The 121896-nt window shown below is 42.0% G+C and overlaps 1 protein-coding gene across 1 annotated transcript; it reads left to right on the forward strand.

The window, feature by feature from the left end:
* Positions 1–22679: 22679 nt before the first annotated feature.
* FRS2 (fibroblast growth factor receptor substrate 2) lies at positions 22680–121040 on the forward strand. The gene is made up of 10 exons (XM_090042514.1): positions 22680–22823; positions 50358–50398; positions 69287–69362; positions 73284–73343; positions 94610–94716; positions 98034–98125; positions 100706–100892; positions 105420–105578; positions 106383–106546; positions 110716–121040. The coding sequence occupies exons 6-10, from the start codon at positions 98060–98062 to the stop codon at positions 111664–111666; spliced, it is 1527 nt and encodes a 508-aa protein (XP_089898640.1). The 5' UTR covers positions 22680–22823; positions 50358–50398; positions 69287–69362; positions 73284–73343; positions 94610–94716; positions 98034–98059; the 3' UTR covers positions 111667–121040.
* Positions 121041–121896: the final 856 nt, after the last annotated feature.

A 121896-nucleotide genomic window follows, 5' to 3' on the forward strand; every position in this document is an offset into this window, starting at 1 on the left:
CCCTAGGGGTACACGTACCCCTGGTTGACAACCCCTGATCTAAGGGATAGTTCAGTATTAAAAAGGACTGGTATTTAGGATTACACCTGGTATTATAACTTGTGCTGTGTGCACCCAATATAGAGTCCCGTCTCTTGCACACACTCACTGAGGCAAGAGTGGCCCAAGTTATTCTATATATAGAATTCTTCCTGAAAAATTATTACCAAAAATAAAAGAGGTTTATTACAGCAAAGCCTGCCCTTCAGTAACTGAGATTTTTTATGATTATGGGAATAGGTGTCCAGTTAACTGACTTTTTGTTTATGCCTACTGTAGCCCTGCTTGTAAGCATAGAATCAATTCTAAGGGTTGGAAGGAACCTAATTTTCTTTGAACATTAAATTTTTGGCTTGTCTATCTGCTGAGATTGGTTATGTGAGCTTGCCTATTGCAGAACCAGTACACTGTCTCTTTAAGAGAAGTTGCTGGAAACTGAAACAAGGAGCATATGTTGTTTTGTGATCCAGTTGAGAGCAGAGAGTGCTGTTGGTTATTGTACAGAGTTGTCTGCAAAACATTGCTAGATTCTTTTCATGAAGATAATAAACAAGATTTGTTTTTATCAAGAAGTATCAACTACTAGGATCTAATCTGAGAAATAGAATATTGCAGGTCACAGGTTATATGCTATCAAGCTAGTGAGTTCAAAGTCAAATTCTTTAAACTAATCCATTTTCCTGGTAGACAGAACATTTTTGCAAGTATTTAATAATCTTTACTTTAGGAGATCAAGGGCTACTAGCTCCTAGTCAGCATGTAGTCAGCATGTAGTCAGTATGTAGTCCTTAGCAATGTAAAAGGCAATTCCTAAATTGCTCTTGGCTGACTTATTTGTGGTGAACCTCTGAACTGTGCAGGTTTGTACATTACAAATCTGTGTCTTTCTAATAATGTTTATTAAAGTTGCATCAACATGAATCAAAAAGCACCACGACTGAGAGAAACTTGGGGGTCTTGATTGACCAGAAGATGAACATGTGCCATCAGTGTGATGCTGTAGCTGGAAAACAAACCAAACTCTGGCGTGCATCCACTGATACATCTCAAGCAAACCCAGGGACATCATCCTCCCACTCTACTCTGCCTTAATGAGGCTGCAGCTAGAGTACTGCATCCAGTTTTGGGCTCCCCACTTCAGGAGGGACATGGATAAGCTTGACAGAGTTTAGAGCAGAGCCACCAGCATGATCAAAGGCCAAGAGAGCAAGCCTTATGAGGAGAGGCTAGGTGACATGAGACTCTTCAGCCTGGAGAAGAGAAGGCTCAGAGGGGACACCCATTGAGTGGACTTGATGGCAGTCTGTAAGTATATAAAGGGGGTGCACCAGGATCTGGGAGAACAGTTGTTCACCAGGACAACCTGCTGCAAGGGATAACTAGGTCTAACGAACACAGACTTCTGGTAGGCCGATTTAGACTGGACATAAGGAAAAACTCCTTTATGGTCCGAGCGTCCAGGGTCTGGAACAGACTCTCCCCAGAGTCTGGTGTAAACACCTACTCTAGACTCATTCAGAAGGTGTCTGGATCCCATCTTTCTGGGATCATTTAACCCCAGTAGATTTGCTGCCTATGGCAGGGGGGCTGCACTCAATGATCTTGCAAGGTCCTTTTCAGCCCCTAATGTCTATGAATCTATGAATCAGTTTTAAGAAATTACAAATATGGTGGACCTGGAATAAGATCTGAAATGACTCATCTTAAAATGTTAAGGGTAGTTAGGAGAATAAACGGGAATGCATAGCAAATATTATTTAATGTATTAATTAATGTTCAGCAGCAACCTATGCTTTCTCTTCAGAAAAAAAGACTAAATTCCAAGGTTGTAGTTATTTGCTGTGTATCTGTAAGGGCAGCAGACAACATACAACAGTTAAAATTGATACAAATGGGTGATGGTAGCGATTTGACTTTTTGTCCTTTTAGGAGAGCTAAACATAACTAATGCTTTTAAATGGAAAAAAGCATTAAAACTCTTTAAAGTCTTGGGCTAAAGCCTTTCCTAGCTTGGTTCCTCCTCCCAAAAACAGGCACACAGAACAGTTCCTGCTGCCCCTCCATGTGCTTTGAATTTCAGGAGATGCTATATGGAGTCAAGGCAGCACAGCAGTGGTACCAGGGCTGCCACCAAATTCAAAAAGGCTCAGGGGAAGGTCCCTGGCTTTATAAAGGTTGAGAACCACTGCCTTAGACTAAGGTAATAATAACACAGAAGCAAGCTTTTGAACAACTAACTGAGTAATTATTTCAGTTTAGGAGGTTGTGAAATTAAAGAACCACATAAGGAATATGAAAGTCTGTGATAGGGATCTGAATTTGGGTGTAGCCAGCTTCTATTCTTAATGGACCACCCTAACTTTAATATTTATAAAATGCAACTGTTAGATAAACCTCTGGGCAAATATACAGTACAAAGCATAACTTGGTATGCTGCAAAGCTGAATTAAAAACATGTAACTCTCCCTTCAATTATTCATGCCAATGCCAAGCTTCCCTTACTACTTCTCCTGGCACAAGATGGTGAAGAGAGATGGGCTTTGCCCTAAAGATCAGCAAACTCAGGCATCAGTGGAGCAGTTGAATTCCAGAGGTCAGAACTTGTGCCGGCTTTCATCTCCTCACATTTGAATCTCTAGACTGGACAAGCTTCAGCTCCTCACCTGAGCTTGCATGTTGTCTTTGCCAGGACTGTCCAACTGGCAGCCCACTGGCTGCATCCAACCTGTAAAGGGTTAACACCCAGCTCATGAATTCCCACCCAGCCACTACCTCTGCTGCTTCTGCTGGGGTATCTGGATGGCCTCCTCCCTCTTCCAAGCTTCTGATGGTGGTGGGGGAGGGCAGTACATCCAGTGGGGGCATGCTGCCTATGCAGCAGTGGTGGTAGGGGGTCTGCACAGCCCATGTGGCAGGAATCCCATGCAACATGCAGTACATGGGCTCACAGCTCAAGTGGGGAGTTGCCTGTGGCTGCTCAGAAGTTGGACAGCCCTGGTGTCTTTTAACTGTATCTTTTGTACGTACTTAGCAACTGTCTCTAAGCGTGGTTGTATTTACATGCAGTATGGTAAACATGTTTGGTAATCATAGCACCTAACTGTGTGCCATCTGTGCTAGAGGTCTGACTGGCACACAGCTGACTAAAGTATGCCATTATACTCTTGAGCTTCATAGATGTGAATTCTTACCCTTGCTTCTGAATCTGCTTAGCCTGCTTGCTGCAAATATAGCTGAAAGGACTTGGTAGCCTGGGAGGTCCATTCCAGTCCTGTGTTCCCATGGACATTCCTTTATTTCCTCTGACATCCCAGTGAGGTAGGATGCACTGCAGCATACAGAGCTCTTCAGAAAAATTCTGGGAAATTTCAGTGTCTTGAGTATTTTTGCCAATTTTTGTTCAGTTTTCTGTTTAGCTCTTTCTTTACATGTCACTAGTGCTACTCTGTGTAATGTGCTCTGGACATTGCTCTGTGGTTTTCCAGAATGCAGAGATTCAAATACATTCAGTCCCAGTGGAATATGTGAATATGAGAGCAGCACTGATACTGGGTTGTATAAAAAGCTGTTGTGGTTGCAGCTGAACTGAACTTGTTATTAGTATGTTATGGTCTGGTTACAAAAATATAGTTTGACTTCTTAGTTCTGAAATTGTCTACAATCATGTTACAGTTACATAAATGGCTCCAGATACCAACTTGTCTCCTGCAGACAGACCCTGAATAATTTGATTTGTTTGGTATCACCATTCTTTTCACTGGAATAAAGTGGGGTTTTTTAATATTTTTTCATCAGCTCATTTATCTTTTGGGTCAGCTTGTTCCTTTTTAATGGTAAGCTTTTATGTCTTTTCCAAGTATTTACTGAATGAGCGGGAGATAGAGCTGCATCCAATTGCCCATGCATAAGACATTTTACAATCATGAGACACAACTGTTAGTTGCCAGTTAGTCTTACCTCGATCCTAGGCAAGCTGTTTGAGAAAATTATTCTGGCACACATCCACAAGGGGCCTGCAGGGGACTGCATGCTTAGGGGCAACCAACACGGGTTCATCAGTGGCAGGTCCTGTCAGACCAACCTGGTGGCCTTTTACGATCAGATCACCAGATCATTAGATGCAGGGATAGCAGTGGACATCGTCTTCCTGGAGTTCCAGAAGGCTTCTGAGACTGTCTCTCACCCCGTTCTCATTAAGAAACTGGGGCACTGTGGTGTCGACGCCCCCACAGTCAAATGGGTCGCCAACTGGCTGGAGGGCTGCACCCAGAGGGTGGTAGTAGATCTAAACAGACAACATAATAAGCATATAAAAGATCTGCTTCCACAGAGAGGCACTGATGCTATAACTCTTTTTCCTTCTATTCAGAGTTGGAGACTCCTATCACTTTTGGAGCTTAACCAGGATTCCCTTGGCTAATATTCTTAATAGGTCTCATCATCTGGGGAGTGGAGGGAGAGGAATCATATCACTCAATACCATTACAATAACAGACAAGGAATTGGTAAAATTAGCACTGTCTTGTTCGTTTCAGTAGGCATTTAAATATAATCTACCATCTATTGATTAAGATTTGGGGAGAAGAAGACTTGCTTTGTAAGTCTCTCTTAAGATTGCTTTAAGAAAGGGTTTGAAAGACAGAGGAGGGTAACAGCAAGGTAGACTTAGGCCTGAGCCAAAAACTAATCTAATCCAATTAAAAGTCTGCTGTTAACTTCACAAGGGTTTTGAATCATGCCCTCGAGTAAGGGTGGCTACCAAGATAATTAGTTCCATAGAAGAGCTGAGGAGAGAGCAGAAAGTAGAAATCTTTGCTTGACTGTTCTGACAAAATAAGCCTTTTTGGCTAATTGTGAACATGGAATAAACAGCAAAAACTGGGCAATGTTGTACCATGGGCAAAGTCTGCCAGAGGAGCAGGGTAGCTTGAGGAAATGTGGGAATGCTGTGTAGCAGTCATATAGTTCACCGGATATGGCTCAGGAGAGGAATGTCTGTACTTGGCTTTGACATACCGCTGCTCTGGGACTTTGGACAAGTTCCTTCAGTGGCTGTCTCAGTTTCCTGATGTGCAAACTGGGGGGTGACTCTTTTGCTTTTGCCAAGGGCCTTGATGAGATGTATGGATGAAAAACTTGCTTATAAGAAAAAGGTGTTATAAAACAGAGAAAATAAGTGATATGGTGGATTAAAAAACTGCTCAGTGACTTACAAGGGGAAAACAGTTAGTTTTCACTATTTCAATGAGTTGTCAGTGTGCTCAGGGAGAAATGCAACACAGCTAAGTGCCCACAAAGAAGCAGCACCCATTTCTGTACTGCTTTAAATCATCATTAAGAAACACTCCCAGTTATGATATATAATAAAAGAGGGGAAAAACAGGTTCAAGTTACAAGTGTTTCTGACACTGTGCCCTAAATTGTGTGGGTGTTTGATTCATTCTGGATGGTGTGCATGAGCTTGGAGGTGGAGGAAAATTAGAGGGTGGAAAAGAAAAGAGCAGTGTAAGGGCCCTGCCACATGTTCAAATTAAGACTATAAACCAGCTATAGTGTTATCACACATTTTCAAGCACTAACTTTGTAGCTTGTCAGCTCTTTTTATACTTGGATAGACATTTTTATTTTGTGATAATTACTTTGCACATGTGGCTGGTCTACATCTTTTGCACAGTTAACCAGTTAATTGTCTAACATGTCAGGTATAGTTATATACAAGCAAAGCAAAAATATTCATAGCTATTCTGCAAGTAAATGAAACTATGGCCCAACACTGTTGTAAAGGAGGCAAAAAGAGCCTTCTACATCTCTACCTATAACAGTAAATCTTGGCCAGCTGAACTATTTTGCCTCAGGAACTGGTTAATCAACCTAGGCTGCATAGCCCAGCCAATAGGCATAAGCATTGACTGCTGCTTGGAACTGTTGTCAGCCTGCTTCACTGACAAGATCAGCTGAAGTAACTGGGAAAGAAAATTCTGCCCCAGGTCAGGCTATGCCCCACCACCTTTGAGTGAATGTAACTTTATCACACATGCTTAAGCTCAGGAAGCCCTGATCAACATAAGAGCACCACCTATATAACGGTTCCATGCCTCTCCTGGCTGATAAAAGATAAAAACATCTATATCACTCTCACAAGGTACAGACCAAGACACAACAGGGGACTGCTCTTATTTTCTGAGAGTAATTGATTCAAACTGAATGCAAACAAGACCAAAATAATGCTGGCCAGAAAGGGGAAATGCCTCAAAGAACTGATTATGATAGTGTGTCCACCTTTGACTAACATATGTATTTATTGAATCATGCTGCTTTGAAGCCTTTAGGTCCTGTTTGTTTGACTCCTCATCATTCAGATCTGACTGATTTTACTTTAAAAACATTTAATTTTTAGAAATGCTGGCTTTCTTCCACAATATCCAAGAGGCTTTTTCAATTGTGGTGTGGCTTACTGAGCTTACTGTTGCAACAGTTCCCAGAAGTGCCTTCTTTTACCTGAAGACTGCTAGCAAACTTTATCCCTTTTTCTGGGGACTGGTTAAATACCAGAGATGAATGCATTTGCCACTTCCAGGTTGATTACTGTATCTCACTATAGCTGAAGATATATGTAACCCAGGTGGTATGCGGAGGGAACCCCCTCTCTAACTGAACAGATGTCAGCAGGTGTGTGTACACAGTGGGATTGTGGCTGCCTAGATGCTGACCAGCTCACCTCTTTTTCCCTGCAGAGCAGAGCAGAGACCAAGGACACCCAGTGATATTTAACTATTTATCTTCTTTGCTACCTACCTACTATTTTCTTGTAAGGGGCTTTTGAGGGTAGATGCTCAGATTAGCATCATGGCTGCATCAGAAGTTGGGAACTGAATGGGTACCGATACTGAAATATCCATTTACTTCTAGACATGGTTTAACCGAGTCAAGCCAGAGACACATTAATGAGGCAATGGAAGGAAACTTGCACTGCAGTTGTTCTGTTACCTGCTATGTGGATAATCGGAGAACCTCAGTTCTGAGAACTGTTGATCTTGCAGTTTTTCCAATCACTATATCCACTTACAAATTATGATTAAAAGGTAAAAAGAGAAGAGAGCTCTCTGCAGACTTACTGCTGAGCAGGAGAGTCGTTCTGGAGAGCGAGAGAGCATGCAAGCAAGCAAGGCATTGACTGAGTCTGTGAGGTTTACCTCCTCAAGGAACTTCTGTTTTTTTTATCATTGAGCGCATACATTCAGATCAGAGAACCTGGCGAAAAGGATTCTAGGTTTATTTCATCTTTATGTAGTCAGGGGAGTCCAACCCATTTGTTCCTGTGTGTCAGATCAAGACTGCAGGGCTTCTTGCAAACTGGACAACCCGCTTGTTTGTCACCCCTGCTGCTAGAGTCTGCTACATTGGCGTGACTCCGGAAGCCATGGGGTGAATGGCACCACCACTTGCCTTCCTTTATCCCCTGGTACCAATTTTAATCATCCACAGTGACCAAAGACACTGAATTCAGCAGCAGGCAAAGGAATGAGGTGGCAAGTCATGGCAGCATTCACCCCCTGGTATTCCAGAGTTGTGCCAACAAGCAGCTCTAGCAGCTGTGGACAGCCCTGATGTAGTGGAGCTGAAGAAAATTGAGTTACATCAGTGTTAATTTGGTGTGCTGTGTATTCTTTTTTTACACTTTTAGATTGCTAAACCCTGGGTGAAAAAAGCCATTGTGTAATCTTTACCAAGTCAGAGCAAGAAATTGCAGTAAATAAAGTCAGGCCACCATTTAAAGAGTCTTAAACCCACCAAAGGGAAATTCGCAATAAAAGGCAGGGAGATTCCTTTCCTGTTCAATCATAGTTGAGTGAAATGTTGTACTTCCTGGGAGGGATAGGAGCTCACAGTTTATGGAACCTCCAAAAAGAAAAATCAGGTATGCAAAGTATGTATTAAGGAGCATTTCCCAAAGATGATTCATCTCTTATCCCTGCTACAATCCCTTTTTACACTTGCAAATAGACAGTTAGGTCAGCAGGTATCTGACTGGCATGTGCAAAGGCACTTTCTGCCCCCATGATCAAATATGCAAATCATGCTGTGCTCTGGCCAGAATTTGGATTGACACACTCACTAGCACCTGTTATGATTCAAGAAGCTAAGAAAGGAAGGAAAAAAAGGTCAAGCTTTATTCGTAATATTTTTAACAACTCGGCAATTAACTGATTTATTTCAAACAGGCTTAATTCCTTCCTCCAACCCCAATAGGCAGAAACCCCACTCGTGTTCAACAATGCACTTTTCCATACAAATCCCTCATTATCAGTTGTTTAAAGAGGTTCAAGCTGTTGTTGCAAAATACTTATCTGCATACAATCATGCCCTCCTGATGGTTTTAATTTTTTTTTTAATATGCAGCCTGTTGTTATAACCTCATTACCGATCTACCGATACACAGACAGAGTGCGAATCTTATAGTTTTTATTCAGACCTGACTTCAGTTAAATCCAGGTCTGTTTGGTCTTACTAAAAATGACAGGACTTATAGCCTACTGTGTAAATGGTATATGTTTGTATTGTTTGTCTTGTGCTGAGCAGTTACAGACTCTTAGCCTTTTAAGTCAGTTTCCTGTTGCAGGAAAAATCAGTGATGTGGAGTCTGAGTATTGTCTTAGCTAACTTTTTTATTCACATTAGGTACACTAGTCCTTCAACAGAGGTGGTCACAGACAGGACATAGGTGGACCCCTCTTCCAGGAATTGTAGCCCAGACAGAAGTGCCTGGTTGCCAGGAAGCTTCCCTCCACAGACGGAGGTTAAGGTACAGAGCAACTTCTCTCGTTCTCTTCCACAGCTTCCACTTCAAGATAATGAAAAACTGGAAAGGGTGGAAAAGAAGATACCAGAACAATTAGGCAACACTTATAGAGTGAAGCTACTGTAAGATGCTTATTCTGTTTAATTTATCAGAAAAAAAATCACAGGGTTACATTTCCCAAACCAAAACTACTTATATAGTGAGAAGACTTTTGATAGATGAGAATCCTCCAGCAGGTAAAAGCATAATATGAACCAAAAGTTGGAAGCTGAAGTCAGCAAATTCAGATTAAAATTAAAGTGCAAATTTTCAGTACAGCAATTAACCATTGTTTCACTTATTAGAAGTTGTGGATTTTCCATCATTTCCAGTCTTGACTTAAATACCAGATAGCTTTCCAAAAGACACACTATGCATATGTTTCAATTTCTACAGCTTGAGTGTTATGTAGGAGATCTGGCTAGATCAGGTTTGGCCAACCTGCTTCACATGTACCACAAATGGTACAGGCAGCTGTTGTGTGTGTGTAAGCAGCAGACCAGGGTGGGGACAGGCAGCACAACAACAGAAAACTATTCAGTGTTGAAGTCAAGACTAGAAATGATGGAGAGTCCACAACTTTTGGTAAGTTGCAAAAATGGTTAATAACTCTATTTATAATTTGCACCTGTTCAGGCTGCTCTCAAGTATGCCTCCTTTTCTCCCATGAAATGCTCCAAATACTGATAGGCCCCAGTGAAGTCATCAACAGTGTCCCTCCATGGCTGCCCCTGGGATCACAGTATCACACCAGGTTGTAGGCAACTAGGTTTGGAGACACTCAAGGAAACAAGGTGCTGACCAGGGTCAGGAGAAGCAAGCAAATATAGGGATAGGCTGGGTCAGGAAGCCAGGAGGTCAGTCTGAGAGTGAGGTCTAAGAACAAGCTGAGTCAGAAAGCTAGAAGATCAGGCAGAGCAGCATAAGACTAGATTGAGCCCTGTTGCCTAGACAATTCCTGTTCATGGTTGGGGTGGGGGTTGGGAAAGTGGAGGATCAGCTGACCCCAACAAGCCACTCTGTTGCCAGAGAGTGGGTGTAGGGCCATATGATGCTGAAGGCTTTAGGGCAGCCTTGACCAACCTGGGTGACAAGCTGCAGTGTGGCAGGCTGAGGACACAGGTTTAAGGTTGTGGTATGGTACTTACTCTGTGGCAAGCTTGAGAGTAAGCCTTTGGGAAGACCCCTGAGCAGCCTCACCACTGTATTTCTAGGTTTGAATTTTACATGAGGGAGTAAAGAGGTGGACTGTGCTTGGAAACATCCTCTCAGGAGCAGATTGCTGCTGCTGCAATATAGACATCCCCTTTAAAATACAGAAGTCCCAAGAAGCACCACGTAATAGGGCTGTGTGAAATGGCACTATTCCATTTTGACTTCAGTTTTGAGGTTTGGACGAAACAGTTTTGTTTTGAATTTCATTTTGAGTCGAAACAGCTGTTCTGTTTCACTTTGTTGAAACAGTGAGGCTGTTTTGATGCTGTTTCCCCATTGGGTTTGGGAAAGGAACAGCCCAGCTGGGTTCAGCTTCTAACTTTTGGCTGACTTCCCATCCCCAGCCCAATCTAATGCATGGGATGGGAAGTCAGCCCAGCTGGGCTGACTTTCCTTCCCCAGCCCCATCGTAGGGCTGGAGAGGGGAACTGAGCAATCAGGCTCAGTTCCTTTCCCCAACCTGATTGCAGTGCTTGGGAGGGGAACTGAGCCCCACACTGATTGGCTTCCCACAGCCCGGTGTGGGAGACAGGGAGAGCCAGGGCTGTGCTCCTGGCTGCTGCCGGGAGCGCAGCCCTGGTTCTCCCCTGTCTCCCACTACCTCGCTGCTGGCTGCTTCAAAACATTCTAAAACTTTCAAAACGTTTCAAATAGTCTTGTTTTGTTTTGAAGCCCTTTGTTTCAATTCGATTTTGCTGTTTTGAGCTCAAAATGAGTCAAAATAGTGTCAAATTGAAACAGCTGGCAAAATTTCACACAGCCCTACTGCTTAGCTCCCTTCTAAGCCTAATACATAGTTTTCCTAGAGATTAAGTAAGTTTTCATCTCTCAAAGTTCCCCAGGAAACTGAATGCCTGCTTCTGGCCATGCTGGGAGGTAAGTTTTCATGGTGCTGAACAGCAAAGTGGAACAACTTCAACAGGAAAGGCTGAGAAACCCTACTCCAAAATATCAGCATTTGCTGTGAGATGCGTGTTTGAATTCCCTCAGGCAGAGAATGAATTGGAACGCAGTTCTCTCACATCTGAAGTGAGTGCTATCCTGAGTGTGCCATTAAATAAAGAGAGGATACTAGCTTCTTCCTTTAAGATAGAGCTGGCTTAGGCATGAACCTCCCCAAGATGGTTCAGGGTTGTAAATGCTAATTGGGTACACGTGGAGGGGTGTGAGTGATTCCAAGCAGCCAGGATGGAGATGAGTAAGTCTTTGAAGGTTTAAGTCACATAACCTTCCTTGGTAATTCTCACTGCCTGGCTTAGGTGGCTTTCTACTTAGTGTGATGGCTATTATGAGGTACCTAACTGTTCCCAAGCTGGCAGAAAAAGATAAATTTTTTTTGCAATTTCTTAGTTGGTCTAATAAAATTTCTTAGTTGGACCATTCATCTTTGAACCAAGAGTTCTAGAGTTTTGCATGTACTCCATAGAGAGCCTGGGTAAAGGTTTGCACTAGGCAACAAGGTGCTTTGAAGTGATGCCTAAGTCCTTTTGCAGATCTAGCTCTTTGTTTCTTACCTGCCAAGTCTGTCAATCAGGGATTGTGCTCTTGTCTTGCTGTGAAAATCCAGAAATAAATGTATTAGCATTGTATAAACACCAGAGAAAACACTGTAACAAAATGAATAACTGAGTATTTATTGTAGGCATGACTTAAGTAAATATGGTAGATGTCCTTAGATGCATTTTGAAGATGAAAACAGCTTCATTGCCTGTGCACAGAATGAAGTTGGGGACCTATGGAAAAACGGTCTAGGACTATAGAATTAAACTGTATCACACTGTGTATGCACAGGGAAGTTGAATTAAGGCTGGTATTTCCTAAACTTTGAAGAGCTTTATTTTGCAGTTGTAACCTTTTTTTTTTTAACATATTGCTTGTGTGGTGGGCTTGCCACTTTTGCCTGGCAAGCCAGGCTTGGAGAATGACACTTCAGATTGGTGAAACACTTTCACTAATCAGGTAACGGCTGGGAGGGGCTTGCCCTGCCTCTGTTCAGGGGTTGCGGGTTGAGGACTCCCTGGACCTGATTGAAGACTGTGCTTTGCAGGTCCAGTGGACTTAGGGGCAGGGCCTCTGGTGTAAATAAAAGCCTGGCATGCTCAGCAAGCTGGGCAGATGCAGTGAGGGATGGCAAGGAGAGTGGAGCTCCAGAGAAGACTGTCATCAGGACCCCGCCTGAGCCTCGATGATACGCCGATCAGTGCATGGCATTCAGGCTCTGGGAGCTGCTCAAGGCAGCTTGAGCCTGCGATCCTGTCAAGTGGCTGGGTAGGACAGTGTGTGGATTGGTGCATGGAGAGCTGTCCCTGGGAGCGCTTCAAAGCTAGTTGGGCCCCATATGGTGTATGGGTCAACATGTGGACAGCTGACCCTTGGAGCAGCTCAAGGTTGCCTGTTCTAGGGTGTTCATGTTCATCTGTGCAGGGGTGTTAGTTATTGCCTGCACTGTGGATCATCTTTACTGAGTTCCCAGATACCTGTTCTGTTTTGCAGTCCCTCGAAGTGGTACAATGTGTTGATTGCAGGTTATGGTATATGGTGTCACATACCAATTCTACTGTAAATATTTAATGTCTCTTATTCATATTGATATAGCAATAAATTTGTATATAGTTAAGTGCTTTCTCCCAGCCTGGCTCTATAGAGAAAAGAGGGAACTCTTTCTTCCCTGGTGGCAGGCCCCTCTTGCCTGACCTCCCCATCCCTTTCACTTGCAGACAGGGCACACCCCTGGGTGTACCGGGGCTATATCTGTATCAATACATATTAATTCTGTAGAATAAATAATGTGATGAATTATGGACAGAGACAACCTAAACTTGGAATTCCTTTGCTGTTGTCAGTTTAAGTAGGATTCTGAATGTTGGTGCAACATACCGTAGCTTTTATAGTTCATGAGACTTACCTCCCACTCAGTGTTCAATGATAGTGGGCCAGTGGTTTAAGATTTGGGTCCAATTTTGTACTCTTAATTCAGGCAGAATTCCATCTGACTTCTTAAGGAGTTTTCCTGATCAAGGAGTGAAGGATCGGACCCCAGGTAGCCACTGCATAGTCCTTACTGTCTGTGAGGGCTTTGTGCAGTTAGGGAGAACAAAAACTCTTCAACTCTTGATATACCAAGGGTAATTTTACAGAGCATGCCCCACTAAAGTGGGGGTGGTGGTGGTTATATGATTGACATTTTACTGTTCAGCATGTTCACAAGGTACAACCTGTTTTCTAACTTCTGAAATATTTGCTATGGACTGAGAAATGTGTTTTAAAAAGAAGTGTTTGTTATAATGTCAAATGAAGTTTGGAGACAGGGTATAATGAAATTATACAAGAGGCAGCTTCTGACAGTACAGAGAGACTTTGTACCAAATTTCATCCAAGAATGTGCTTTTATTGCTGAGTCATAAATCATGAAAAGCAGAGTTTATAACAGAAACACCAACAGAATTCTCGCCCTTAGCTGTGCTATTAGGTATTTTAATAATAGTTATATTAAGGAATTTTTTCCCCCTAAAAACCAAATGACTGCAAAGCAAACACATTTAAAAGGTCACTTAAAATTGTTTAATTAACATAACATAAAAGAGCAACTATTGATTGCAGTTTGAATGTAATGCTGAATGTTGCAAATATGTAAATCAGTCTTTCACTGTATTTTACATCACACTATAACTGAACTCCAAAAGTTATTTAAATTTTAAACCAGGACACTGATCTGAAAGGTCTCTCTTTCCTTTGTGTCATGTAGGCATAGTAGTGATTCTCAGCTAGGGTGCCTTAAAATCAAGGGTGTTGTAGGGTGCCACTCACTGTTAGTACTAGGTGTGCAACATTTGAGAATTCTAAAAACTGTCATCGGGCTTCTGCTAGGGTTTTTTTTTCCCCCAAGTAAATGATTTCATTATTATCTTTACTTCAAGAGGAGAATTAGCAATAGAAAAGAATAAGTAGTTGGCTTCCCCAACATAAACCCTGTTTTAGAGATATGTTTATATATTGAGTGTACAAACCCCATGTTAGCCAGAGGGAGTATTAAAGACCTACTGTGGCATCAGTTCAGAGGGAGTGATTAAAGGGGAGAGTCCAGATCAGCTGGAAGGGAAAGAATACCAGATGTGGAGTTAACTGGAGTAGTCTGCCAAAGGGAAAGTAAGCCTGGTGTTGGACATGCTACCAGCTATTTGCCTGGTGTTGTGAAATAAGCAGCCAACAAGCAATGTCCAGCCTGAAGGGGATAACACCTAAGTTACAGGTGCCCTTGTGCCTGATGCCTGCTCCGACACATTCTAATTAAAATGTGTTGGAGCAGACTCAATTAGCATGTTCCAGTAGGCTCAGCAGCACATGTTTTCAGCATCCCTCCATTACAAAATGGTGGCAGGGGTACTTTAACTAATGCTTGTTGAAGGTGTACCTCAAATTGAATGAGTCATTCTAATTAGAACACCCGCTCAGCCCCAGAACACATGTAAAGATGCCCAATTTTTTGCACCTGACAAAGTGAATCTTGATAATGGTTTTCCATTAACCCATAATGCAAGTGTAGGGAATGCCTTGTTCTCCTTTCCCTTATAGACCGAACATGCTAGCAACACTATTTCTCTTTTTCTTTTATCTTCAGATACTGTCTCAGATTTCAGCCTGGATTGCAGCCCCATCCCCTGCCACACACCTTTTTAAACACATTTCTGGCTTGTAAGATCATGGGGTTTTTTTCTTTTCATTAAGGTACTTTCTTTTCTTGATGAGTCTGTACATTATGGCAGGGCACTCTTGCCATCTGCCACTTTAAAGTTTGAGAGCTGGCAGCAGGGCAACCTGCAGGTGTGGGCTAGCCTTAATGAGGCAGTCACATGACTGCAGGAGAGCTCTGGGATAGGAGGAGAGGGTTGATACCTCCATTTTAGATCCAGGCTCCCAGGGCTGAGGCAGGAGTTGGAATAACGATACCTAGTTGAGCTCAATGCTCAGAACATCTTGGTGGTAAGGACAGGAGGTATGGGGATGGCAGGAGGCTCCTGATCCCAGGTATGACTTGAAACTGCACCCTGCTGAGGAAGGACGGGCTGATGGGGTAGTTCCCCAGACATATCAGGCCAGTTGCATCCCCAGGGAAAGGTGGGTAGGGCCCCCCACTACTCAGTGTGTAATTATGAGTAGGAACAGACCAGGTCAGGGGCTGGGGGAAGGGGATAGGTGTGCCTAGACAGAGGTACCTGAGCTCTGCAGGAGTGTAAGACTCCAGAGGCCCCAGAGAAGGGAGCTTGGAGCAGCAGGTAGCTTTCTGTGCCCCCCAGCTGTGCCCTGCTGCACTGGGTTCCAACTCTACTCTGCAGAAGTGGTGGTGAGGGCAGCACAGTGGGGAGCATTGCTGGTATCTGCTGCCTCCCCAGAGCCTGGGACTGGCGCTGCGGCTAGGAGGCAGCAGTTGTTTGCAGTCAGCTTAGGCTCTGGGTAGCTGCTGATAGCCATGGAGCTCGAGCTGCTTGCAGCAGGACTTTCATCCTCCCAGCTACCTGTTGGGAACAGTCTAGGCTCCATGGCTATCAGCAGCTACCCAGAGCCTGGGCCAGCTGCAGCTGGGAGGCTACAAACAGCTGCTGGCCTCCAGCCCCGGGCTCTGGGAAGGCCGTGGGTGCCTGCACTGTGTCCATTGGGGCCAGGGTTGGGGCCACAGCGAGGGGGCGGAAGGAAGCAGCTGTTTGTAGCCTCCCAGCTGCAGCCGGCCCTGGCTCTAGGGTAGCTGCTGCCAGCCATAGTGCCTGGGCTGCTCCCAGCAGGGCTTGCAGCCTCCCAGCCATCTGCTGGGAGCAGCCCAGGCTCCCAGCTGGTAGCAGCTACCCAGAGTCAGGGCCAGCTGCAGGGCCAGCTGCAGCCAGGAGGCTGCAAACAGTTGCTGCTTCCCTGCCCCAGCCCTGGTGCGTGCCGAAGAAAATGGCCTTATGTGACATGCTTGGCATGTGTGCCAGGGGTTGACAACCCTTGGCCTAGGAACTCTGCAGACGCAAGTTACAAAAGACGCTACATTTTGTAATATCTTTATTTGATACCTCATGCTGTTGCAGCTGTTTGCAGCTGTGTACTTGTTTGGTCACAGCTATAAACTGTCTTTTTTTTGTGGCCAGATCAGGCGAAAATTGTCATTTCTGTCTGTCCTCGTAGTACTCCAGATTGGCAACACTCTCAGTTTAAATAGCCTGATTATCCTAGAGCATAGTCAGACCCAAACTGGCAGCTAATTCGGGTACTGGTAGTATTGTGGCCATGCCAGCAGGGAACTCAGCATGGGCTGAATTACCCTGATTTTTTTTTTTTTTTTTCAATGGGTTTTGGCAGCCTCTCCTGAGCTACATGTTGTCACAGCTAGAGAGTTACCAGGATAAAAGCTACCTAGTTTAAAGATTACTTGGGTATGCTTGTGATGAAGTGCAATATAAACGCATGAAGATAAACATGTGCATAAATCTTTACAAGTCTGGGATCTTTATATCTCTTTCACTGTGATTAAAAACAGACTTCAGATTCACCCTGGGTCTGACTTTTATTTTCCTGGGTTTAGACTCCCATCAAAATAGGGGCATGGGAGAGACGGTGTTCATACACAGGGTTTGAATGGAAGTTAGTTGGGGGGGGGCGGGGAGTGTTATCTTCGTCCTTCAAAGGTACAGTACTTCTAAATGTGCCATTTAGATAGTTACACACAGACCCAAACCGTCCCAGCTCCCTGGTGCATGGGCTGCAGTCTTGCTTAGAACCTGTTCTGCCAGGGTATCTGACTTGATATACAAGCCTCTGGGGATTGCGAAGGAGGGAATTTTGGCTTCTACACCCCAGCCACTTCATTTGCAGGATGGCCCAATCCCCAGTCAAACATAGGGAATATGATTGCCTGTTGTCCTGCCTGCCTGTGAAGAGAAGAAGACAATGCTTTCTTCATTTTTCTCCTTTACATCTTGAATGATAAACCATAAACAATGAATGACTAAAATTGGTCCACATAACTGCTCTCTTCATATGGACCCTGATGACTTGACTGATTTTTAAGTCTGTGCCAAATGTCTGTGCTGTCATAGTGGAGAAAAAAGAGAGCATCACTCTTAATCTTTCTGAAAGGAGGTGTTATATTGGGTATACACTCAACTAGCACCTTGAAATACCAGGTTTCTCCAGGGACAGAAGCTTTTCCCCTGGGAATATACAGATGAACAAGCCTATTATCCCACTTTACTTGTAAAGTATCTGAGAGAACACTTTTTCCTCAGACAATCTCTGCTAATACTTGCTTGCCATTTATTCTAGGGCCAAGTTGCCCATGTAAAGGGTTATGCCACTCCCAGGTTTTGGCTCTGATCCACCAGATCCATCAGAACAACCTCAAGTGTCTGTCTTCAGTAGTTGTATTTGGTAGCTGTGTTGATCTGAGATGAAAAGAAATGCAAAATTCTAGAACTCTTGGTTCAGAGATGATATCTTTTATTAGACCAACTAAGAAAGTATCATCTCTGAACCAAGAGTTCCAGAGTTTTGCATTCCTGTTTTCAGTAGGGTATTCTTACAAAACCTGGCTTCTTGACTACAGGATTGGCTACTTTCTAAAATATTTTGTCTGCCAAGTCTAATCTCCATGACACAACCCACTGCACAATGGCAATCCCTTACTATAAAAGCCTCAGGACAGGGACATGGTAGATCAAGATTAGGATGCAGTTAGAGGTGAAATTGAGAAGTTCAGACACCTCAATCCAACACTATTAGCCATCTGGAAAAGAGCACACTAAATTTTTGTAGTGCCTAGAAAGAATAGCTAAAACAAACAAGAAGTTAAAACAAATAAGAAACAAACAGCTTTTCCACCAACAATTATTTCTTGAGGGTGAGATTCACTGTCAGGCTGCTTCTGAAAAGTCAGGTGTCCAATGTATCAGTTAATTGGAACATTGAAAGACTGTGGGAAAAAGATAGAAGTAAACACTGCTGAATGTAGCTGGTTTTTTGGATGTTATATTATTACTGGCAAATAAATCACAAACTCTGGGCAATTCCTTATGTATAGAACATAAGCTAATGTTGATTCAAATTGTGAAAGACTTTATATTAATAAATGGTTTGTTTTAAAGCTTTGGACTGTAATTTTTAGACTTATGCACATGGTTTAGTTCATAGAATACTGCTAAGCCTGTGAGTGAATCTTTGCATTAAAAAAAATCATTGCTGTTTCCCCATAAGAATTTACATGTTTGCTTTTCCTTTGAAGCTCATGAATATATCAACCCACGATCACTGTAGATGGATCACTCAAGCATGCAAGGCCCTTTATAGAATAAGGGCCTTAGTTAAATGAATAATTACCAAATTATATATATATATATAATAACTGGCTTGGAAATATCCAGCATTGTTTTAATGTTTCTGGAAAATTCAACACAACTTCTAATAATCATGGTTTGAGTTTTAACCGCGTACTTTATTTTTGGAACGAGGGAATTAATATTGCTGCGCGCGCGCGCACACACACACACACACACACACACACACACACACACTCCGTTTGCTATTTTCAGTACTGCTCAACATGAAATTCTTTCTGCTGATATAAGAGCCTCTGAAAACAGAAATTGCTACTCAGCATGTAATTATATTAAAGGGATGGGAAACTTAAAATTTGTTTTATCATAAGTTCTACTGTTGAGTGGAAAAATCTTTGTGAATAACATGTATAATTATTGTTCATGATAAACCAGACTTAATTGTACTACATTTTGGAAACATTTTCATTGACTTTAAAACTTCTATTTCATCCTTCACTGCTGAACTGGTAAGAAGCTCCTCAAAAACTGTTAACAATACAATATCTCTCATGTCTCTAGAAAGGATTGCCTTTTGTATTTAATAATATAAAATGCGTGTTTATTACAACTGGAGAAAGCAATTATATAAAAAAAGTGTTCTTAAACTCTTTTTTTGTAGAGTAGTGTCTTATCCATACTGCAGTAGCTTGTATGGTGTTTTTTTGTTTTTGTTTTTGTTTTCCCCTAAAAAATAGCGAAACTTTCACTAACTTTAAGCATTCATGACTGGGTCCATGTGTATAAAGGATAGTAACTTCAGTTCTATGGAGTTCTCATTAAGGGTTTAGGATTTTCAAACATTAAATTGGTAGGCAGTCCATAAATTCCATTTACAGACTTTTCATCTTGGTTACTAGCAAAATCAACCATAACATATAGGAATTGAGAATAGGGTAAAGAAATTATGGGTATCACATAAATGTGTTTCTGAAGGAATGGAAAAAATGGATGCCATATATATGTTTGATTAATATCTCTGACTTACCTTATCTTCTTCTATTTATTTTGCTGTAATCCATTATAAAAGCATATTAGGAAACAGTCTCTAAGCATTTCTATATATTTGCTTCTGTACAGATAGTTAAATGCTAATTCATATAGCAACTTGGAGTAATTAGTCTTAGCATTTTACCTGCCATCTATATTTTCTTAAGAAGCCTATAGAAATAAACAGGGAACCTGGTCAAAACCAAATTAAAAGAATGTTATGCATATATTTGGCAAGAAAATTTTCCAGTGTGACCTTAGAGCAAAGGTACCACAAGTACATGCATTCACATACAGCCAGTACAATCACAAGAAGAATGGAACGCATTGCTAGGAAAAAGATGAAGAAACATTATTGGAACCGATGGGTGAAGTATTGGTGTAATGTTCGCCAAGACTGAGTCAACGTTTCTTAGTAAAAGCCCCTCACCCAATCCCAATTGTGAAAGGACAATGATTGGAGGGGTAAAGATCAGCCTCAATAAGATCTTTTTATTTTTAAAGATCTGGTCAGTTAGACTACAATAATGGGAAGCTGGTTATAAAATGTGTTGTAGGATTTGTGGCATGCTGTGTGGGAGTTGTGGATGTTGTCTCAATGTACTAAAATTGTGAAGAAATAAGTAGCTCAGGATTTGATCTAATTAGTCTCAAATGGAGACTGCAATTTGAAAAGTGTACACCTATTTAAAAGGGAGCAAAATGTGGTTAGCAGACACTGTGGCTGTGCTAATACTTGACTTGATTTCATTACAGCTATAGCTGAAATAAATTCTATTTTATTCTATTCTGTACTGGTTCTTATGCTACACTATTGCCTTCAATGTCGGGAAACCTATTCATTGGATTTAGTTGGTGGAAATTGCCTTTACGGATATGGTTCAGACAAAGCCAATGAGTTGTAAGCCATTGGTGTGCAGTGGGTATATTAGATTATGTTGAAAGAGATGTAAGAAGCAGGCAAGCCTCCAAATGAAGCATTCTGACACCTTTTGAAAATTGAAATGATGGCTTATGATTAGTTTCCAGTTTGAAACTGAACCCAAATAAAATGTGCATTCAGAATTAGTGTGTGTAGGCAGAGGGGTGGGGATCATTGAGGGGGGAGGGGCAATTTCTACTGACAAAAAGGTAAATTGGAGCTGTGCTGTACCAGCCAACTCCCCAGGCAGACTTCTATTATATGAGATTCATTTGTAAGTTTGCCAGTACTGGAAAACCATTGCATAGCTTGGGTGAGAGGGAAACCATTTTAGAGGCCAGCAAAGTGAGATTTAGCTCAGAGCTGAAAATGGCTTGCTCCTATTTTCATCTACCTATTTTTCAAAATCCTCTTCAGAATGGACACAGCTGCCAGTGGTTACAAGTCAGGGACATTACCACAAAAACAAAAAACTTGAGATGGTAGTGGCTTTTTACTTTAGTTTACACAACTTGCAAGGGGTTAGATGGACTGCAGCGCTATGCTTTCACAGCCATACGCTGACATGGGCACAAGCAGATAATAAGGGTATCTTGATTTGCTGGTTTTGTTAGTAGACTAATTGCAAACATTGCCCTTAATAGAACAAGGAAGAGGCTGCATAAAGCATGTGTGCTTTGAAAAATATGTGTTTCTTCTCTTTTTAATTTGCAGGAATGCAAATTCTCTTAGTACCCAGGTATAGGTTGTAGCTGTGTTGGTCTAAGAACATAAAAAGACAAAGGTTCTTTGGGTGAATCTGATACCTTTTTATTAGACCAACTTAAACAGTTACCAGAGTCGCCCAAAGAACCTTGTCTGCCTAATTCACTTGGTAAACTGTAACCTCTGTGGCTGGCTGTGGGATAGTTATGTAGAAAGCAGGGGAATAACTTGTTGAAGCAGCCAGGTAAGACAGCCATCTTGGAAGAAACACTTGCACCTGTCATACTTTAGAAAGTAGCTCAATGGAGGGAACCACTGACCCAAACTCGGAGCATTAACAAGCTTCATTGAAGCTGACAGGAGAGAGTTGCTGAGTGAAAGTGCAAGAGGCTTGGTAGTGTGTGGTGGAGATGCATGTCAGCAGCCTGAAGAAGATGGAGGAGGAAGCAAAAAAGTCAAGCAGAGAATGAGAGAAGCAATTGTAGTACAGCCTGAGAGGAGGATGAAGGTGAGCTTTTTGGGCAGTATGGGGTGCAAAGAAACTATGGCAAGTTTGATTCCTTTTGTGTGCTGGGGCACAGCATGAATTCTTTTGCAAGTAAATAGAACTGCATCCAAAAAGTACCCAACTCTGCCATCAGTTTTTCCTCCTGGTGGAAACACCTGTCCCACAGGTTCCCGAATACTGACTGGATCAAAAGAGGTAATTTCACAAACACTTACAAGCAGTTCTAGATTTCAAGCTCCTGACGGCAGTGACCTGTCTCACCTGTTAACAACAAGCAGGCTGACAGGACGGTACCTAAAGAACCACAGGACAGTCCTACAGAAAGGAAGCAAGAAAGGCATGGTTCTAAACCTTTTTTTTTAAAGCAGGAAGGTCCCAAAGGTCCTGCTGTGATGAGGATGAGAGACAGCTGTGTGCTACTTCCCTGTATCTTTCCCACTGATTTCTAAACCTCTTTACACTTCTTCTTTTAAGCATCCTCTGCTGCCAGTGTTCTGTCACCTACACTTTTTATAAGAAATCATTGGGGAAACTGCGGGGGTTGAAATAGCACAGCACCGCCTAAGATAACAGCAGGATGTCAGTCAAGGAGAAAGCCCCTGAGACCCACTGTCCCTGCTCTCTACATGCCGGATGATCTTTTGCCAGGTTGCCTCCGAAATAGCCCTGGCTTGCCCCTGGCCTGTGATGCAGCTGCCTAGCTTTATTTTTGCTGGCTTAGGAGCAGTGGAGGCTGGCTGGCCAATCCAGCCTTAGGCGCCACCACTTCGGTCCGCAGAATCGATGCTACGGGTGCCCTATCCGCGGGCCGGGACACAGAGCTGTCTTCGCTTCCCTGGGCAGGCCGGCACCGAGATGCCTCGACATCTCCCCCTTGCCCCGCAGCACCAGGGTGCACTGATAGCCCCTGTCCCCGGCTCCGACTCTATGCAGAAGAGCAGCCAATTACAGAACGCGCTCACTGAATGATTTGCATACGCGGTTGCCATGGAAACCTCCCCTCCCGGTTGCGCTCTCTTCCTATTGGCTGTCCCCGCGCCTGTCGCTTCGGGCCCCTTGGCAGCGTCTCCCCGCCCCGGCCCTTTCCCGCTGCCCTCGGAAGTAGTTGTGGGGGTGCCCCGGAAGTAGTTTGGGCAGAGTCCGGCCCAGAGTGAGGCCCTTTTGCTGCCGCTGTCGGGAGTTGCTGTTGGTATAGGCGTTGACGGTGGCACTCGGAGCCCGGCCCGGCCCGGCCCCGCGGCCAGGCCCGGGCTCATGGCGGAGGTGAGTGCTGGGAGGGCCCTGTGCGCGGGCTCGCAGCCTCCTGGGGCTGGGCCTGCGGGAGCTGGGGCTCCCCCTGTGCCCCCCCCCCCGCCCGTGAGGCGCTGGCGGCCGAAGCCCGCGCAGGGCGACAGGAGCGGAGCCGCCGTAGGCGGGAGGTGACGGGCGAGAGCAGAAGCCCCGGGCTGGGTAGCGTTTGTTGCCGGCTCAACTCGAGCCGGGAGCCTGGAGGGGCGGGAGGGGCCCCCCTCGCCCCGTCTGCGGACACGGGGGCTGGGAGGGTCCTAGTGTCGTTTCTCCCCGTGATGCTGGCCTGGAGGTTCCCCAGCCCCGCTCGACGGCGGTCGCGGGGGGGCTGAATGGCCCCGGGGGAGCGGTGCTGCAGGTCCCCCGTGGCTGCGGTGCTCGCACGACCCGTCCGCAGGTGGTGGGGACCGGGGATCGCCTGCGAGGTGCCTGTGTCATTATTTATACTGCGACATTGTGCTTAGTGGTGGGGAAAGAGATAGGACGAGTTAGGCTTGGCTTCAGCCTGGCCTCCATGGTGCTCTGTGCTGCTTACCAGCTCTTTTTGGGGCAACTTTTTTCCTTCCTTTTTTTTTTTTCCCCTAGCAACTTCTTTTTGAATGTGCTCTTCAAACGCTTTCTTATTCTGCTGGATGGGCTTCAGGAGAAGTGATGTCTGAAAACATAAGAGCTGCTATTGACTGGACTGGGTCAGGCAGTAGGTCTTTTTGGCTGGTCTCTTGTGTCATGCTGGGCTTCAGGCAGGAACTGGCCCCTTTTCCTCCCAGTTGCATAGTGGTAGACGGTGAATGGTGACTGACCCAGCTGGGTATGACCAGGGTTTTTTTCCCTCTCCACTGTTTCTCTCTCACTTGCAGCCTCCGGCATTTAAGGTCTAGGACAGTGGTTCTCAACCTTTTTTGTACCAGGACCCATTTGTAAACATCGATGGCCAGTCCCAACCTTGTGTTCATCACTCCTGATCCACTGTCCCCAGACCCCAGTTCCCCAGTGTGTGGGGCAGGAGGCCCCAAGCAGCCCCTTGCAGGCTGGATCTCTGCCAGCTTGCAAGGGAAAAGCCACAGTTTCCCACATTCTTCCCCTTTAAAGGCAAATCCATTTGTAAAGTTTGTTGGTCCATTTTTAAAGTTTCTTCCTGACCCTTTCATATATTCTTGTGACCAACTTTTGGGTCTTGACCCATGGGCTGAGAAATGCTGGACTCAGAAGTTCTGATTCAGAGGCACCTCCCCTGACTCCCATGCTCAATAGGTACTGATGCCTGTTTCCTCCAAGAGTTTGTCCAATCTCTTTTTTAGTCTGGCTAAGCTGTCAACTTGCGCAACATCTCATGGCAGTGAATTCCACACTTCAGTGACATGCCGTATGAAACAGAGCTTCCTTTTGTTCATTTTAAACTTATTACCTACTCATTTTATTTTGTGACCCCGTAGTTCTTGTCTTGTGAGAGGGTGAGTAATAAATCTCTCTACTTTCTCTTTGCCATTTAGTATTTTGGTAAACCCTTATGTCCTCCCTCAAGCATCTCTCTTCTAATCTAAGTAGGCCTAGTCTGTTTATTGTCTTCTCTTATGGAAACCTCTCCCTACTGCTAATCATGCGTTTTGTCTTGCTTTGGACCTTCTCTGGTTCTTCTGTGCCCTTTTTGAGGTGTGGAGACTAGAACTGGTATTCAAGGTGTGGATGCACTGTGAATTTATAAAAGAGAAAGCATGCACTTTTTCCCTGAATAGTTGTTGATCTCAAGCTGGTTTGATATTGGCAGTTACTTTACAATGATGTTCTTCTAGATGCAATTTAGTAGCCAAACAGTCTAGTTTCTAGAAGGGGAAAAGCTATACGTGTTTTGGTATGGTTCTGTGGTGCATTAAAATGCTTTGCTATTAAGATGTATAGGATCAGTTCCAGAAAGTGCCCAATATCTGTACTGAAGTTAGCTAGAAGTGGAGTCCCATATATATATTCCTCAGTTTCCACTGCACTGAAAACACTCTTTTCTCTCTCCTTTTTTTAAAAAGGAATTGCATATTATATTGGCAGCAATTACCCATCAAACTCTAAATTCAGTCCCTTTCTCATTTTGCCTTTTATTTGGTTATTGCCCCCTGATTAACATGGGGCTTCTGTGTCAAAAATGTGTTGGAAGTGCTTATTAAAACAGTATTCCAGCAACCATATTCATATCTGTTTAATTTTTCCTTCCATAATTTTGCTTTCTTTCCAGTTCAGTGTCTTAATTTAAATTTTGACTGTTCTTTGTATCCACCAAAGACTATAATCTTTTTTCTATGCAGCCTTTTCATATATAGTAATTCTATAATGTGTTGAAAAAATCCTAGATTCTGATAATATGGAAAATAGTTCTAAAAATGATGTGGATGGATTCCAAGCTTACTGTTTAAATATTGCATAGCGATGTATCTGTCACTCATGTAACAAACCATGGTGGTGTTATAAAGGGGAGAATTTATTTTATAAATGCTGTGTAGATTTACACAAAATGGTCATTTTTGTTGTTTTGAACCGATGTTGTTTTGAACCGATGCTGTTTTATGGGACTTTTCCACAAACAGTCTTCAAGACTCTGAATTTCAACTTAGCTTGGTGGAAAGAAATGTTAGGGCAGTTCTACCTGAAAATTAATCGCACAGAATAAATGTGGATAAAATACACTGGCTGTGAGTAGCAAGGCTAATTAACCAAATAAAAATTAGAATGATTTTGTTGGGTAGTAGCTGTGCCTAGAGATGACCTTTACTAAGTTAAGACTAAAACTAATTTCAGAGCTCAGTGAAAATAGATGTTAGTTCTTAAGTAGCAGATGCATCTGATGTACATTGGACAAAGAGCAAATTCTCAACGTTTTCTTAAAAGTGATTTGTGTGTGTGTAATTATGTCCAAAAGTATTTTCAATAACCAGATTCTATTCTAGTCTATTTGTTAAGCAGTCTTTAAATAGCTCTAGCCTGTTTTACCTTACATTCAGTTATGTGCAAATAGGTGCTCTGCTATTTTTTCCTGTTTGCCACTTTGCAGTCGTTGATACAAACTATAGAACTAGGTTTAGACAAGATTAGTCTGCTAATAATACTCGACCAGAAAAAAAAAATGTTAAAATCTATTTTTCTTGTAAACACGTGCTTAACTTTACACGGCTTAGTTCTAGTGAAATCAGTGGAGTGATTCATGTTTAAAGTTCAAGTGTGCACACACGCATGAGCGTGCACACATGTACAGGATTTTGGACATTGGATAGGTAAACTTCTTGTCTACCTGAACTGATGCGATGAATTCTTAACTGTTCCATGTACTGTTGTCAATTTTCATGTAGCAAACTCTGGATACTATTCCCTACTAAGTCTAACATTCTGGAAATTATGAGGCTAGTTAGTAATTGTGAAAAACATGGTCTTTTACTGTATAATACACTGTACTTTCATTTAGCACTCTCTGAGATTTTATAGTGACTCAGTTATTTTGAGTGCACTGACATCCACATTCTGAGTTTGATTCAGAACTCATTGAAATCAGTGTGTTTTTATTGATCTCAGTGGGCATTGGATTTTATCCTGTAGGTGCTTTAAACAATACCATTTTTAGCATAGGTCATGGGTGAAATTCACTTCTGGCTGGCTAGCTTTATACCATGCTGCTTACATCCCTCATAAGACCCTCATTTAGGGTTGATGTGGGGATTAAATGAAGTATAGCAGTGGTGGTCCATCTTTTAGTGTGGTGGACCAGGCCTCTCCAGAAAGAGGAGGTAGCTCCCAGTGTGGAGGTCAAAGGGGGAGGGAAGGAAGGGAGCTTACATCTGGTAAATAACACTTTCCTAGAGGAAGAGGGAGGGAGAGAATAAGCAGCATCTGCAGTAGGGGAAGGGAGAAAGCACAGAGGGTGGGCTGAGGATGGGACCAGGGCCACAGTAGTATAGGGAAGAGAAGGGGACTCATGGGACTGAGCTACTTACTGCTCATCCTCTATGCCGTGGGCTTGATCCAGTCTCTTTGGGACGGCCATAGGTTAAGCACCACTTGCGTGTAGGCCTTGGGTAGGCATTCTGGCATGTGGGAAAATCTGTCAGTCTGAGCTGTGACTCTAGAAAGTCTCAGTTAAGATACAGGGGTGTAGGTTGTAGCCATGTTGGTCTAAGGACATAGGCAGACAAGGTTCTTTGGGTGAATGTGATATCTTTTATTAGACCAACTTAAATAGTTGGAAAAAAAATTCTTAGCTAGCTTTCGGGTTTAAAAAGCCTGACAAAGGGTTTTTAAATCTGAAAGCTTGCTAAGAATTTTTTTTTCAACTATTTAAGTTGGTCTAATAAAAGTTATCACAGTCACCCAAATAAACTTGTCAGTTAAGAAACTGCATTTATTCACTTAGGTACTGAAACTCTCAGCTTATTACATTTAAATAATGAAATTGAATGAAGACCATTATGTTGGGTTTTTTGGAGGTTCTTTTGTTTTGTTTTGTTTTTTTGGTGTCCTTGCTCAAATAGTATAACTATGGTAAGATTTGCAGGAAGCTTAGGACAGCATTTTCACTTCAAACAAAGAAACAAAAGAAAACAACCTTTGTTAAAACTTACTAAATTCATGAATTAGCACTCTGTTATATTTTGGTAAACTTTTTTGGCAAGTTTAAATAGAGAATATTCAACAGCATCTCTAATACAGGAGTGCCAGGTTTATTTGGCAGAGGGCTGAATTCCATTTTAAATTATAGTTCATGGAGTGTGGGGTACAAGCATAAAACTTAGTATTCTCTTTAATCCATGCCAGTCTTCCACTGTCACTAGAAGCCTTACAAGGAGCTTGAGGAAAGAATTTGGTCTTTATGTAAAAACTTAAGTATTTATTATTATCCTTATTTTGTTCTACCATAGTCCATGGGAAAACATACTCCCTTTTAAGGCTACGATTAGTTTTGTTTTTTGATCTTTTTCTCTCAATCTTCCCAATTCTTTCCCTGAAGTAACTCCTAGTTCTTACTTTGCTGTAAATTTTTCCATGTGGTATGAGAAAATAAGCAGCTCTAAAAAAGTTAATGACACAGAAAGGTCATCGTTGGATTTAAGAGCTGGGACCCCAATGAGATTAATAGGGTGCAGGGGAGTTTACGTTTAGTCACTGTTTGCAGCTGTCTATAGACTCAGGCAACTGTCACTGCAATGCTTTAGCTTGGTTCATATTTGTAAGCTTTTTTTTTTTGGCAACCATTCGGGCTAAAAGTTTATTTAAAGAGAGAGGACGCTAAGATTCTATGTAGCCTGAACATGGGAAACAAATGAATTAAGTATGGTATATACAGCCCCTTGGCCATGGTTTGACTATCCTTCTTTAATTGGTTAGTTGAGAAGTTCTTGGTGATATTGTTAGAAGGGGCAAATATTTTGAATTCACACATGTAAAACTTATGCCATGCACCTCTGATTTAGTTTGTCTACAAGGTGCAGATGTACCCTGCCTTCTGCTTGGAGAATTTCAGCAGAGAACCCTACTGCTTTAAATTACTGGCAGGCTTTAGCAGAAGTACATTTGACCTGTTTAATGTAAATACATAGAAAATTATAACAAATGCATAAACACACTAATGTGGTCTGTATTTTGGCAGTGATTATTCATAAGTCAAATTAGATTCTTCTAACATTAACTCTTATTTCAGTATTTCAGGACTTCTGTTACAATTGAAGGAGTCAGAAACCACTTAACTGGTGCCTCTACCAAGGAAACAGTAAGATTCTAATAAGAGGTAGAAAAATTAGTATTAGTAGTAAGACTGATCATCTTGACCTTGGAAACTGAGGCTCAATCACGTTACTTTAAACTTCCTGGAGAGAGAGGTTACTGATTATCTGCTTAAATACAATGTTTTTTTCAAAATCTGACTGGAAAGCCTTAAGTTCATTCTAAAAGTATGACTTGATATCTCAATTGTACATTTCTTAAAGTATATTAAAAGGTTTTATCTTATGTATGGCTAAATAGCACCATCACTCTTTAGCATATGTTTTGGTGAAATCTCCTCAAAACTATGCTTAGAAATAGCATACTTATGGTTGTGGAGCAGTTGCAATGCAGCAGTTGTGAACTCTTCCACTATATAAATTATTTTAAGGGGATTTATATTTTCTTTCTCCTTTTTTTTAAAGACCCTTTTCCTGTAGTAATCTGTGTCCAAGTCTTTCTTTATCTACTTGGATCAGTGTTGTGTTCACTGGAATACTGTTTTGCTTGCCTTTGCACTTCATTATCACCATCTGGGTGGCAAAAAGCATAACTACTTAAGAGGCAATTTTAAACCTGCGTGCTGTGTTGCCATCTATTTTAAAGCCCCAGCTACTAGAATCACACAAATACCCTAAAACCTTGAGTTTTCATTTTAAAAAGTTTCTAGTCCTCCTGGCTGCAGAGGATTGCTTGAAAATACAAGCAAAATGGATTGAAACTGAAGGATTAAAAAAAGCCATAGACCTTATGTAGTTTCCATTCATGAAGTTAGTCTTGCATATTTGGTGTTGAAAATACTGTGCCTGCATACTGAGAACACAGTGATGCTCCCATATTGTAACCAGTGGCTGCCTTTTTCCTTTGGACTTAACACCTATTATCATCAAACCTTATTTAATCATTACTCAAGCTATTTTTGAATCTACAGATATGATTTAGCAGTAGGAGAAGAGAACTGGTACTTAATTTCTGTATCCATGTGTTACTGACTTTGTGGCATTGCTTGTATAAGGTTCCATTGATTTATCATGTATGTGAAATGGGGGTGGTATTTCAAGGCATTTCTGGCTTACCAGCAGGTTTCTTAAAGGACTGACTTTGAATTTAGATCAGATTTTGGTTTAAAAAACAAAACAAAACAAAAAACAAAAAAAGGGAAAGTTCTGAAAGTTGCAGTAATTTTCCCTTCCTTTTGCCCTAGTAGCAGCAGTGTGCTATCTTATGTAGGGATATCTGGTGTAATTTTTGGTGTGGAAGTCATGTTAGACTCCATATATTTTTGAACAAGAGAGAAAAGTAAAAATATGGTGGGACTGTGATTTATAACTAACTTTCCTTTCCCTTTAAACCATATTTTAAGCCAAACAAGAAATATTCTGCATTTGTTGGATGTAATCTTTATTTTTAAGGTGGTGTTCAGTTATCTGAATCCTTCTATGCATTCCATTTTTTTTTTCTTGTGCATATATTTGACTTTAAGTGACATTTATATTCAGGAAAATATGTGCCTTAGAACTGGGCTGGCAAGGTGCTTGCCTGAAATGCCTATATCCATAAAAATACTGTGGGGCAGTTTGCATACCTGTAAAATTGTGAGTTTTTTCAACTGCTTTTTAAATTCAAGAGGGATTTGGTCATCCCACTTTTAGTCCCAAGAGAAGACCTTTTTTCCCCTGCTCCTTTCCTTTGGCTTTTCTTTGTAGTGATATTGGTACTGGCAGAACTAAGATGCTACTGCAGTCATTCATGCAGTGGATGACGGTTAGTGTAAACCACTGATCCATTACTGTGTGCTGGCTCAATGGTGAAAAGTTGCTGTAATTTCCTGCCGCTCTTTCATGGAGAAAATAGACCTTCTATCCTGGCATGCTGGTAACTTGAATATTATAGTTTTTATCCTGTCTTTGGAGCTGGAACTCTAAATTGTTACCTGTGTTGATAAATTTGCTTGATTGCTGTGGCTGTGGTCAACAAAAAGCTACATCATTCCACAGTCTTATTTTTCTTATCTCAAGTAATCTTACAGCTACAAATAATATTTCAAGTAAATTAGCCTTAAATTAACCTTTTCAATTATTCTTATACAGCATTGCTTCATTTTAGTACTGTTATGGGATGGAATGGGAGAAGAAATCTTGAATGTCAGATTTGACAGGGTTTGTTATGTTTTTAGGTTAACAGTGAAATATTTGCCTCACATGGAGATGTTGAAGTTAATGTATTTAAAAGGAACACTCCCACTATTCTTCAGACAAATAAAAACTCTGGTTTTATGTATATACTGTTTCAAATGAAGAAAGAATGATCTACTGTTTGCTATATTTCAGTCTGATACAAGTGTATCTTATGCTGGGCTTTCTTGAAATGGCAGCAATAGCTCTATTTAGTTGCATAGCAGTGCGAAACAGAGCTGACTATACAGCAGTTGTCCTTCAGACATGTCTAAATTTTTCAGTCTATTTATGAATATCAACAAACACTTTGTGCATACTTCTGCCATGTGTTGAATGCTTCTATTTTCCTTTAATTTAGCTTAAAACTAGTAATGGAATTCCTGAGGTTTTGAAAGGAATAGTTCTTGGCAAGCCCCGAGTTTTGAAACCAAAGGCAAATTAAGATACCAAGCAAACACAGGGAGGAGGACTGCTACTTCAGGGAAGTATGTTAATATTTTACTGACGTTTTTGGAGACAATCTGTTATATTTATTAAAAATACATTACTTGTTAATGCGTCTTTAAAAAAACCAAAACTTTTCCAAAATCTAAATATAAGCATTGTTTAAAAATATTGAAAATCCTCTTGAGTTTTATTTGGTATCTCCTGGTGTTTGACCTTTTCAGCCAAATAGAAAAACTCACAAAGGAATGAAGCTTTAATATGTGATAGACTATTTAAAAATTCAAATATTGCTTTGGGCTTGTTTTTTTATTATAATTTTTTAAGCTTACATAAAATATGCTCCTGCTTTAAAGTTGTACAAAAAATGTAACTGGGAAACCAGTTGTACAGTTCACTCAGCACACAGAAAACCATTAAGTGTTGCAGCTGTGGAGTCTAGAGCTTCATTTGACTGAAAATTGTGAAAGTATAGAGCCCAGGAACCACCTGCCCCACTCTTACAGCTTCATGACCTAGCTGTTGTAGTCATAAAAAAGTAGGTCTGGAAAGGATTTCCAGAGGTTATATGATCCAACCCCTGCCTGAAGCAGGATCATTCTTATCCAAACTGTCCCATACAAGTCTTTATCTAACCTGTTCCTAAAATTACACAGTCAGCCTTGTTGTACAACCACAAGGTGTATTGTCCAAAAACATTAAAAGCGCCCTAACCTACCACAGGTAAAGCAGAGGGATGGCAGTGATTTTGTTGCCTAGTTATTACTGCAACAGTTAAAATGCACTTGAGGCCTATTCCTTTCAAGGCCTTCCAAGGCCTATTTTTTTTCACGCTGTCTTCATGGCTTCCTTTCCAAGCCCTTTATCTGTTGTCTGCCTCTGGACCCTTTGATTTCTCTGGGCCTTGTTTTTTAAAATGTGAAACCCAAAACTGCACACACTACTCTGATCAGTGCTGAATAAAGAGGCACTATCATATCCCAGGTCTTGCATCTACTGCTACTATTGATGCAGACCCAAACTGGATATACCTTTTTTGTACCTGTGTCATACTGCAGGCATGCATTGAGTTTAGGAGCCTTCAAGACTCCTAGATCGTTCTTCATAGTGCTGCCATCCAGCCAGTTGTTTCCCAATTTACATTTGCATTCTTGATTTTTCTTCTCAAAGTGTAGCATCTTGCATTTTTCAATATTGAACTTGTTCCTGCTGGCTCTAGCCCAGCTTTTCAGTCTATCAGGATTGTTCTGAATTTTGCTCCTGTCCTTCCTTGTGTTTGCATTTCTTCCCCTCTCTAATTGAGCTGTTAATCCCTTCAGGGTCTGAGCAGTTGCTGACCGTGCCTATCTTCTTTGATCTTGTGTTACCTAAATTGTAGGATATCTATGGATTGTAGATACTCTACTCTCATTTTGTAACTGCATTCTGTCACAAAGCTTGCACCTACAGTCTTGGCTTGTATTTCCTTTATATTTCTTGTCATCTTAAACTTAATGTGATCAAAGCTGGAGACATATACCATAAGAAACCTGACCTTTTCCTTCACTAGATTTCATAGACATCAGGGCTGGAAGGGACCTCGAGAGATCATCGAGTACAGCCCCCTGCCCAAAGGGCAGGAAGTCAGCTGGGGTCATAGGATCCCAGCAAGATAAGCATCCAATTTACTCTTGAAGGTGTTCAATGTAGGTGCTTGAACCACCTCTGCTGGCAGACCGTTCCAGACCTTGGGGGCTCGGACAGTAAAGAAATTCTTCCTTATGTCCAGCCTGAAACGGTCTTGCAGGAGTTTGTGACCGTTCGACCTAGTCACCCCTTGGGGCGCTCTGGTGAACAAACGTTCCCCCAGATCCTGGTGGTCACCCTTGATAAACTTATAGGTGGCCATCAGATCACCCCTGAGCCTACGCTTTTCCAGGCTAAAGAGTCCCATGTCTCTCAGCCTGTCGCCGTAAGGTCTGCTTTCCTGACCTCTGATCACGTGCATGGCTCTTCTCTGGACTCTCTCAAGCTTCTCCACATCCTTTTTGAATTGTGGAGCCCAAAACTGGACGCAGTACTCCAGCTGCGGCCTCACCAAGGCCGAGTACAAGGGCAGAATGACGTCCCGGGATTTGCTCGAGAAGCATCTGTGGATGCAAGTCAGCGTTTTGGTCGCTTTACTAGCCGCAGCATCGCATTTCAGGCTCATGTTCATCTTGTGGTCAATGATGACCCCCAAGTCTCTTTCTTCTATAGTGCTATCCAACTTAGCACTGCCGAGCCTATAAGGATGCTTCAGGCTTTTCCTCCCAAGGTGGAGAACCTTGCATTTTTCAGTGTTAAACACCATCAGGTTCTCATCTGCCCGTTTGCTGAGTTTGTCCAGGTCAGCCTGGATCACCCGCCTATCTTCTGGCGTGGATGCTTTGCCCCAAAGTTTGGTGTCATCGGCAAACTTGGCCAGTCCACTCCTGACTCCAATGTCCACATCATTAATGAAGATGTTGAACAGTATGGGTCCAAAGACAGAGCGTTGAGGGACCCCACTGGTCACAGGGCACCACGATGAGTGACTGCCATCAATTACAACCCTCTGGGTCCGACCACGGAGCCAATTTCCCAGCCAGCGGATCGTAGTGGAGCCAAGGCCACAACTGGGCAGTTTGGCCAAGAGGTGATCATGGGATACCAGATCAAAAGCTTTTTTGAAGGCAAGATATACGACATCAATCTCATCTCCCTCGTCTAGGTGATAGGTCACCTGGTCATAGAAGGAAATGAGATTGGTCAAACAAGACCTACCCGCAACAAACCCGTGCTGGCTATCCCTTAGGATGTTAGCCTTAGGATGTTAGCCTGGGCCAGTCCCTCAAGGATGGCCTCCTTAATAAACTTTTCTAAGATCTTCCCCAGGATAGAAGTCAGGCTAATGGGCCTGTAGTTAGCCGGATTCACTGTCCTCTCTTTCTTGAAGATTGGCACCACATTGGCCTTCTTCCAGTCTTCGGGCACCACACCGGAGTGCCAGGAGTTTTCAAAGATCCGTGCCAGGGGCTGGGCTATGACGCTCGCCAGCTCCTTGAGTACCCTGGGGTGCAGATTGTCAGGGCCGGCTGACTTGAAGGTATCCAGCTTCTCAAGATGTTTCTTCACGAGGTCAGCATTTATGGAGGGTAGGGGATCCCCAATACCCGGATCTCCCTGTCCCATAGCAGGCATGGGCGTCCCGTGGGACTGATGAAAGACTGACGCAAAGTACCTACTTCATAGGTTGGCTTTTTCCTGGGCGTCAGTTGTCAGTTGCCCCATGTGGTTTAGCAGGGGTCCAACGTTGCCCTTGCTTTTCCTCCGGCTCCCCACATATCTGAAAAAGGACTTTTTGTTGTCCTTGATGCTTGAAGCTAGTTGGAGTTCAGTTGCAGCCTTGGCTTTCCTGGTTTGCTCCCTGCAGGACCAGACCAGCGCAGAATAATCCTCCTCGGAGGTGAATCCCGTCCTCTGTCCTTTGTAGGCTTTCCTTTTTAGCCGCAGAAGGTCCGCTAGGTCCCTGGAGAGCCAGGAGGGCTGCTGTGCCTTCTTGCTGCCTTTCCTCCATGTTGGAATAGATTTAGCTTGTGCATTGAGGATCGCTTCCTTGAGAAGCAACCACTCTTCTTGAACTCCCATCTCCCTGGGGTCATGGTCCCTAAGGGCCTGACCGACAAGCCTCTTGAGCTTGTCAAAGTCGGCTTTTCTGAAGTCAAGGACTTCTGGGGCTTTTCTGAAGTCAAGGACTATTCTCAATCCCTGCTGATATTGATGCCATCCTCCTTGTCATTCAGTCTTTTCTTCTCCCAGATCTAGGTACCATGCTCTTGCTTTCTCCTAAACACTTCCAAGATTATGCCTTTTCTTTTTTAACAGTTGAAACTCTCAGGTGATCTTAATCTGCTGTCTTGACTTCTATAAACATGCCTTCCCTGGCCTTTCAAATGTCCATATTTCCAAGGACTTTACAGAATACAGCTCTTAAGTTTATCTTCTGTCTGACTCATACTGCAAATTCAAGCTCTTTGCCACTGCTTTCAAAGCCCTGTTTCTCTTGTCTTTCCTCCTTCCCTCTTGTGTCCTTGCTGTTGTACACAATACCCAGATTTTTTCTTTCTGACATTAATGTTATATTTGATACCTCCCCCTGCTCCAACCCTTGATTCGTATATTGGGACTTTGTACACGCCACAAAATTGGCCTTTAAAGTGGCTTAAATGCCCTTTTGCACTCTGACGTTGATCCTGGTGTTCTCCCTTGACATATTTGTAGGCAGCTGTCAAGTTGCTACTCAGCCTTCTTTTGCTCAGGCTGAACAAGCCCAGATCCCAAAGTCTCTCCTCATAGGGCCTGTCCCCCATGCCCTTGATCATGCAGTTGGCCCTTCTCTGCACTCTTTCAAGCTTGTCCACATCCTTCTTGGAGTACAGTACCCAGAACTGGACCCAATACTCCAGATGTGGCCTCACCAACACCGAATAGGGGGGGACGAGCATCTCTCTGGATCTGTTGATGACACATCTGCTGCTGCATGCTAGAGTTCTATTTGCTCTACTGGGGACTTTGTAACATTGGTGGCTGATATTTGTCCCCTGGTCCACTGATATCCCTAGGTCCCTTTTGTGTGCAGTGCCAGCCAGTGGACCACCACCCATTGTATAGATATGGTGAGGGTTCTTCCTACCCAGATGAAGGACCTGGCATTTGTCCCTATTGAACCTCATATGGTTTTGTTCAGCCCGTAGGACCAGCCTGTCCAGGTCTTCCTGAATCCTTGACCTGTTCTCTGATGTGCCCGCTTGTCCCCACAGATTAGTGTCATCTGCAAACTTAATCAGTGCACTTTTCACTCCCTCATCCAGGTTCTTAATAAAGAAGAGCACTGACCCCTGGGGTACATCACTGGAGACGGCCTTCCAGGATGGCATCACCCCATCAATTATGACTCATTGGGATAGGCTGCTGAGCCAGTTCCTAATCCACCTCGCTGTAGCCTGATCTGGGCTAGTACTCTCCAATTTAACTGAGAGGATTTCATGGGAAACTGTAACAGTTTAGTTTGGTTTAATTCTCCCTAAATTGAAACGGTGGAAACAGTGGGTTTTTCAAAAAAACACTGTTTCAATTTTGGGAGAACTAAACCAAATGAAACCCCCGTGGCATGTACAAGCACCCCTTCAGACTAGGGACTATCTGTTGCTTAGTTGGGATAGCACCTGTCACAATGGTGCTGCAGTCTGTTTGAGAACTTTTTAAAACTTCTTGTAACTTAAATAATACGCAGCCCCACATGCTCTTTTCTCCTGGAAACGGGCATGTTGGGCTAGTGGGCCTGTCCTATGTCCATGTGTTTCGTGGATGAGCAGTGGGGTTGGACTGGCTGTACTACCAGCTGCAGTCCTAGGCACTACCCAGCTGGAGAAGCCAGACCACGAGAGTGGCCTGGTTAATCCCCCAGCCAAAGTTAAGGCTGTCCTTCCCTTCCCTCCGCTCTCCCCCCTGCCCCCCTCCTCCGGGGCATGTGGGAGTTTTGTTCAGGGCACAAAACTCATTTCTTACACCTTTGCTTCTTCCCTCTCTGGGTTTATTAGATAACCATAATACAGGCCAAAGTGCATGACAGCACTGGTTGAGCTAGGGAGCACACTGGTTGAGAAATACTGAGATAAATTGAGGCAGTACAGTACTGGTCCTCAACTGGGAATGCTGCCAAATTAAAAAAAAATGGTTTCAGAGGAGTGCTGTGACTCAAAAAAAAAAAGTTGAGACCCATTGGTTTACAGAGTACCTGTGGAATGGTTACTTGCCTACTTTAAGCTGACACGGTAAAGTGCACGTGTCTGGTATAGAGACCCCATGGGTTTCTGTTCCAAATTTAGGACTCTTTCCCCTTCCCTAGTTAAAAGCATTCAAACCTGAGGAAAGAATGTTTGTGTATAGCATGGCAATGTGTCACTATGGATTTGGGGTTTTGTGGAAGGGGAGGAAGAGGGCTTTTTATAGCTGTATGTAATTTGGGGTTACATACAGTGATTGGCAACATGTGCATGGCCTGTTTGAAATGCTGCTTTCACCAGAGTATATATCCAGTGTTTATAAACAATACAGGTTGTCATTGGCAATTCATTTAGCTGTATAAAATTATTCAGTTTTGTAGTTAAAGCTAGTAATAAATGGCTCATCTTTAAACTGGTTTTAGGGCACAACTGAATTGGTGTGGGTATTTTTTTTCTTTAAATTGGAAAGACCTGGTGGCTTTTCTTTCTATGCTTCGGTGTTGCCAGCTCTCCTGTTTTCATTCTTGTTGATATGCTCCACACCAGGAGGTTCTTGAAACAGTAGAACCTAGATCATTCATGGAACCAGGTGGCTTGTAACTCACTTAATTTGCAGGAGGTTGCCGCAGTAAGGACAGGTCTCTCAGCTGTTTGTTGCAGCTTGTACTTCAAAGGAACCCACCTGTCCACTCAGCTGCAGCAGCTCATCAGCGGTCCTGTACAGCTGATTAGAGAAAGGTTTCTTTGAAATAAAGGGTGCAGCAGACAGCTGGCCCACCTCATCTGTACAGCTGCTTTCTGTGGTTCTACCTGACCCTTGGCTAGTTTGCAAACCCTTATCTCTTTGGGAGTGGGGGTGCTTTAATTAGAGCAGCTTTGAGCTGCTCTAATTATAGTGTTTCCCCCGCACCACTCATGGAGCATGTGTATAAATGCCCCCCCCCCCCCAATGGAGCATGTGTATAAATGCTATTAGTGCTTTAAAGAGTATGTTCCTAGTGTTCCTTAGTGTTCTGCAGTAAAGCTTGAAAATCCAAGCAGCTGCTTTCTATGCTGCTTGGCTGTATTCCTGGCCACGTGCATGTGTGCAGCCACAGACACGCATCTGGGCCTCCTGTGTCCTGCTTTTCTCCTCCTGCAAGAGGAAACCTTCTGGTTCCCGAGGAAAGCCAGGCATCCAGGGCCTCTGGCCCCACAGGGGAGAGGGAACCCAGGTGTCCAGGGCCCTGGCCAGAAAGCATAATTATTGGTAGGCATTATCAGCTACAATGGCCAATAAAAGTGGAAAGCTGATAATGTCATTTCCCTTCTATTGGTGCCAATCCTAAGCAACCGATATTGGTGCATCTCTAAAAGAGATGTGTAGTCATGGATAGGCTGAGAAAATATGATTTTTTTGTACTGCTTTCTAGGACCTTGTCATTCTGAGTGGCTTTGGCTTGTCTTCATTTGCCTTCTGATTTTGAAGTTGGTATGGCACCCTAATTTCTAATGGAACCCTTTTTGCAGTTTGACCTAGATGCACAAGTTATTTAGGTGCCTAACCATTGATTCCAGGAATTGTGGGGCCAGGGATTGAAGCATGTACATATAGCAGGGATGGCAAACTGTTGTCTTAGTTTGGATCCAGACTATGGGGGCTCCTCCCAAGCCGGCTCTATAGGGCTAGCAGCAGCTGCAGCTGTTCCAGGGATGGGGGCTGTATCTGTGCAGCCATCGCTTGCCTGTCGCTTTACAGCTCTGTTGTCAATGGCTATGTCCATTGGAGCCCAGAGATCCCAAATTCTGTGGCAAGCCCTGCCTCATTACAGCCCTGTCCTGAACTTCCGGTATGTTTGACAACCCTGACATAGGTAAAAGTGAAGACAGTACACAGACTTGAAACAAACTGAAGTATGTTTTAATTCAGTAGATAGATCAAGTGGTGCATTTGGACTAACTCCTGCTCCCCCCCTCCCCCCATATGATGTCAAGTAGCTATGCTTTTGAGAATGCTGTGCTTCTGAGAATAGAAAATATATATACTCGCATAATACACATATCTCACCCCCCCCCCGCTCCCAGCCCTTCAAAATTGGGGTGTGTATCTGAAGTGGGAAAGCTGATTTTTTTTTTTTGATTTTTCAGCAAAAAATAAATAAAAAAAATAGAAGCAGGGATGTTATAGAAGCAAGCAGATGCTGTGACTCATAGCTGTCATCCATGGCTGCCATTTCTCCATGATCTTGAAAACAGAAAGGATAGAGCCCAGTTCTAATCCTCTCACAGCCTGAGCACTTTGAACTGGCTAAGAGCAAGTGAGCAGGTGCATGCAATCTGTAGCATCTTGATGAGGCTTGTGGTGTGTAAACAATACCATTATTTATAGGAACTTTATATAAAAAACTAGAAAAGAAGTCAGAACTCATGATAGAGGTGATATCTTTTATTAGACCAACTAGATTTTTGCAAAAATTAAATCTTTAATTGCAAGCTATCAGGCATAGGACCACCAAAAAACTTCGAAGTAAACAAACTATTCCAACTTTTCTCTGAGCCTAATCTGCATATATAATGAACTGTTCCAAACAGGAGACTTTATCATACCTTCAAGTCTTTTACGAAATATGAACTTTCACTTCTACCCAGGAGAACTTTTACAATCTTTTCTCCTATGCCTGAAGAAGGGTGCTTGTGCCTGAAAGCTTGTAATTAGCTTTTATTAGACCAACTAGATTTTTGCAAAAAAGTTATCACCCCTACCATGAGTTCTGATTCCTTTTGCCTCTGGGCCAATATGGCTATAGCCTGCATACCTGATAGTAAAGAAGTAACGATCTTGCTACAGTCCTTGTGAGGGTCTGGAGCTTGTTGATGTCCTCCACACCAGGAAGTTCCTGCTGCCTCATCCAGGCTGTCTTCTGGGATGCTGCACTTCCTGGACACTTGCACAGTTGGCCGTGACTTTGGGGGAAAATTTTTTTTCTGTCGTCTGTCTTCTAAAAGCAAGGGACATGTTTAATTTAGGAGCATGTGGTATGTGAGAAAAGATGGTATATGTTACTTTCAAAGCAGCACCTTCTGGGTCACCATTTCTAGAGTAACGTGTTTCTCCAGGCATGCACATGTTAGTTAAAGAAGTTCAGATCTGGTTAGGTATTTTAGAGTGTCTGTGGAGTTTACTTCTGGTAAGGTTGCTCTCAGGCCTAAGACTGGGATGTAAGTGGTTGTCAGGCTAGGGTAGAAGCGGGGAAGACAGTTGGGAGCAGAGAAGTTAATAGGGAGGAACCAGGAATAAGGATAAAGCCAGGAATTCAGGAAGCCAGGAATAACAGGCAGGGCCTGGGACACTGGGACAGGGGTTTACCAGACGGCAGGTAGAGGAGGTCAAAGCCAGATATCCATCTTGTTGCATGGGTGTCAGGCTAAGGGTCAGGAACAAGGTCTCAGTCAGGGCAGCAGTTGGTCAAGGTTGGGAAGTCGAAGACCATAAAACGTAACAACGTTGTTGCTGGGACAGAGCTTTACAGGGCGTGAGGGGAGTTTATAGCCCTCCCATCAGGAGCTGGAGGGTTGGTCACACAGGTCACCTGGTGTTTAATTTAAGGCATGTGGTATGTGAGATAAGTGTCCTCCATTGAGACCTTCATAGGATGAGATGGGGTTGGTGTTGGACCTGCTGCCAGCTGGTGCTGCCACCTAGGCTTCTGCCTTCGGACATTGGGTCCTGATCAAGGTACCACCCAGTTCTGTATCACATCTGCATGTCATAATAGAAATATTGTCATAGAATTGAAACAAGTTGCTTCAGATGCTTATAAACCCCTGCTTCAAATGCTTTTATTTATTTATTTATTTATTATGGTTGTCATTTTCAAAATATGTCATTGTGACTGAAACCTAGAAGGAAAGATTTGAATTAGTAAGAAGTCATCAAGTGTTCTTAAAACATGAAAAACTGTATAGAAATAACCCCAAGTAAAATAAAAATACCCCTTTTCTTTGGATCATCTGAACTCTAATGAATGTGTTTTCTTTTGCTATAACTTCAGGTCATAAGTGTCAGTATGTTTGCTTAATAAATATTTATCTCTTCCTGCTTCAAAGTTCTCTTGTTCTCATAAGCCCCTTGAATTGTGTCCTGTAGAGCAGGATTTTATATAGTTTGGCTTTAAATATAAATTTGGTGTATATTAAGTAGATGTACCCAATGTGTTTGAAATTGCATATTAAATATGGTTTTAAAAATTTAATGATTGAAGTTTGTAACTAAAAGTAAAACCTTGGTGAAGGTTTTACTGTGCTGATACTAACGGTATATGTTCTCGCATGAATTGTTCATAGCTGTCATTTAAAAAAAAAAAAGTATATTTATCTAGACTGGAATTTTTTCCAGAATATAAACATTTGTGATTCACCCTAGGGTTCAGCCTAAAGCAGTCACAGTTGTTTGTGTCCTGGTACAAACATTTGTGGAGTTTAAGGAGTTTAGCAAGTAAAAGCATGTTAGTTAATTAGCTAGCAATTAAGTTAAGGACTACAGTATTCATGGCTCAGTTCTTATAGCTTCTTGTTGTTTGTCATTCTATGCCTATTGATACTTGTATTTGTGCTTTGCTTTACAAATTTGAGCATCTCCTTTTGCTTACTAAAGAGATTCACAAAGGGTATGCAGTGCTGTGAAAAATGATACTTTTCTTTCCTTTTATTGTATTTAAGCTAGGGAGCACAGCAAGCCTGCAGAGTGGGACGCAGCACATGCAGTTTGTAGATATCTAGGCCCAGCACAACCTCCCAGTGGCAGGAAGCTACACATTTGCTGCATCCAGGGAGCCGTGGGTCTGGGAGAAGTGGCAGAGGCACTGGGACCAGTCATCTGTAAACTGCTGCTGCTGCACCCTACCTGCACCTTAAGGATATGGCCACACTGGGTGCTCAGCACTGTTGTGCTGTGCCTTACTGTGTTCACATGTCACGCACCCTCTCTAGACAGGTAGGTACAGGTCTTCCCCATCACCTCCCCTTCCTTCCCAGGCCCAGCTGATTGCAGACAGCTGGGTGGCTGCTTTTTTGCCTAACCTATGCCATGCTGAGCTCTTGGGAACCCTCCCAGCAAGTATCCCTGTGCTGCCCATCTCCATGCCTTGCCAGAGTAGAGGTTTGGTTTTTTACACTACCCCCTAGCTTGGTCCTGGGGCATGCAGAAAAATGTCTCCATGTGCCTTGAATCATAGAAATTAAGAGCTGGAAGGGACCTCAAAAGATCAAGTCTAATCCCCCTAATCTGGGCAGGAATACCACTGATATCAAATGATATTCTGGCAAGGTGTCTGTCCAGTCGCCTCCTGAGGACTTCCAAGGTTGGGGACAGTACCATCTCCTTGAGAAGTCTCTTTCAGATTCTGGTCACCCTTACTGTAAAGAAGTTCTTCTTTGCATCCAACCTGAAACAATCCTCTACCAGTTTATGGCCATTGCTCCTTGTCCTCCCCTGGGGTGTCCTTGTGAAAAGTTTTTCTCCCAGCTCCTGATATTCACCCCTTGTATACTTATAGATGGCCACCAAGTCCCCCCTCAATCTTTGCTTCCCCAGGCTGAACAGTCCCAGATGCCTTAGTCTTTCCTAATAAGATTTGTCCTTCAGGTCCTTGCTCTTTCTTGTGGCCCTTCTCTGGACCCTTTCAAGATTCTCCAAGTCTTTTTAGAAGTGCAGTACCCAAAACTGGACATAGTATTCCAGCTGGGGTCTCACCAACACCGAGTAGACCTCTTCTGCCCTGCTCGTGATGCATTGACTAATGCATCCCAGTATGCTATTATCTCTGTTGACTATAGCGTCACAGTAGCAGCTCATGTTCATCCTGTTATCAACCATAACTCCAAGGTCACTTTCAGCCATTGTGCTGGCCAGGACATTTTCTAACCTATTGCCATGTTGTTGGTTACTTCTCCCCAGGTGAAGCACTTTATTTATCCTTATTGAACTGCATCTCGTAGCCAGTTCCTACCCCACCTGATTGTGGACTCTGCCAGCCCACAATCCCCCAGTTTTTACTATAAGAGCATCATGGGAGACCACATTGAAGGCCTTTCTAAAATCCAAGTATGTGACATCAACTGCACCTCCCACATCTAAGTGGTTCATTACTTGATCATAAAAAGAGACAAGGTTGGTCAGACACGACTTGCTCGCAACAAAACCCATGTTGCCTATCCTTCAGCATCATGCCTTCTGTCAGTCTCACAAATGGACTTCTTGATAAGTTTTTCCAAAATTTTACCTGGTATTGAGGTCAAACTGGCTGGCCTATAGTTTCCCAGATCCTCCCTCCTCCCTTTAAAGATTGGCACCACATTGGCTCTCTTCCAGCCTTCAGGAACCTCTCCCAAGCACCACAAGTCTTCAGATACCTTTGCCGATGGTGCCCAAATTTTTTTTAACCCAGCAACAGCCACAAATTTAGACTTAAGATCACTTACCCACACCCAGACTTGAACTGCCCGCCTTTCAGGTACTTGCTCATAACTCAGGCCCTTCAGCCACAGAGGAAGCCCTGGTTCATTGTAACACAACAGAGGCTCCTGCCCTGGTTCATCCTGACATCTCCTCCTCTGGAGTACTTTCACATTTGGACTTCCTGTGCTTCTCCCAGCCCCCTGCTTCCCAGCTGCAGTTCATGTGCAGTTTACAGCCACTGTGTCAGGACTGGACACCTGGAAATATGTGTACCACTGCCACTGCTTTTTCTGTCCTATTTTTTGGCTGTAAGTAGTGTCGGAGTGTTGAAAAAGGCATTGTATTCGAAAGCTTGTCTAAGTCTATCCCAACCATGCAGTTGGGCTAATGAAAGAGATCACTCAGAAATCCTTGCCTTGTGCATATCTTAATACATGTTTTAAATTTATTAATCAAAAGCTCAGTCACAAACTATGTCAGGAAGATGGCTACTCTGTTGAAATTCTTTTGCTTGGTACAGGGAGAGGTCAGGGGAAAAGAAAACCTTTACCCATAAGATTTCAAGAGCAGAGCTGAAATACTTGGTAAGTAGGGCACTGTAGTCGAAGAAGATTTATTAAAATAATTGAATAATTAAATTTAATTGAGCAATTAATCATTGAAATTTACTTGAACATATAATGCATTTGTGCTAATAAGTGGACTAGTTTTAATTAGCTTGTCATGCCTTGTAAAGGATGTGACAAACTGATCTATTTAATTATAAAAACTAAATGGTTCAGATGATCCTGTAGCGAGAACCTCCTCTCTTGATTCAAAGTGAACAAGAGCATTCAGTGTGTTGTAGTTTAAGAAATGTCATGTCTTAAGCATAAGTTTATAAAAATTCTAATGAATGCTGTACTGTATATAAAGCAAGTACTTGGATCTTCTTACCAAGATAAGGCTTTTACTTTGAAAATTTCCACAAAGTTATTTTTGTTCAACTGACTATATTTTTAGGAGCTAATGTTCTTATAAAACTTAATTGGTAAATCCCTGTTGACTGCTGCAGTGTTCAACAATTTTATATATAGCCACAAACTGCTTGTCTTGAATCAACATTTTATTCCGAAAATCTGGGCTGTTCTTGGTGCCAGAACATCTAGAAGGGGATTTTCATATTTTTCCTTATAAATTCAGATTTTTTTATATAAGCGTTTGTGGCTTTTTTATTTTATGTATGCACTTTGGAGTTCACTGGCACAGACAACTTTTGATGTTGATCCGTCTAAAATGCTAGTTTTATTTAAGAGGGGGGAGGGTAATGTTGACTATATACGGATCTTAAGCCTTTTCTGTTTCACCATTTGGTACAGTCAAGCTTAATTTCAGCTCTTCTATCAGTTGAGTATACCAGTGTTAGTCATTCAGAATGTCAAAATTTGGACGTAACCCAGGAGTTGAAAAGAATGTAAACTTTTATGTATTGAAAGATGATAAGCTTTCTGGATGAGGAGGTATAAGTGAAATGCTGTATTTATGAGACCTTTTAAACAGACTTTAGAATTGTCTTTCAGTAGTGTTACGTGCTATACTGATTAGAAATATAACTACAAAAAAAGCTTCAGTATTCTTAATTTTTCCTTATTTTTACAGCACCATAGACTAGAACGATGGAATATTTAAAAAAAAAAAAATAGAAATACATACTGCAGTAATAGACTCTTTCTTTGTCTAGTGGCAAAAACAAACATTTCATACTCTCTGTCTGAAGTATTTTAAGAATGAACTTCATTACTTATGTTGTCCCAGGGGGACGAAAGCAAGAGAATGGGAGACCCCTCCCATGGCAGGACCCGGGGCAGAGACAGCCCATCCCCACAAGAAAAAGGAAAGCAAATTTCCCTTTTTCTGGAGAAGAAGAGATGGACAAGCCATGCCAGGACGGAGCACCCATGTGGTTTGTCAGCTTCTTTTATTTTGGGCTAAAAGCGGCACAGGTGGATGGTGTCATATAAGAATGCTGCCTGGCAGAAATAAAAGCCGGTGGCCAGGAAACATCTGGAGAGGCGCTGCAGGAGTGCTGTCTGAGCCAGGCAAGGGCTGTACCAGCTGCCACGGGGGGGACCTGAGGGCAGACCCCGCTTGCAATTAGGGAAACGAGGACAGTGTCAAGGGACTGCAGAGCTGCAGACACTAGAGTTGTGAGTGGGGACGAGCTAAGACTCTGCTTCCCTTTTCTTTCTTTGTTAATGTATTCCTTTTATGCATTACCCCAAAGGACCTTAAGGTGAGGATCAGGGCCATGGGTGACCTACATATTCAGGGAATAGGAAGGGCTGGGGCAGTACTGGGAGCAGCAGCACAGCAAGGAAAACCCAGCATAGGAGCAGGGACAGTCTAACATCTGGAAGACGCAGAAGGCAGGGCGAGATCACCAGAAGCCCAGCAGACGAGGAGGGACCAGGAGGCGACATCGGAAGGCAAGCCACCTGACCAGCAGGTGGCTGTCTTAAAGGCTGGTGCATGGCTGGGGTGTAGGGGAGGTGGAGCCCCAAGAATACCAACTAGGAAATGCGACTGACTTGCGAAGGGCTATGGGAGGAAGCCCCACCACTGAAAGTAAGACCCAAGTCGTGGCTGGAAAGTTTCCTTCAGGGCGAATGTGAGCCCTCTCCAAGACTGCAGGAACAAATGCTGCAGCCAGCCCCAGGCGCACACTGCAAGTCGGCAAGGGAACGCCTATATGAGACCAGGCAGGCACAATGGCTGTATGTGAGATGAACTAATTCCAACTCCAAGCAGAGTTTTAGTGAATTTTTTGGTTATCAATTACCTTCCAGTTTGACTAGGTACAGATGTTCAGTTTCTATTGGAAGAACTGCCATTCCTCTGGTAGAAATTGAAAGTGTGCAGGTGTTAAGTCTTCTTTTCCTGGAGCAAAAATGGCTGCTCCAGGAAAAGAAAAAAACAAAACAAAGTTTGGCAACAATGAAGGTTAAATCCTTTCTGGTACAGCTTCTCTCAGGATATTGAACACTTAATTTCCCTCAATATAACTGTAAGTGCAGCTGGGGAAAGGCTCCCTGCCTTCTGAGACTGGGGGTTCTGGAGAAGGTGTGGGGTGTACTTTCTCTCCCCTTCCTCATAGACTGGTATGTGATGGGACCAATGGTGAGCACTTCCTGCTCTTTCCCAAACCATCTGGTCCCTGGTTTTGGGAAGAGGCAAGGGGGCTTTTCTGGCTGCTACCAGCTTGCCTTTGTTGCCCCCCACCCAGCTGAGTGGTGGGGCCATGATTTAAAAGTTGGTGGTTGGGAGATTGGCAGGATGGGGTCAGTTAATCTCTCATGGTGGAAACCCTCCCTGGCTGTCTGACAGCTGCCGCTTTTCAGCAGCAGCCAACTGCCACTTTGACAGCTTGCCCCCTTCCCAAGAGGGCAAGCTGTGAACTAATGGCCTCTCCTAAGCATCAGGTGGCCCAGGGAACAGCCCTCCAGTGCCCCCTGGTTGGAGAGCTTGCCTGTGGGGCTGGAGGACCATCAGTAAAGTCTAGCTCCCAGACTATTTTTTTTACTGAAAGAAACTTCTTCCAGTAGAAATGAACATCTGTATGCAGTTTCTGAGGTGTACCTAGTTTATAAATGCAAATACAGGGACAGTTATGAATTATTTCATTTTAAGAAAATAGTAGTGGGGCAGAATAAGATGCTTCTTGCTGTGTTTTATTTACAGTTACAGAGCTAAAATGGTCATCAGAAAGTTTGGGATTTAAATTCTTTTCAATTAAAGGAAATCTGTTGCCAAGTTTCTCTCTCCCATCTTAATCTTGTTGACAAACTAAATAAACTCTTCTGCACACTCCAAATCTATAATTATGAACAGGTTATTCTTTCCTTATCTGGAGTCACAGGGAGCAGTACCAGTTGAATCGGGTAATCTCTGGAGCCTTTGCTCTGGATTGTCATTTTGGCTTTTAAATTTGTCTGGCTTGGGGGCACTGATACCAGACCTTGTTCCTTTAGAGAAGAGAGATTTAAAAAAACCTCTTTTAGTGGGCTCTTACCAAAACAGCTTGTACTTCTGGTGCTTTGAAGACTGCTTTTAGTGTGAGGACCCGAGTTAGGGATATCTTACGTCTTGTTTTATTCTTCATTTTGGATTTCCTCTCTGTTGAAGATGAGAGGCCATTAGATGCACACACATTTCCCTAAAATAAGTGAAATTTTTGATCTGTTAGGTTCCAAACTCTTTGTTAAGCTCTGTTTAAATATGAGCAGCTGTTCTATGGTTGGGTAAAGTAGAGAAGTTAGGGGTCAGATGTCATCTCTGAGTGTGAACATGCATAACTATTGAACTGTTTCATAATGTCACGGATATGGAACCAGTTCAAAATTATGTGAAGTGCTTTGACTCCAGTACCAGGGGTGGGAGTGGGCACCCAGCCCAGCAAGCTTTGCAGCTGGGGAAAGGGGAGGTAAGGAGTGCTTGTGTCCAGGCTTTGGGAGTCCCAGGGGTGGGTAACCTGTGGCTGCTACCCTTTGTTTTCTGAACATAAGTTCGGAAAACTTCAGTATCCTGCAAATGACCAAGTTTGCAGTTTGCTTGCCTGTCTTGGTGAAAAGGGGAGTGCTTCGATCCACATTTTTTGGTTCCCAGGGGCTGGGGGTAGGGCAGGTGTGAGGAGGAGCTGTGTTCAAACAGGGGGGTAAGGGTACAGCTGTCTGTTAGAAAGATGGCTTTTTATTGTATAAGCAGTGCAAGGGAGTGTATTTATCTTAAGTGCCAACAAAAGGAGGGAAGAAGGGATGGTAGAGTTCTGGCTACATAGGAGCAGCCAGTTGCAACAATGTATCTGTGTGTGGGGGGTTGGGGGAGAAGGCGGGGAGTGGGGTAGGTGAAGAGTGCTTTGTAGGATGAATGGAGCCCTGATCAGACCTATGTCATGGAACGCTGAAAGTCTACAGGTAACACTGAACCAGTTCATGGTGAACAGGTTCACCAGATTTTTCCTGGTGTTCTTCTGAACCATTCTAGGAGGATTTAAACTGGTTTAACAGGGTTGTATGCCTGTCTGCTTCAGACTTAAACTATACTTAAACTGTTCTAAGTGTTGTGTGTGTCCATTCTCTCAGTGATAGCTATTAACATATCTGGGGATATCCTATCAAGATGTTGCTAACTGTACTTCCCAAAACCTCAGCTGAACTCCAAGAAAACTCTAAAAGCTGCTTGTTGAATTACTTTGTGCGTTTCAGTTCAGGTGTGCCTACTAGAAGGTAGGGACCAGGTGGTCTTCTGTATACTGCACTAACAGTAAGTTCATGTAGGCACACTTACACTATACTATTGTCTTACAGTTACATTGCTCTTTAGGGTAACTCTGTTAATTTCTCACTCAGGTCACTGAAGCAATGCCCTATGGGAAGTTGAGAGCCTTTTGGGGACAGTAGTTTTGTGAAAAAGGTCAACCTTGTGTGATTTCTTTTCTAAGACAAGGCTCAGTAGCATTTTGGAGTGTGAGACCATTTTAACAGCACTTAACCCTAAACACTTGCTGCTTCCAACCTGACCTGCTCTGCTGGCACAGTCACCTCCCTGGCACCCCTGCTTCTCAGCAGTGCCATTGCTTCATGGGCAAGGCCCCCCCACTTCCCCCTCTCCCCCCCCCCTCCCCCCCCCCCCCCCCAAAAATGCTGCTGAAAACTTTGAGGACTGTGGATGGGACTGCAGTCTGCCTATAGGTTGTCAGCCCCTTCTCTGAGGAAACTCCCACGATTGTATGGCATTCCGTCTTCATTCTTGCAGTGATCACGTTATCTGTTTGCTTTAATGTAGTGATTTTTCAAACAGGATGCCATGTGATCCTTTTAAGGGTACCACGCAATTTTAGCAACGTTAGGTGTTCAAACTCTTGTACGTGATTCAGAAGATGAATTCAGCTTGACACCATGGACTCCTATTTGAATCTCTATTTGACTTGTGGTCTTTCTGAATTTTTTGCAGCTGGGTTTCTCTATTATTCTTCCATAGTCAAGAAACGGTTGAAATCTAAGAGCGGGTATTTTCTGAGGGGTGCCTTATATCTGAAAGGTTAAGAAACCACTGTTCTAACAAAGTTCTGAACTGAGCTCAGGTTGGCATAGGTCTCTTCATCATTGTTGAGGGTTAGTCATTCATGCCCAACTGTCAGCCCTAGGTAAAGTAATGAGGATGAGGCCTGCCAGAGACTGAAGAAATTAATCATTATGTAAATAGTGCACAAATGTGCTTCACAATCTTGTGTATAAGTAAGTGTGTTCCACTATGAAATGGTGGTATGAGAACTGTTTACATTATCTGAAGTAACACATTAGTGATGCTCACCCACAGTGGTCCAACATTGTGGATCCAAGTGCGGTGGAGAGTTATGTGCTGTTAGGCTTACTGCAATTTGTGAAACCTGATCCTCAGGTGGTATAATTTAGTTTACTTTATTAACTTCACTGGAAAGACAGCACCTTAAGGTCTTGCCCATGTGATGATAAAGGCACTGAGGCCATCGTTCTTCTGGACAGGCCCTTGGAATTGGGAGGCAACTTTAACTGACATTTGGATAGAGACTAACTGCTGCTGGTCTAAAGATATTTCCAGTATGCCAAGAATGACTTCTTACTAGGAACCTACCAAATTCAGGGTGGCTGCTCTATGCATTTTGCTGTGTGAGCACAGCACTGGTCACCATTTTTGCGGAGGAGTGTGGTGGTGGGGCCCCCATGCCCCTGATGAGGAACCCCAGAAGTGCTGCCCCTCCCTGGAGATTGATGGATAGACATCTGTCAATCTCCAGGCAGGGGCAGGAGTTCTGGTGTTCTTTGGCCAATCAGAGGTGTGGGGGGGGAAGGGGTGCTGCTGTGCTCCATTGCAAAAATCTCCATCCCACCTGACTGAGCATTTTCTTATTTTTTGGCAGGGGAGCTACTGATTTCACAGTTTCTGCTAATTGCGATATAGGTAAGTCCTTACTTATTGGTGTGGGAGGAGCAGCTGATGTGCTTCCTGCTTGTATTACAGCTGTTGAAAAATGTAGATAAAAATACTTTCATTGAAGTAACATATTTAATGTAAATATTACTAATTTTGATTTCTGTCCTTGTTATGGTCCTAAATTTCTTAATTTGTTCCTTTTGTATCCTAATTGCCAGTAGAATGTAAAGTTTTACATAAAGCTATTTTCTACTATGAAGTTATAATTTAAAACATTAATTTATCCTGAAAGACAAGTACAGAAATTAGCATCTGACAAAATGCTGCACTCTTCCATCATGATTGCAGTGTAAAGTAAATGAAACTTGTGCCCATAAGTTGTGCCCTTAAGTTTGTTTTTGCAAATCAAACCCATGCATGTCTAAATGTAAGTTTTTAGGAGCCTAATTGTGCTCCAATCATTGTAAATTTTGAGCTGTGTTTATATATGCAGCAAGTTTAATTTCTCATGGCTCACACTAAAGCAATTCTTGTGAAGTGACAAGTATATTATGCCACTGAGAACTGCTAATAGAAATACAGTTTTATTCTGTGATATTGTGAGCACTTAGTTGCTTTACTTGAAATGCATGAATGGTCCCCCTGAAGTGAATGGGACTATTCATCAGAGCTGAGTACCTGCTTATACATTTGCAGCATCAAGGCCTTAATTTTCAGGTTTTTTGTGTCTTTTTTTCTGCCTATACTATATTTTATAACATTGAAATAATATGTCCTTAATGGTATTTAACTACCCTCTTCCCCAAACAGTTATAAGAGTTCATTGAACCCTTCAGTTTAAAGCTGTTCTGGGAAAGATTTTCAAATTGGATTTGTAAAACCTTTAACTAGACTTCAGGTACTTCACTCCATTACTGAGCAACTGAAGAGACCCTTAAAACAGGAAGACAAAACCTTCATGAGCCTACATATTCTTTGGGGCTCAAATCCCAGTTCTGAGCATACTAGTTTAAACATCTCTCCCTGACTTTTTGTGTGAGAACTGAAATCTGGGGGTACCTTGTCCCACTGAGGGGTCTAAGGCCACACTCTCTTCTCCTTCATATGAGTTAGGATCTGGAAGCCCTGTCCTTCCACATGTGTATGGAAAGAAGGGAGACATGCTTACATGAGATCTGGAGGATTTGCCAATCAAGGATGTGACTCCTCTCTTTTCATGTACTGAGATCTAAGGGGCCTCATACTTGTCTAAATACTTTTTTGTGTCTTCCATGTGAACTGGCTTCTGGAGAAACCCTGCCTCTCTGGAAAGCTGAAAGCAGGCATGATGGTGGTATGCATCAAGCACAATGCTGGATTGGAGTAAGGAGTTGAGGATAGACATGCTTGATGTATATTGTTGGCTGTCAGTCCCCGGTACTAAGAAAGGATGAGAATGCACACTAGATGAGTAGAACAGTGCACATCCTTTAGAGGTAAAGGCAGTCCTCAGACTTACGACATAATTGGTTCCTGAAAACTGCGTCTTAAGTGGAAATGTTTTAACTCGGAACCATTTTTCCCATAGAAAACAATGTTTTAAATGGGGATTGGTTCCTGAACCAAGGCCCGATACCCTATTTCCACTACAAATAACCCAGAATTTTGTACCCAGGATTCAGTCAATTATAGATGAATAATATAGTTACATTAATGTATTTATATTGTAAATAGCAATCATTGATTTGGAAGGATTTCTTTGAGGTGACTTTGGACTTTTTGAAGGGCTCTTGGTTGGACTTTTTGAAGGGTTCTTGGCCGGAGTCTTCTCGGGAGTCTTGGCTGCAAGTTTTTGTGGAGTCTTGTCTGCTTTCTTAAAGAAAGTGTCCAAGGAAGTTTGGACAGATGTTCTCCAGGGAGATGGATGGCGCAGTGAACTTGTTTGCTGAAGTGGCGTTGCGTCGGATCAAGCGTTATAAGGTCGAAACTAACATCAGAAAGTTGAACCAGGGTGTCAGTTTATTAACGTTGTAGGTGTGAAACATAACTTAAAATGTTGTAAGTTGAGGACTGCCTGATTGATTCAGGTTTTCATAATTCCCATGGGATGTGTTATTGCCAGTGTTCCCATTCAACTGAGAACACTGCATTGAGATGCATGGGCTACTATATAACTGAAAATTCCTTTTTACTTGGTGCTGGCTGATATCCACATACTTACTAGGATTTCTTCATGCACCAAATTTTCTTTTTGGAGGTTCAGTGTCAGATTAGCAATTAAATTTTAGTGTAATTAGAGTTAGGAGATCCCAAGGTTCTGACCACCTCTTAAGAGGCATGTTTTCCTTTGTTTATTTGTTTTAATAAACTGTTTCTGCCAACTTTTTCTGTACCAAAGTGGGGAAACTGAATCCTAGCTTTGATTGGGCCCCAAGTGGTTTCAGTTTCTTGAAATTTACTGCAGGTAGTGTGCAGTATGTGTTAACCCTCTGGAGAAGTAATTCTAGACCCTTTTCAATGAAGAGCTAAGCTCTGTCAATAAGCACAAACAATATTAAGGATTGGCAGGTAGCCTACCTGCTTTGGTGTGTCTGACCCCTCCATTAGCTTCCCAGTGTATATTGAGATCAGGAACCAAGGGTCTGTTCTTGTTGTTGCAGTCCAAAAATCTCCCCATATGCTCCGTGCTCATTCCAGGATCTGTCTGGATCTCGGTATGCCATGTATTGGGGTATAAGCCTTTCTTACCAGTACTCATACATGTGTGAAAGCGCTGTCCTTATACTGTAGTCTGAGCCCACTTCCTTTTTGTGTATAGGTCAGCATCTGTGGATGACTTGGACATAAACCTAAATAATTGAAAACCAGGAAAGAAAATGTAAGGTGGTTGACTCCCCAGCAATTCAGTGGGCTAAGGGGATAGCTGAGGAGGAGTGATTAATCAAAGTGCAGGGATGGTTAGGGGTAAACCAGAAGGACAGATCCTGGTTTATTTTTCTTGATGTGACCAAGAAACTGTCTTGCCATCCAGTTAACTGCTGTCTGTAATATGTCTAGAGCAGCCTAGATTGCCAGGTAACAAGAAGAATTTTTTTGTCTACAAATGGCTTCTAAAATGACCTGGTAACAAAGAGCTTAGATGTGAAGGAGGAAGTTTGTGTCGTCATCTTGGACTTCCAGAAGGCCTTCGACACAGTGTCCCACCCAATTCTGGTGGGCAAACTGAGGGACTGTGGCGTTGATGAATGCACAGTCACATGGGTGGCAAACTGGCTCCAGGGGCACACCCAGAGGGAAGGTGTGGGCACCTGGGAAGGTGTGGGCAGCGGAGTCCCCCAGAGCTCGGTCCTTGGGCTGATGCTGTTCAACATCTTCATTAGCGACCTGGACGAGGGTGTGGAGTGCACCCTGTTCAAGTTCACTGATGACACCAAGCTGTGGGGTAAAGTGAATACACCAGCAGGCAGGGATCACATCCAGGCAGACCTGGATAGGTTGGAGAAGTGGGCGGATCTGAACAGGATGCGGTTCAGCAAGGACAAGTGCAGAGTGCTGCATCTGGGGAGAGGGAACCAGCAATATGGTTATAGGTTAGGGGCTGACCCTCTCAGCAGCACAGAGGCAGAGAGAAATCTTGGAGTCATGATTGACTCGACTATGAATATGAGTCGCCAAGGCGATGAAGCAGTAGGCAGAGCCAACTGCACCCTGTTCTGCATCAACAGGGGCATCACTAAGAGGTCCAGAGAGGTCTTGCTCCCCCTCTATGTGGCGCTGGTCAGGCCGCAGCTGGAATACTGTGTCCAGTTCTGGGCGCTGCACTTCAAGAGGGATGTGGAGATCCTGGAGAGGGTCCAGAGGAGGGCCACTCGTATGGTTGGGGGCCTCTGTGGCCAGCCCTAATGAAAGAGGCTGAGGGACCTGAATCTCTTCAGTCTCCGCAAGAGGAGACTGAGGGGGGATCTTGTGGCTGCCTACAACCTTATCAGGGGCCAGCAGCAGGGACTTGGGGAAAGTCTGTTCACCAGGGCCCCCCTTGGAGTCGCTAGGAACAATGTCCACAAGCTAAGGGAGGATAGGTTTAGGTTAGATACTAGGAAGCACTACTTCAGTGTAAGGGTGGCCAGAGCCTGGAATAGGCTTCCCAGAGAGGTGGTGCTCTCACCTTCCCTGGAAATCTTCAAGAGGAGACTGGATAGGCACCTGGCTGGGGTCTTATGACCCCTCCTACCCCCAGTGCTCATTTCTGCCCATGGCAGGGGGTTGGATTAGATGATCTGTCTAGGTCCCTTCTGACTCATTGATTCTGTGATTCCAAAATGTTAATAAATTTATGGGACATGAGAGGGAGGATGAGTCAAAACTGATAAGCTGAATGGTGGCTGTATATTGTGGGTGGGATAGTGAGGGAATATTAAAGGAGGCATGCTAGTTTTCTCTTGAATTAAATTACTGTAACCACTGTGTAATACAACAATCCAGATTTTGGCCCAGAAACTGCATATTCAGGCATTTCAATGCTTGACCATAATCCCATTCCACTCTAAAGGAGGGGGCGAAGAGTAGCCTTTAGGTATCACATAGACGTGTTTACCAAGCCACAGTTAACATTTCAGCTGCAAACCTACATAACTACAATTGTAGAAATTCACAGATTCATAGATGTTAGGGTCAGAAGGGACTTCAATAAATAGTTTCATAGTTTCTAGGGTCGGAAGGGACCTGAGCAGATCATCTAGTCCGACCCCCTGCCATGGCAGGAAAGAGTACTGGGGTCAAATGACCCCAGCAAGGTGTTCATCTAACCTCCTCTTAAAAACCTCCAGGGTAGGAGCCAGCACCACTTCTCTTGGAAGTTAGTTCCAGACTCTAGCCGCCCTGACCATGAAGTAGCACCTCCTGATATCTAACCTAAACCTACTTTCTGCCAGCTTGTGACCGTTATTCCTCGTCACTCCTGGCGGTGCTCAGGGGAACAGTGACTCCCCCCAATGCCTGCTGATCCCCCCCTGACTAGTTTATAACAGGCAACTAGATCCCCCCCATAGCCTTCTCTTTTGGAGGCTGAACAGGTTTAGGTCCTGTAACCTCTCCTCATAGGGCCTGCCCTGCTGTCCCCTGATCTTGCGAGTGGCTCTCCTCTGGACCCTCTCCATGGTGTCCACATCCCTCTTGAAGTGTGGCGCCCATAACTGGACGCAGTACTCCAACTGTGGCCTGACCAGTGCCGCATAGAGCGGGAGGATCACCTCTTTGGACCTGCTCAAGATGCATCTGTGGATGCATGACAAGGTGCAGTTGGCCTTTGAGTCTGACCCCCTGCATAGGCAGAAAAGAGTGCTGTGTTCAGATGACCCTAACCAGATGCCTATCTAGCCTCCTCTTGAAAACCCCCAGGGTAGGGGAGAGCACTACCTCCCTTGGGAGCCCATTCCAGATTTTGGCCACTCTAACTATGAAGTTCTTCCTAATATCCAGTCTAAATCTGCTCTCTGCTAGCTTATGGCCACTATTTCCTGTGACCCGCCCAGGGGGTGCCTTGGTGAGCAGAGCGTCACTAATTCCCTTCTGTGCCCCCATGATGAATTTATAGGCAGCCACAAGGTCGCCTCTCAACCTTCTCTTGCAGAGGCTGAAGAGGTCCTGGTGTCCTAGTCTCTCCTCATACGCTTGGCCTGCAAGCCCTTAACCATACGAGTGGCCCTTCTCTGGACTCTCTCCAGGTTATCCACATCCCTCTTGAAGTGTGGCGCCCAAAACTATGCCAGTATTCCAACTGCGGTCTGACCACTGCCCAATAGAGGGGAAGTATCACCTCCTTGTTTCCGTTTGTCAAAATGATTACTAGTTCTCAAAGGGGGGGAAGGGGTGACAAAAAAAAGAATGTTTTTAATGAAAGAAAAACAGCCTAGAAAAGTTCTGTGACAGAAAACTTTACTAATACAAATTTAACATTTGCCAGTTATGGTATCCTCTTTTAGAATGTTGAATTTGACAAATTTAAACCTCTGAAAATTGACATGTTCAGAGGTAAGGTTGTGTAGGTGTGTACTGTAACCTGTCTCTCACCCATTGACTCCCCAATTTCCATTTTCACTGACTGGCTTTCTTGCATGCATACCAGCCTCTGACTTTTTGACTATTTGTTCCATCCAGGAAGAGCACACACCAACTGCAGATGCTTCCTCAGCCTGACAAGGGGGGGTTGTGCCCAAAAGCTTGCAAAGAAGAATTTTTCCAACTTTTTGAGTTGGTCTGATAAAAAAAAATATTAGATTTACTCAAAGGACCTTGTCTACCCTTTTCTACTTGTTGGCATCACTCATTCTTTTCTGCTTTTTTGGTTTTCACCGAGGTCTGCCCACACCAGGTGTCTATAAGCATATGCTTATCCATATACCATTTTACCCTAAAAAGACTACCACTCTGCTAAACTGCACAGTCTCATCACCCTTGGGGGCATGATGCCACCTAACACTGTACTTTCCAAAACTTAAATTCACAGACTCCACTTCTCCCATCTAACTGCTGACAATCCCATGCCAATAAGATCCCTCTACCTGGCTACTGACACAACTTTTAGAACGAAGCTGTAACACTAGTCGAATGGGATTTTTCAGGGGATGTGTGGATCTTGTCTTTGACCTTCATGAGGCTCTGGCAGAGAGGCTTGCTTCTACGAGAGGGGCATGGCCCACCCAAATTGCTCCATATCACAAAGAGGTCTTTCAAGCTGCTCTGTTTAATTCTCTGCGCTTTAATAATGGTGGTAGTGATTGCAGCCAGAGGACATGCATAGATTGATTATTGCCAACTTCAAGGTGGGCAGAATTCTAAAGCATCTTGGAAATGCACATTGCTTCTTTCTTTCCTCATTTTTCAGAGACTTGAGTTTTTCTGTGTTCGGCATTCTGGAAGGGTATGTGATAACAGTCTTAAGTCTGCATTAATGAAGCTTTCTGTCTGCATTTAAAGAATCCAGTTTTATTAAAAGTCGCAGTGATGAATATATAACAGACCTTGAGGCTGAGAGAGGATCTTTTAAGACTCATTTCAAATTTTAGCTCTCACTTGTTCTTGGTTGCATCCCAGATTATATAACAGCTGGCTACAGCAAGCTTTGGCAGGGGAAAAGGCTGGGTTATAAAAGCGTTCCCTCTTCCTAAGCTTGAGGAGTAACTTGGAAGGGCAGCTTCTTGCTGTTTAAAAACTCTTTCATAGCAAGGAGTCTTGGGCCAAGATTTGGGTAATTCCTGCTGAGAGAACTGTAGGAGGAATCTTAAAAACCCCACACTAAAGACATCTGGGGAAGTGCTAGGGAGGTGGGTAGATGTTGGAAGTGGCTCTGTGGAAAAGTGAAATAGAGTAATTTTGAGCTAATGGGTGGCCATTAAATAGTTTGGATCCTAGGGTTAAAGCTGATAGTAGGGCAAGGGCAGGGGTTTCCTTGTACCACACAGAGGTACTGTGAAAACCCCTACAGTCAAGCAGGGTGACTTGGAGAAAGTTGTGGCCTTAATAGGATGAAAGATGCTCTTGTAAAAGCCAAGGTCTATATGGTCTCTGTTTACTTTAAAAAACATATTTTGTGTGGGCAGAGGGTTCAGACAATCACATGGGAGACTGAGACTACTAGTAGGGGAAATTGCGCCATGACTTGCAGGTGTAACACCTCTTCTCCCCCCCCTCCAAAAAAAAAAAAAAAACCAACCCAAAAAACAAAACCCCCCCAAAACCTAGTGCTTTAAACTTGGTGTATTCCCATGCCAAGCCCCTCACATTCCTCAGCGTGTTACTTCATCCCGGCTTGCTGAACATCTGTAAAGATCCGGCACTTCAGTGGAGTTTTTTTGGCACTTTTATCTAATAGCTTATTGAATCAGCTTTAGCTAAATGCTAAAAAGCCCTGCTGAATCACCCAGTCTTTACAGACGCTGCAGAGTTGAGTTGAAGTAATGTGTTGCTGCTTCCAGTAAAATGCGTGCTTTTTTTTTTATGTGTACAAGCAGCCTGAGGTGATAAACAAGATAAGGTGTACCTATACAGTGTCCCACAAAACACAAACCACATTTTAGGAATATGACATGGCACCATAGCTAGGTAAAGGATTTATAGCAATTGCAGGAAAGCTTAGTGTGGCATAATTTGATGCACCTCTTCCCCCGCCCTCCCCGCCTCTGCTACTGCTGCTGGAATAAGGTCACACTCGTCTCTTCTGTGCTTTCCTTGATAGTGCCTAATTGCCTTGGAGGAGGAAGCCCTATGATTTCAAATGCAGGAGAGAGAAAACTAGATGGAGAGTTGTTTGTCATGGAAGGCTTATAGCAGTGGTTCTTAACCTTTTTGTACTTGATGCACCCTTCTGAAAATGCCAGCTTTTAGCTTTCTAATGCAAAAATTGTAGAGTAATTCTTCTGTTGTAATAAATTCAGAAAGACCACAGCAGGTCAGAATGTTTTTGACACAGGGATTTCAAAAAGGAATCAATAAAGTTGATCTTGTAAATTATGTGTAGCCAGTTGCATTCTGGACAGTTATAATATCATGTGGCTGTGTCACCCGTAAAAGGATCTCTCAAGCACCCCAGGGTTCCATGACTTAGAGAGTAGATTGAGTTAAGGAGCCTAGAGGGTAGAGACTGAGACTGAAAAATGAGGTAGAATCCAAGTCTAGAAGTTGGGAGGAAGGGAAATCAAGATTGGGCAAGGAGCTGAGGTGAAAAAGATTGGGACTGACATGGAAAGGAGGGTGGGAACTTGCAAAACAATGGGAAGAAGGTGGTGGAGTAGAGAGGTGACAATTTGGGGTATAGACACAGAACAGGGTCTGGTTGGGTAAAAGGGTTGGGACTAGTCAGGTGAGGACATTGATTTTAGATGAGGAGCACTGAGACTGGAAGACTGGGAGTCAGCAAGGATGTGGAATGTGAATGAGTGAGTGAAGTTTGGAAATGTACTGATAGGCTGCTGACAGACATGGGGGAAACCCCCCCCAGAAGAAAAACAGCCCATGCCCAGAAGACCTGGCTGCCCACCGTTTGTATAGGTCGTGCACTTCAGCAGGACTTTTTGGCACATTTACCTAATAGCTAAATTAGCTATTAGATAAACATGCCCAAAAGCCCTAATTTAGCTATTAGGGAAACATGCCAAAAACCCTGCCTCTTCTGAGCATGCACTGTGCTTAGTGTGATGACATGCTGAGCTGGAAGTAAAGTGATGGTTATTTTTTGTTTTTGTTTTTTTCACACACCTGCAAGCAGCCATAGATTGGGATGTTAGGAAGGAAACTGGGTCTTGTTGGGCAAAGATCTAGCATGCTAAGGTGAGTGAACTGGGAACTAGGATTTACTGGCAAGGAGAACTGAACTGGCATCAAGCAATCTGAAAGCGAGCTGGGGCAGGGAGATCAAACCTAGGAGGGATGAGCAGAAGGCTGTACCTACCAGAGCCTGGAATGGACCAAAGGTCTTTGAGTCTTATCATTCTATGTCTGACTCAAATAACAGAGAACAATGTGACAGATACTGATGTTCAAAGCTTCATGCTAAGCATGCAGAGGCAAAGATTTTGTGGAAAAGAATCGTATGCGATTGTCATAAAATACTGATTATGTACAAAGAGGCTAGACTTAAACTGTACAGCCAAGATTGTAGGAATTTCTGAGTGCTTGACTGCATGTTCCACAATTACATTAACAAGAAAAGAGATGCTCAATTCACAAGTTTTGGACTGGCATATTGAGATGCAAGGGTGACAGATAATTCTTCTACAATTGTTCTCTTCCAACAACCACATTATCTACCACATTTTAAGTTGTCAGAGGTCAGCAACCTACAGCCATTGGATCTGGCCTCTAGAGGAGGTCTTTGGCCCAGTTGCTTTCCCTTGCTGCAGCATAGAGAGGCACCAGCAATGACTGGGTCTTGGTGCCTGCTGCCCATTTGCCTTTGACCCAAACTGGGTCACGCTGACCCACAATGGTTGTCAACTGCTAGAATACTTCTTAATTTGTGTAATCTTCATACTGTTAAATAGTTTCTGTTCTCTGCTTCAAAGATGGCCATATTCCAGTTGTCAGCAAAGTAATTGCATTATAATTTATGAAATGTGGGGATCCATTTAAATCGAAGGGAGCTGTGTGAATAAAATATATAATTTTTTGCTGCTTCTGTAAATAATATCTACTTACCCCTCAGTTCCTTTCTTGGGAAAATATTTTTGTATGATTTATTTTTCCATAGTGAAAGAAAGCCATAGCATGTTCTTGCTGATTGAATCACCTATTCTTGGATGTGCACTTAGATAATTGGTATGTTCCTCAGATGCCTTAAACTCAGATTTTGTTTAATTTTTTTTGCTTATTTATTAGCTACAGAAACGATAGGAGGAAGGAATATGAGTTGTGGTTTAACTTGGATTATCCATCTTGCTTTGGAACACAGTTGCCAAGGCTCTCACCCGTGGTGGTGATTATGAAGCTGTTGTAGTCTCACAAACCATAATCTCTGTAAAAGGGTAATTAAGTCTAAGCCTTAACCATCTTTTGTAGAGTCTGCACTGGTGCCAAAGTAGTTTCAACCAGTAATTAAAAATGAATATGAAGTGGTGACATTAACTTTTGAAGCACAAGTGAAGTAACTTCTTTGAAAACAAATGGTATGCTACCAATTTCCATCATTGTTTACAAAAATAAATAAAGCTTTATGAATGAAAAGGGAAAAATATAGTTAGTGGTACTTATGAAGCATAGAGTGTTATAATTCTTTAAGTATTGAACTTCAGATTGGTTAACTGTTATAAATTTGGCTTTAATTTATGTGCAGTTGCAATAGGAGGTCCTTTAGCTGTCGAATATTAAGGTTAAAGGGAAAACTCATTACTTTCTGCTATAAAAATAAGAATTAAAAGGAGCTGAAGAAAGTGTGCACACATGCACGCATATATGTGTGCGTTGTAAGTACTAAGGCTGAAGATTTTAAATGTTTCTGTAAAAGAATAAACCTTTAAGAGCTCTACATTGTTTCAGACAGGGAGAAAAGAAAACTTACCCGATTGAACTTACCCGATTGATCAGAGAGACTAGATGAATCTGGAATTTCAAAAGACACAGGTTATGGTCCATAATACTGTGTTCTATGTAAGGTAATTTTTACTAAAGTCAGTGTTTTAGGGGAGCCACTTAAAGATATGGCTTGAATTTTTTAAAGTTGTTGTGTACCTTTGTTTCCTATTTGCTCCTTAATGGGTTGCTAAGAATTGCCCAGCCCAGGCTCAAGGCCAGAGAGAGAGTTGCAGCAGCTGCCTGCCCTTCCCTCTGCTTTTGTATGTGAATCTAAGGTGAGGGAATTTTTCCCCCATGCTGATTTGTGTGTGTGGGGAACTTTTCTTAGATTTGAATAAATGTGGTATGTATAATATTGAGCTTTTAGTTGCTTTTGGATAGCTGCAATATTATTTTGGCTTAAATAGAAATGGTATTATAAGATCAAAATATTATCAATTCTTACTCTATAATAACAGATATTATAAAAAATAGAATATAACTGAATTTCCATTGTAAACTGGCAATTTTTTTTCTGTCTGCCTTCTTCCTCCTACCCACTACTTCACCTGTTTAAAAATGGCAGCCTGGACAAACAATGTAGTCTGGCTTCTTTAACAATAAAATTGCCTACTTATAAGGTGGGATTCTGGTTTTCTCTGATGTAAAAAAAAAAATCCCCAACTTTCAGATTAAAAAATGTAACCCAAAATCTACATTTTCCTGTGATTAAAATGAAATGCCACTATATATCTATCTACATATTAGTGGCATTTCATTTTAATCACTGGAAAAAAGTGGATTTCGGGTTTAAATCTGAAAATTGGGGATTTTTTTAAATTGGAGAAATCCAGGATCCCTACTAAGAGGCTACGAACTTTTAAAGCTTAGTCTCAATTTTGAAGATCTTGGAGTTAACAACTAATTTCTAAATTCCAGCTTTTTAGAAAATACTTTTTTTGTTGTCGGAGGGTATGAAATAAATAAACTGCTCAGCTAAACTGCAGTTTAGAGGATCAGAAATGGTACTTGTATGGGTATTCTTCTTTCTTCTTACATAGGAAGATTGTTCCTGCTCATAAAATTGCTCCACTGTGGTTGTCTGTTCATTTTGCCCTGACGTGTGAAAAATTATAGTTCGTGAAATATTCTTGTTTTCCATCTAAAACTTGCCTAGCTTGCAGTGTTATTTTTATGACTGCTGTGATAACTGGAATAAGTTAGAAGCAAAACATGATTGGGCCCCAAAATTCAAAATCCTAGAATGATTTCTGTGTACTACAGACAAATGTTGACAAATTTCTTAAAAATCACAGATTATTCTTCTAAAGGATTATTCAAATGGAGTATTAGTCAAGAGGTGAATCAGAGGGTCACAAGCTCATTGAGATGCATTTGATCCATCTCCACCAGTCAAGGATAGCTGAAAACTCCTGGTCTGCCTTGGGCCAGGAGTGCTTTTGCTCTCTCGTTACAGTTTGGTCTTTGCAGACAGTAAAGTTAATAAGAGTAGATATTTCTTGATAATGAAAGGACAGACATTTGATTTGAAAATCCTTGTATTTTGAATAGCTTTATGTAACTCTTCTGTAAGAAACTTTGACGATATCATTTAACTATTAGAAAAAAAACCCCATTAATAGTCAGCAAGATTATTTTGATTTTACAAAATAATATAACATGAGGGCAAACTTCCCCAAAGTGTAAGATGGAAACCAGTGCAACTTGCCTCACTATGTTAATTAATATTCTTGGCCTGAACTACCTGTAAAATGCTTGGTAATTCTGGTTTTCATCTTGCTAAGATCCACAGATCCATTGTAAAAAGCATTGCAGCCTTCTTCCTGTTTGAGGAAGATCTGGGTGCAATGTCATAACCTCTATGGTCCCCTTTAGTTTTGTCTGCCTCCACAGAGGCAAGAGAAAGACTATACACTTCTGAGCCACATACATTTAAGTAGCCTGGCAGGAGCTTTTCCTGACAACTGGTTAAAAATATCTTTCTTCTGTTTTTGTTTTTTTCATGTTTCTTTTGGTTTTGCTTATTATTTATTCCTCTAACAAATGCGCTATTCAAGCTGAGACACTATCCCAGTCCTTTTTTCTGGGGCATGCATATTTTAGTTTGTTGGGTAATGCAGCTCTTGGCTACAACCAGATTTTAGTTTGAGGCTAGAAGGGTTGGGAAGTTTGGCCACCCCTTTAGTAAGACTTGACTGTGGATATGGTATATCTAGCTGGCAAAACTGAGGTGTACTATAATTATCCATCTTTTAAAAACAGCAGTGAAGAGATCCTGGCACAGGGTAGTAATCAATGCACAGATCTAGGGTAGCAAAAGGGAATACACAAATGGAAATTCTTCCATAAGAGCGATGGCAAACTGTTTGTGGCAGAGGTAAAGGATCAGATACACAAATCTAGTAGAAAATAAGTTCTTTTTTGGTAGTTGTTCTCACTGGCCTTAGGGCTCATTGGGAGCAGTGCAGCTATGTTTTGATGCCAAATTCCTTCAAGAGTCAGTAGTTGCCCATAGCTTTGGGGCAAATGAGGTTATCAGATGTTATCCAGAGGGAGTTTTCCATGGAGCTGCGCATTAATTGGATGAGTGATTTCCCCACATTTTTGAAGTTGGATAATAGAAAGGCTGGGATATGAATTAAACTATCCCTGTAGTTAGAGCTAACCAGCTGTTCTTGGCATGATAGCTGTATTAATATGAAGTCAGGCAGAAGATAGCATAGAGTAGCAACTTTAGAACTAACTCGTTTCTTTCTGTTGGTCCATTCCGAGCATCTCATGAAGTAGGTCATTCCCTACCAATGCTCTTGCCTCTGAACTAGTTCATCTCTAAGTTTCCACCCTGCTCTACCTTCTATCCCTATATTGTTGTGGGTCAGAATTATACAAAATGTTCCCAGTTCTTTTGCAAGGCTGTGAGAATTAAGAGCACTTGGGTGATGACTATAAAAGGAGATAAGTGGTGTCTCTAAAAATAAGGTCCTTGTTACATGTTGCACTTTTGAGCTGCTCAAATGTTAGTGCTAATCCAGGTTTTGAGTAATTGCACCTTAAGGCTAAAAACCTTCTGACTGTCCCCTATAGTCTTTAAGAGGAGGCTTGATGCCTACCTAGCTGGGAACATTTGAGCCCAGTTTTTTCTCTTGCCCTGGCAGGGGGGTCGGACTTGAAGATCTATAAGGTCCCTTCCAACCCTACTTCTATGATTCTGTGATTCTACCAGCACAGTCGTGACTTGCCACTAGTGGGCTGGTGAGCAGGGGCCTGACTAGGAGCTACAGCTGTAAGTTACTACTACAGGGCTGGTGAGCTCAAACAGGCTTGTATTCCTGCTCTAGGTGGGGGGATGGCGGTGAGGCATTGGGGTAGAAACATGAAGCTGGGAGATGGAGAGTTAATGGGATGGGGGTGAGTAATGAAATGGGAGGTGGAAAGGAAATGGGGCTGGGGGAAGGGTGTGAAATGAAGTCGGCCACTGGAGGATGAAATAAAAATAAATAAAAATTTAAAACAAACAGAAAGGAAGTAAATTAAAGAACGTCTCATGTTTTATTAAATTGGGATTTGGGATTGGGGTGGGAGGGTGTTGGTCATGCTTCCCAGCGTGTCTGGGAGGTGGGACCAGTGAGGGAAGGCACTTTGGGGGGAGGTACTGCCCCTGCCCTGGGAAAGAAGCTCCAGTTCATGGGAACTCTGCCTGGCCCCCTATCTTGTTTCCTCCCCCCGACCACCCCCCTGCCGCCGCTTGTAGACCCTGCTTCTGGACCCATCTGTGACCTAGCTAGTTGGCATGTTCTCTGTAGGCTGTTTGCATGGGGTTGCACACCTGGGGGAAGGAAGGGGAGTTAGCTTGATGCCGGAACTGCCCCGTGGGCAGTAGAGTTTGGGGGTGGAAAGCTTGTCCACAAACAACAAGAAGGTGGGGGAGGGGACACTGCATCCTGGGATGCTGGAGGACTGTAGCTGGGGCCCCTCATCTGTGGGGTGTGGCCACACTTCAGTGGAACACAAGCAGTAACACAGATCAGAGAGAAACTTGCCCTGGAGTGGCATAACTAAGCCTCCTAAAGTGCTCTTAAAACTAGGTTTGGCTATTAATGTGTGGATAATCCAGGGGTTAAGAGTTCCAGGAGCCACCTAAAACTAATGTGCAACAAGGCCCTAAACATACATTTCTTACTGAAATCTGTCAAAATGCTGATTCTCTTATGCAGGAGAACCAGATCTTGCATGAACAGTCTCTTAATTCCTTTTTCCCCACCTGTGTCTCATTTCATCCCTTTTGTTGTTCAGTGTCCTATTGTGTGGTCTTACCTTGTGAATACACAGAGCTGGATTTTTTGAAGGGACTTCATTTAGTGAACCAGGCAGACTGATCCTTTTGTTTGTTGACATCTAGGGTTTATGGAAGAGGTTTGTCCAAATCCCAATTCAGTTCAGGGAATAGCTACCAGGAGAGACCAGAATATCTGTTTGCTAGAACATAGTGATTTGTTGTCTCCAAAGCACTGTTCTTTCCACAAATTATGCATTTATTCTGATTGTGACAGACGACATGGCTGGGACTTCTGTAAGTTTGAGAAGTATAGCTTTGACCCTCCTGAGAAAAATATCAGCTGCTTTCAGGGCCAGAACAACATTTCTTTTCTGTGTACACAGTCTGTCCAGAGATAGATGAGATATAATTAATATAAAACCACTTTGCTTTATGCACTTGTGTGCAAACCAGATAACTGGGGTGTACTGTGCTTTATCTGTTTATACCCACATGTTGTCCTTCAGCGTTAATACATCACAACTTGTGAAAAGGAAAGGGAGACTGGCACCTGGGACAGTGACTAAGGACCATCAGAAATAGAATAACTTTCCTTACCAGGAAAGTGAGTTGGCTAATGCCCAGGGGAAACCTGTTCTTCCAGCTGAGCCTGTAACCATGCAACAAAATCATCTGATGAGGTACTTGAAGTCTGGGGGGGGGGTGGTACAAGGGGTAATTTTACAAAAGGGAGTGCAGCTTTATAAAAGGTTCTCGCCACTCACTTTAAATAGGAGGAAACAAACCAAGAAAAAACATGGCAGAGAGAGAGGAAAGGACATTGATCAAAAACCCCAGACACTCTGGATGGTGAACCAGGGATTTGTGCACAGATTTTGTATTATAGCAGCTGCCTGGGAAGCCATGATGGTATTTTTCTGATCTGATGGTCTCAACATTTTTTTAAGGGCATGATGAACACCTATTTCTTGGTTACAGAACCTGCTCTGATGTAAAAGCGCCAAAATGTCCTCCTACAGGCAGTGGAGCCCCTCTTGGAAAACAGTCTGCCACCTCACTTTCAGAACAATATTTCTGGTGGCTGTTCCCCCTGCAAGAAGCTGGAACAGGTTCCTGGCACTTGTAGAACAACTATTTATCTTGTGCTACAAAAGCAAGTTGATGCTGACTTATCATGTAAAATTCATCCCAAGGGTAACTTCCAAGTTTTATTTTAAATCCTTCAGTTTTACTGTTCTTCCTAAAGTTACATTTCATGTGTGCGGAGAACAAACTACATACTATGGTTGTATTCCATTACAACTATATACCCCATTTATCTGGTCTTTTCCTCATATTGGGTATACCTTTGATGTCTTTACAGTTGAGAAGCAGTTAGCCATGTTAGTCTGAAGCCAAACAGAAGGCAGGGTAGATTTGCACTTCATAGATTAACTAAATCAAAGACATATAGCATAGGCTTTTGTGAGTCTGAGTTCACTTCCTCCGATACTGTGAAAGGACCTTCACAGTCGCTCTGATTTAGTCAGTCTATAAAGTAGGTACATATCTACCCTGTATTCTGCATTACAGTGAAGCATAATGTACCTGAAATATAGATTTACAATACCATGTAATGGAATTTATTTAAATGCAGAATTGCATGTAAGTGCTTATCTGCTGCAAAAACAGGCTATGGAAGAATGCAAAAAGTGTTTGTTAATTTAAAGAATCAGTGGAACCCTGCTTTAATACCAATGGAAATTACAACCTTCCTAACAGCAGTTATTGGGTAGAACTTTCCTGTCTGGGTAGTCAAAAGCAACAGGTTAGTCCTGTTACGAAGGGAGGCATGGAAGACAGTATGCAAATCTTCTTTAACCTATCCTGAAGAGAAAACTTGTCTTTAAAGCAATTTTGGGAATGTTTCATTATCAAATTTCAAGTAGTGTCTAAGGTCCAAACAAAAATAAGGTTCTATTATGTTAGATACTATAAAAACATTAGGGTAATAGAAGATGCTAACCGCATAGAACTCGCATAAGGCTGTGAGAAGAACGGATTTGATGCACAAATGGAGTGAAGTGTCATGATGAATGTCATATTTCAGGTTTTTAGAGGGAGAGGTTAAATAGGAGGTAGGGAAAAAGGTTGTGGATTAAGGTAAGGGGGAAAGCAAAAAAGAAGCAGCAAAAAAGAAGCAGTTGTGGGGTGAGACCGAAGTGGAAACTGTAGGGTAGCAGGAGAGTTGGAGAAAATGACCAAACAGCATAGGACAGTGAAAGTAGAGACAAAACAGTTAAAAAATCAGAATGCTCTAGGTCCAAAGGTGTTTGCTTTAACTGCCTCTGTTCCTGGTGGCTGCAGTTCTTGGCTGCTGCCTCTTGTGTTGCGTGGAAAGAGAAGGCATCACCTAGGTCACAGTGTTACTAGAATAGTGGAGTCCCACAGGCTTTTGGTGGAAGATACAGTCTAGTCTGTCTCACCTCTTTCTTTGCTTTTTATAGCAATTCCTGTTTCTGCATTTACTGGTTGAAGTCTCTGACTTCTCTCTGCAGGAGAGCTACAGAAAGGGAGGAAACTTCTGGGCCCAAGTAGAGAGAGTCTTTCCCATGGACAGTTCTGGGAGAAGGGGTGGCCCTAACTGAATCCCCATTGCGCCCATCTACACAAGATGTTTACTAAGGAGTAGATGAGGAATAGATTAATTAGCTCTGTAGTAAACTTCTTCTCGGCATCTACCCGTGCTGTGCTATTAGGCATGAGTAAACTAATACGTTCCACAGCAGGGTAGTACTTGCAAATGCAAGTACTACCCTGCTGCAGAGCTTTTTTTATGCTTTTAAATTTTTTACTCCACAGCAGTGAGCATGTAGACACTGACCCAGCTGGCTGGGACACTGGGTGCTTCAGTACAGGGGCTGCCTGCTGGTTAGTCCCTCACTAGAGCACCCTCATGCCCTAACCAGCCCATCCGCAGCATGTTGAGCCAGGTCGAAGCAGCCCTGGACTGGGAGGCTGACCCTGCCCTCCTTCCCCCAGTACCTCCTGCCTGCTGAGGCTGCTCTGACCCAGCTCAACATGCTGTGGTCCAGGGTGTGTGTAAACCTGGCACCTGGGAGCAATAAACTCTGATGCAATATGTGCTAGTTTATTCTGTAGCATTAATATGCATATATAGACATGCCCATTTTATCATCTTTCTCCAGTGCAGCCATCCCTTTAGCTGCCTCTGGTCCTACCAGCTGGAGTATCTGCCTGGCTTCACTCGCTGAAGAAAATAATTGACAGTCTCTAGTGATGCGCATCACCCCACTGACTTACTGAAACATCCATTAGTTACAGATGCCAGAGGGGCCAGTTGATGCTGCCAAGGTATCACTCAACTGAATCGGAAATCCTCTTGGCAGAGTTGTAGGAGAGGGTACTGGATGTTTGTGTTGGTTCTGTTGTTTGAAAAAAGACTCAGGAAAAACAGACCTGGAGTCAAATGAGAGGATAAAGAGGAACGAATCTGGTGGCTGTTTTCAGTAACTGTGCTTGAAGTGTCAATTGCTGCATGATTGATATATTTTAATTGGAATATACACTCCTTGAAACTTTTCCTTTATTTCTAGGTACAGTGAATGTTTCTGTTGGTGTAAATGGGACACTGTTTGCAAAGATGCCAATTTGGAAATACAGGCCAGAGCAGTGAGTGCATATTCACATCTTGTTGCAGAGTGAAGATTTTATTTGAAATCTGTCTGAAAATGCACAGACAAATGTTTACTTTTTCCCCATAATGACAGTTTTGTTAAGAATTTCCCCATTTCCCAGCTACTTGTAAATTGCTGAGTCAATCTAAATTCTTTTTCAGTAAGAGATACTGCGATGTATTGTATCAGAATTTGGAGGACAGGGGTTTCCTGACTCCTTAACAGCAGTCTAGTATAGACTTGTTCTGCCAGTTATTTCACTAGCCATTTCTTCAGTGGGGGGGGTTTTGCCTATATTAACAGATCACATCTCTGGGTATGACTCCACTACAGCAGAGTCTATAGACCTGTGTGTCCTGAGGGAGGGAAGGAATTTTTGTGATAAGTTTATATACTTTTTTTATTCTGAAAGCTCCATCATCAATAGAACTGATCCATGGCAATGCTTTCCATTTCTAACTTGATTACTTTGGTTGGAATCCCTTCTTCTTCCACTGCTGCCCATAAAAAGCAAACAAACAAATGTACTCCAAGACAGAGAGAAGCCTTTCCTAGTTCCTCCATGTCTTAGCTGTATTTAGTTTTGTTGGCTTCCCTGATGGACTGAAAATATTCTGAAAACTAAAAAGTTCCTTTAATTTTCTTAAAGGAGCATGGCTAGTGGAATAATAAGAAATTTATTTTAAATCAAGCTATTTTAGTTTTAACTTTAGAGCTTTGTTTTTAAAAACTGTAATAGAGGTGAAGAAAAACAAACAGGGGAAACCTATTCTTTTTATTATATTAGAATCTATAATAATCCGCTGCTGTGATTTCTGTCCTAGAATGGTAAATACAGAGGAAATTTCTCAGGAAATGTTGGTTTGATTTTGTATATCAACTAAAACTTACTATAAATTTTAAATTGGACAGTCCAAACTTCAAAATAAAAATTTAAATAGATGCAGTTGTAAATAGATATTCAGTCTTACAATGTTCATTTGATCTGGTTTGAACAGGCTGTTGTGTAAAAGCTTGCTTCTTAAAATATATTCTGTTTACTTGGAATCCAAGATGAGGGTTATTTTCCCCACATTTAATATGGGTGGAGGCAAGATCCTTGTCTTGGAGTCGAGTACAAGAAGAGGGTGGCAGGCAGCCCTGGTTCCGGGCTGGGTTTGGAGTCTGAGTCTTTCCCTCTGAACCCCTCTCCCCCCCCGCCATTCCTTCTGCTGCCATGTACCCTGAGTTGTGGCTCCAGCTCTGGCCCAGGGCACAAAGTGCATTCTGGCTCTGGCCCCCACCTGGACATACAGCAGTGGTTCAGCAGTGTCAGCTCTGGCCCTGGGACTGGAGCTTCAGCTGGGCCCAGATCTGCTGCTGCCACTGCTTCCTGGCTGGGCAGGGGCTGGAGCCAGCATGTGCTCTGTGTCCCAGGCCTGAGCCAGAGCCACAGCTGTTGCTCAGGGCAAGTGGTGGTGCCAGGGGGCACAGGTGCTGTGGTGGAGGGAGCCGATGCCAGGTGGCCACAGGCATTGCACGAGGGATGTGGGTCCCAGAGGGCACAGAAACTGTGTGGAGGGCAGATAGTGGCAAGTTCTGGTTGTCAGGCCACTTGACTTCCCTGCAGCTCTCCCCATTACAGCAGTGGGTGGATTAATTTAAGACAACTCTCCAATAATTAGATTCTATACCTGGAAAATTATAACAAATTTGTTTTCTATATGTAGAATCTAATTATTGTGGGGTTATCTCAAATTTGAAAGTCATATTGGATTTGGGTAAATATGGTGCATGTGCACTTTATGTAAGTGTTTCTGGTACTAAATAGCGGTGCACTGATATATCGGCCCATATCATATCAGCACCAATAAAAAGAAATTTGACATTGTCGATAATCAGCCTTTTTGGCCGATGCGACCAATTAACAACACTGATAAATGCTGCATGCATGCGCACATCCACAGCATGTGTGGAACCAGGAATGCAGCTTGGAGAACAGCATCTGGTCAGTAAGTCTGTGGCAGGGGAAGAGGCGTAGGGGAGGGAAGTGGTGGGGGTGGGGGTAGATCCAGGCCCCAATCGTGAGGGAGGGGCTGGGGCAGGTGCATGCACTGCCCAGCCAGGGTGGAGTGCAGGATGGCACCACGGGGGGAGGGTGTCTACTGCTGCTGTGTGCATCCCCAGGGGAGGCATGGAGGGCAGGTACCCCTCCCCCCCCCCCCGATTTGTGCGCAAGCTGCCTGCTGTGGGCTTGAGCCAGGGGCTGCGCCGGCCTCTTCCTGGCATGGGGCTGGGGCTGGGCCAGGGCGGGTGCACTGGGGGGAAGGGGGGGGGGGGGGGCTATAGGTTGGGCTACAGCCACCCCTGAAATTTGGTGTATTTTGTGCTGCCCTGGTCCAGCCCCCCATTTCCCCCCCACTGGGAAGAGGCCAGTACAGTCCACAGCCCCATCCCACAGTGGGCAGCCTGCCCTCACCCCACACACAGATCTGGGGGCACGTGCATTTCCCCCCTGCCCCCCCCCCGACGAGCAGCCTGCAGCTCTGTCCCATGCTCTGTCTCAACTGGGCAGCCCCTGCCCCAGCCCCACCATGGGGGCCTTGTTCTGCCCCTGTCCCCGACAGATTTACCAGCCAAATGCTGCTCTCCAAGTTGCTGGGCTGCATATTGGCAGTCGGTTTGGTATTGACTGATATGTCTGGTTAATTGGCTATTGGTATTGGACAAAAAAAAATTTATTGTTGCAGCCCTAATACTAAAAAAGTGTAATGCTTAGAATCTATTAAAATACATCTGGTATCCACTTTGCTAAAGATTTCCTGTATGAAACAGGAGATCACATTGTTAAAGCTGAATGAGTGAGTGACTTTGGATATACTTTAATTAAATAGTGTCTTTAAATAGCAAAGTCAGTTGCATATTAAAATGTGAATCATAAACTATCACCTAGAAAATATAGTCATAAAAGAAAATTGCTCCCATTTTGGTCACCCCTGTAGCTTGAAGTTCAAAAGGCAGTGGTGTGTTTTTGAAAGAGGTGTTAAATGCATCAAAGAAGATTAAATCATATTTGATATTTTTTTTATGCCTTCTTGCATTATGAGCAGTGAAAGAAGGAGAAAAGCCACGCAAGGACATGCTGGTGAAGTGCAGTGTTATAAACTCTTCCTTCTTGAAGTTTCAGCTTCTTGAATCTTATGATTACAACTTGCATTTAAAAGCTCTCCCACCTCCAGAGGAAAGATTTAAAAATGTGATCATAAAGTCTAAAAATTAGATAACAAGTAAAAAGAACCTAAAATTTATTTACGGAAATGAGATGGGGGCATTTGCTAATGCATGATTTTTGCAGCCTTTGAGGACTGGCAGTACTAGAAATATATGAAAAATACAGAGGGATTTCAAGAGAGAAATTGGTAAATTCACTGTATCAGTGTTCATAAAAATATTTGAGAATTTGATTTTGATGATTAAATCAGAATCCTGGTATGTTGGACTTTGTTCTCTAGTCTGCCCTAGAACTTCCACACAATGATTTTCAACAACAGAGATTTTGTGAGCAGTAGCTTAAGAAATGCCAATTGTAACTGAAAGTTTATTTTTCAAAGTAATTTTAGTTTATTCATGCAGAACTGTGCCTACCTTTGGAACTTTCAGACTGCAGGGCTGAGCAAACAAGGGTTCGCTTTTTTTTTGCTTTGTTTATGCATGGAATGGTAAGGGATTCTGCACTCTGAACTTTCTAACTAACATCTATTTTGGTGGTATATAATAATAGTTAAATAAGATACTTTTAACATGCTGCAATCTAATTTGATGTTCTTTGGATGAAGTATGACAATTCTAATACGGTTCTAACTGGTACTTTGTACTTGACTGTTTTTTCTAAAATGTTGCCTGTCCCATGATTCAGATTTTTTTTTTCTTTTTCCAGACTCACTTTTTGTTTGTCCGAAACCATGCAAATCATAGTAGAGGAGCTACTCTGTACATAGTAAGTACATGTAGTGGTTTGAATTCTATTTTTTCCAAGTCCTGGAAATGAGAAAGTCCAGTTAAAAGGGTCTTTTGTTTTTCCCGATTTGTTTATATTTTCCCTTGATCACCCTTACATTTAGGTATTTTATTTCAATGTGGGGGGCAAAGGTATATCTGACATGGTGTACATGGTTAGATTGGAATGATAGAATAGAAAAATACTGTTTGGTTGTTGGTCAGTGGAGGGGCATTCATAGGGCTTTTGTTCATATTATTGTGTAGAAATAATAGTATGGTATCTTTGTTGCTTTATTTTAAGACAATGTTATATATAAGCCAGAAAAGGAGGAAAAATGGCATGTTATTATCTCAGGTTAAGTTACGCTTAGCTGAGAATTAGTTGTATAGCCTTCATGGCTAATATAAAATTTGAGTTTTAACTGGATTTGAACAAACTGCCTGAGTTTCATCCTTAGTATGTTTTAGAAGTTAGTTTGCCTGCTCTTAGTCAATGAGAGCCATAATATGGGCTCTTTTTGGATCCTTTGTTGTCCCTGAAGTTCCAAGTGGCTTTGTTAGCCAGTTTGTTCATGGCTTTGATATCTTCTGTAACTGATTATTCTGATACAGATATCAATACAGGCCTTGTGGATAAAGTGGCAGAATAGGACATGGGAGACTTAGAGCCCTGACAGATAGTACATTTATGGTGTAATTAACATGTTAATTGCAGCAAAAATAGCTATGTGCCACATGTTTAGCCAACTTATGGCACAAAGCGGCACACGAGCCACAAACATGTTCCACATTTTAATGAGGAATATCTTTTTGGCGGTTTGTATCCTGCCTTAAATCGCATGTGTAGCATTTGTCCCATACCCAGGGCTGCCTGTGCTTGATCTGGACTCCCAGCTGATCACTGGGATTTGGCACGGGGCACCCTGGCACAGGTAGCCCTGGGTCCCTATTTGGCCCTGGCAGTTGTACAATTAGGGTCAATTTTATACCTCCATTTCAAATATTGCCTGTCTTGCTACAGCTATGGCATAGAAAGGCACGTGAATTTTGGGATGAGGCAAAACAAATGCTCAGATAGCAATTACTCCATTATTTTGAACATTTGCCAGGGGCCCTGGGTTCTAGTCCCACTCTTTGTACTGGCCTCTTAAGTAATCTTCTGAAAGACACCTCACCTCCTTGGCCCTCTGTTTCCTTTCCTGAAAAACAGAAATAATGATATTGATCTCTCTAAAGCACTTCTGGTCTGCAGATGAAAAGTGGTGCATAGGTCCTTCTGGTCCAGCTAATGCCCCCATTTGAAGATATGGGAGCCTGCATAGAATGCAATGAGTGGTTTGCTTGGCTGTTTTATTAACTAAAGAACCAGAATGTAAATGTGAAGGCCTGTTGCATATAAACTAATTTTTGTAATACTTTTATAAAATGATAGATGTTCCAGAGATGTTGGATGTGTTTTAACATTTTTAAATATAGCATTGTCATAAAGATAAGATTGATAATAGACACTTAGTAATGCACCATATGAAGTTAGTATATACTTAATACTAGTATAGCAAGTTAAATTTGATAATTGGAACTTTCCTGACTTGTCTCTAAAAGCCTGAGGCTTTGCATTTATCCTTAGACTCAGGATTTTTGGTAATGCGTGTTTTTTTTTTTCCTATTCAGGCGTGGGTTTTCCTTATCTTTGTACAGTAAATTAATTTAGGAGGCTTTTATCCAAAGTGAAGTCCAGGTCTCTGTGTGGAACTTGCGCTCTCTTCTGAGTGGCCACTAAAGGCTTAGTACCTTAGTACCTTTGATTCTGAAGAATCAATCTTCTCCCATAGAAAATAGGCACTTAATGTGGGTATATGAGAGACCATTAAAATAGGAAGACAGGAAAAGAGGTCACTTTTTTCTTTTTCTTTCAAAGCCACTATTTTTTTTTGTAACGGACTAGTTTAATGTTCTGGCAGTGAACAAAGATAGCTTGTTGTAAATGTGCAGCAGTAATTAAAATCTACAGTTATACATAACTGTATAAACCTTATTCTCTCTAAAATTTACCAAAATCTACACATAAGAACTCCTGCATAAAATATCTCATAATCATGTCTGGGTCCAAAGAGAGGATCCAACTTCATGCAGCCAGGAGATAAAGATTTAGGTGATTGGAGATTGTGGTGGTGGGGGTAGTTCTTCATATGATCCTTGATATTGAATATTCAACAACTTGAAAGAATGTCCATACTGGAAAATAGTCTAACTTTGCTTGTACCAGCCTGAAGGAAGGTTCTAAATCTTGTAGAGAGGGGAGGGAATAAAGTACACAGTTTTACCTATATCAGGTGGTTCTTACTCCAAGCGCCTTTTCAGACAGGACAGGGGTTGTCAACTGGGGTATGCGTACCCCCTGGGGTACTTGAAGGCCCCAGGGGGTACATGGGCAGGTGGGGATGGAGTGCTGCCACATAGGCACCGCCTACCTAGCCGGATGCAGGGGGGCAGGGGAAGCTCGCACGTGGTGGCTGCCACTGCTCCACGTTCGGCCGCATGTGCCAATACCTCCCCCCCCACTCCTGTGCACCCCTCGCTCCACATCTAGCCACCAGGGATACACTGCTTCATGTCTGGCTGCCAGGGGTATTATTAATTCAAAAGGTTGAAAACCCCTGAGATAGTAAATGAAGTTTCAGTAGTCGAGGTACAAGAATGGGATGATGCTGGAAAAAAATTGATTATGCAGCTATGTCTTGATGGATTATAACCGTGTGACCTAGTTTATAGTAATTTATAGTAATTTTGCACTGTCACTTAGAATCAGAAACTATGCTAGAGGATCCAAAATATGTACATATATTTGAAAGAAGCACTGAAATTAAAGTGGAAATCAACCTATAAGCCTTCTCCTGTAGATTTAAATATTAGTTGAGATGCTAATTAAAATCATAAACCATCTAGATTCAGTATAAACAAGACAATAAATATGGCATCTGAAAGGGAAGATTGTGCTAATTGTTTGGACAGTGTGGTGATAAATGCAGCAGAAAATAGGATAAAAGGTTCTTCAAACACTTACCTATAATAGTACAGCTTGCTTTCCTGCATATCAGGGAGGGAGTTCAATTTGAGTGAGGTGTGCTGAAAGCTTCACTCTGCTGTTACCAGAACATCACTGAAGTTTTTAAAGGTAATAAGTGACAATTTTCCAATGCAAAATCATTTTTGGATTTGGAAAAAAAAAAAGAAAAAGGGAATTCTTCAGAGACGTTAATCAGCACTAAAGAAGAATTGGCTGTTTCTTAGTTGGGAATGATCATGAATTGATTACATTTATTTTCAAGCAGAATGTAGTTCAGACCAGTAAGTGTTTGCTTACACACTCTCTTGATATAAAATGTCCAGTTTCACAAACCTGAAAACAGCTGAGCCAAATGAGCTATGATAAAATTTAAACAAAAGTGTAATTGATAACTGAGAACTATTAAAAACCTTTAGCTATCCGTACACCTCAATTAATAGCCATAGTCCTGGCCTAGAGGTAGAGGTGTAGACAGTTTATAAGAATAAAACTCCATGTATAATAGATGGAAGAAATAGAAAGTTTACTTATAGATTTGAATTTATATTAATTATTAAGAATTTCAGAATACTTGCAAGAGAAACAAAAGGACACAAAAAGAAATCTATTGCCAGTAAAGTCAAAGACAATGAGACAAATTTTCCAAGTATATTAGAGGTATTGACCTATTGTTCAAAAGGTAAATTATTTGTCAGCAATGCAGGAAGGACAGGAGTGCTCAGTATATTTTATATTTGGAAATAGCCAGAATATTTATTCTTCATCCTATGATGATTATGTTGTAATTATAATATTATAATGCATTTTTCATTAGTAGCAAAGAGGATGCTGAAGAGCAGTTACTTAAGCTAAAAATCTTTACCGCCGTTTGTTAAGAGTTGGCTGGTAGAAAAAGAGGGAGCCAATGGGTAACAAGGCAATAAATAACATGCTGATTATTCAAGATTTTGTTTTGTTTACATCAGAAGGACAGTTCTTTATTTTTGATAAATTCTGCAGCATTACCTGAATCTTCTAATAAGTGTCAGTTACTTTATAAAAAAAATTATGGTAGAGTATATATTCAGAATATTAAAATAAAGCTTAAAGGATTTTTATGAAAGGATTGTATGAGCAGTGTCCAGGGATCAAAATATTACAAAAATAAGTTCCATGCCACTTATTTTATTATGAGATTTGGCACTTATCTGGCTTTAGAGAATTGGCAAGGACTCTGGACCTCAAGTTTTAGAAAGCATTTGTGGTTAAATATTGGAGGGCTGACTCACTATTTAAACCATTTCAGGCCAGGCATCTGTTTCAAGAATTAAGACTAGATTCCTCTCCTTTTTCAGCCACACTGCTTGACTTTTACTGTAACCTTCTGCTCCATTTCCCCTAATTCCTACCTCTTCTCCCTCTCACTAACTAAAATGCTGCTTCTGACATATAATAGAAACCTTTGCCCTGTGCTAGCCATGTTGTGCAGTTCTCGGATCCCATCATTGTCTGTGCTTACTGCCAAAAACACATGCTCATGAGCGTATTTGAAAAGGATCAAGAATTTCCAAACTAAAATATATTTAATACAAAGCTTTTAATTGATCATTTAAAGCTACCTTTGGAATTATGTGCTTGGATTGCTACTTTCAGAAAGATGTAGTTAAAATGACAAGAAGCGGAAAACCATTAATCCTCTAGATTAAACATACAGAGGAATTCTTTATTGAGGAAAAAAAAATCTGTAGGTTTGGATTGGCTACTAAAGAAGCTAGTAGGGGAGATAAAAAATCTATTTATTTGGAAGGTTTAATTGCTACAAAGGGAAAATAATGGTTCAGAGTGGGTGCAGATGAGTAACAAGGAACAGTGGCTGAAATCCACAAAAGGTCTTAGCTGAGCTGGAGGCATGGATACACACAGCATTTAGAATAGTTTTTAATGTGACTTAAACCTAGAATGGACAAATATATAAGCCTGTCAACCTGATTTAAACCTTCCTGGAACCATTGAAAAGTATAACTGGAAAATAAAATACTATTTTTGAACTAGTTCACTATGAACCGATTCTGTGTTATTTGTGGATACGTAGCATTCCATGATACAGATTAGGTGTGTCCTCCAGGCATCCCACACTGCATCACTCTTTCCCTCTCCCTCTGCTCTTCCCACCCCCACTGCAGCAACTGGATCTAATAGGCAGCTGCAACTCCGCTGCCATCTTTGTGTCCCTATTTGTTGGCACTTTTTATCAATGCTTGTTCAGTAAAATCATTCTTTCTGCCAGCTGTGTCCTCATTCCCTACTTGATCTTGGCCCCTCATCATGTACTACTTCCCCTTGCAGTCTCTGGAAATCTAAAAATGGAGTCCAAATACCACCCCCCTCCCCTTGTGAGTACCTCAGATCAGGCAAATGGTACAGAATTTGATCAATTGCAAGCTACTGGACTTTACTGAGCTCCTGTTTAGGAGAGAAGCAAAAGCAGAAAAATAGAAGCACCCCTAGCCACAGGTTATGTACCTCCTGGAAGCCCCAGAACATGGGTGCAAGTACTTCTACTCTCCCTTTGCCCACCCACACCCACTGTGAGGCATGTGAACTAAGTGCTCACTCCTATCCCATGGTTAGAGCCACAACACTTCACACAGTGACATTTTGGAATGGTTCATTTATTCCTGTTTCTACCCTTTAGGCATCTCTAAGAGTGAGATCTTCAACTACCCCCCATTCCCCCCTTCCCCAACCAAGTCTACAGGTATGTCTGTTTTTATCAGTAAGACTCTTTCCATACCTAAGGTTCTGCTTCTGCACGTGCCCACAACTGCCACTATTGAGAAAGGGATAAGCAGTTTGGCACCTATGTTATCTAACCCTCCTTACAATAACCTTCTCACTTAAATCTCCTTTAACAGCCCAACCAGTAGGTGTCCGTGCATTTGTGAACACATGGACACACATCTGGAAGAGCCCAACCAGTAGGGGCCTGTGCATGTGTGTGCTCACACGTACACAGAAAACTGCTTGAAAAGCACCCCCCACCCCCCAACAAACCACTGGCTGTTTCCGTTCAGTAAAATGGCTGGAGCTGGAGACCTATCCTTTTCATACACTTTTTCAGTGTTGGAGCACTTGCACATAATGTGGCAGTCCTGTGCTGGCAGGGGGGGTTAGCCCACATCTTTTGCTCCTAGTCAAATGTTCTAACTATAAAGTATGGCCTGTTCTGCAGTGAGCATGTTCTTCACGTTCCCTGTTGAATATACTTTTTGTGAAGTGATATTCTTCAGGATTCATGTGGGTCAGAGAGGAAGAGGAGGTAGTATGCTTCTGTTCTAGTGATTAAGGCATTCGGGGAAGGAGCAGTGGTTTTGCTGCTATGTACAACACCAGCCAGAGACATACTGGAATAACACATCTAGTTCTGGTTTCAGCTCTTCCAAAACTGTTTTGAAAAACGGAAGATGTACAAAATAATCATAAAAATAATGTTCAGGCTAAATAAAGTGCCTTATAGTGAGATTCAAAGAGCCCAATTTGCTTAACTCATCACAAAGAGAACAAAAATCACATTATCGCTTCAAAATGATTACCTTCACAGGGAGAAAATTCCAGGGTCTGGAGTTTTCTTGAATCTTGCAGACAAGACGCATATATTAAAAATAAATGAATAAATAATTAGAAACTTTAAAGACAAATTTAAAGGAGAAATATAGCACAAAGAAGTTCTTGTATTTTAAAGGAAAATGTTAAAATTGTATTTATACTTTTTTGTACTTTATTGTATTTCATTCTTTTTGTTGTTTAAATGCAATTTCATTTCAAGATAAAATGTCATAGTTCTTAGTTTGCACTCCCCCCTATACTTTCTCAAGATTTGTCCAGGGTTTTGTGTAATATGCCTTTTTACTTCAATTACTAGTTCTGGGGGAGAATAGTAACTGGCTAATACGTTTTAACCCAGATAAATTTCCAATTTTTCCAAACGTGATCAGCACTTCTTTGTTCCATAGATCTCTGCTATGGAACAAAAGTGCTGATCATGTTTGGAAAACTTAAATCAATCTCTGTAAGATCAGGCATTAAGAAGAAAAACTCTTCCGAATTTGAGGAACAAACATTTCAGTTGCCAATTTGGGTTGACTTTAAATGGACCAGCTGTCCATGTTAGGAGCAGAGGGTTGCTAAGGTTACGGTGGTTGTTTGAAGAAGAATGCAGCTGAGAGGGCAAGTTCTTGATGTGTGAGCTGAGGGAAGGAATTTGGTGTGATCATGCATCAGCCCTCCTAATCACAAGTTCAAAGAGGGCTGTGTGGGCGGTGTGTAGAAACTACAAGTCTGTGTGCTGGCGCTTGTGTGTGGTTACAATAGTTTTGTTTTCCTAGGAGCCAGAGGGCTTACAGTTTAGCTTGAAAATGCCAAGTTTTTTGTTTTGGGATGGATTTGTGGGGAGAAAGGAGCTTAAGCATTCAAATACAGTGCTGAATTTAGTTAGAAAGTATTTAATAGAAATATTATAGCTAAAATTTCCTTGCTGGCAAATAAAGTTAGATTGCATTTCTGGACCTTTGGTCCTACCACTCTGAGTTTTGAATGTATTCTGTTTTCATAATTGCCAGCAATAACAGCAGTCAAAACTCTCTTTCCCAGCATGTTTAGTTTCTATTTGAATCTCTTTTATTGTAGTTCTGCTTCAACTGAATATTGGCAGCACTCGGATATGTCCTCCGATGAATTGTGGAGAGTGCTAGGTTCTGTGCTTTAGTGTTCCCAGCAATGAAGGCCTGCTCATCTACTAACCCAAGGTGCAAAGGTGGCTATAAACAGATATTGTATTTTAGGTTGCCCCTGATTGATCCACATTAAAACATGTTACAAAATAGGAACAGTATATCTCTTTACTTGCTACCCTATGGCCATCCTGAGAGCCCGCAGCCTAATGGACTTATCCCTGGAATGACTGGAAATTAACCTGAACCATCTGCTGTTAATTTACAGACCAGGTAAATTGTCCCAGAAAGCGTTAGTATATCTTATCTCACATACTTCACAGGTACTTAAAGTGGGGAAAATGGACCAATAGTCTGTAGGATCCCAGAACAAAAGGTTTTTCTTCCCAGAGAAGTCCATAGTCTGTTTGCACCCTAGAGGCGATGGGTGTTTTAAGTGCAGGTAGTACCTGTCAAAACAAGGTATAAAGAGGGCCTTTAGTATGAAAAGTTGGGAAAACAGCATCTTTAAATTATAATCCATCTAACACTTTATAGGTACTGTGAAGAAGGCACAGCTTGTAATAAGCTGAAGTTGAATAAGTGCACAGGGTTGTCACATAGTTCTGTTTGCAAGCTGAAATGGAGTTTGTGGTCATGGAAGCATATGTTCCTGTTGTGAGATTATTCTGGGATAAATTAAGGTGTAGCCAGTGCAAACCACAAACAGTTACTATATCTCCTATATGGCAATTGTTGTGGCAAACTGAATTGTGAGTTGTTCAAAAGAAATGTTTGGAATGAAGATCTCAGTCCGTGAGTTGTGGACTATCTCAGAGATGGGCAATTATGTGGACTGAAGTGCCACACAAGAAGTTTTGGTGAGCTGTTCAGCACTGGTGGTGGGGGGAGAGAAGAGATGCCATTTGATCCTATCCAGCTGGGAGCTTGAGGAGGGAGGGCTGTGCCCCGTGCTGCTCCCATCTGCTGCAGCCAGGGCTGGGTTGGCTGGTGTAGTGCAGACTCTCCACCCCATATCTCTCTTCCAGCTTCCTGTTGGTGTTGTGCAGTCCTGGTACTGAAGCTGTTAGCAACAACTGCGCCTTCACAGGACAGGGTGTGATGCAGCATACTGCATAGGTTCCCACCTACTAAGGTGAGCTCCTGCCCTCCCTGGCAGCTGGCAGGCCAGATGAGACCAGTTGTTGGGCTGGATATGGTCCCCGGGCCATGTTTTACCTACCCCTGGACTATCCAGTCTTAACCCCTTTTCCCCCCTGTTTTTTACAGAAATATTTTTCATTAAGTATATAAGAACATTTAGGATTGAATTATGTTTCTTACATGTTCTTTTAAGTACTTTTGCAACACAAGAGTTCAGTGTTTATTGAACTAGGTTAAATAAACTAGGTGTGATTTAAAGAATAGCTATCTTAATATGACAAAATATGAGAGTTGGAGATTAAAAAGAGCACAAGGAATGTCAACTGAACTGAATCAATTGCATTTAATATTATTCTATAAATAAACATATATTTTAAAAAACAAGAGCAAGCTGATCAAGAGCTCGGTATCCAGTCAGCATGTGTGCATGCTCTACACAAGAGATTTGAGCTGGCTGTGGGGAAACCTGGCTCCTACTCTGAAGTGTGGGTGAGTTCCAGGTTGATTCTGAGCATTTTTTCACATGCTTATCTAACCTTAAAAAGCCCAGGTTATGAGGCTTTTTTACCCGAGAAAATCCAAAAGCAGACAAGTATGTTTAGTCTTCTGCTTGGTGGTACTACAGTCAGTATGCTTTTTAAGCTGAATAGAACAAGCAAACCAGCCACCTAAAGTCATTTAAAGAATTTTTATTACACATACAAAGTTAGAGTTCAGAAAGAAGATCATGGCTTTCACTTTGAGTGTTAATAGAAGCTTTTTGGAGAAACAGTGTGGAGGGATGGGCCAGCTTAAAGATCTGATAGGTTACATTCTTCGTTCAGTGACTTCTGTGTTTTCTTGGGTTTTTAATTCCTTGGTATGCCAATGTTGTTGAGTCATAGAGGAGTAGGGCTGAAAGGGACCTCTAGAGGTCAACTAGTCCAGTGGTTCTAAATCTTCTTTGTACCAGGATCCATTTGTAAACATTGACCAGTACCCCTGACCCTCTGCCCTCTGCCTCCCCCCCGCCCCCACCCAGTGTGTGGAGTATGGGGTGCCCCAAGCATCCCCTCCCAGGCTGGAACTCTACCAGCCTACAAAGGAAAAGCCATGGTTTCCCTCATTTTTCTCTTTTAAAGGAGAATCCATTTTTAAAGTTTGTTGATACATTTTTAAAGCTTGTTTGCAACCCTTCCATATATTCTTGCGACCTCCTTTTGGGTTGTGACCCACGGGTTGAGAAATGCTGATCTAGTCCAACCCCCTCCCTGAGGCAGGATCAGCCCTATCCAAACCATCCCATACAACCGTAGTCTAAAATCTACATAAGACCACCATCAACTCTGACTCAGCATAGACCTAACACCCTAACTTGCCACAGGTAAAGGTGAGGAACCACGGCAGCTGATGTCTTGCTTCTGTAAAATTTTGTTGCCCATCCTTATTAAAGAAGTGGAGCCTCTGTGAGAGAGGAATACTCCTGCTAGGGAGGGGTGGCTCTCTGCCACTGTGTATACCCCCTCAGAGAGGCATGGGGGGGCATGTGCCCCCCACACTTGTGCACGTGGTAGATGCAAGCTGCTCACTGGGGGCTTGGGGCTGTCCACTCTGCTGCCTTTGCCTTGTGCCCTCTGCCTGCCCTGCAGCAGTGGGGGTGGTAAGTTGTGCCTCCCACTTCTGGGCAGGCAGGGGATGCATGGCCAGCATGGGGTCCCTGGGGCAAAGGCAGCAGAGTGGAGAACTCCAAGCCTACAACAGGCAGCTGCATTTGCACTTACACAGCTCAGCTCCACTCCAGTTAAAAGCATCCCTGCACTTAAAAATGGTGGTGGCGGTGCTTGACCTAAAGTTTATTAGACAGGCTTTAGTTCAAGTGCCCCCTCCACCATTTTTAAGCACCAGGATGCTGATTTCCTGAATGAGCTGCCTGGGGCTCTGTCCTGCTTGCTGCCTTGGCCCTGGGTCCCATTCACTGCCCTGGTTGGGCAGTGTCTCTTACCCCACTTCCTCCCTCACTGTGGGGGCCTCTATCTGCCCCCACCTCCACACCCCATCACAGACTTACCTGCAGGGAACTGCTCTCTGTGCTGCCTGGCTGTGTGCCTGTAAATTGGTTATCGGATTGGTAATTGGCCAATATTGCTGGTTAATAATTGGCTATTGGTATGAGCCAATAAATTCTCTATCGGTGCACCCCTAGTTCTTGCTATTTCCTGATGCATGTACTTGGTGACCTGCCCATTGCCTGTATTGTTGACTGGGTATAGGCAAATTAGCTAATTAACTGGCTTGCCCAGCAAATGAAAGTGGTGGAGTTAGGAGCCTACTCTTACCAAGTTTAAGCATATGGCCTGGTTTTAACCTGGCAACAAAGGGACTTGAATAAGAGTGACTCAGTGTTAGATTGAAAACCATAAGACTATGTTGTTATAACAGTATTAAATAACAAGCAATGATGAACAACATCAAATACAGAATTAATCAACGGTGAAGGAACAAACTAAAGAAATACAGAGGAGAGAGAAGGCTAGAGAGCAAATCTTCTCTCAGTCCATGTTCATAACAGTGTAGTGGTTGCAGGCACGGGCTTATTTTTACAAGGGCTCTCAGGCTGCCTCAGCCACAATAGTTAGAGTGTCAGTAACTGTTATCTTCCTCCTCCCTAGCAGAAGTATACTTTCACACGGAGGCTCCACTCTAATAAGGATGGGTGATACTTTACTCTCCTGAGGGTGGTGATAGTCAGCAACTGGTGTTTAGCTGGTCTGGGATTAACTCCAGTGTCCTCTGGGAAGCTTTGTCCGCATCCAGAGGGAACATATTTTTCCTCGATTAAAATGAATCACCACTAATAGATACAGTCAGTCCTCAGATTTATGACACAATTGATTCCTGAAAACTATATCTTAAGTCAAAACGCTGTAACTTGGAACTGATTTTCCCCATAGGAAACAATGTTATAAATGGGGGATTGGTTCCTGAACCAAGGCCCTATACCCTATTTTCACCAAAAATAGCCCAGAATTTTGTACTCAATCAATTATAGATGAGTAATATAGCTACATTAATGTATTTATATTGCAAATAGCAATCATATTGATTTGGAAGGACTTCTTTGAGGTGACCTTGCTGGACTTTTTGAAGGGTTCTTGGCTGGAGTCTTCTCAGGAGTCCTGGCTGTAGGTTTTTCTGGAGTCTTGTCTGCTTTCTTAAAGGAAGTGTCCAAGGAAGTTTGGACAGATACTCTCTAGGGAGATGGGTGACACAGCAAACTTTTGTTCTGGCGTTGCGTCGCATCAAGCGTTGTAAAGTCGAAACTGACATAAAAAAGTTGAAACGGTCCAGTGCTGTTTAACATGATCAGTGATTTGGATGCGGGGGTGAAGCTGGCCAAGTTTGCAGATGACACCAGGTTATGGGAAAGCATGGTCATGCTTGAAGATAGGCTGCAGATACAGGCTGGCAAGTTGGGTGGATCGGAATCAAATGAAGTTTAACATGGAGAAATGTAAAGTGCTCCACCTGGGATCAAATAACCCCCTGCACACTTACAGGCTTGGCAACACAATCTGACCAGGACTACAGAATGAAAGAGACCTGGGTGTAATAATTGATGACAATGTGAACATGAGCCGGCAGTGCGACTCTATAGTCAGCAGGGCAAATAATACTTTGGTGTGCGTCAATTAATGCATTTCCAGCAAAACCAAGGATGATTTTTCTATTCTACTTGTCATTGATGAGACCGCAGATGGAGTACTGATTCCAGTTCTGGGCTCTCCACTTCAACAAGGATGTGGAAAAGCTCAAGAGAGTCCAGAGAAGGGCCCACCCATATGATCAGAGACTTGAACAGCAAGCCATACAAGGTAAGGCTGAGGGACCTGGAATTGTGGCTCCTGAGGGAGCTTGAAAAAGAGAAGGCTGAGGGGGGACTTGGTAACAGCTTACCACTACATCAGGGGCATACATCAAGGGCTTGGTGAACAACTGTTCACCTGGGCAGCCTTGGGAAAACAAGGAGCAATGGTCATAAACTCGTGGAAGACTGCTTAAGGCTCAATATTAGGGAAAACTTCTTCACAGATAGGCTATCCAGACTATGGAATAAGCTCCCTCCAGAGGTGGTGCAATTACCTACCTTGGAGATCTTCAGGAGGAGACTAGATGGTCACCTTGCTGGGGTCACTTGACCCCAGTTGTCTTTCCTGCTTGGTGCAGGGGGGCTGGATGATCTTCTGTGGTCCCTTCCATCCTACAGTCTATAAATCTCGTACTCACACTTACACTCACTATTACCCTCTCGCACACAATTGTACTTGTGCACAGCACACAATTGTACTTGTGCACAGAAGCTCAGGCTCAGATTCTTTAATAGACTTGTAGTCGTACCACTTTTCTGTACCAGTTATACTGTTAAGTCTTATGCCAATCATTCCTTTGACCCACGGGTACATTTGTCAATCATTCCTTTAATACACAGATATATATCTTTCAAGCTTTATTCAGTCATGGTGTTAATCACCTCAGGAGGTAAATGTCATGTCTTTCTCAGTTTTGGCCCCAGAGCCTAGTTGTCACTTGTGCACCAACAGGTAATGTTCAAAACTCTTAAATTGGGATATTGTTCAAAAGTTCAGACCTTCTCGAACCTACTGATCCTGCACAACTTTTTTAACCTAAGTAACACAACCAAAGCTATGGACTCTGTGATCTAGAGTAACAGTATTCCTGCCTTTTTGCATCTGAGGCATTTTAGAAGTTCCTTGTGCAGCCATGTTGATCTCTTGCCATTCTTGTGCGTCAGGACAGTTTTTTTTTTTTGTTTTTTTTTCTTGGGCTTCTAATACTGTGCCCCTTAGAAGCTCCCAGACTTCCTGAGGTGCTTTTATCCTTCGATCTGTCTTCCCATGACACCGTGGCGATTAGCTCCTTGAACTGGATGAATTTCATGTTTTTGGAAATATGTCCTAATTTTGTGATGTCACGCTTTCCCTGTCTCAGAATCTGGAATTCTATTGCATTATGATTGCTTCCTCACAAGTTACCCATCACCTTCACATCTTCCACCAGTTCTTCCCTGTTTGGTCAGGACAAGATCCAAGACAGATGATCCCCTAGTTGTATCGTTCACTTTGTGGAACAGAAATTTGTTTTCCACACAAGTTAGGAACTGGCTTGGCATTTTAGGTTTGGCTGCATTGTTATTCCATCAGATGTCCAGGAAATTCAAGTGTCCCATCAGTACCATCTCATAGCTTGTGCATAGATTTGTCACTTGCATGAAGAGTGCTTCATCCACCTCCTCTTCCTATTAGGTGATCCCCTGCCCTCCATAAATGCTGACCTCGTGAAGGAACACCTTGAGAGGCTGGATACCTTCAAGTCAGCCGACCCTGACAATCTACACCCCAGGGTACTCAAGGAGCTGGAGAGCATCATAGCCCAACCTCTGGCATGGATCTTTGAAAACTCCTGGTGCTCTGGTGTAGTGCCTGAGGACTGGAAGAAGGCCAATCTTCAAGAAAGAGAGGAAAGTGGATCCGGCTAACTATAGGCCCATCAGCCTGACTTAGAGAAGTTTATTAAAGAGGCCATCCTTAGTGGACTGGCTGATGACAACATCCTAAGGGATAGCCAGCACAGGGTTGTTGCGGGTAGAACTTGCTTGACCAATCTCATTTCCTTCTACGACCAGGTGACGTATCACCTGGACAAGGGAGAAGAGATTGATGTCATATATCTTGACTTCAAAAAAGCCTTCGATCTGGTATCCCATGATCACCTCTTCGTGACACTGGCCAGTTGTGGCCTTGGGTCCACCATGATCTGCTGGCTGGGAAATTGGCTCCATGGTCAGACCCAGAGGGTTGTAATTGATGGCAGTTACTCATCATGGTGCCCTGTGACCAGTGGGGTCCCCCAAGGCTCTGTCCTTGGACCCATATTGTTCAACATCTTCATTAATGATGTGGACATTGGAGTTGGAAGCGGACTGGCCAAGTTCGCCGATGACACCAAACTTTGGGGCAAAGCATCCACGCCAGAAGACAGACAGGCAATCCAGGCTGACCTGGACAGGTCTGCAAATGGGCGGACGAGAAGCTGGTGGTGTTTAACACTGAAAAATGCAAGGTTCTCCACCTTGGGAAGAAAAACCTGCAGCGTCCTTATAGGCTCAGCAGTGCTACACTGGCTAGCACTACGGAAGAAAGAGACTTGAGGGTCATGATTGACCACAAGATAAACATGAGCCTGAAATGCGATGCTGCAGCTAGTAAGGCGACCAAAATACTGGCTTGCATCCATAGATGCTTCTCAAGCAAATCCCGGGACGTCATTCTCCCCTTGTACTCGGCCTTGGTGAGGCCACAGCTGGAGTACTGCATCCAGTTTTGGGCTCCACAATTCAAAAAGGATGTGGAGAAGCTTGAGAGAGTCCAGAGAAGAGCCATGCACGTGATCAGAGGTCAGGAAAGCAGACCTTATGGCGACAGGCTGAGAGCCATGGGACTCTTTAGCCTGGAAAAGTGCAGGCTCAGGGGTGATCTGATGGCTGCCTATAAGTTTATCGGGGTGACCACCAGTATCTGGGAGAACGTTTGTTCACCAGAGCGCCCCAAGGGATAATGAGGTCGAATGGTTATAAACTCCTGCAAGACCGCTTCAGGCTGGACATAAGGAAGAATTTCTTTACTGTCCGAGCCTCCAAGGTCTGGAACAGTCTGCCAGCGGAGGTGGTTCAAGCACCTACATTGAACACCTTCAAGAGTAAATTGAAAAATTGAATGCTTATCTTGCTGGGATCCTATGTCCCCAGCTGACTCCCTGCCCTTTGGGCGGGGGGCTTGACTCGACGATCTTCTGAGGTCCCTTCCAGCCCTAATGTCTATGACATCTATGAAATCCTCACCATTATATCGGAGCTGAATCTTTCACCATTTATCTTCACCCAAATGCATTTTGCTTTGCTGTTGTCATCCTCCTGAAGCAGAAAACAAGTGTGTTTGACATGCAAGGCAATACCACCCCTTTTCTCTCAACCTTGTCCTTCTGAAACAGTGTAACCCTTTATGTTGACCTTACAGTCATAACAGCTGTCCCACCAGGTCTTGGTGATGTCAGTTGGATCATAGTTCTCTTCACAGGCTGCAGCTTCCAGCTCATCTGGTTTATTCCCCCAACTTCTTGCATTTGTATACCTGCATTGTTAGTGTCATCCTCTGGTCATTGTTTTATAATCCTAGTAGTATTTCTAAATATTTTAAGTATAACTTTGTTAATTTCTGTCATGGTCATGTCATTTTTTGGCTCTGGTGAAGTTTATACACAAATGAAAGATGGCTTTTCATTACAGAATTTGACTTCTAAACGCTGCTGTTAAAAATTTAAAATAATTGAAAGTTAAAGTGCAGAGTAGCTCTGTTTTGTAATTCCAGGTTTCAGGGTTAAGCAAAATAATATACATTAAACAAAATCCAGAGTTTGGGAGCAGGGGAGATATGGACATTTTAATTTCAAGGCTTAAAAGGAGTTGTGGTCTTCTAAATTGTTGCATTTAGAATGTTCAAGGGAGAAATAATATTGCAAGTGTATTTATCTTAACGGTGGTCAAGCTTTTATCAAATGGATGTTTAAGTATCGGAAGTCTGCCAAACCTATTTTTGTGAAGTAAGAAATAGTGTTCTTGGCAATGTGGGGAGTGTTTTAATCACATGACTACTAATTCCTTAGAAAGCTGGAGGCCAGGAGAAAATAAGCTACCAATGCCATAGCTACTGAGTTTGGAAAAAAAAATGTGGTAACCCAGTCCTTCATCAACTGTTTGAGAAGTGAACTTAGGGTGGGGCTAAAGAGAATTTTTCCCCCTTTATTTTTAATCTACCCTCTTCCTTCAGTTGTGTTTATTTTCCACATGGATGGATGGATATACACATGTATTCTCTCTTATGTACAAGGTCTACTACCTGTTCTCCCAAAACAAACACATTCATGCTCAGGTTGCAAAGTAAAGCACTTGAAATATAGGAAATGCTACTTTTAAGGTTGCCTCTGCAACTTTCACCTGGATCTACTGTATTTTCATTGATAGAGGAGTAAGATTTGAATTTGACTCTGTTGACATACCTGTCTTTAAAAGAACAACAACAGAAAACCCAAAGTTCATATTTCTACCACCAGTGCAATTGCAGTAAATATCCTCTTCCTAGAATATTCTAAATAACTTAGTAATAAAATATCTGTGCCTATGCACACTTCTGAATTTTTGTGCCTATGTACACTTCTGATTTAGCCAACCGTAACTTGGGGTGGGGGCGCTGACTTGGTCACCAACCCTGGGTGGCAATTCAAAGGGGCATCAGAATGGCAGCCCCAACTGAGTCTACATTACTGCTACATCTTGTACTGGGGGAGCTTGCACTGAGGCTCTGGCAACTCATGCCACTGCTCCAGCCTGTGCAAGAAGGTTAAGTGCCTCCCCCTCAGCAAAAGTTAAGGTTACTCCTCTGGATTTAGCCTCAGTGCATCACTGTTGACTGTTGATGGATTTAGCTTAATTTGTCTTTGCTGCTGCACTGTGGTACCAGTGATGGAAGTTAAGGTTCGCCAGGCTGTAATCCTAGTGAATGCAAAGTAGTCTGTAATTTTCATAGTTTGATTTGAGCTAAACACCAGCATTTCTGGACTTCTTTTTAGGTTTTTTGCTTGGGTTTTCCCATGTTAATGATTTTGTCATAAAGAGGGGAGGAACCCCTCCACCCCCTTTCCCCTTCCCCTCTTCCTACCACCAGAGATGCTGCAAGAATGGGGAATTTTGTCCTAAATTTGCTAGTATGGACATAGCCCAAGGGATTAAAATTTAGGGTTGAGACTGTGGGAAAGTCTCCTTATCTGTGTATATGCGAGTTTGTGTAAATATTTTGCAAGGCTGGGAGATTTAAGAAAATCCCGAAGAGTAAATAGCTCATTTAGCCAGTACTTAAACAAAAACCCACTAAGCTGCAATTTAAAACAACTTGTTGAAGTGCCTTGTTGTTGCTTGCAGGTTTTCCCCCTCTCCCCCTCTACCTTCTTTTAAAAAAAAAAAAAAAGAAAAAAAGAAAAAGCGGGGGGGGGAAGAAAGGGAGCAGTAGGAGTGGTTAGTGTAGAGACTATAAACAAGTTTATTACCTATTTTTTTAAAAAGCCTTTTATAGTTTGAGTTCATCTAAATTTATCATGTTAGGCCACTAAAGTTGGGAGAAATGTATTAGTTCAAGCTGCCCTACATGGTTAACACATGTTTTCTTTTATTAATAAGAATCCCAAACACGACGTGGAAAATGATATATGTTTGAGGAAGATCTTTCTCTAGGTTCCCAACTGCCCTCAGGATGGGACTGTAAGGGAGGCTATTTTTTTTTCTTTTTTTAGTGTAGAAAGGCATTTTGCTACTGCAAATATGCTAGTAAAGTTAAAGACGGCAAAGTGCTGGTTTGAATACAATTATAATGGTAAAACAGTGCTTTATACCCTATACTTATTTTGTTTTCCAGACTAGAATAAGATAAGCTAGTATAAGCACTCATCTAGTAGCAAGGCTGCTAATTTGAGGAGTGCCGTATTGACTAGGGAATAGTAAACATGTTACCTATATTTTAAAAAAAAAAAAAGCTTAAGTGATGACAGACCCATTAACTTGACCTCAGTACTATGCAGATTTTTAGAACAGATTTTAAAGGAAAACATAATCAAGGACATAGGAATAAATGGAAAGTGGGATAAAATGCAACACGATTTTATCAAAAGTAGTTTGTGTCAGACTAACCTAGTATCTTTGATAAGATAGCAGACTTTGTAGATGAGAAAAATGCAGTGGACTTAGTCTATCTAGTTTTAATCAAAGCTTTTGATAGGGTCTCTTTCAGGAAATTATTTTTAAGGTGAATTAGAGGTTAATACAAGAACTGTAAGGTGGATACTAGTTAACTCCCCAGTGTAACTCAGTGTCCTCTCCACTGTAGTTATCGGGATACAGAAAAGTTACTAGAGGTTTCCTCAGGGATTGATGTTGTGACCAATCTTGTTTAAAAATTTCATTAAGCACCTTGGTGCAGAAACTACATGTGTGCTAATGACATTTGTGGATGACAAGTTGGGGGGTGTTGCCACTACTGAGTAGGACTTGATTTTCTTCTAGGAAGTATTAGACGACCTTCTTGTGTGGAATATTACAAATAAGTAACTTTGCAATCGTACTCTCATTTCATTTTATTTAAAGACTAATAAGAACTTTTGTTATAAGTAGAAACTACTAGGTTGAACAACTAGAGGTGACAGAAGAATGGGGCTTGGGGTTTATTGAATTAGCATGAGCTGTAAAAAGGATCATGTGCTTCTAGGATACATCAGGGTAGATATTATTCCAGCTAAGTACTGGTACCATTGTACAAGCATCAGAAGGGCATCTTTTAGAATATTGTGCATGTTTCTGGTTGTTGATGTTCAAAAAAGATTCACTTAATTGGTGCAGAGAAAGGATGATTGGGGGAATGACAACTGATGTAAATTGAAGTATAATTCTAGTACAGGGTAATACAGATGTAAATTGATCATGAATACACTTGGATTGGAAATTTGCAGCAGAGCAGCATTTTGGAACTACCTTACAAACAGGGTACTCGGGCAAGGTATAGAATTTGTTTCGAGCTGGAATTTGATAAGTTCATGAAAAGAATTGTATGACAGGGTAGGAGGTGAAAATTTGCTGGTAGTATGAGGCTTTGGGTTGTTTTGATTTCTTGATGTCTCCATGAGGGGGTTGACAGAGACATGATTTTTTTAAAGTAGCTGCCTGCATGTGAACAGATTTGGGAACTATCTGGTTTGGGGCTCTTGACCCTGCTGATACTGCATGGCAGGATCCAATGGCAGTGGATAACGCTAGAGAGGTTGGTCTCAAGGCAAGATGCAGTTTCCTGAGAGAAAAGGACTTCCAATATTCATGAGGTTTTTAGCAATGGGATTAGTAGCATTGACTTAGCTAGGAGTCCTTGAGGCAGGTTTCTTTTCAAGGACATGCTTTAGTTGAGACTATGTAGATTCTGTAGTTTGTGGACACATAAGGAAGGTTGGTTTCAGGTAGCTGTAAAACAAGGCCAACCTGCAACATGGGTGCCACAGATGGCCTCTCTGTGTTGTACCTGACAGACTGGGTAGGCAGCACAGTGGCAGATGGGGCAGGGAGCAGAAAGCAAAGCATCAGGTCAAGCAGAGAGCACATGGTAAGGAGGAGCAAGCAGCAGTTTGCGTAGGGAGCATAGGGCAGGAAGCAGAGAGTAGAGCAGCACATCAGGTAAGGGAACAAGACTGGGTGACACTTGGGGAGGTTGTGGGGCTAATGTGTGACACACTTACCAAAAATTTTGCTCACATTTTTGTAAGTATCTTTTTGGATCAGGCTCTGTCCTTACTTCATCCCTGTCCCTTGATCTCCACATGCTTACAGTGTATATTGTATTTTTATCCTTCAGAGTTTCTTGTCAGAGCCAGGCAGGAATTTCCCCCTTCACATTGCAAATTTCTTCTGTAGGTTTTTACCTTCTTCCGAAGCATCAGAGATTGGCTAGTTAGAAGTGGGATTTTGCGTGGTATGGATGGATATCTCTACTAGTATTGAATAATAAGGTCATTTACAATACCTGTTATACTCTTACCTTCCATTATGAGGGAAGTCCACTGCTAACAGTTCCTGCTGATTGGGTTGCATCAGGGGAGCTCACCCACTCTTTCCACTTTCCATCTACCTAAATGGAGGGAAAGGCACCAAGTGCACAGCTCCTTGATCCCCAGCTTTTGAAACAAGTGGAATGCCTGCACAGGACAGCATAGATAAATCTTATCCTAGAGAATATTTAGGATAATATCAGTGTATTCCCTCTGCTTGTTCCCCCTTCACTGACACATTAATCATAACCTGCTTGTCTTCACTTTCAAGGTCCTTTGTGGTGTACCGCCAGCCTTCTTTGATTCATTTTTGAAATTGGATCCCATCTGCAGCTGGTTAATGATGCCAGCCTCCATTGTCCACTTGATAACTTCTTAAACCAGTAGATTTGGGCTTTTTCCAATATGTCCTCTTTCACTTGCAAGTAGCTTCCTATAAACATCCACAAGGTTAATTATCCTCTTTAGTCATGACACCTATAAAATCTCAAACTGTTTGGACCAGTATACAGAGCTCTGAATGAAAGTTTATACTACCTCTAAAATAAAACCATCTGCAAATACAGTGTTGTGTGTGTGTACACTATTGTGTGTCAGTGTCTGAAAAAGAAGAGTATAAGAAAGACATGCCAAGTATTATTTTTTTCTCATTTTCAGTTTTAGATCCAGTGGTTGCACATGTGAAGAGACAGCATGACATTTTGAAGTATGACAGAAGCTCTGATGCTGCAACAGAGGCTAGGAATATTAATGGCCAAATCTAGGTGAGTGAATTCAACTTAGTTTCACCAGTTCTCTGACTTCTGCCATATCTTCCGCCTATCCTTTTCTCACTTCAGTGCCATATATTCCCTGAAGCATCTTTGTAGCGCATGGTTACCGAAAGCATTAATCACAGGATACTAAGGAGAAAAGAAAAAAAATCTTCTGATTACTTGATTACATTTCTTTTCTTCTGGTTTGTGTATCTGTTTATTATCTCTTCTTGAGATGGCATGTCAAATTTTAACTGCTGGTCTCTTGTTAATTTTCCTGACTCACTTTACAATTTGATTTTGTGTTCCAAGTTTGCTGGCACCCCAGTTCTGAATAGTGTAACACAAGGATCAGCAACCTTTTAGGAGTGGTGAGCTAAGTTAATAGAGCTTGGCCCAAATGTGGGCCACCACTTATAATCTGGCCATTATTGCTGTCACCACTGCTGAATTGCCACTAATCCCACTGATTCTGTGGGCTGGATTAAATCTTTTGGCAATTCAGATCTAACCCAAAGGTCTGTAGGTTGTCAACCCCCAAGCTATCACATTGGATTATAGTTATGTTTGCACCAAAGAAATACTGTGAATTCATCAATGCATGATACTGCTTAGTTCTGTCTTCAGCTTGACCAAATATTGCTGGATGTCCTAAGACTGACATTTATCCAACCACAGTTATCTCTTCTTGAATACTACCAGAGTTTTCCCCTTTATAACTGTAGAAGTGCTGCAGACCACAGTTTGAGAACCTTGTCTACAAATGTGTTTGTGTATTACCTTTAATGTTCTACAGCTCCTTGTTGCCACTTCTGCTTTAAACAATATTTTATCAGAATACATGAGGAATACCATCAGTGGACTAGTGCAGAGGTTGGCAACCTATGGCCTGTAGGCTGGATCCAGCCCTTGGAGTCATTGGATCCAACCTGCAGAGCTGGGACTTTGGCATTCAGTAGCAAAACTTTCACCTGCACTAAACGATGGCTGGGTGATGGGAGCGTTCCCATGCCATGCTGCAGCCTGTGGGCAAGAAGGAGGCATGATGGCAGCTGCGTTCTAGCACCATGGCATTGGCCCACCTTGGATCAGAGATGGACCATTTTAGCTCACTGCTGGAAAACATTGCCGACCATTGGACTAGAGGGAAACAGACCTGAACCATAACTGTACAGGGGGAGTTTTTATGGTGGGGCTTTTAAAGGCAGGAAGTTTAAAAAGAAAAAAAAAATTTGGCTAGATCCCCTCTGCTGGCAGGATAGCGGACTGGGCCTCTCTCCACCACTGTAGCAAGCAGCTATTTGGTCCATGCACCTGTCCTACTGCCTTCACTACTGGACCTGTTGATGCTGCCACATACCTGTTCCTTGAGCCAGATCTGTTGCTGCCTCATACCCTGTGTCATATCTGCTATTGCCCCAGGCTGGACCTGACCCATGAAGAACCACAGAGTCCAGATCCAGCATGGGATATTGACACCCCATCTCTAGTAAAGGTGGGATATGGGAGGGGTGGGGGAGTGAGAGAGATTGAAAAAGGTAAGAAGACTGTCTGGCCAACAGTTTAATAGTAAGAATTAACTGGATTGACCAAAAGAGAATCCAAGTTTCCTCCTTATTGTTTGAAAGAAAATATGTCTTTCCCTTCAGAACAATAACAAAAATGCAGTCATTCTTTTAGTTGGAGTAAAATTGCTTTAAATTTTAACCATTAATGAGACCAGAGAGAAGTCTGTGTTTTTGACTGGTGGCTCCCTTCTGTACTTACCAATTGTCTGACTTGTTAAATTTATTTCTGTCAAAACGCTTCCTGTTAAATTATCCTTTTCACTTGTATGGACGTAGTTGGATACTAAGTGGATTTTGTGGCTGAATCTCCAAATCCGAATCGAATCAGGAGACCCTTTAATCTCTCCAAATCACATCGGAAAGATTAGGTGATTCAGACACAGACGCAACTTTAAATGTTTTTTCTACAAACTTCTAGGTAGCAGGCGGCTCGTGAATGCTGCGATGCTGGGGCGCATGGAGTGTCCCACAGAAATGTGGGGAGCTGCCCAGCGTGCTCAGCAGCAGACCCAGAAGGGGCCCAGAAGCACATACGGTCCACTTTCGGGTCTGCTGGGTAGCATGCTGGGGGGGGGGTCTCCTGCAGCCCCCTGGCTTGGTGACTGGTGCCTCCCTGGATCTGGTGGGGCACCTGAGGTCCACCCCCATGGCCGATTGCCGAGCCGAGGGTGGGGGCTGCATGCTCCCCAGCAGACCTGGCACTGGACCAGAAGTATTTCTGGTCCACTTGCGGGTTTGCTGCTGAACACGTGGAGGGCCCCCCCTGCACTCCTGTGGGGCACTCCATGCGCCCCACCATCACAGCGCTCACGAGCTGGTACCTTGAGGTATGTAGAAAAAACACTTAAAGCTTGGCAGGGGGTCAGACTTGATGATCTGCTCAGGTCCCTTCCAACCCTACCAACTATGAAAGCTGTGTCCAAATCACTGATTCTCCGAATCAGCATTGAATCTTCAGATTCAGATTTGGTTGGATTGAATCGGGGACAGTGATCTGAATGAATGCGTTGAATCACTGTCCTTGATTTGGGCTGAATCTGAATCAAATGGGGCCTGCTCCGCACACCCTTATTAAATAGCTGTTTTTATGTATTTATTTGTTTTTAAAATAAAAAGGATGAGATGCTGTGCTGTAATTTCACAAGTATTCCCAATACTAGGATCTTTCAGGGCTGGAAAGACCTCAGGTGTAACTTCTGCCTGGAATATAAGTTAAGGCAGCCTTCTAGGACTACCTTCAGGGCTACAGTGTTGCTTTAGTGATCCCCCTACAACCAGCTTTTGTTAGGATGTCATTAAGACTACCTTTCACTGTGCATGTGTTGTGGCACATGTCCCAGAGCTGGGACTTAATGGCATGAAAGATCTTCATCACCCTTCTACCTGGTGTAAAAGGGTTGGAGGAGGGGTGAGGATCTTGCCCAAGAACTATTTTTTCAAGTGTTGCTACTGGATTCTAGTTCATAACTTGAATAGATCTATTTGGAGGCTACCACAAATGTAACTTTTGGTAGCCAATGATTTGTAAGAGTAGCATTTCCTTGAAGTAAACTCTTAAGGAAATAAATATTTCAAAATGTGAAATGTAGCCTTTACCTTGTTTCAATGACTTGACTGCTACAAAATGAATCATAAAGATTTGTAATCCTACAACAAAATCTGTTTAATTGTCATGCTACTGAAATACCTAGAGTTGGTAGGTATTGTAATGTTTCCTTTCCCTAAGTAAATTATCTTTTTTTTTTTTTTTAACTTCAGAGATCACATGGTCTTTTAAAGAAGTCATGGGTAGCTGTTGTAGCTGTCCAGATAAAGAAACTGTCCCAGATAACCATCGAAACAAGTTTAAGGTAAGCCATCGACTTTATATGGTGTGTAGACTGTTTTGTTGGGTTTTTTTACCCTAGAAAAACAAGACCCAGAGATAAAACTTTGAGTGAAAAATGTGTGCAAAGTACACAGAAATGAAGCTATCAGACTCACCAGTGTATGTGACTAGACAGACCTTTGGGGGAGTTCCTTATCAGGCCTGGTTTTCAGTTACAGTGGAGATTCATAAACCTTTGACCTTTCAGTAAGGTAAAAAGCCCTGTCTTACACAACCTAAGAAATATACAACCTAAGAAATATATCATTATTTGAACAAAAGATCCATATCAGTGTAGCTTTTGGGGGATCACTTGCTGTACATTGTTATATTTTCATAACTTATTGTTCAGTAATTTTGGGTTGGATCTGAATTCAAAGAATTTCTAAGTGTTTTAGGTCCATAAATATTTATGCATGCATAGAACTTGGCAGGATTGGGTGCTATGACTTGTGTGATAGGATTGACTGTATAGTTTTAATAATAGGTTAGACAAGGATTTGTATGGGTTGGTTTGGATAGGGATGGTACTGCCTCAGACAGAGGGTTGGTTTAGATCACTAGTTGCTAGCGTTTTGCTGGCAGGGGCTAGAGTTTATGACCCAGCCCTCGGTTCAGGCCGAAAGTGTCCGCCCTGCCCTCCACCCACTCTGAGTTCAGATGCTTCAGGCAGTGATCTCTGCAGCAGAGGAGATTACTACAATGTGAAGGGGCAGTGTGGCAAAGCACAGCTCTGTGAGACTGATTTCCCTGTGCCAGGTGGGACTTATTGTGGCCTGGGGTCCAGTCCCTGGGGTGAAGTTTGCTGATCGCTGGACTAAGTGACCTCTGGAGGTCCCTTTTTGTATGATTTTACTGTTAATCCCTTTGACTTGGGTAGCTTCGTTTTGCACAGCCACATAGGAGTCAATTTTGGCTTTTCAGCTTAGTCAGACCTTTAATGCATCCACACTCAAAGATCCTCTACAGCAGGAGAGTTGCATGAGAGAGTAGCTTCTACCACCATCCTGTCACTGGCAGATGTCTGTACACTCCTGCATGCTCTGCTGTCTTAAGCAGTCTCTTCAGCAGTTGGTGCTTTCACAGGGTGCACTTTGCAGTCTAGTAATGCTTCTGCTGCAGTGGAAGTGTGTGCAGCTGCTGGAAATAAGTATGTCTGCATTCTCAGACAAGTTGGCAGTAATGGCTGCAGTCAACCAGCAGAACCCAGTAAGTGCAGATAAATCTTGATACTGGAACAGAATGCAGCTCTTTCAACTTGATTGATTGCTTCCTTTTGCAATCAACTTAAAAAGATGCTGTGAATTTTAGTATCATTTTAATGTCTGGAATCTTTTAAAAACTGTTGTTACCGGTTCATCTTTAAAGAAAGATCATTAATTTAGCTCTCTGTTTATTTTGCATGAAGTTTTTCTTTCTTTTCCCATAGAGCGAGTTCTTTTATTGTTCATATAGATCTCTCACTTAGCCCCCCCAAAATTGGCCTGGACCTCAAGGCAGATTAAATTAATACAAACTCTTTTAATATAGATCAGATTTTAATATGAGTGCCTGTCTAATGAACAGAAATAATAAATACCATAGAATACATACCAAGAATCTATTGTAAGAACTAAAGAACAGAAGGGTACCTGAGGCACTGAGGGTGCCTGTAGACATAAGGTACTTCTGCTCCAGCTGTTCATCAGAGCAGACCCGATTAATCGTGCTATTCAAACAATTAGTAATCCATTTTGAAGTGCCAGATTCTGAATACTGCAGGCATTTTAATTGGAGTGGCCCCCTGAGAGCTGCTCTTATTAAAGAGCCACCCATCTCCACTCCCACCCCTACCCCCAGAGTGAATAAAGATGCTGTAAAAGTGGAGGTATTACTTAGGCAGTGATTCTCAACCAGGGTGCTGTGGGGTGTCACACAATGTTATCGTTGTTAGGTATGCGACCACGATTCATTCACAAAGTAAATCCAGAGATTTCAAATTGGAATTCATAATGCTTAAAAACATTCTGACCTGTTTTGGTCTTTCTGAGTAACAGAGCAACAGAAGAATTGCTCTATTACTTCAGTAAAAAAAAAGAGTGAAAAGTGAGAGCTGTCATATTCCAAGGAGTGCTTTAAGTCTAATGTGGAGTACCTTAAGTCTAAAAAGTGTGAGAAATGCTGTTCTAGGGAAATAAATGTTGACAGTGCCCAAGTTACACTGGGGATAAAGAGGGATCCCCAAAGGATACAGTGATAGAAGGGGAGAGAGTTAAGTAGTATTTATTTATTTAAGTTATGTATATTACAGATGCAGTCCTGATTTATTAGATAGACCATTTTAAACTCAAATTTCTCTTGTCAGTCAAGTTAAAGAAGGGCTTCATCCTCCCCTGGCTTCCATGGCTTTTAAACACGTACTTCTTGGGTTATTTTAAGGGGGAAAATAATCTTCTAGGGAATCAGGACTTTTTGACTTGCTCTTATGAACATGTTTTGTTTTCTAAAATGCTAAGAAATGTGGTATAAGAATAATAACGCCAGAAGATATTAGTATAGGTAATCAAAAACTTTTTTTTTATAGGTCATTAATGTGGATGATGATGGTAACGAACTGGGTTCTGGCATAATGGAACTTACAGATACAGAACTAATTTTATACACCCGTAAACGTGACTCTGTAAAATGGCACTACCTCTGTCTCCGTCGCTATGGCTATGATTCAAATCTCTTTTCTTTTGAAAGTGGTCGACGATGTCAGACTGGACAAGGTATGTATACTGTAGATGGGAAAAGCAAATTAAATTTGGCTTGCTCAGGTTTGCCTTCCTAAGAGCAGGACTGTAAAATAATTTCTGTGGGATTTGGTTTGTTTTCTTTGAACCACGGGTGTAGATTCTTGGGGTGGGGCACAATGGGTATGTGTGGAAAAAGCAAATGCCCTTTATAAGAAGTTCTGGTAAATGGCTACACTTTAAGTGAGTATATTTAGTTGCCTCATAACAGATTGTCTCCCATATGTAAAATGAGGACACTGGGAAACTTCTGGTTCCTGGAGTAGTCAGATTTGAGGTACTTTAGGTTTACATATGTTGACCACTCGTAAATTTAGAAACTTTTTTGATGAGTCCTTTTGAGGGATCTGTCCAGCTCTCCTGACTCTCTGGAGTGGTGGCCTGGAATTTTGCTGTTTTGGAGGAGAAAACTTGTGACATGGAGGTCTCAGAAGCCATACCAAACATCTAAGAACTAACAAAAATGACTTTATTATTGAATTCAATCACTAAATCATACAACTGTTATGAAGACAGGTAAATGGAAAAAGAAAGAACAGATCTAAGTGTTTGTATAATCAGGTACTCATTTTAAGCATGATATTTAAAATGTTCATTTCCCTCCTCCCCTCACCAGGCACTACAAATACCTTCTTTTTTTTTACTTTTTAAAATAAAAGTCAAACACCAGCGACATATATTCCATTATATCATCACATTTTAAATTGAAAGAACTTAGATTTTGGCTTCACTGAATTAATTCTCCATGCAGCTGAAATCAAAAGACAGCTCTGGCTACCTTAACATTCTCCAAATCCTGAGCTGATTTGGCAGGGTCAAATTAGCTTTCTGTGAAAGGATCTATGGATGGTTCTAAATTACATTCACTGCACCAGTCACTGTGGTAGTGGTTCTCAATAGGGTTGCTGCAAAATCTGTTTTTGAGGGTGCCGCAGGGTGCAAGGAGATTAAGTTCTCGCTCTTCTGTGCCCAGCCTGTATGCCAGGTAAATTTAGGCTCCTCTCTGCCTAGCTCCAGTGCAAGGAGGTAAGCTGATGCTTGTTTCTGCTAGCTCCTGTGTTAGGAGCTAAATGCTCTCTCCTCCCCCCTCCCATGTGTGAGGAGCTAAGTGCAGGCTTATTCATGCTGGCCTCCAGAACAAGGAGGTAAGCACATGATTGTCCCTGCCCTGCTGCTTTGTGAGGAGCTACGTACTTGCTCCTTCCTCCCACCCCATGTGCACCCCTGTGCCAGGAGATAAGTGCTGCAGTAAATAAATTAGTTATTGAAATAGAATGCTGCTCAATTCAAAGGTGTTAAGGAAGGGTGCTGAGAGCCTAAAAAAGATTGAAAACCACAGCACTATAGGGACACCAACACTGGCCAAGGCCTAGGCAAAGTACTGTGTTGTTCCTTGGTTTTTCTTCCTGCCCCTGCTCCCTCCTGCCTTTCCCTACCCATGTGCATCCCTCTAGAGCAGGGATGCAAGAAATGGGCTTACATTGGGTACATCTACACATGCAATTAATGTGTCACAATAAACTCTGGAGTAAACTGCTCCCAGGTGCAGTGTCAACACATGTTCCTGGGACAGCAGCAATTTGAGCCAGGGCAGCACAAGTCCCCTGCTTGCTGGGCTGACAATGTGCAGTTTACAGCCCTGATCAGCATCTATGTGTGCATTTTGACACAGTAAAGTATTCTACCATAAGACGGTACTTCCCCAACAGTAGTATCTTATGGCGGAGGTAATTAGTTTACTGTGCCCTAATACCACTGTATGTATAAAGTATGATGCTTTACTGCAGAGTTAATCTGCTCCACAGTAAAGCACACACACAAATGCACCCACTCTTTCAAGAGATGTGAGCTCCCCCTTCAGTACAGCTGAAGCTGCCAGACTAGGGCGAAGGATCTGGCTTGACATGTTAATTGATTTTAAAAAGTGTTGTTTTTTTAACGTAGAAGTAATTGGAGTTGTCCATTGTTCATCTTGTACTGTATTTTTGACCTTGCTGATCTGTGTGTATTCACTTTTTTGTGATTGATATTGATAATGTGTAAATAGTATATTTGTACAATGTACCTCCAATGTACAGAGACGAGAATCATTGTTTTGAACAAGTATTTTTCTTCAGCTTGTGCACCCTAAACACTGCCATGGTAAGAACCTGAGAGCAAATCTGACCCTCACAGAAGACAAACTGATTTACCTTCAATTTGGTCTTCATAGTAAGAATTGAGAGAAATGAACAATTAAAAAGATAAATAAAGAAAAGCTAAGGTTATTTTGGGGGTTTTTGTTTGTTTTTTGGAAATTAATAAGTAATTTGTTTACCGTGTGTTTTTAAAATTTGCAACCTAACAAATGTAAGCACTGAACATATTTCTAGAAGTTAAAAGTTTTAAATATAAAAAAGCTCTTATATAATTTAAAGCATTTTGGGGAATGGCTTTCAGTCATTTAAATTCAGCTCCCCTATAGTTAGTTTGGTGGTCATTATTAACCAGGTTGGCTGGCACTAAAAGTATACATGCATATAAATAGTAATTAAGGACTTATTTTTTTTGTAAATGTTACTGTGTGCTCCATGCTGTATTCTTCCTTTGTTGAAAAATAAGAATTCTAGGGGGAAATGAATAGGCCTTCTTTTAACGAAGTCATAGTTTTAAAAATGATTTTGCTTGTTCAGTTTTTTTCCTTAATATTTTTAAAATTGTATTAAGATACTGATGAAATTCAGCTGGAAGTACTGATTTCAAGGTTATTTTTCCTTTGGTGAATGACCAGCACTAAAGCATTTTCCTAAAGTGTATCTGTCTAACTGTGCATCTGCAAAAATTACAGTTTGAAGGCGAGTTATTAAGCCTGCAGTGTATCCAACAGCAACTGCTTTTTACGTTCCTTACTTAATATAAGAGGCAGGGAATATCTGGAAAATGGAAGTGGGGGGGACAGAAAATATTTGTTCTATGCTGTCTCTTTTCTGTACAGCACTGCACCTAAAGAAACTTAATCTGTTTATGTTAGACATTAGGGGATATTGTCCGAAGTACTGTCTCCTATCTTTTCCCCCATTTCCTAAAATCAAAGATGGTATAGTCAGATTCTTTGTCCCTCTGAATTCAAAGGTATTTCAAAACTAGGATGGTTTCTGTGCTGGTTATAAAAATAATCATGGACAAACTTTGGCTATTTAGTTAACTTATCTTGGAGAAGAGAATTTGGGGCAGGGGAAAGGTTTGAATGGTGAACATTTGCTTTTGATTGTTTGGCCTAATCACAGATGGTATGATTTTAGTTTGAAAGCATTTGAGAAATTGATGGAGCAAAGTCTTGACTTTGGTTCCCTTTTCACTGTGTATTCAACTTAAGTGTTTGTATTTGGAATAAGTTTTAGTTTGGGAGTAGAGCATTTTTATTTTGATGAAAGAAAAGCAAACTGGATTTCTCAAGAACACACTTAAGTTTTCTTAAGCATTTATAATTCAGGTGGCAAAATGTTTTAAGGTTCTCTGTATGAATTTTCACAGAAGAACTGTTAGACTGCAGAGAGTATAATACAGTCTATAAGCTGCAACCATACTTTTGATCTGCAACTCTTCAGTGGCATTCAGAAAATGAACTTCACTTATAACTAGTTGCCTAAATAATATGTGAACATAATTACACTTCAGGACTGTATTAACATATAGGTAGTTGTAAATAAAGAGCATTTTTAGAAGTAACCCAGTTATTTTAAAGAGCAAAAGCACATACACACACTTCTTTTAACAAGAATATCAACTTTAACTTAATGCTTTCAATGGAAGAATAACCCAAAGCTGCGACTTCACTGGTTGTCTCTTTGCTGGTGATGGTAAGTTGGGCTCCCTCTGCTGTTCAAAGGCAAAGTGGCACAATGCTCAAGTAAAATATAGGTATTGATGCCAACTTTGTATTTTGTGTCTATCCCTAAGACTGAAAAATTGGTTTGTTGCTGTCTATTTCACACAACCTGTCTTCTAGCCCTTCTTCTTAACCTTCTTTAAAAACCTGGGTAGTACCCTGTGTCAAAACCCTTCTTTCCTATTGTGCAGGCATTTTCATGATAACTTGATTAAAAAAACTGATAAGATATAACCTTGAAATACCAAAGTTGTATTGTTATAACAGGTCGACTTCTTATCAGGATTCAGTTAGACATTGCTGTTTCATGACATATGCCTTTCCCTTTGTTTTAGCACCCTTAAATTTTAACAATTTGTTTTCTTTAGACCACTCCCACTCCCCCAACCCCCCCCCCCCCAATCTACCATTTGGTATATTGGAAATTTACTCAGTTATTAGGTATACATTTAAAAGGTGATAACTGTATTTTTGTATGTTTTGATTGGTGCACAAAAAATTTCTTTAACACATTTATTCCTTTAACAGGTATTCATTAAGGAGAGTCCTGCTCAGTTGTTGTGGGTTTTATGTACTAATTTTCCAAAACGATTGTTTTCACAAAAGGGTTTAAAATGTTTTTGTTTTGTTTATAGGAATCTTTGCCTTTAAGTGTGCTCGTGCAGAAGATCTATTTAATATGCTGCAAGAAATCATGCAGAATAATAGTATAAACGTAGTAGAAGAACCAGTAGTAGAAAGAAATTATCATCAAACTGAGTTGGAAGCTCCAAGAACCCCTCGAACACCCACCAGTAAGCATGGTTCTTCTATAAGAGTACAACTTCTGAATGTAACAGCATCTAACTTTTAAAATTTGATTTGGATGTCTGTGTGCATGCTGCTAACTGGTTAAAAGTATATAATGCTCAAAAGTAGATGCTTTTGTATTTAGAGATATCATAAAAATATCTTGTGACATCCCTATGTTATCTAGAAAATTGCAACAGTTTGGCAGTGTGGAAAGGAAAGATTTAAAATCTTCTGGAAAAAACAGTTGACTTGTTTTGTTTTTGTTTTTTTCCCTCTCATGAAATAATTTTAGGCAATACTTTGCCTATCATACGTTTAGCTTGGAATTTGATACATCTTTTGCATTTCGTTCAGATAAACCTTTATAATAAATATGATGGCAAACAATTCAAGGTAATTTTGAAAATTCCTTGTTAATGGCATTTTTGTTACATTTGCATTGTGTGGTGCCTCTCTCTCTGTCCTGCGCAAATGGTACAGCTTGCAATGAAGTTAAGAAAATACATGTTGATTCTAATTGCATCTCCCTTTTTTAAATCAGTGATGCTACTTCTCTTTATCTTTTGGTGGGAATGAAAAATTGCTTGTAATCATTTTGTTCACAAGTAAATAGTGGGTCCATTAAAGTTGAGTGGTGCCTCAAGCAGATGCCTGGTCTTATAAATGTTCAGAATTTGTTAATTTACATATTTTGATAACTTTCAGTGTACAAAGCACTTTAGAAAGAGAAAAGAAGACATCTCATTAATGCACATGGAGTTACTGTGAGTACCATCTTTCTGACGTATCTTTTTTTTTTAAAACAGCTCCCAGTTTCAATGCACAAAGTTTACCTAATGGATATCCCAGACATCCCTCCTTTGGAGATGCTTCTTCACACCCTTCCAGCAGACATCCTTCTGTAGGAAGTGCACGGCTCCCCTCAGTAGGTGAAGAATCAACACATCCATTGCTTGTAGCAGAGGAACAAGTAAGTACATGTTTTTATTTCAAACATTTTGGGTCCACCATCAGTTTTACTTCTCATATACTAATCCTCTAAATTCATATTTGCGCTTAATTTTCCTGATTCTTTCTTCATGGGTGAAAGATGTCTTTCTGATCCATACATAATCTGCATATGTTGTGCTATCTTAGAATGCAGTAAGTGGTACCGTCTTAAGCTGTTACTATTGTAGGATGCATCTCTGGGACAAAAAACTTGTCCTTTGAGTGCCCAGGCACCTTACACTTCAGCTAAGACTTTTGGCTATAGCAGTACCTGTACAGCACATGTGCCTGGCATCTCTTTCTGTACCACACTGAGTGCCTAAAGGACTTAAACATGCTTCCAAACTTCTCAGTTTCTCTCAATTGCCTTGCCCCAAGATGGAACTTTCTGTAGTTAGCATTTGGTTTACAGCCTTATGAAAAGCCCACTATTGTCAATTTAGCTGTTACATTTTTACCCTAACCAGGTTTTCATCACCACAACCCTTACACACACGCACCTTTTTTTTTTTTTTTTTGGAACTGTCTAATTTTTCCTCATCTCTTGAAGACCTTGGGTTTACTTTAGCCCATGCCACATGGGGCTTCAACTGTGTGATGCTATGCCTTCTCTGTTATATCACATCTTTGTGATTTTTCCTTTTCCCTCTTCTCAGTGTGTTTTTTTCCCTCCTATTTCTTGTCCATCACTGTGGTGCCTCCCAAGTCTCTAGGATTTAGACAGTGACCATGTTGCAGTGGAGCTGTGCCTTCAAGGGATGGGCATATTAAGTGCATCCCAATGCCTGTTCTAGTAAGGAGCATGAGGCCAGGATCTCCAGGTCTGCCTCCTCAGGAAAGTCCACAGAATTAGCCTCAGCTTCAAGGGTGCAAAACCTTGTAAGACACCACTTCCTGTTGAGGGAGCAATTTTCCTCTTCCTGTGTTAAGCACAAACCTTAAGACTGTTCCAAAGAAAGGTCCCCATCCTGAGGCTTTGCCAGCCTTCAGCTTTCACCACTTGCCCATCCTACCTGTTCCCAGACTTTGCACAGTCCTGTGAAGATCCTGATGATAGAGCTTGGCAGTGCATTAGTATTGAAGATGCAGCACTGACTTCTGGTTCCATAGAGGCTGCTCTGGTGATGTCCAGGACAAAGAATCACCTGCGACACTTGCGAATTGTTTGCACTAGTACTTTGCAGCATATTTGCAGCTTCAGTTCCAAGAAGAGCCTGACAGGGAGACCTCTTCAGCTTGAAAGACAACTGTGGTTACATGGACACAATTCTTTCTATGTTGGAGGGATGTGAGTTTTTCTCAAGGGATCCCTGAAGTGATAAGATGTCTCTCTATTAGCTCTTGGGATAATACAGAAAGTTTGTCTTCACTCAAGGGGAAAAAGTTGAATTGAAGCTACATTTCAAAGCAACAGTTATTGCTTAGATTCCAAAAAGGAATGAGAGATAGCAGCACATCTTTGACTTAAAGCTCAGCTCCTTTATCCATAGCCTCATGCTTAAGTTGGTAATATTCACCACTATCATTTCTAAAGTGTGAAAGATTGGTGTTTTCATCCTTCAGGGTGATTACTTTTATGTTGATATTGTGCCCTTTCACCAAAAGTACCCCCCACTTCTAGGCTGGCCAGGACCATTTCTGCTTGGCTCTGTCAAACTCCTTTCCATTCCATGGTCAAGGACACTCTTTTGTGAGTGGGTGCTATACGAGTAATGCAGGACCGCACAGCTAATTTTGGTTTGCAGTCCCTTATCTAACTAGTGCAGGTGTGATTTTTCAAATTCCCTTTTGTATATCAGTAAAGAACTCTGGCAGGCAAAGTTCTTTGGGTAAATCAGATATCTTTTATTAGATCAACTAAAATAGTTCAAAAAATTCTTCTTTGCAAGTTTTCAAATACAAATAGCCTTCGTCAGGTTGAGGAAGTGTCTGCAGTTGGTCTATGCTCTTCCTGGATGGAACAGAATAGAAACCAGAAGCCAGTGTGCGAGAATGCCCATCAGTGAAAATGCAAATTGAAGCAGTCAATGGATGACAAATGGGGGTGGGGGGTAGGAATGTTTTGTAAATGCCTACCATATACAAGAAACCTATGTACCAACATACATAGATGCATAGAACCAGCAGTCGCTCTAAACACACCAAGAAAGCTGTAATAGACAACCAAGCCATCTGATACCACTGAATTTGCACTGAGGAGAACATCCGTGATCGTTGCCTCACAAATCTCAAAAGGGCTTTCACTAAACACGGACATTCCTCCAGAGAGAGAGAGAGAGAGAGTGCACTTTTGAAAGAGCCACCCAGATACCACGTGAAGAATTGCTGCAGTACAGAAAGAAAACACCCGTGAATCACACACCACTAGTTATGACATATCATCCCTTCCTGAAATCTATGTGGAAAATCCTCAAACAATTGCAAGCCATACTAGAAGAAGACCCAATTCTTAAAGAGAACTTCCTAGAGCCACCCATCCTAGCCTTTAAACAAGAACTGAACCTTGCCAACCTCACCACCAGAAGCAAACTACTTACAGCCCAAAACGCACCAAATGTATCCAGACCATGCCATGATAAGAAATGTAAAGCCAACATATATCCACCACCCCTACAATAACTACACCCCACAACAGAACCATCACCATTCCTGGATTTTATACCTGCACCTCCAGAAATGTAATACATCTCATTCCAGTGCACTAATTGCCCTGATGGAAAATATGTAGGCAAAACCAAGCAACAACTGTGTACCAGAATGAATGTGCACTATAAATCTGTCAAAGACAAAAATACCCAATTACCTGTGGGAACACATTTATCACAAGAAAACCACTCTCTCTCCCATCTCTGTTCTAATCGTTAGAGGGAGTTTACAAAACACCTTTTGTTGACGAGCCTATGACCTTCATTTCATCACCTACTGGATACAAAAAAATGGACTAGATATAGATATTGGATTTATGATGCATTAACTTGCCTAACATCTGTTACCCCAGGTAACCTCTCTAGTATTTACCAGCTATATTCTTAGCACCAGGTCTGCATTCCCCTTCTATCCCCTCCGCCACCTGTTTCTCACCTGTTGCCTATCTCAATTTGCATTTTCACTGGCCTCTGGCTTTTATTCTATTCCATCCAAGGAAGAGCACAGGCCAACTGCAGATGCTTCCTCAGCCTGATGAAGGGTGTTTGTACCCGAAAGCTTACAAAGAAGAATTTTGCCAATTATTTTAGTTGGTCTAAGAAAAGAGATCAGATTTGTGTCTCCCAAAGTACCTTTGTTACTGACGTTTATGTCCTTTTTAAGTCTGAACCAAGTATTTTAACATACCAGTGTAATCTCTTATTATTAAACTGAAAATTCTTTGAGGGAAGGTGCAGTTTCTATTGTGGAACAAATTCTCCAGTGTGTTCCAGCAGTACAAAAAAGGAAACCAGCCACAAAAATATTACGCAAAATGTGTGATGCTTGTGGTGGGTTTCCATTGCATCTTAAATTAAATGTGTAGCAGGATTAGGACTGCACCAGGGTCTCCAACCACCCCTGGTGTGGTCTCAATCAGCCATCCCTCAGCTGATTGTCAGCCAGCAGAAACTATACTGGGACTAATTGGAGTTCCACTGTGCTCCTGAGCCAGCTGACTGTGAGCTGATTGAACCTAGATGCTGTCCTGGAGCTAGTTGATAATCAGCTGATTGCTGGGCACCTGACTTTCCACTTGCTGGTGCAGGGGGAGCCTAGGATTATGATTGCATTGGCAAGTAGGATGAAATTGGGATCTGATCCCCCATTCCAAAATCATGCATCCTGCCACACACGTGTGGAATGGCTCAAATCGAGCATAGAAACAAAGTTATTAATAATTTATGATATACAAAGGATTCTTATAACCTATTTTGGGCACCTGCAGCAAACCATAAAAAAAAATCCTTAAGCAAAAGTTGTGCAGTCAGCACAATCTGCCAGGTAGGACATCTATGTTCATAACTCATTTCCTCATAAACACTTGTCCTTATTGGAAATCTGCTGTTCTCTGACCCCCAAGAATAAGAAGTCAAGAGCCTTTAAGGAATAGAACCTGTTAAAAAATTAAAACAGGCAAACAAATAAATAAAGGTAATTAACCTTTGAATTTGTCCTTTGCAGGTGCACACGTATGTCAACACTACTGGTGTACAAGATGAAAGAAAAAACAGATCAAGTGTGCATGCTCCACTGGAATCAAAGCTTTCTAATACTGAAACAAGCACGTCAAGAGAAGATCCAAATTGTAGCGATGAAAGAGATGCTCAGGTTCTTCTGGAGCCTGAAGGAGTCAAATTTGTTTTGGGACCAACTCCTGTTCAAAGACAGTTAATGGAGAGAGAAAAACTGGAGCAACTTGGGAGAGACCAAGTTAGTGGTAGCAGTTCAAACAACACTGAATGGGACACTGGGTACGACAGTGACGAACGCAGAGAAACATCCTCTGGTAACAAACTGGTTTATGAAAATATAAATAGGTTATCAATCCCTAGTGCCTCAGGGCTCAGGAGAGGTCGCCTGACATCAACAAGTACCTCAGATACCCAGAATATCAACAACTCTGCTCAAAGGAGAACTGCATTACTAAACTATGAAAACTTGCCATCTTTGCCTCCTGTTTGGGAAGCTCGCAAGCTAAGTAGAGAAGATGATGATAATTTAGGACCAAAGACTCCATCTTTGAATGGCTACCACAATAATCTAGATCCCATGCATAACTATGTAAATACAGAGAATGTAACAGTGCCAGCAAGTGCTCATAAAATAGAATTAACACGACGTCGGGACTGTACGCCAACGGTCTTTAACTTTGATATTAGACGTCCAAGCTTAGAACACAGGCAGCTCAATTACATACAGGTTGACTTGGAAGGTGGTAGTGACTCTGACAACCCTCAGACTCCAAAAACTCCTACCACTCCACTTCCACAAACTCCAACCAGGCGCACAGAGCTGTATGCTGTGATAGACATTGAAAGAACTGCTGCTATGTCAAGCTTGCAAAAAGCACTGCCACGAGATGATGGTACTTCTAGGAAAACTAGACATAACAGTACTGACCTGCCTATGTGAGCCTGGGAAGTGTTTAAATCATTTGCACCTTTTGTGAAGTTTATAAAATTGAAGATGCAAGTACTTTATTTGCATTTCTTAACACTAACGCCTTTTATAGACTAATAGATTTTTTTCTGAATACTCATGTGCTTGTTTAACTAAAGGGAATTAATGTAGAGCAAGTATTCATTAAATAACACTATTTCATTCTACAGTAGTAGCAATTGCTGCATAGCAGCACTGCCACCTTTCACAGTGCCTCTTTAACTGATTAGAGTTGGAGTGACATGCCAGTTTTGAATTGATCACTATTCTGGCCCTGTGCCTGTAGTCATTAAATGGCATTTATAACAGTTTATAAAACCTCTTGATATGTGCATTTAGCAGGTAAGCCTAATCTTTCAAGGTAAATATTTGTATGTTCTCTCTTCATTCATGTGGCCTCCAGTATGAAATAAGTAATTCCTTGTTCAGTCAGCTTGATTTATGCAGAATATTTTGTATCATCTTAAAGGATATGAACACTATACCTTCTTGGGTATCTGTCAGTTCATTTTTCTGAAACCCTGTGGACAAAAAAGCTTCAGATGTCCAAAGGTGTGTTTTAAATTCTGTAACATTTGAGGGGTCTGTGATGCTCGCTTTGTCAGAGCTGTCATTGCATCTGAAACCAGTCTTAGGCTGTTCCACTAGAAAAAGGTATCCAGGTAACAGAATCAAGCTTCCTGTACAGTCTTAAAATTTTCATTTCACCAGAGGTTTGTGAAGGAATTCACAGGTTGGTTGAATATTAAAGCTCTTTTTGTAGTATCTCAGTTCTGCTCGCCTTCCCTTAGCATTTGGGATGCCTGTTGTGTCTTGTCCTTTAATGTCTTTTATTTAAGAAAAGTTAAAGTTCTGTATATAGCTTTAATTATTGTTCAGGGTTGTTTGTGTGTTTGTCTTAGTCTACTCTACTCATTGACAAAGAGAAACTCTTTAAGGTGTATTAGATACTTACAGAACTGCTTTTGTCCAGTGTTTTAATGTTCTGCGTTCGTTTTGTCTGGCAGGAACATCCTAACTCTCCAGCAGCATGCATTATTGCACAACTGGAAAGGTATATTGTTCATTTATTGTCTTCCTCTGAAGCATTGGATGTAGCTCACCATGGGAGGAAGGGTACTAGACTTGGTAATTTTATATAGCAAATATTACCTTCTAGCAATGTGCATCTAGAGACAGTAGCATACTTGCTTGGTTTTAGAGAAAATCACTTACAATTTATAGAAAACTCCCTGGAGGTAATATTATCTATGGGCAATACTAATTTTTCCTTTTTGCAGTTGGCTAATTCAATTGCATTAGGGACTTAATTGCTGCTCTGTTAAGGTAGTAAAATTACAGCAGCAAAATTACTGCTTTGTTACAGGTAGTAAAATGGTACACCCTTAACCAATCCCCTTTTTTACACTGAATATTAATATGCTAATAGGTACAACAAGTGCAGCACAGGACTGGCAGCAGAACACAGTAAGCTTAATAAGCCTGTGATTGCGAAGGAAACCATTGTTTGTATGAACTGGTGTAATGTAAAAATATTCTTGAACTGTGTGAGAGAAAATCATGTATAAGAAAAGGCATTGGGATTTAGGAAAGTTCAGGAGTCTTCATGCAATATGAATCTAGCCTTCATTTGAAACATTATTTGTTGCTAAATTATGCAGAAAGCATTCCTGTTTCCGTTTAAATTTTCCTTCTGTAATGATAGTAGCAACAGCGCCATCACCTGAAATGTTTTCTATTCAATGCAATAAGGGATGATGTCTGCCTAATTTATTTTGCAGGATGTTCAAACTTTACAAACTTAACACTGAAACGCATCCAGATATGCAACTGGTACCTTTTGCAGTTGTGAGAGAAGGGAATCTTATTTGCAATGATTGTTTTAAAAAACAAACAAAAATGTTACTGAGATCAAGAAACTTCTCCTTAGTCTATGCATGTGTGTTGTAGCAAGTTTATTTCATAAATTTGGTGCTCAAAGAGATGAGGGACTAACTAGAGCTAGACATTGTGCAGCAGCTATGAGGTAGTAAAGACTTCCTTCACACAACTTGACCGTTGCATCTCCATCCTGATTTGTAGTACCCCATGTTGCATGCTAATCCTGGGTTTTTTCTGAAGAAGGAATAATCTGTTGTGTACTGGTGATGTGAACTAGAAACCATGATCAGACCAATGAATTTTCTTTCATTTGTCAGCTAGGCCAGACTTCAGCAATATTTTCAAGCATTAACAAGCTGATATATTTAACCTGCTGTTTTGTCCTCATCATAAAATTAATGTCTCCCAACCACTAACGCATTTTGGCTTTGTATCATGCCTGTGAGGTAGGGAAGTACTATTTCCAACATATAGATGAGGAACTAAGGCTCAAGACGGATCATGAATCACCTGGTGTGGTTGAGCCAGGAACTGAACCTACATCTCCTCAGTCCATATACAGTATCTTATCTAGTAGATGGCCCTTCCTGCTTAAGATCTACTATACATTTTTGGAACAAATTTTGCCAACACTTGACATTTTGAGTTTTATAATGTTTGGTACGTATATTCTTAAAGCTTTAGCTCTTAGAATTGTGGATACATCAGAATCTTAGCTTTCATTTCTAATGGAAAAATGTTAAACCTTAGGGTTTCAAAGAAAAACTTGAAAATGTGAGTCCTAGAATGTTAATATCCAAAATGCAAAGAAACAGAACTCTTTTTAAAATCTCATGATTTTTAAGCCAGTCTCATGATTTTTTTTAGGTTGTGGGAAGAGAGAGACACGACAAGATTGACTCCTTAAATACTTGATGTAGGCAACTCTTTTAATATTGCGAATAAAAAAAATACATCAGGCTGAATTTAAGGGGAAAGTTTCTTCAGTACACAGTATATTTTAGTATTAAAAATGTTAACCATGATGTTCAGGCTCCAGCTGATCCTCATTGTTTTCCAGATATCACCACATATCTTCTGTTGTCCAAGATGGCAATACTTCTCTTCTTTATTTAAGCTGGAAAAAGAATTGGGTAGTCCTTGGACATATGGCTTTCATTGGCATTTTTTTCATTTCCTCATCCTCTCTCTGTTGAGCTAGAAGTAGCTGCAGTGCACTTTACCATTGGAGACTTGGCAGTTATTTGCAACTTAGTTTAGTCTCCTTAAAGTTGTGATGTTAAATCACTGTCTGCAGGTCCGGGGGTTCTTTTTTTAGCCAAAATTTGTTGACCGCATTTCAGAGCATGTTTACTTTGATCCATAAGTTTATAAAGTGAGAAGCAACAAATGTGTAACAATTACTTTGTGGACATTAACTGGCATAATATACATGAAATCTATTGGGGGAAGGGAATGGAGAGGGAAACACTCTTTGCTAAAAAGTAGCAACATTTCCTTTAATTCTGCTGGTTATGCATAGTATGCAACCAATCCCTGACCTTTTAAGCCAGTCTGACAGGGTAAAGCCTTAAAATCTAAATTGCTCCGGTGCCATAAGTAGTGAAAGTTGCAGTGTGTGTCTATATATTATAGTAATTTTTGAGTGTGTGCTATAGTCATTTGTTATTTGTAGTGTATAAAACATGTGATAAAGCATAGGCTAAGACCGCATAATTAAGATTGCACTGAAAAAGCAGTTAGCGGAGATGGAATGCATTACATGAAGAAAACACATATAAACTGATACCATATACTGAAGAGGTCTACTTTTTTCTAAAAAATTCTCAGATTCCTTTTAATAGTCTTTAAAAATGAAATTTCAGAAAAATGTTATAATATTCTTCTGTTTCCCCTTCATTTCATTAAAGGCAAAAAGGTGGGGAAAACTTGAAATATAAAACTTCAAGATATCTTAAATTAGGTATATTTTAGGCACTGGTTTAAGTGTTACACAATAATCCCATTTTCTAGTCTTGTTCTCATTTAAACCAAGTGGGGGATGACTGCTGGACTTCCAGGAGCTTCAGAAGTGTAGTATCAGGCCTCAAAATATTTACATTTTGCACCATCAACTTTTAAAATTCTGCCAAAACAATGGGATATCAATGCATTTCAATTTTTGAAAAGACATGCAATTTATTGCAATGAAAAAAACATGGAATTCCTTAAGGCAGGACCACAGTTATACTATACAAAGTCCAGGACAAGATGTTAAAACAGGGTCACTTTGTGGCTATGGACAAATGTATTTTTTAACTGCTTTAGAAGGGGAAGGAGACATCTATAACATCATTATAACTGATACAAACTCCTGCCTCCCAGGAGTTTGCATCAGTTATAATGATGTTACTATCCATGTTACTGTAAGAGATAATTTCTAAGTGTTTTGCCAGTTTTTTAAATATCTACAGAAACATGCAAATGTAAGTCACATCATAACAATTTGTCATTTGTTTATCGATACAGTAGTTACTTCTGTTTTTCATTTTTCTATCTCTATCCCCTCATTACAGCAGCATGTGTAACATTCTCTGAGTCTTGCACCCTTCTCTCTAAGGGCTTATTTCACTTTCCCTACTTTTTTAGAAATTTCTTTACCCTTTACAAAACCAGACTGAGACCTTTATTTACAATCGAGACCAGCGAAGGGCAAAATATGGCCTGCAGGCCAAATCCAGCCTGCCAGGCACTTTCATTCATCTGTGACACCCACCAACAAATTGTGCCTCACCCAGCCCTTCCTCCCACAAGGGTGTGAGCAAGGCGCCCATGTGTACACACACCCAAACATACCCTATTACACCCCACTCCCACCCTCGTGGGTGGAAGGGCCCAGCCCTGCCAGCAGGCAGTTTCTGACTGGGGCTCCTGCTGCTGCTGCTGCAGTTCCCAAGGACCTGTTCTGCTTCCCCTGCCTCTGGGTTGCTCCAGGCAGCAGGCGGGGGTGGCAGAGTGTGGAGCTGGGGCTGGCAACATGGAGCCTGCACCCAGGAGAGTGGCAGCAGGGCGGAGCTTAGGTGCGCAGCATATGGGTGTAAGGAAGCGGAAGGGTTGTGGTGACCCTCCCACACTTCTCCCATGGTGCACAGCCCTGACAGGCAGTGGCAGGAGCAGGCAGGGGCGCTGGTACCCGGTGGGGCACAGCTGTGGCCAGCACTGCACATCACAGCAAGGGGCACAGCCCTGCAGTCTTTATTACCCACACTTCCCATCTCACATGCACAGCCCCTGCACTCATACAGCATGGGAGGGAAGCCCCCCCACACTGAAACCGGCTCCCTTTTCCTCTGGGGCTGCGCAGCATGGGAGGGAAGCCCCAGGCGCATTCCCCAGGCGTTGGGGAAGGCAGCTGGGTGCAGCGCATGGGGCTCTCCTGCATGTGTGTGGTGGAGTGCATGGGCAATAGAGACTGCCAGGCAGGGGCTGCACTTCTCATCCCAATGTGCAGCACTGGCCAGAGCTCTGCCTTGCTAGGCACGAGTGCCTGGAGTGCCCTTGCCTGCTGCTGCTGTGCCATGAGGGGAGTGGGAAGGGGGGATCCCCTGACCCCCCCCCTCACATCACACACCCACACCCTTTGACACCCCGCCACCACACGCACACACACAATATACAAGACTAAGAATGTATTTTGAGTTATGCAACCACCGCTGTATACACTACGCAAACACAAATCATGACAAAAATATTTTTTGTAATAAAATTAAAATATGTTATAGTAGGTGTTTGACTTTTAGTACACGATTTGGGGGTTTTTTCCCTGGTTCTAAGATGGCAATCCCCTTCTCCCCCTGAAAAAAGAAGTATTTTTAGGGGGAGAGGGTGGAAGGGAGGGACTTATGGTGGCAAGAGGTAGGGATGGTACTTCCAGTCCCAAGATGGCAAGAGGCGGGGCTACCCATGTGGCCCTCGACAGTTCACCAAAATTTGTTAAACAGCCTGCTATCCAAAATACTTGCCTGCCCTTGATCCAGGCCCATACTGAAAGAAATGGGAGGCACCCATACTTGATTCAGTTAAATTCAGTTACATTTCATGACTAAGTACAGACGGTGAAAAAGCCCAAAGTTGAATCAATTCAATCTTTGCATGTTAGTCTAAACTGCACAGATTAAATTGAAATAGAAGTGAACAAACATTTACCTTTGATTCAGGAAATGCAGCACCAGCACACCTCCCTGCCTGTCAGCCAGCCCTCACTGCTCCAGGTAGGGAGCAGAGGGGCAGGGCCAGCCCTGCTTTCTCAAGCAGACAGCACAGCCCAGACTAGGGCTGCAAAGTATGATGGGATGCTGTGGGACTGTGATTTAACTTGAACCAGAAAGGGGTCTAGGACAGAAGTTTCATAAACCAGTTGACCCAAAACAGTTGAGTCTGATACTACATTCAACCAGGTTTATCTTAAACCAGTTTCAGTCATTTTGAAAACTTGTTTATGCGCATTGGGATTCTCTTCTGTTACAAGTTGAAACCAGTTTCTGATCACTTAGTCCAGTTTGTGTAACTTCTGTCCGTAGCCCATGGGCATAACTAATTGTCAGTAACTAATATGTCAGTAACTAATTTGGCTAGAGTTAATAACAGTGTACCCTTCCAGAAGATAAGGTCCAGAATATTCCTGCCTACCTAGAATGAGGGTGGTAGCAATGCAGAGCAGATGCCTTTGTCATCTTTCATTTCAAGAAGGTGTACGTTAAAAAAATGTATAATATTGTATCACACTTGGAATTCTGTTCCCAACAGTGTTGCCCACTTCACATAGGATGAAATCTATGATAAAACTTCATTTCTCCACTGTACTAACTTTATTTATGGTTTCATAGAAACATGAGAAAATTCTCTGGGAACTGGGAGTGGATTTTAAAGTCGTCTTTATAGAAAATTTCCCTTCTGCTAGATGAGGCCAATAAAAGTTTGATTCTCTTGGTTGGCTATTTGGATATTTTTGGCATTTAAATATTTTTTTCTATCAGGTAGTAATTCAATCATTCACATTTGACAGTATTTACTTGATAAAAATATTTCATTGAACTTATTTTAAGCTGTGCTCATGTTAAATTCTTCATTTACACTCCAAAAAAAGATGAAATTCCAGCACAAAAAACTGCGTTAATAGGAGTTAAGGTTACTGATGTCCATTCCTGTGTAATACATATTAAAAAAACACAAAAGACAAATCATGAGTTAAAGTTCATTTACATTCTTTAGAAATTACTTCCTCTTTCAGGTACTGAACACGTAAAGTGGATAAGAAATCAAATTCACATAGGAACTATACCTGGTAAGAGTTGCATATTTCTATTTCTTGTAATATTAGGTTTTAAGGTATAAGTGAAGAGTTTTATCAGTCTTGTTAGGATATTATCCTAACGCACTACTTACTCCAGATTAACGCAGTATTTTGTGTGGAAATGTGTAGGTGGAAATATAACATCTGCGGTAAGTAATTTACCTTACAAAATTCATTAAATAGATGTCACATTTTTATATTTTTATATATTTACAAAGGGCATTTTGAAATTTTTATTGCGGTTTTAGTAATTATTTAGTATGGTAATATACATATATTGTGACAAAGTGTTCTGATATATCCATTACCTTGGTGTAATTCTATTTTATGTAGCAAATGTGTAAATACAAAGGAGATAATGTAAAAATATAATTAAGAATTAGGTTGTGAGCCCTTCCAGGCAAGGACTGTCTTCCTATTTGTTTGTAAAGCACCTAACACAATGAGGCCCCAACCCTGTTCATGTCTGAGTCCTACCACGATAGAAAAAATGCTGAAGAAGTAGAGCCAGATCCTCTGCTTTAGTTAAGAAGCCAGCATACCAAGGTGCCATGAAGCTCACCCCTCCACTTTCTGATCTGGAGGCCACTGTGTACATGGCTATTTTGCAGACGCGTTTCCCACACCATCTGCAAACAACCCAGAGGGCCCATAGCCACAGAAGGGATATGTCCTCTTTCATTCCAGTTGCATACTTTGTTGGCAGGAGAGATGGGGTTATGTGGTTGGAATCTGTCTGTTAATAGACACCTTTTCTACTGGGGCAATCTTCCAAGAGCTGAATGTGCTTGGCTTGGGCCCAGTCCAGTGTCACTGAAGCCAAGGGAAAGTACCTGTGGCCATTTGGATCAGGTGCAAGATGAGATTTTGCTGGCAAAATGGTTGTGCTACACTAGAGGACCTGGTTGGTCAAGTTCTTCAGAAATGGTCTAAAAATAATGTAAAAAATATAAATATATTTAACTACATGTACTGAAAAACAAAAATTCCTATTAGTTGTGTTCAGAGTTTAGATTACTATGTGAATTTTGCTTTCTTAGTTATACTTGTGTGTATATTGCTGGAACTATTATGTATGAAAGAGGAAGTGATTCTAAAGAAACGGTTCAGGATTGCACCCATATTTTAATGTTTGTGTTATTTAGGAATGGACATCAACCACCTTAATTCCACATTAATGCAGTTCTTGCATTGGAATATATGTGTATGTAGACATGCACTCACATTTTATATATTTGGTACTAACTTTGTATTTTCCCTGAAATTTGCCAAATCTTGAACACTGATGTTTTCATTTTTAAGGCTTGGGTACTTAATGACTGAATGTATAGGTAATGCTTCTGGTTTGAAAATGAAAATAGTATTACATGCTATCCCGCAACTGTGTCCCCCAGCCAGCCAGCATGTTGCTGTTTCTTGCATGTAACATCTCCATTCCATTGTAACGTAACCTATGGCTATTTTTTCTGAACCATTGTCTATCCTAAACTAAGCTACAGATTTGCAATTACAGTACAACTGAATACACTTCTAGTATGAAAGCTGACTGGTAGTCGTAGTACAATAAGCACCAGTGTGCCACAAATGCATTTATTAAATGCAGAAATATACATTTCTATACAGGCCAAAATCCTATGTTCTGTGTTTTTATTGTCATTACATTGTATGATATTGTAAGATTATTGTGTGTCCTAATTTGCATTATAAAATGTTGTTTTCCTACTTAAAGGCATAAATATAACAACTTTGTATAAAGGTAGCTTTCTAGATTTTTATTTCTTTCTATAAAAAGTCTAAACAGTGGGAGTACCATTGCCAAATTGTTTATGAAATTTCCATGAACTTTGCCCTGCTGGATTTGTTATACAAACATTCCATTTTTTTCCACAAAAAGTGATACCGTACTATGCAGAAATAATGTATTTTTATCCTGGTCCAAATCGACATATTAGAATTTAATTTAATCTTTGGTTTGCATTTTCATTATTGAGCGCTTACCAAATGTTCATTTAAAAAAATGTATAATGTTAATATTGACAACAGTGTCCCCTTCATCAGTGCCAACTTCATTTTTTTTTAAATTGTAGCATGGCAATAAAATATTGATTTTACATTATATGAGTGTATGGATTACTTATAACATGAGGTGGGACTTACAATGTTTTATTAATATTACTGTTTTGCCTTTGGGGGCTGAGGGAAGGAGAGAGACCAAAAGCTGTTCCAGTCTCTGGCATGCTATCACCTATATTAGCCATCCATAGTCACTCATTTTCTGCATCCTATTGCCTATAAAATAACCAGGCCTTAATAGCACCAGATGTAATTTCCAAATCTATTAATCTTTTTCATAGTGGTGTTCAGTCCTTTCACCTTCCTAATATACAGAAAGATTTAACTCCCCGTGGGCATGCAAGAAGTAAATTAGGAAGGCCAAGGCACAATTTGAGATGCAGCTGGCAAGGGACATAAGGCAAAGAAAGGGATTCTATAGGTATCTCAAAAGTAAGAGGAAGCTGAGAGATTCCACAGGTGCCTGACAGAAGGTGGAACACAATCTAGTCACAGATGATGCAGAGGAGGCTGAAGTATTTAATGCCTTTATTTTGCCCAAATAGGGCAACCACCAGCTGGTGAATGCAGCTGACAGCAATGTGGAAGGAGACAAATAGCTGAAAGTAATGGCAGACCAGGTTTGAGAATACTTAGAGAAGTTAAGTGTTTTCAAGTCAATAGGGCCGGTTGGGATCCACCCAGGGTACAGGAGGAATTGGCTGAGGTAAATTCAGAGCCACTGGCAATCCTTTTGGAAAACTTGTGGTGGTGAAGCAAGGTCCCTGATGACTGGAAAAGGGCAAATATAGTGCCCATCTTTAAGGGGAAGGAAGAGGATCTGGGGAACTAGAGACCATTCCACCTGACCTCTGTACCTGGAAAGATCATAGAGAAGGTTCTCAAGAAATTATCCATTGTGAAGTACCGGAAGAGAG

This window comes from Crocodylus siamensis, chromosome 4, assembly GCF_052110815.1.
Source record: "Crocodylus siamensis isolate JL-2025a chromosome 4, ASM5211081v1, whole genome shotgun sequence".
Classification (NCBI taxonomy): domain Eukaryota; kingdom Metazoa; phylum Chordata; order Crocodylia; family Crocodylidae; genus Crocodylus; species Crocodylus siamensis.

Coding starts and splice junctions, on each gene's coding strand:
- FRS2 (XM_090042514.1), top strand. CDS start 98,060: ATGGGTAGCTGTTGTAGCTGTCCAGATAAAGAAACTGTCCCAGATAAC. Junction 100,893..105,419: donor ACGATGTCAGACTGGACAAG/GTATGTATACTG, acceptor TTTTGTTTATAG/GAATCTTTGCCTTTAAGTGT. Junction 105,579..106,382: donor AACCCCTCGAACACCCACCA/GTAAGCATGGTT, acceptor TTTTTAAAACAG/CTCCCAGTTTCAATGCACAA.